This window comes from Pagrus pagrus (assembly GCF_965226575.1).
Source record: "Pagrus pagrus genome assembly, chromosome: 16".
In the NCBI taxonomy this organism is placed as follows: domain Eukaryota; kingdom Metazoa; phylum Chordata; class Actinopteri; order Spariformes; family Sparidae; genus Pagrus; species Pagrus pagrus.
This window is the reverse complement of record NC_140200.1, coordinates 23,936,533-24,080,711: the sequence shown is the minus strand read 5'-3', so window position 1 is coordinate 24,080,711 and position 144,179 is coordinate 23,936,533. Positions and strand designations below refer to the sequence as shown.

Here is a 144,179-nt window from a genome sequence, read left to right as displayed (position 1 = left end):
TCACGCTTGATGTTAGCTGATGGTTAGCTGACGTTTGCTAGCATAGCACAGTAACATTAACCATTGATTGTGGTAGCAAACGTAGCACAGCATGCAGGGTAAGGGAGTATTCGTTAGCGGAGTTAGCACTATCGTCTCCCTGAAGAATTGCTCTTGAGAAAATTTCATGTCGCAGCCCCCTCCAAAGTTTTTACATTTTTGCCCCTTGAAGTCTCCTCTCAGCGGTATGATGCTCTGCTTCCCTGTCTGTGCTACACACAGGGGGCGAGCTGGCAGTCATCTACTGCAGGTAACACACTGACATGGGATAAGTACCTCATACAACCCCACATCAAAATCCCTTTAAGTATGTTAGCATTGCTAATTAGCACTAAATAGAGAGTACAGCTGAGGCTGATGTCATTAGGTTTGCAGGCATTCGGTACGGAGCAAATCAAGTTTTAACCAGACCGCAGTTAATGCATTTCATCCTGTCAGAACCGTGACTGTCTGTACCAAAATGTTGTGCCAACTCTTATTTTTTTAACATATTGGCAACTATGGTATACTTAAGATATGGTTAGGGTCAAATGTAATACAGCGGTACATAAAGGTGAGTGAGGAGTGGAGTTGTCCAATATGGAAATATTGGGCCGGAATAGATTTTCCTTCCACCCTCGTTACATATCACTCATCCTGTTCAGGGTGGCAGGGGGCTGGAGCAGATCCCAGTATGACTGCAGCAAGATACAGAGTATACTCAGACAAAGTGCATCACATGGCCAACCACATATGCAGTGATGATTTTTCTTAAATGTCATAAGAAGAGAAACCTGGTTCCATCATCAGGGATTGTTATTTAAAATACCACAGTTCTCCAGCTATTTTCCTCCTGGACAAACACAAGTTTACATTCATCAATTTAATTTTCCCAAGGATTGTATTTTTACAGGTGATCTCTCCACATTTTTTTTTAAAAGCATCACTGGACAAGAGCATATCCGATCAATAAACCAACAGAGGCCTCGCAGACAGTATACAAGCTTGGCAAGTGTTCTATAGGGTCTGAGAGTGGAGGAGCAGGCCATAGCTCTGCTGCTGTCTGTAGCTGTGTTTATCTCAGGCTACAACAAGGCGTGCAGTTGGCAGAGTGGGAGGTACAGCTTGTGAAAACTGCATGTTGAATAATTGATAGTGTACATAAAGCATGGATGTGGAAGAAAAGGAGGAGGAGGAGGAAGGGGAGACAGAACCAGTGGAAGGAGGAAAGGAGGAAGGAGGGCTACTGGAGCAGACAGATAAATAAATCCACACATTACCTCCAGTGAAGCCTCACTCCAGCAGCCAATTCTATTCCTGCTTTATCTTCCCTTTTCCTCCACTTGTCCCTGTAATGCTTTCTTCTCCAACCCACTCATTTACTAAATTAACAGAATTACCTTTCCAATAAGACATTTTTTTTATAACAATGTGAGTTGACAGTAATTGTGGCTGTTTAAAAATGTATTGAGCCTGAATGTCATATACAGCAGAATCCTTCAGGGACTATGTAAATGCGACAGAGTTTGCAGAGGGACGCTGGCGTTGCTTCGGTGACATAAATTATGAAAGATGTCCCTGATATTGGGTTTTGGATGCAGGGAGCTGCAGGTGGATTTGTTTGGAAAATGAGATGCCGTTAATGGTGCAGCCAGAATGGCTCTCTCTGGTTGGCTGTACAAGCAGCATCTGAACACATTTGTGCAGATCAATATTTTAAAGAAAGACCTTTGTAATGTTTTCGCAGATGATGCAATGTATTTTTGCGCAGTGCAGGGTACAGTACAAAAAGGTCCAGGGTGCAGTTTTGGATGACATTTCATCCATGCAACAAGCGTAAGATAAACATATAATATGTAAAGAAACGTTTCATAAGATTATTCAAGGTAACAATGCGTCATTTGGTCGCCTCTTGCTGCTTCCAGTAGAGGGAAGTCAGCGAACAAGACTAAACTTAACGCAAATGGAAAAACATCAACATCATCTCTACTGTGAGCATGTTTGCGTGAGTCAAGCCAAAAAGATTTTCGTCTGCAGTGCTGGTTGTCTAATGGTGTGTTCACCACCTACTTGCGTGAGTTTGTCTGTGGGATCATTTGTGTTTATTCACGTTACTCGCCTGTGTGTTTATTCGCCCAAACAGCCAGGTTACTGTGAATCAGCCATAAGATAGTGAGCAATGACACACACCCAGCATGTGTGTCTGTGTGTTTGAATTCAGGTCAATCACTGAACTCAGCACTCACCAGAGACACCGGTTCTCTCTTCTCTTCACCCTCTCCTCTGTGTAACATGACGTAATGTACCTTTTCCCTCCAGCTTCAGTAAGCAGTCACCATTACAGTACATAAACACCCGACAGTGGAGTGAAGATAAATCCTATTTTTAATCCCCAACCTTAAAATAACAGCTTCAAAATCATTCTGATGTACAGTGTTTTGTAATAGGATGAATGGTGTCTCTGTCTCCGCCACTCCGCCTCCCATCCCTTGTTTCTGCACGATGTAACTTTGTAACATTTTCAACACATACTGTAAGATTGTTATGATGTCATGAGTTCTGTTTGTAATTAGCACCTACATTATATCTGACAAATTCTGACAGACCTGGGATTTGTATTTACCACGGTGGTGTTGCACTCAGAAACTGTGGAGGGCTCTCCTCCAGCCTCTAAATTGTCCAGATTAGAGAAGAATCAGAAGTGACTCCAGATGTCTTATTCCTCCAGAAGGTCTGGCTCTGCACCCGACTTTCTCAACTGAGCATCAGCTCTCAACCCCTAAGCTCTGCCGTTACTCCCCACACACTTGGCAAATAATTTGTTTTTCTATAGTAAGAGATCCCTCACAGCAGAAATGACATATTGTGTCTTTAAGTCCTTCGCAGCAACGTCTGAATCACCATTTTCTCACTGACAACTCATAAAATGCAACAGCTTGGTCAGTGCCTTAGGCTTCAAATTATGACGCTCTGCCTACTACTCTAACATCAGTTTGTCACATAATGCCACATATTAGACCAAAAGAACAACATTTATCCTAAACATGCTAGCTCGTGTGATTTTCATGAAGGTGTGTACTGTAGGATGAGGATACATCTACTACATAGTCATCCCAGTTGGATATGTACTTATCACCTAGCTAGTGTTAACCTACCATATACATCTTGTGTGGTGCTCTGTCTCCACTGTGGGGTGACCATGGATGTATTAGAACAAATTGCCGTCCATGGGCGTGACAAGCAGATGACCACTGGGACATTTCCCTTAAACATTACTTTTTTGTTGCAGAGGGGCATTGAACGGATTGTGTGTTTGATGAATCTACTAAGTATACTTTGGCCTATATACAAAACATGTTAGGAAGCCTAAAGCTTATTTAACATTTACAGGTTGCTCTTGGCTTTGGGAAATCATCAGAGTTTACTGGTAGAAGCATGAAAGAGGAACATGTCACCCAGGAAAATGATCCAAACACACTTTGGCAGGGTGGGACGACAACACTTTTGCACCTGAGGGTCAACCCTGGCAAAAAATCTCCATCTCTCACAACTGCTTTTTATTGATGCAATAATAATAATGATTATTGAGTGAAATAATAATCAGAAGAAGAGCAGCAGCACCAGCCGACGATTGTTGTATTATTAAAACTATAATAATCTGATATTATATATTTATTAATTTGGTCCACACAAACCATAGAACTTTTAAGATCCCTGTTAAAGCAGAACTAGCTTGACAAAATCTTAACGCGCATAAAATGTGAATGGCATTCCTGCTTAAATGCCAGAACTCCACTGACAGCAATCAGCCTCACAATCACAAAGTTTAATTTCCCTGAGAGGCCGGGCCGGTGTCTGATAAAAGGAGATGTCACATAAAACTACGCTCATCGATTAAGTATAAACATAAAACAGATCTGCGCCATATATAACCGAGCTGACACTAAGCAGAGAGCTTTTGCAGCTAATGGAGTTCAGTGAGAGGTTTATCCAAGATGCTTCCCGGGAGAGGGAAACAGCAGACAACAGTCCATCATTACTCACAGAGCACAGGCCTGGGAATTCAAAGTAAAAGGCCCTGTATCACTTAACAATACGGTGCATTAAAGGAGTGAGTCACTTAAAATGATAGCTGTCTCTTTTTATAGGTATATAATATGGCCACCACCAAAATGAAATATGATTAACAAAAAAAAAAATTCAATATTTCAATATTTCAATACCCCCCCCCCCCCATATAGTCATTGTAAATGCTGCACTACACACTATTTTTATGTTAACATGGGATCAAATGACTGTGTGTAATGTGAACAGGGTCGCTCATAGGGTGAACCTACAGAGAATAATCTGTTGACTGCAGTTCGCCTCAGCTCTACTGAGCATTAAAGCATCTTTTAGCTCACTGTTTTGGTTTTCCGGCCCACAAACTTAAATTCCATCAACACCAAGCAGCTCTTTTCAGCAAAATAGCTCTGAATCTACTGTAGCTACACTACGTGGCCATTACCAAACAGCAGACAGAAAGGGTTAGCAGAGACCAGACCAGAGCTAACAGTAAAGTGAATGTTGGAATTGTGTTCATCATGTGGCCAGGAAGAGGACTCGAAATGAATGCTAATGTTGCTCTGTGACTTTTTATAAGATGAAAATGGTCATTGCTGCATTTTGTACTTGTTCTGCTGCCACATAGTGGCCAAAAGTGTCACTAGATGCAGGTCTGAGGTTATCTAGCTTCAGAAAGTAATAAGCAACACATAGTCATACCTAAATGACTGGACAGGTAGATTGCCAGTGACTCACAAATGACATATATCAACAATAACTTGACCACTGCAGCATACCAGTGACAGGCGTACCAGACCTTTGTTGAATGGTGACAGTTTGGTTAGGTTAAGGGAAGAAATGTACTGGGTAAAGTTGTGAATAACGTCGTCATTTTAATCCAAACAACAATGTTTTCCCATCAGTTACAAATGTTCGTACATTAGGGTGGTAACTTAAGTTAAATTATGTACATGACATAGCTTCCCTTTGTTAGGAAGTTTAAATAACTCACTGTCAACTTTTGGTTTATGGACAGGAACAGAGGCCTCTGAGTGAAAAGAACCAACCCCATCCTCCTTCCTCCATGGACTTGTGTGTGGCTCTTTATACCACTTTACCTGACTTCCTCCTTTGCTGCTGTAATAATCACTGAGAGGTCACCGTAAAAACGTCTCATAAATATGTCCTAGAAAGCTGCTTTCACAGTCAACCTACATGGTTGTTTTTTGTTTTTTTTTTCTGATGGGGACGGGCAGGTAATAAGACCTTTATAATTACTTTTTGTGTTGCTAATATTCTTGATAGTATCGATGGCAGCACAGCAGCATATACAGTTCAACTGACAAATAAATTATAGGAAAAAAAATATTGGTAACTGATACTACAGTATCCATAATGACTGTATAACCACTTGCAAAGCCATGAGAAATGTTTAAGGTAATAATATGGACATGTTGTATTTTCATTGTTCTGCTGCGTGGCGTTACCACTCGCTTTTCATTTCAGCATCCATGTTAACAGGTTAGACCGTTCACACTGGATTCCTGAGACGCGCTTCTCACGCACATGTCAAGCGTGGCTGCTGCATCACGTGATCTAGAGATTCGTAGTCACCTATTCACCTAGTTCCACCGCGACACATGCCATTTCAGCAGCTCAGCAACGCAGCCGCCACGCAGTACACAGGCATCCAGTGCGTCCATACTGTAATATATTACTCTACGCAGATTGTAATATTGTAATGTAATATATTACTTTAAAATAAAGGTAACTGGTAATATGTAATAAATTGCATTTTGAAAGTTTCTCAACACTGATCATTGTGTTGTTTTACAATTATTACTCAACAATGACAAAAATGTATCCCATTTGTTTTACTATTGCATTAAATGTAGCACACCCCACTCAAAATGATCAGTCTCTCAGTATTTTGGCTTCTAACCCATAGCCATGCTTGAAGCAGAGAAATAATGACTTGGGAGGTTTCAGAGGATTTGGAGGAAAAATTTGGTTCTGCCATTCTGTGGCAACTGTGAAAATGTGTGATAATAAATTAGCCAACAGCCAGTTTCACTCTGGGTATTTCAGTCATCATGGATGTGTTTTCCGGCTCTTTCTTTCAGCTATGTTTCAGTGTTCAGCTGCACACAAACCGCAGACTCGACTGAACCAAATGTTATTGCAAGCGCTGACATGATTTTCTAATAACTAGATGAGAATAACTTGTTTGGAAAAGAAATCCAAGATCATTTGGATTCATCTAATGAAAGCTTCTGACATATTTTAAATATTTTTAAATATATATATTATATATATATAATATATTTTATTTTATTAGATACAACTAGTCAGGCCTGCAAAGATGATAGTAAGTAATGGAAGTATAGCAGGTGTTTAAAGATACTAGCAGACCAGGCAGACTCCAAATAGTTTTTCTCAAGCTGTAAACCTCAGACAGCATGCTTGGCTGCGTGACTGACTGGCTGCCAAATATCAAAAACCAACTGCTTCAAAATGTGGCCAAGACAGCTGGTACTGTGTGTGCAGCTTAGGGCTGATCCTGGACGAGTTTGAAGGACAACCTTGAGTATTTCAAGGACAAGTATCTCTCTCTGCCTCACATTAGTAAACAGGTACATCTGTATTAATAATGTTTCTTGACTATAACCCATTACAACATCAGCAGCAGACACAGAGCAACATAAGAATTTATTTGGAATCAGGTTTCTGGCCAGCCACTGAAGGTGAGTCCAACATTGCTGTCTTTTAAGTCTGTTTTTGCTATCTACTAGCTCCTGAGGGAAATATCTGTCTCTTTAGCTGCTAAATTCTGTACTATTCACCGGCTAATCTCTGACTGTCTGCTGTTTTGTGCTGAGCAGATAGTGTTCAGTGGGTTTATCAGGACTTTTTCACTGAAAACATCTGCTAACTGCTGAAACTGAGCTTAATGAAAGCAGTCAGAGTAAACCAAACAGTTACATTGGGGGTAGAAAAATAAAAAAAAATGGAGCTGAAAGAGAGTGAAACCAAGTAAGGCAAACCAACTAAAACCAAGACCTGTGTGACTGTGTTTTATCACTGACAGTTGACTTGGAAAAATGTACCATTACAGCAAGGAATGAGAACATGTGTCTTTGACTGTACCTCTGCCAAAAGTATTTTGCCACATACAACATGATGTAAGAAGACGTGCAGCATGATGGCATGAGGGGTGTCTAATACATCAAAATGTCAGAAAAGGACATATATCACTGTTCCCACAACAACATGACTGTTGCAGCGTACCAGACCTTTGTTATAGACTCTGTTTGGTTAGGTTCAGGCAAAAAAACCTACTTGGTTAGGTTAAAGTAAACATCATGGTCTGGGTTAAAATAACTTAGTTACTTAGTTACATAAGGTAACTAAGTTACCTTATGTATACGTTGACTACTGTTGACGTTTCGTTTCACACAGGACATGAACAGTCTCCCAAGAGAAACCCCTGTTTGTTATACCCATTCATCCACCCCATACTCCCTCTTATCTGGACCCTAACCATAACCGTGAATACTGGTCAAAACCATTGGCCATTATGTCTTATAAGACCCTACTCAGCCGGTCTTGAAGCCTTGCACCTAGCATTTGCAAACTTATGATATCCGCTGTAACATACCCCGCTACCACAATACCCCATAACTAACATCATGTACAATACATAATGTAATTTAATTAGACAACATAGGTACATTTATAATGGATGTGACAGAAGTGGTGATGTTAAACCCAAAGCAAGTATTTTATTGCCGAACCCTAACCAAATTGTGTTCGTGCGCTGAAGATCTGGTGTGTCGGTGGTAAGCTGCACTGCTGGTGTTGTATGAGGATGTGTTGGAGAATTCGTTGAACGTTACACATATCCTTTGCTATGGTTGCCTGCAGCTTAATATACCTCGAACAACGAGTTTCAGTTGTGGTTAAAATGTTTGACATGCCCCGAAGCACATTTTAACTAACACCTGACAGCCAGTCAAACACAAATACTGTCTGTGCCCACGGTGCACACAACAGCCACTCAATGTGCAGTTTCTGCTTACTGTCGCATTAAATCACAGGGCTGAACACAAACACACACACACAAACACACACACACATACTGTAGGCTTATGTATGAAAAAAGACCCACTCGCATACAATCAGATGCATGTGTTAATTTAACACATATTTACCCAGCTCTACACCTTCGTACATACTGTACACACACAATTACGCCGTTGACACACCACATTTTTCACAGGAATCGATCTGTGTGCGAGAGCGCTGCTGAGAAATGACACACGCCACAGCCCGAACACACACCGGGGCATGTGTGTACCTATTTTCTGCTCCACCGTGATTTGTAAATCATTGATAAAGTACCATGGGGCTGGGCAGTTTACTTTGACTGCTGCTGAAATTACATATTTGACGGTGACAAATCTGAATGTGTTGTGTGCCACACGGAGGGACGGATGTGGGTCGCACGCCGCAGTATTAGTCCTGTCGAGGATGTCGAGTGTAGAACGTAAGCTTACGAGTTAATAGATTCAAACAGACCATGTTATTTCTGCCATTGTTGTAGGTGAACTGGCTGATTTAACAGGTCATTTACACTTGTTCAAGAGTGCATCAACATACATGAGCACATCCATCTCCTGGTAAATAAGTCTGAGCAAATAAGGGAATTCTCTCTCCATCTCTGTTTCTCTAAGGCTCTCACATGCACACATACTGCCAACCCCCCCACCCACCCTCTCACACACACATACACGGTCATTAGTCATCCACCAGAGGAACCACCCCCACAGCACACACGCACACTCACATATATGCAAAAACACACACGCATACACACACACAAGCACTCCTAAACACAAAGACTGTAACTACTGCATTTACTCTTGAATATTTCCCCAGGGTCCAGTAGAATGTTTCTGACTAAGGTGGAAGCATACATTATATATCTGTGTTGGTCCCTTTATGGCTTGTTGCTGATGGTTTTGTGTAAATAACAGCCCATGTTACCTTGATTAATTCAGCAGGAACAACAGCCACACGATTATGTGCAGTCGGATCAGATATAACAACATACCACAAGATCGCCCTTAAAAAGCAGCACAGATCCATAATAATCTAATCAAACTGTTGCTGACTAGTTAATCAATCATTCATTACAAAAATGCAGGCGGTGCCGTAACGAGTTCCTGAAGTCACAAGTTTGAAACTAAAAATACAGTGAAGCCGGTAGCCGTTGTATTTCTGTGAGCAAACATGAAGGTCCCATGTCTGACATTTTCGTTCACTTCCACCACTGAATAGAACAAATTACATTTACAGTTATGATCCATTGAATCTTGTGCATCAATGAGGCCACAATAATGGTACTTTGCAGCCACATCTTCTTTGTTTGAGTCCACCTAACGAATGTCCGACATTCACTCTCCTTTTTAAACTATGATTTTGGTCTCCACCTTCTGAAGATAATTTCTGGCTCTTTAGCTGCGCCACCATGTTCACCAGCTAATCATTAACTGTGTCTTTTTTCTGTTTGGTGCTGGGCAGGTAAAGGGTACAATGGGTTTTACAAAGCTTTTTATTTGAAAGCAGCTCTTTGCTGTGGCTGTAAATATGGTTGAGTGCCATAAAACAAAGTGCTGTCAAACAAAAAGCTAAAAGATGCTAAAACGGTCGATACAGCTGATGAGAACAGCAGAGGATTCAAATTTCACACTCTTATTCAATTAAATTCATGGTGACATAATATTGATTATGCAGCTTTAACATAATAATTGTGTTTACATATGACTAAAAATAGTTGAGGCAGCATTGCAGTGAACAGAAGTGACATTATATCCATCCAATGATCTGATGAGCTGAGACACTGCTGTTAAGTTTCTGAAACTTCCTCTCTCACTGTAGCTACGACCTCATTAGCACCAAAATGTAACTGCTGGTTCACTTTCAGAGCAAAATCCAGAGTGAAGGCAACACTTACAGTGTAACACCTGTAACATGTGGCCTTGGACAATACCTCAGTCACAAATTAATTTAACAGGAGAGCAACAGGATCTTGTTAACAAGGCAGTGGGAACCTGCTTTGGGGGAATGTGCACTGTGTAACAGTATATGAATAAGTGGTGTGAATCAAGGTGATGGGGGAAAGAAATTAGGAATCCTAATGAGCAGTTCTGAGCTGTGAAAGATATTTATAGACAAAGGCACGAAATATTAATCACCCCAGAGATGAATTAATGGCTGGTCGTGATTTTGCAGTCTAAGGAGTGAAAGCAGCTCACTGTGCTGTGCAGTACTGTGAGTCTGTGGTTATGTTTTTATACCGACAGCTCCTTGGCATGTGTGCAGTACAGCGCATAGACAAATACATAGACGCATGATACAGGAGTCAAATGATCTTCACCCAGAGCGTGTCAGAGTGTAGGGCAATGTTATGGTTATCGATTATGGCCCCGGCCGTATCTACCGCCTCGATACTGTCTGCGACCTCTCCAGCAGGTCAAGCTGGGGTCAGTCTGAGGTATCCTGTGGCAACAAACAGCTTCCCCCAGAGGATCCCATACAACACTGCTCCCCAGATGGTGCAGCTCATTAAAAAAAGGAAAGCCAATTTAGGTGAATTTAGGAGGATTAAGGGAATATTTAAACTCCAGCACTGGCTGTATATGAATATGCAGCATCGCCAAGCTTCCTCCCACACTCTTATTCAGAGATCAAAGAGAAGCGAGGAGAGCTGAGATTCCATTTGTGGACATGAGGGGAGAAAAAGAGCAGAAGAAGGAGAGATGTTCTCATTTAACAGGCTGCAGAGATGAGAGCGACATTGGCTTCCTTTGGCAGTTCATCAAAACAAAATTGCAATCTGCTGCATCACCATTTTCTAAGGTCATTCAAGTGCAGTACACAGCCCTGGGACTGATTTGCCTTCCTTTATTTGTACAGTTATATGTCTTACGTCAGTGCGTGAGTCCTGTGGTTTCCACACAATGTATCTGAATGACTTTGATGATGATGTGACTTTACAAAATTCAACACTTAATTTAATTGTTGTTATGGAAGGCAAGGTTGACAGAAAAATACATTAGGGTGATGTGGATAAGTTCAGGAGTCTCACGGCCTGGGGAGTGAAGCTGCTCTGTAGTCTGGTGGTACAGCAGCAGATACTTCTGTATCTGTTGTCAGATGGCAGCAGGGTGAACAGACTGTGGCTGGGTGGGTGTTGTCTTTTAGTGTCTTTGGGCTCTGTGCAGACATCTCACTTCACTGATGTCACTCACAGTAGGTGATGCCCACAGATTCATATTTTTGGTAGAGTTAAATGTGAGAAACTTTTACAAAGATTGTCATGAACTTTGGACATTCCTGTCCCCTGCAGGATGAATTGGGATAACCATCTGTTAACTTTTCTTCTCACACAAATTTTATTTTCTGTCCAATACTGGTTGGAAAAATGTATGACATTACCATTAACCACAGCTAGACATTTGCATTACCACTTATGTTAACATGCTAACATGCTAAACTAAGATGATGATGGTGGTTAACATACCTGCTCAGAGTTAGTGTGATAGACTGATTTTATCTATGTTCATAAGACAGTAATAGTTCATTGAAATCAGTTTAAAAGCAGTCAATAAAATCAGTTGTTAAAAACAGTTAACAACTATAAGAATAAGAGAATCATTTATAAATAGGTCAGCTAAAAATGTAAAAAGTAGTACTTTCATATTAATTCATAACAAATTCATGAGAATAAGGTTAAAATTGTGAAAGAGGTAAAAACATTTAAGTCTTGTGAAAAAGGTAAAAACAGTTAAGAACAAGGTTAAAAACTTTAAAAGCTTATAAATACGAATACGAAAAAGTGTCAGTGCAGGGAGGTAACAGAGGTGTTGGTGAGCTACTTTTCAGCAGTATTCTTGCTAGCTGGGCTAAGGATGATTTTATTTTACGTATAAAACTGAAGCTAACAGGCAGAACACATTGCCTGCGTGAGCAGTGTGTGGTTGAATGTCTTCCTTTTCATTTCAGCGTCCATGTTAACAGATTAGCGCATCTCACGCTGGTGTGGCTCAACAACGCAAGGTTGTGGCTCAGTAATGCTCAGCAATGCAGCCACCACGGACTACACAAGCAGCCAGTGTGGACCACGGGTTTTCCTTTAAAAGACTACAGTACATACACTATTTTGTCATTTCTCTTACAAATGGCGTTTCACATTGTACTGTAACCAAATTGTTTTTAAAATAAAATTATATTATAATTATACACAATAACATTATTAACATTAACATTAGGTCATTAAGCACCAGTGCTAGCTTGGCAGCCCTCATCTCAAATGTTGTAGCAGTCCCTCAAGTTGGATCTGACTTGCAGCAGCTAGCATGGCTGTAGACTCTGCTGCAAACATATTATTGGTCTTGTTTTTTTTTTTTTTGTTTACCTTAAACTAACAGCGTCAGAATCATGTTGATGGTACAGTGTCTTGCTACGGGGTGAACGGTGTCCCTGTCACGTGTTTCTGCTCTTAGTAACTTCAGTGAGAGGGTAGGATCACAGCGTTACATACATGTGCACTCGTCACATCACATTGTTCTGATGTCAGGAGTTTTGTTCGTAGTTAGTACCTACATTACATCTGACAAACTGTTACACACCTGGGGTTTGTATTTACAACCATGGTGCTGCACTCAGAAACTGTGGAGGGCACCAAATCGCACAAATGCCAATTTCTACATAATGTTACTTTAAATGTGGCAGCAGAAGGATTTTGTTTCGGTATACAGCTGATAAAGGTATGTATTAGTGTTCTCCTAACCTTCAAGTTAAAATCTCTCTCTAAATCAGCCCATTACTAAGTAAAATTGAAATGTTTCAGCAGGACTTGTGTGGTGAAGGACATCAGTAATGAACATCAGTAAAGCATATTTGCTCTGAGCCTTTCATGATTCGTCTCAGCGCTCTTTTAACAAACATTTCTCTCAACTCCCGAATTTAAATGCTTAAATTCGAGCAAAGCAAAGACAAGATTGATGTTTCCCTCCAAGACATTTTTTTCTGCAGCAACTCCTGACACATTCCATCACGCTGCCTCTATCTTTTCCTTTGTTGTGGCTCCCCTGCTGTGCTGATTGTCTCTGGCGTATAGCTGACTGTATACTTTGGAGATTAATGTTTTACGAGGAAAGGAGAGGATGACACAGTGACTAAAAAAAGGCTCACTGCCATCCATTCCTGTCATCCCAGCACATCATCCATAATAAAGTACGGTAAGCATGTGTGAAATGGCTTACTGGAGAGGAGAGGAGGATGACGGAGGCTATTCTCAGATAGCAGGCGGATCCTTGAGATCCAATCTGCGACTTTACAATTGACCGGATTGGATTTGTGTGTTTAGACAGCGAGTTCATTTGCTGTCATCGTGTTATTCATCACAGTAACGATGCAGGAAATTTGACTGCAGGAGCTGGTATACAACATACACAGGCGTGTGTGTGTGTGTGTGTGTGTGTGTGTGTGTGTGGGCCTGTTGGTGTGCACTCCAAGTCAGACTTCTGATTCAGATCAGGGGCGTGTCTAGATTTTTATGACTGGGGTGGCCCAAGTGGGGCACTGACTTAATTCGGGGGTGGCATTTTCTTAGATTACTGTACATTACATTCCTTTAGCTCACACTTATCCAGAGCGACCTACAACAACTCTACTCAAAAGATAAATAGTCCTACTGTTCACAACAGCTTGACCAAACAAAGGTAATATTAAACTTTCTTACTTTATTCTTTAAGTCCTCAGAAAGAAATCATACCTCCAAAAATAGACTACGCACAAAAAAACACTGAAAAAAACTCAAAGAGTTGGTTTAAACTACTGTAAGTGCCCACTTCCACTGGGCAGATAGCCAAACTTTTGTCAGCACTGTTTCCAATTCAAACACAGCTGTTTAAAGGGAAGAATGGTTAAAATATTAGCTTGTGGTAGAGAAGGTGAAAAAAGTGCTAAGTGACAAAATGGAGCTTAGCAGATTTCCAGAGACCGAGACCAGTCCTCCATCCATGTTTCGTGGAAATCCGTTCTGTAGTTTATCTGTAATCCTGCTGACAAACCAGCCAACCAACTGACAGACCAACAAACAAACAGATGGATGGCTGAAAACATAACCTACCTGGTGGAGGGAAAAAATATATGGTACGTTTTTTCTTTTGCAGGTGACCATGGTATAAACAGGATAATACCCTTTGAGGTGTCCTTGAGCAGGCTTCCATGGCATCCATTAATTCCTGATGATGGACAGCTTGTTAGTTATTATCCCGTACTTCATATGTACAATATTTCTGCAATTCTCTGTTTCTTTTATAACTTGAAAATCCACACGAAAACAGTCACGTTACTAAAAACTCTCCATCTCCTCTTTACGAGTTCTGTCTTCAACCCGCGGTCTGGATTCAACTGTGTCAAAATGTTGATGAGTTGAGGAAACGATAGATAAGTAAAGATGTAGAGCAGAGCACCAATGGGTGCTGCTTATATAGCAAATGGCACCCCAGGGCCAGGTGCAGTAGATTCAAACATTCTCTTTCACCGTGTTTGACTTCCTGTCTTATCGGCCTGTCATTTTCAACTTGCTGTATTTTTTTTACTTGCTGTAATTTGTTGGTTTCTTATTGTTTTTATTTCTTTTACCTTTATTCACCTTTTTTTTAAATGCAGCAAACAAATTCTGGCATCCCCACATTTACTGTACAGTGTGTCGGTCCCTCTCAGCCCTGATCTACAGTACATGAACCTTTAACCAACAGGCCTTTAGCCGATCATTTTGCGACTATGTACTCCATCTTGTTATGACTTTATCAGTGTCAAACAGTTAATTTTGAGGGTTATTCACCAAGCTCCCTGTTTGGAGAACCCATAATCACTGCCATTACACTGTCAGCCATTACATAGCCTAAAAGCAATAATAATTAAGGAAACCCACCAGGTTGAAGGCCGCTAAAAGGCTCAGCATGTTCAGGAAAAGGTTGTGCATAAATTTTACACATTAGCATTTAGCAAAACTAGGCTGATGAGTATCACAACTGTTTTTGTGACATTTACCAAACATTTCCATCTTATATTTCTTTCTCATCACTTTAAACAGCTGTACAAAACTACTAGAGAAGAAGAAAAGTATATGAAGCTAAAGGGATTAAACATGACACTCTTCCAGATCTACAAACCTGCTTGTATCGAATGCATCTCAGCAGGCAACATCACATCTGGCCACATGTGTGACAATGTTAAAGTACATGGACTGCCAAGAAAGGTTCAGTGGTGCATTTCCATGTGTCACGCAACACAGATGCAGAGGTGGTCCCGTGACACCCGGTGTCACACAACCTGTGTTCAGCCTGTCAGAGAGTCTGCTTCAGTCCCACTGGACTCTCCTTACCTGCATTCCATTTCAGGTTTCTATTAAACATGCATCCACACATGAAAATATATCAAAAGTTGCATTACTGAATCGCTTCACCTCAGACACATCTTCCTGTTGTTCCCTGTTGAATCAGCACATCGCAGTGTATTATGAGCATTTTATTAAACGTTAAATACTGCTTAGGAATGCTACATTTTTATTATATTTCCTGAATGAACACAATAGTGTTTCTGTAAACAAAAGCAGACCTGCCAACTATTGCTTCCCAATGACTGGAATTTAATGTAAAGCTGAGTTAAAACTGTATCTTCCATCAAAACAGGAATTTATGAAGGGAAGTAGGAAATGCATAAAGGGAAGTTAGACTTGTAAAATCTAAAACTTTACTCTCTTAATTTCCTTAAGGTTGCAGTAATGTTCTTTTAGGCCGCAGAACAACCTGAAAACACAATGTTGGCATTTTATCAGCTTTTAAAGTTGAAATGGCTAACGTGTTAGCAAAAAATACCCTGTTTACACAGCCAGCAGACACAGAAAAACTTTGGCATTCATTTGGAGTTGTGTTCTGGCCACCCAATGAAGCCCGATGTTCCTTTCCTTCCAAAAAAGAGGCCGAGACAGACCTGAGAGAAACTGCAGAGTTGGGTGATGATTGTCTGTAGGTTTATCACTTTGAGTGACCTTAGTTACTTTACACACAATCTTCAGCTCCATTGATCATCAAGAAATACTAAATAGTGAAGCTTTAAAAAAAAAAAAAAAAAGACCAGAAATTAAGTATGTCTCTCCTGTCCTACTTATTATGTTCGTTCTGTTTTGTTGCTGTCTCATATCTTCGGGCAATTATCTGTTACCTGCTCAGAGAAAGAGGAAGTACTTTCTTTTTGGATGAGCACAGGTTTATACATTAAAGAACGTTTTATTTTGCTTGAGGCAATCTTCCCTAAAGACTAAAATGCTTGATAATGAGGTCAATTGAATGAGAGGGAAGGGAAGCGGGATCTGGTTAACATAACTTAACAGCACATCCTCAAAAAGGAAGAGCTGGCTGCTTTCATTTCCCGCCCAAGATAAACCTGAAAAGGGAGCCGAATTATCCCGGGAATCAGAATCATGTCAGAGCTCACTGGTGTAGATGAGACGACAGTGTACACAAGTGAAATGTCTTTAGTGTCCTACTTATGGAGAATAAAAATGTCTATACGACTAACAAAAGTATAGGAGCAAGATGTCTCAATTGAATGCAACGACATCAAATCACGTCTTTGTAAAGATGTTGTGTTATGCTTTGAAAGCACATGTCTTGAAGTAAACATGAAGTTTGCACAAGTGCTGCAAGCAACTCAGAACAGTGCCAGAGTGCCAAGCTAACGTATCATGAACCAGAGATGATAACACAAGGCTATAACCTGCCAGCGGCTAATTATCTAAATGGGCTGCTAGCAGGTTGACAACTTTGCTAACACAGCCAAATATAGCAAGTGTGACAACACAAGACGTAACTTAGCAAGCAGGCTAATATTACTTACTATTCAACAGCAACGAGTCCAGCTCTACATCTGGCTACAGTCCTTTACTTAGCCAAGCTGTCGCCAACAGCTAAAAGTCAGTCTTGTGTCAGTCTTAGACATGTTCTCTTGGTCAGTCACTGTCTCTTTTTCTCTTCTTAGCTTTCTCTAGCAGTGTAAACGCTCAGTCTCCCCTGCAGTGCTCCGAGCCTAGTCAGCAATCACAGCTAACTTGTAGCTACACTACGCAGCAGTTAGAGGTTGCTTTCAGGAAACTCTGTGAAACACGAAGAGTTCGGAAAAAGCAGCTGGAGGACATCAGGGGGTAAACCAGAGGACACGTTCTCCTTAAAATAGAATCCAGTTTAGCCAAAGTGCATGATAGTTGCTGCTGTGTGTGATGTACTGCCATACAGCCTCACACACTGTTATGCTAACTGCTCACCAAAGTTACATCGCACAGAATCATAACGATACACAACATAGGCGGCCAGAAAGAGAGATAGAGACGGCATTCACCACGTCACTGTGACATTTATATTATTTTGAAGCTGTTATTTTAAGGTAAAATAGTTATATAAACTTTATAAATTGCAAATATTGAAACAATTGCTGTGAGATCCATTACAGATGGTACCCAGAGGATGAATCTTATGTCTTCACTTCACTATTCTGGTTTATGACCAAAATAAATGGCGTTCCCATCAACCTCAGCTGTGCTTTTTATTGACTTGTAATTAGCAAATGTTAGGATGCTAAAATGGTAAACACGGTAAATGCAATACCTGCTTGCTAACGTTATCATTGTGAGAATGTTGCTTGCTTCATTCTGACCCGGTGGCCACTCGCTGGATTGCAGTGAAAAATTCCCTGCAGCCCAAAACAGCAATTATATAAGACACGTCTGTAAAACTGTTGACAGGACATCAAGAACAGCAAACAAGGTAGATTATGACTGAGATTTTAAAATCTTTGATGTCACAATGTAAAGTCTATGGGCCGAGCAGGATCTCACGGGTGGGGCCAGCGGGGCAAAATCACTGCAGACGTCAGAAAACTTTTTGCTTCGGCATCGAGCAATTCTCATTGAATGGGCGCCATCTTTGCATCTGGCATCTGGTTCTTCTACACAAATCTATGGTTTGAATGCTAACATTAGCATTTTGCTAGAAAAACAATGCAGAGACAATTTTCTGATTAATGACATTATCCTTTTTATACAGATAATAAACAACAACACACAAAAAACGGACAAAAAAAGGTAGTGGTAAAAGAAATGCATTAAAAATAAAAAGAATAAAGGTTTAGACCTGCTCAATTTGTGTCATGGGATGACTTCTGTTGTGAATTGGCGCTATACAAATAGAGATTGATTGATTGAGATTGAAACAAGGTTGCTTGAGAGACGAGGGAGCGTGTCTCTTCTTCTTCTTTAACCTTTCAGATTTATTGTGCTACCTCCTCAATGACCTGACCTCCATTATGGAAACCCCTGGTCTATTTAACCTTCACAAGGTACACAAACAAGGCTCATTAAAGTGTCATAGACTACATATTTATATAGCTCAACCAGAGGATCACAGAAAACAGCTCAACAGTTGCATGAAACACGTTAAAGAAACAGAGAAGAAACATCTTCTGCTGTGAGCTCTTAAATGGGAATGTAGCATCATATATACAAACCTCACTTCACCAACATTCATACAACATCCACGCACGCTGCCCAGAAACTCAGACAAAACATACAGAAGACGAAGGTTTGAAGACCAAGCTCTACTGCACCATATGTTCTTAAAAAGGGGGCTTCACATCACATCGGTAAACTGATCAGCTTCCTTATTGTAAACAGAGTAAACAAAAACCACACACTGTAATTAGTTTCAAACAGTCAATACAAGGGCGGTGCTCGTGTATGTGTGTGTGTTTGTGTGTGCGGACATGGTTGCTTGACTAATCTGTCTTCATTAGCAGAATGGGTCCTGAGTGACTGGTGTCCTTTTGCCCTTTAGCTCGGTGTTGCAGTCTCAGAAGCTGAATAAACACCCCTGATACCACTTTACAAAGGAACCGAGTCAAATGAGAAAGGTGAGTCAAAGTCAAACATGCACCGGCAGCCCTCGCCTGCGGAAAAGATACCGGCCCGAACAAATTAGTCGGAGAAAAGAAGGTGGTCAGGGAGACGGGAGGGAGGGGGTAGTGGCTGAAGAGGGGGAAAACAGGAGGGAGAAGAAGGAAACAGACAATATAAACTTTTTTTTTTTCTCTAACAAGACTGAAGCAGCACAAATGGCAGCACAGAAGCTCTTAAGTAAATGAACCCAATTCCCTAGTGTGCCTTTAAAGGGGCAATTCGCCAAGCCCATTGTTACTCCTTTAATGTTGTCTATTGATTAGCTGCACATTTACATCAAGGTGAAGTCTTGGAGAGGCTCCAAGCTATGTTGAAGTGGGTCTTAAACTGTCTGCCTCCCTCCTCTTTTTCTGCCTCCAGGGGCTGTATCTGACACGCTGATGTAAAGGATGCTGACTCTGCTGCCGTCCTAAGTTGAATTTTAAAAAATAGTCGCCAAAGCTTCTGATTTCATGCCGGGAGAAACTCTAGTGAGGGATACGGACAAGAGCGGGGGATGCAGAAGGAGGGAATGAGCACGAAAACGATCGGAAAAAGCAAAGAGCCAGAGAAAATCTAACACAATTGAAGGAGGAAAAAAGATGGTAGTACAATGGGAAGAGGCTCCTGCACGTATTCCCCGCTCCATGTGGCCCTGAGAGCCCGACAATAGAGTTTTCTCTCTCTGTCTCTTTGAGCAAAATGCTGATCCAGCAGCCGGTGCCCCACACAGACAGGACCTGATGCTAGCTGGCACATTCAGAAAGGCACTTTCTCTGCTGCTCCAACCCCGAAGGAGACAACAAAAGTGGATCGACGCTTGATGAGAAATATGGCGGCGCTCTAAACAGATACAGCTAAAACTGATAGATATTCAGATGGATGCAACAAATTGTGCTGCGTGTCTCCCTCTGATTCTCTCAGCTGGGGAGAGAGGGGGGGGATGCTGTGACTTTGCAGCAAAGCTCGCTCGCTCGCTCGGGCAACGCTTCAGCAGATCACGGCTCTCTCTGCCAGGGCCCTAATCGAGTTCTCTATAGTCCGTCACATTGTGTACAAACAGCAGCGCTGCAGGTGATACAGGGGAGCTACAGAGATGCACTGGCACAACAGCAGGGATAACACTGTCCAAAGACAGGATATTGCAGCAGTGTGTGTCAGCGCGAGTCTGCAGGTGTGACTCACCCTACCTTAATTTATTGAGATTTATTGAAATACTCAGTGACGTGCGTCTTTGTGGCTTCCTCTTGTGGATTTTATTCTTTACCTCTCACCTTGATAATCATAGTGTGAACATGAAAACACTGAATAGTTAGTACCCAGTCGTTTATTTCACTTAAAAGGGGAGAAAATGATACAGCAGTTACACTGCTGGATTGAATTTGCTTTTATGTGTAGTTGATTTGTTAAAATCGTGCTTAAAAAATCTTTAAAAACTGCCGGAGCTCCACAGCAACACTGTCAAGGTTCTTTATTGACCTTAGAAACAGCAGTTTGTCAAAAAAAAAAAAAAAAAGTTTACTTACCTAATATCTTCTGGAGCTCACAGTCACATCGGGTAGCCTTCAGCAGTGGATTCAATATGTTAGTTGCTATGGAAATGGCTCAGTTACATAATGATATCAAGGCCCAATCCCAATGCACCCCTAACCACTGAGCTGTTTGTGCAAGTTTGGCTCGTTCGCCTTCTGGTAGGGTAAAGTGTCAGGGCTACATGGCAGGGTAGGAGCACCGGTTGCTAATGTTTGCCTGTAAAGCACAGCCAGCAGTTTGCCACAGTAGGACGAGAGAGATCACCGCAGCCGAAGAGGGTGTTTGATTTACATCCACAACCATTCACAGCTACTGATGAAGTATTGGGGGTCTTAACGGGTCGTCCCTTTTCATAGGGGCTGACTTTAACCACTACCCCTGTAACTCTTTTCTGAGGGGTAGGGGTAAAAATTGGAAATGGGACTGAGCCGAAAGGTGGAATGGAGTCAGGCGACAGACACTGTTCATTTCCATAACAAGAGAGCAAACTCCATCTGCTGATGAAGGCCAGAACATATGGCTGAAAGCTCTGGAGGGATCTTAAACCTGTGAACCTTCAGTTCAGAATTTGTTACAGAAAGATGTGCATTTAGCAGCACGAGGGGTCTGATTTAAGATTCTATCACTTCAGGAAGTGAAGGATCGGGCACTTATGAAACTTATCAGGGAGTAAATGTCAGGCTGTGTAACCTCTGCAGCCCTCTTTTGAGCTGCATCTGTCTTTTACAAGTTCCCAGACTTATGGAAGTTCTGGAGTTCTCCTATAATGACTAGAAAAAAGGACATTTTCTCTGATACCTTAATTAAATACTACGCTAATTATTTTATTTGGTTTTGAAATCATTTCTCTAGAAATAACAGCTACGTATCATTTCCTTTCTAGGAAATAATGAGGAAACGACATGATCTGTAAAAAACCATTGTTATTGTCTGTACACGCTGTATGTAAGGTATACTGTGTTTGTTTTTCTCTATATAAAATGCCTTTTCTCCTGTGAAATAATGAATACTGTGAGCTTCTGGGCTTTTTCTCTCTCTCATAAAAGCAGAGTAAAAATACACTGAAAGAGAAAAACAAAGATCCTGCCTCGGTGTCAAAGGTCCACACGTTTGTGCCTGCAGCAGTGTGGGGAACCATTTGGCACCGGTTTAATAGAGGCAGTGAGAGCCAACCGGGATGAGAACTGCTGCTTCAGACAGCACTGTATCGATCGGTGATTCATCTTAAACATACAGTAGATAGGAATCCTATGTGGGCTTCTGTGCAACATGTGCTTGTGGCACTGCCTAGTATAAATGTATCTGTTTTAGTGGCCTTTTGTCTCTCTACATCCTCCATGCTGGACAGCTGAAGATCCTATAGGAGACAGCTGACAGGCAGCATGCTGAGAGGACACAATGTGATGATAAATCCATCAAGCACGAGAGGAAGGAAATTAAAGACTGTCATCTAGTGGTGATGCTGGAGATTACCTCTGGGAAACACATAACTGTTGTTAACCAACTGGATGGAAAGTAAAATGTTGGATGGTCTTCATTATACATGTTCAAATTTGGGACTAGAGATAGAAAAGGAAACAAGTAAGAAACAAATAAAATACAGTACATAGAGTAGTTAAGGCTTGATTTAAACACATTTGTTAATCAGCAGATTGATACAGATGTAGGCATATTTGGGGGTCCTCCCCTGCACTTCAAACCAAGCAGGTTAAATATAATGAAAGAAATTAAACAGTTACTTATCAGTGGCTAATGTTAGCAAGCATGCTAAGACAATAAGACTGCTGACGTTATTGTAAGGCTTACCAAGCAGACATGTACCGGGGAGTGCCCCCCTGCCCTGACCACCATTTTACTAGCATCCTGATGGTGAAGCCATACATGGGACACACAGAGATGAAAAACAACACACAAGCAGAAAGTACAGTAATAGAGCAATACTGAGGATAGTAACAGTAATACGAGAAAAGCACTTAGTAGAGCGCATACTGTAGCTCCACACCAAAAGTTAACGGGGTCTATTCTGGGCAGAGACCCATCCACGATCCAAGTTCTGTAGAAATCTGTTCAGTAGTTTTTGTGTAATCCTGCTGACAAACCAACCAACAAGCAAACAAACAAACAGACATGGGTGAAAACATAACCTCCTTGGCGGAGGTAATACTATTTATTAAATTTCAAACTGTAATTCCTAACACTACCTGTTATCGAAAAGAAGCAGAGGTATTGGGAGTATACATGACAGCAACATTGCAGGTTCGAGTGCTCTTGTTGATATTTGCCGTCCTCCAGAGCAAAATGGGGTTCATTTACAGAAACACCATTTTCCCTGCAGTCAGATCTGTGACAGGTGCCACAGAAAATGAAAACGCAGAATACTAGAAACCTCATTTGTCTTGTTATGTATTGACACGTTGCCTGGGACGGATGGCGAAACAAATTGGAGTTGAGACAAGAGAGGGGACATAATGGATACGGTCGGCATGGGTGGTCACATAGTTAAAAGATACAGCGTAGGAGGTGAGAACCAGCAGGGCAGGTTTGTACTGCTGGTACCAACAGGCTGCAGACACTCAGGGACTACAGTAAGTGAGCATGTTCTCTGAAGACATTCATGGTTCTGCTTTCCCACTGGAGTAACTCTTGCTTATCTTCGTCTGATTTTTACTTTTTATTAAAGTACTGTTTGAATTGTACTTTGCTACATTTCAAGTAACCTAAATGAGAACAGGTGCATGATGGGTCTGGCGAATGTTTTAAATGAGGAGATGCTCCCGGTGGTTTCTCCAGCAGTGACTTCTGTGCTCATTTAGAAACTTTTACCTTTGGTGAGGTGTGTGAGAAATATAACAAGCTCACTTATATAACTGTCTCTGCAGGGGAGAATGTCAACAACCACTCTGTTGACTAGAAACATATTGTTTGTGTGTGTGCGTGTGCGTGTGTGTGTGTGTGTGCGTGCGATGTGTGGTGTTTACAAACTGCAGTCTCTCTGTTGCTTTAATGTGTGTGTGTACTGTTAATGATGGAATGTTAGCCTATTTAATATATGTGGCGTAACAATGTTTGTTGCACACTTCTTCTGCAAAGAAGGTTCATATCTGTACTCTCAGCACTTTTTAAGTATTGTTGGTCATGTTTGTGTAACTGTCGGAGTTCTGTCCCTTCTCTGGTTAAATCTAGTGAGGTACACTGGAGAGGGAGGTTGTAAATTTATAGTCAATAATCAGTGTATGCTCTGGCTGCAAGTGCCGTCCATAGAAAAGGAATTTATTGAAGGACCCAGTTGCATGATGTTATTCAACTAGTGTATACATTGACATTTAATGCAATTCATTCTGAAGCCTAAAGTAGATCAATGTTCTGTGTTCACAGTGTGAAATTGCCCAGCACTGTGAGCCATAGACCATATCCTCACAGCGGCCATTTTCCTCTGACATCACAAATGCTAATGTTATGCTGTTGTGTTTCAGGTTGTAAGTGTTATAAATGTAGGGAATCTGACAAAGCTTACTGATTGACCAGCAACTGAAAAAATAATGAGAATGAAAATGTGGTGGCACATCAGGCCATCTTTCAAGGTAAAACAACATACTTGATAACCACTTAGCCAGCATAAGCATTTAACCACTCCCAAGCATTGGATTACATCCAGCGCATTTCACTCTCAGGCTTCAATAAATGTGTCCAGGATGTGTGTTGGTATTCTAGAATTAATCTCCTATCATACCATGTCACACTGTCAAACAGTAATGTTGGCTATGAAGTGGCTGAATGCTAGCTGTTGTCTTAAAGCTGGGGTTGGTAATTATGTTAAGAAACATTTTTTATTGTATTTGTATACAATCTCTTAACATCCAGACAGCAATCAAATATAAAATGATTTTGAAAAAAAGGAAAATAAATCCATGGTCTGTGGCAGCAACAGGGCTGTAAAAAACTTCATCCAATCAATTTTAGTGGCCCGAAGATATTGTATGGAAAGTCTACCTGTCTATCAATCTGTCCTTACATGCCCACATGGAGGATTAAAAATCTGCAGATCAAATTCCTAAAATCTCGTCCCAGTTCTTGCTGCAACACCATTTTGGAAAGAATGCAGGACTTTTACTTGTAAAAGATCTGAGTACTTCCTCCACAATTGAAAAAATACAACAGAGTAAAAAAGTGAAGTATTTTCCTCCGGTATATAGCTGATTGGAAGAAAAAAAGGAGATGAAAATGGATGTACTCAAGTTCAGAGTAAGTAATCCACAATGTCACAAGGAGTAAATGTACTCCTGGCTGAGAGTAACTGTCTTTTACTTCACATCACTGTCTGGAGAAAAAGCTTCAACCAGACTGTTCAAACACTCAGTGTAAGATTTTCTTTAGAGGGCAACTGGTAACATCCACCACAAGGTGGCGTAGCCTGCACACCAGACTGCACTGTCCTTTAAGTTTCAGGCAGGGTCACGTTTTAAAAAACAAAATCATTTTGTAAATCCTTGAGTCCTGCTACATCTATTTTAGGGAACGTTAAGTGTTGTTGTTGAGGCAAACAAAACTTCTACACAAAAAAGTTAGTTTATTAGCTGCCACGACAACTCACTTATTGTTGTAAACAAGGTTAATGAGCCTATGTGAAAGTATTGATCTGTGGAGTTAGTTACACGACTTATTATTATAATTACACAATAATAAATATGATGTATTAGCTTTTCATCTTTTCTTTACTCAAGCTTGTCATTAGGGGGCACTGTTGGAAACACACACAAGCAGGTCTGTCTCTCAGCTTCTGGTCTTCAGTGTGCACACTCTGAAAAATGAGCAGTGTCAGCACTTTGTGTGCAGCGCAGTTTCAATGACCACATATTCAATTTCACTGTTATTAGACCCCAACAAAATCATTATTCAAGATAGGCTGCAGTGGCATGATTTGCTCTGGTATTATTACACACCACGATATATAATCTGCATATCAATTTCCACACAGTGAATGCGGTATTTCACCCCCGTCCTTGTATGTGGAGGCACAAACGCTGTTATTTGTGGTAATGGCTCTAGCTCTGGAACAATAGCCATGGGGAGGGTGGGTAAATGGTTTCCACAGAAACTGTTTATAAGTGTGTGCCTCCACCTGCTGCTGGAGTCACATTATTCTCTCTGCATGGAAACACTTTGTCGATTGTGATTCACCTGCTTTTTTGTTTTGGATGAATGTATTCTCACAGTGCTGGTGTTTAATAGCTGATAACTTTCGAACTCAGACAGAAAATGGGCCCTTAAATGTGTGCAAGCACCTGCACAGACACACAGACACAGTGGTCTAGAACTCTATAAACACACAGAACACAGGATACTAGGGCTGGAACTAAGGGGCCCTGACACACCAGATAATGGTAGGCCGTTGACCAATGTTGGGGCTCTCACTGAGCGTCTGTGGTCCTAGTTGTTGTGGTGTATCCACACTGTTGGCACTGGTTGGCCCTTGTCAGTTGCTTTTTGTCTGATTAAGCATGTAGAATCAGCAGCAGAGGTAGTCAGTGAGAGAAATCCCTCTGAGAGGAGGCCCCCTGAGCCTGTCGCTGTAGTATTCATGATTTCACCAGTGAGCTTGGTTTCTCATTATTTGCCAGTGACATTTGCAACTTTTTATCCAACATAGTCTCGATTACAAGTACACTACTCTAAATGAGTTAGGGACATTGAGATATTTCAGTGTTTCACTCAATTGTTTATTCTTCATATATGAATTCTTATTCTGTGTTTTGTTAATATTTTTGTTCCCCAAAAATAATATGACACATTTGACTTTTACTGCATATCTATGCACATGCATATGTGCACCCATATCCCAATATCCCTAAATAATTTTGAGTAGTGTAGTTTTATTGGCAACAGTGGTTTGTAAATGGTAAATGGACTTACATTTCTATAGTGTGTTCCAATCTACTGACAGTGTAGTTTTTTGGCCGAAGGCGACGTGTGGTGACACAACAGTTGGCTTTCATCGCCACAAGTTCTTTGACGTCAGTGTGGTGTGTATGGACCCTGACTTAACTATTCCTCATTATCAATTAATCTACCAATTTGTTTCTCCAATAATTGCTCGGTCTGGACAATGAGCATCACACTCACTTATAAATTAATCATCCAATCATTGCTGCAACTAATGATAATTGATTGAAATATACAAATAGACTGGCTCTCTTGACCTGCCTCTGCCCCAGTAAAAACTACTCTTCAAACAAGATGAAGTGTTCCCTCAAATCAACCATTTTAATTTAAGCCCAATCCCTACAATTTTAATCGTGTTCACGTTGAAGGATAGGGTGTCCTGGTTCTTGTTGGGATAGAGGAATAGGGTGAAGTGTTACATGGTCCTCCATACTTCAAACTGAGGGTTATGAGAACTCTGTCGTTTCCATGCATTATAGTCATTTTCTTTATAACAAGCATGACACTGTCCTTACTAGTTTGCTGACATCTCAGTAGTTAACTAGCTAGCTAGCTAACCTTACATAATTATTGGTGATTTGTGCATGACAGTCCCACACTGTGACAGGTTTCAATGTTGTATTCCCCCCTGTGATGGCATACTGTATGATGCCCGAAAATGTAACTAATGTCCAGCAGTGAAGATGTTGCAGTTGGTAGCACTCCTCTTATATCAGTGCAGACTGGCAGGGTAGGAGCACGGGTGGCTACTGTTATAAAGCACCGCTAGTGGCCAGACAAAGAAGTTTAAAAAAACCAAACAATTTTATTTGATGACTAGTTAGTTGAAGTTGTGAATGAATTGCGAGCGTCCATGTTTTTACATACAACATATAACTGGCATTGTGAAAATACCAGTATTGCCATGGTATCGCAAGAGAATTCACCACAGCTGAAGACGTTATGTTGGACATGTCCAATTGCATCTGTTTATGTGATTGATTACGTGAACAGTTGTTAACGTACAAGGGTCTTGAAGGGGTGTCCCATTTCATAGAGGGAGATTTCAACCATTACCCCTTGTAACTCCGTTCTGGGGCTAGGGGGCGCTCGAAAACGAGAGGTAGGGGTAAAGATGGGACACTGGATTGAGCGGTACTGTCTGGTTCTGAACAGTCATGATGCCACCAAGCTTCCAGCAGTATTTTGATCAACTTACCACCGCAACAAAACATGTGTGGCAACTTCAACCCGAAGTTGCTGTTGATGTTGGTGCCCTTGAAAATCTAATAAGATGCTAACCTTACAACACAGACGTGGTACCCCGAAATACTCACTTACATTCAAACACACTTTCCATCTCAGTCCCCAGCAGCAGTTAGCTGGTGCCGGTGGTGTTGTGGAATGACTGTGAAGACAACAAGGTGGTTGCACATTAGCTTATCTAGCAGGCCCAGGCTCTGAACGTGATTGCCCCTGTACCCTCGCACCTTTAATTACATGCAAATCTTCAGGAGGGTTTGGAGAAATGGGTGTGCATGTGTCCCAACCACTTATGTGTTTCTGCTGCTACTGATGTGCGTACAGAATATGTGCCTCCTTTTTGTTTTGTAGCAAGAAAACTTTATAACTTTAGAAGCCTTAATTGGCAGGCCTCAAGGGTGGAGGAGAACAATCAAGTTCCTCCTTTTCATTAAAGAATGTTTTTTTTATATAATTTGCCCTCAATTTCATTAGCTTTATCATATGCCCTTTAAGATTTCCTGCCTCTCTTTGGGTAAATCAAATATTTGACATTTCAGTTTGTGAGGACTGGACCAGACTTGATTGTAGACTTGATAGACAAGATGTATTTCAAGGTGAAATCGTAAATGCATGTTCTCTCTCTCTTTAGGTGTTTTGGCTTCTCCATGCTCAGTAAAAAATAATAATAAAAAAATCTCAGCTGCATTCTCTCCCTGCCTGTTGACATTTAAACAGGTGACCTTATGGATGGCAAGAAATTTTTCCGCTCTGACATTCATTAAGTCAAGAATCACGAAGGATTACCTTTCAGATGTCAGTGCTACAGAGCAGGAGTCCATCCAAGACGCTAACAAATTCTGATTTGGCACAAGGATAAACAAATGTCACTGCAGACAGGTGTTGGAGCAGGTGGGTGGGGGTCGTGGGGGCTTACCTGCTACCCACAGTAGTAACTTAGCACGATGTTTAAAGCCAAGCAGCCGATCATTGTGTGAGTTTAATACACAGTTTCAGAATTTGAACAATAAATCACAAATCCCACCTCTGTGTTACAGTACTTGTCCAATAGGGGTGTGCATCTGTCCCCTCATCTGTCCCTTATAAGACGATCCGATACACATCTAGATACAGATAGAACTCAGGAGCCATCTAGTTTTAATATGGCATGGTGCTATTTCATACAATTCAGGCCAATAGAATGCATCTGATACACTTCTTATTTTATTTATCTACACCACACTATATATTCTGCATTTACTATTCCTTTTTCTGTATGAATTAAAATACGCCAATTCTATTAAACTGGCAAAACTAAATATTTCCTGGTCTTTTATAAAGTACAACCATCTGTTACGTTATGGTACACTGTATGGGCCACATCCTGTCAGGCTGCAGCACCGCACTCAGCCAAGGGAGACACAAGTGGCGGCACGACAAATATGAAAACTATTCAAACATGTTTAAATAACTGGCATGCTGATTTGAAACAGACAGCTTTGTCAAGTTTTGTCTTCAGACAGCTTTTTACTCAGATCGCCCAGTGGCTGAGCCATTGTGCTTTTTAGTACAGTATCCGGGAATGATTCTTTATCATGCTGGACTTTCTATCAATTGTCAAAAAACAAAAATTGCTTTAGTTTCCTTTCCTGTAAATGTAATGTACGGGAGGAACTGTGTTTTGAGTTAGGACAGACTGTATTTAACTGTAACTGATATTAAAAACTCCTGCACTTTTAATGCAAAGTAAAGAATTGGTAAGTTGAAGGAGCTCACCGTTCACTGATACAAACTGTGAAGCATTCAAGCTTTACACCTTTTATCCGTCAGCTCGTATTGCATTTAAAAAGCCTGGGAACATTTTAGCATAGCAGCAGCTGATACAGCTGAACTGCTGACTCCAGGGAGGTAAGAGCACGCGCAGCAGCATAGTATTCAAGATAGGAGCAGTAATTCTGTTTTATTTGGTTGGCTTGAGGACCTCGGGCCTTATTGATTAAATCATTATCACAACATTGATCGGTCAAGATCACAGAAACAACCAGCACAGCACTTAGGGTGGCACTGCTGTACAGTAATTATAGCTGGGATCACATAGTCATTATTATTAAAGGGGGACCTGAATGGTATTGAACTGACCTTAATGACTTTTAAATTAATGATTTAAATTAAATGATATTGAACATACCAACATATCATGGCAATCTTCAGTTCCAGTGACTTCTACAGCTCTCCTGTTCTGTGATGAATGAGTGGAACACAAATTACATCAAAAATATACATACAGTAATTCTAATATTTGGTTAAATGTCTCTTGGCCATTTTCACCTCAGTAAGGTTCTTTTGATAGCCATCCACAAGCTCCTGGTCGTCCTCTGGCTGAATTTTTAACCATCAGTGAAGTTCAACTAAATGTGTTAGCTTCATGACACTGACTTGTTTCTTCAGCACAGTCCACATGTTCTGATGGGGTTCAAGTGAGGACTTTGGGAAGTCCATTCCAAAACCTCAGTTCTAGCCTGATTGATCTGTTCCTTTACCACTGTTGATGTGTGTTTGGGTTCCTTGTCCTGTTGGAACACCCAACTGCACCCAAGAGCCAATCTAATCTTCTGCTGATGATTTTAGGTTTCCCTGAAGAATTTGGAGCTAATCCTCCTTCTTCATTATTCTATTTACTTTCTTTAGAGCAGCAGATCCACTGGCAGCAGAACAGCCCCACAGCATAATACTACCAGCACCATGTTGGACAGTAGGTGTGGTGTTGTTGGGGTGAAAGGCCTCACCTTCTCTCCTTTTTGTTTCATGTGACCACAGAGTTTTCCTCCAGGTTTTTTCTTTGTTCATGTGATCAGCAGCAAACTTCAGTCGAGCTTTAAGTTGCCTCGTCTGGAGCAACGGCTTCTTTCTTGCACAGCAGCCTCTCAGCCCATGTTGATGTAAAACATACCTGACTGGACACTGACACCTGTCCTCCAGCAGCTTCTAAATGTATTGCACTTGCTTTTTGGTGGTGTTTGGTTGACTCTTGACCATCCTGACCAGTTTTCTCTCAGCAGCAGGTGATAGTTTGTGTTTTCTTCCTGATCCTGGCAGTAACACAATGTGCCATTCACTTTATACTTACAAACAGCTGTTTGTACAGTTGATCTTAGGACCTGTAACTGCATTGAAATGGCTCCAAGCGACTTTCCTTTCCTTTCAAACCAATAAATGTGCTCTTTCAGATCAATGCTGAGCTCCTTAGACTTTCCCATTGTAGTGTTTGTGGCTGAGTCAAATCAGTTAAAACAGTTAACTGACAATGAAATACATACTGTACATACGTCGTAAATTATATGAAGAGGAAATTTAAAAAAATATATAATATTAACTGACATACAGTATATAAATTCTTCTCCCTAAGTCAAATGAATTAGATTTGCCCATGTGTCATTAGAGACAGAGTCAGGATGAAGCGACTGAAGTAAACAAGGGAAAAAATTCTTTCAAAGCTTCTTCTACAAAACCTTCTTAAAGGTAAGTCCACATATTAGATCAGAGTGGATCCACCTAAAAAAGATGTCAGTTTCTTGGTTACACTGAGGAGAAGAACATGGACCACATGAAGGCTTGATGATGAGTCTTGGACTTGTTTTATTACTTATCCAAGATGATTCTGCTTTCTTTTCCTCTCTAACTGATCTGAAAGCAGGAGAATTATTTTGGTAGAGTTTGGAGGCGATTAGTTTAGCTTTTAAGCCCATCTCTGTTTGAAAGAAAAGAAATAAACTCACAGCAAAGTCTTTCTGCTAGGCCTGCTTAGCATAAAGACTGAAAGTAGTGTGAAAAAACACCTTCCTTCCCCTACAGACAGTTTTTTTGATTTTACACATCTGTTTGTGTAGAGATTGAACAATCCATAAACAGCAGGTTTAATTAGTGAGCTGTATCTGGACAGACCGACATTAGGTCTGGTTCAGACTGTCTCTATTCTTTGTGCCTTCCAGTTCTAGCTTCATACTTAGCGCTCAAAAGTGAGAATGGTCTCAATCTCCTCATCTACCTCTTTGTAGGAAATTAAAAAAGGTGTATTTCCCAAAAAGTTTAACTATCATTTTAAGATTTGATTTTTTTAATTTGTAGTATGTGCTGAGAACATGTGGTTGACAGGAATATTTTCTAAATGCACTATGAAATAGACAGGATTAAAGACCTATACACAAAAACATGCTTTGTCGGAAAGGATTGCAACTGGTTGAAGCACGTTAACTTTTCCCATCAAGCTGAGCTGTCTATTACATAGGGCCATTTTGAAATGAATGAGAGCCCAGCACTTTAAAACGTGTGTTCCACATAGATGGATGTGTCTTGACCCATGGGGAAGGTGTATTACTTCCCTCTACCATTCAGAAGTTGCATAGTAAGAAAAAAGCATCTCTTGAGTTATGTTGTGGAAGATACATTCTGGTAAGTTGAAAGTACTTTATATCCATCAGCAGTGTGTATTTCTTCAGGTTCAGATGAAGATAAAGAGTGTGTGTGCAGTTAACACTGTTGTGTTTGTGTAACTTGTTAGCTGGCCTTGTTATCTAATTCCTCCAGCACTGCAGTGAAGATCCCCACAGCAGGCTTCCACTCATCCAGCTGCTTCACCTCCTGGATCTCCTCTTGTTTGTCCAGGAGCTTCTTTTTCTCTGAGTACGGCACACTGTCAATAAAGGAAATACATATGTTCATTGCATGTTTTCTCAACTTCCTGTGTGTGCTGCTTTATTCAGTTGTTTGGTGTGATTGTTTGAAATCAAGTCACATTGAAGTCCTGTGTGTGTGTGCCGGCATTAAGGCGGTGATTACCTCTTAAGAGAAAAGAGCAGTTCTCTGAAACTCCATTCTCTGGAGTTTGATGTGATACATTCTTTGTTCATAATAATACGGTACAGATTAATACTGTAGCTTTCAACTCACTGTTTCTTGGTAGAAGACTGCAGACGACTGGAGGTGTCTGCTCTGATATTTGTCCTTGGTCTGAAACAAGAATCAGCTCAGTCTAAGTGGTTTTGAATGGTTGGTTATCAGGAAGAACAAACTAACAGAAAAACACTCGTATCATGTAAAAATCATATGCTTTTGACTTCAGTTCTACTCCACTTCACTGATAAAAATGTAAATTGCGCCATCTGCTGGACAAACGTCTGCAGCTCCTCTGGTTACAGTGCAGACAGGAACACAGGTTTTGGGTTCTCCTGTGGCCAACAAGGTTTTACCACATCCACCAAAAGGCATGCTAGATACATTTTTGACTCAGGCTGCTATTCTACTGTCACATGATGATATTAAGTAAGGTACCTCTTACTTCTTAAAGGGTAACTCCACTAATTATACACATTAAAGTGTGTTTACAGGTTTTGGGGAGTAAAACTGCATATGTGGGAAAAAAGGAGTGTAAAGCCCTTTGTGGCTCCAGAGGAATGCTGCATGTAATTGGATAAATTGCCTCCAAGTTGCATGGGTAATGTAGGAAAGCAGTCAACTGGTCTGCACGACACTCCTATAACACTGTTGGACTCATTATGGACAGTTTAAAAACAAAATGTCAAATGGAAACAGCAGAACCAGAGATATCACTTTTGTCCCCACACATTCTTCTTCCTTTCCAAGACCTGGCACCTACACTAGCCACAGAGTGACATCACTGGAGGCAATATTATCGGATAACATGCAGCTTCCTCTAGAGCCACAAAAGGCTTTACACTACTTTTTTCACATATTTAGTAATCCCCAAGACCTTTAAACACACTTTTTAAAAAAATTGGTAGAGTTACCCTTTATCTTCACAATTAACCGGCCATAGGAAAACACAAGAGACAAACGTCGGTACTGAATAGTCCACACAGCCCACTAAAAGTTGGAAACCAAGACTCTTACATACCTGTATGTGCTGTAAGGTACTGTTGAGCCTAACTTGTGGAAGTCGGGGCTGTACTCAGGGGAGCAGAAGGGTCTGGCTCCAATAACAGCGTGGCAGGGGGGCACAGCTGTAGGTAAGACATGGAAAGGAGCACATGTAGCTGGATATTTACTGAGCACTTGGCTTCAGTCACATTTGGAACTACAAAATGCCCTAAAAAAGATCAGTTACTGAATACAAATGATATGGAAAACGGTACTTGGTAACGGTAACCATTGGATTACAAAAAGTAAAAGTAATCTCATCAAAATATTTTGGGATCAGTTTCACAAATGTGATTTTTTTCTCTTAAACATTTTAAAACATTTTCAATGCAAATAAAATACATTTTGGATATTCAGCATTCTCAGTCAATCAAATCAAATCACCCTTACTCAAACAGTACTGGTGTACTGTGTGTATTCTCCAACATGTAGGACACTGTTTGCTGCTGTTTTTTAATCAAAGGCCACATGGAAACAAGAGCAGCACTTACTCAAAATGTATATCTTCCATTTCAATTGTAAATAAAAATGCAATAAGGCTCGGTTTCCCATAAATCAAAATAAATTAGAGTTAGGGTTGTGTTCTCTAAGAACCATGCTAACATATATATGTTTGTATTTATAGTGCATGTCAGATGCACTTATCATGAGTTATTAGAGCACTGATTATCATGAAATATTTCACTTCTGGTATGGCAGTTTTACCAAATAACGATAAAACTGCCATATTTTAAAAACATCATCAAAACGTCTGCAAAAAATGCTTGACAATGTAACTATGATCTGTTTACACATTTTTTTAAACGTAATCTGGGCTAAATATAGTGACATATTCTTGTAATCTGTTTACGTATTCCCAATGAATCTGTGCTACCCAACCCTGGTGAGCGTTCAGTGTTTATCATTAGCTTTCTTCAAAAACATGAATATATCTCCAATAGAAGCCTTACATTAGCCATGTTCATTTGGATTCAATCGTCACACCCCACTGGTGATGTCTGGTTTGTTCTGGTGATGTCTTACTTTGATCTCTCCTACTTTTGAAGACTTCAGTGGTTTGAGGTGGTGAGTCCCACATAGTGCCGGTTCCCTCAGCTTGCACTGTGTGAGCCTGGGGCTGGTTGAGGCTATCATCTTGTTCCTCCCGCTCCATATTAGCATCTAAACAGGGTGGATATTGTTCTGAACCTGAAATATACACACAACAGAAAGCTTGTGCCAAAGTGCTCCACTGAAAACTCAAAACTGACCCAGGAAAAACATTTACAAACTGGGAAACTCCTCTGTTGCTCCCCTGATGCTGACTATTGGCCAACACTTTAACTAAAGAAAGCCCAGGTGTGAACAGTGCCTGCTGTGACTGCATGTCAGACAGCTGCTCCTGAGAAGGAGTAATGTAGGAGTAAAGCTCTCCCTTGGATAAATAACGATTAGAAAACAGTGCAGAAAAAGCTGCTTGATTGGACAAAAAGGATTATTAGTTGCTATGCAACACCATTTGAAGTGCCGACTGGGAATTGAGCACATTATGGCCTTGGCCCCTTTCCAAACAAAAAATTAGAGGCTATGCCAATTTCTGGCAATGCTGCCTTCACAAAAGAGCTGTAAAAAGGCCAGCACTGACACATATAGCTTATCAGAGCTAAAAATGAATCCCCAAGGCAGCTGATAGTGATGGCCCACTGCTCGCAAACACTTTGGAGGTGCACAACCCTGAAAATGTATTCTAAGTGAGCAGTTCACAGAGCTTCTGGATGGATTCTCATGGGCAGGCAGGCTCAATGGAACCAGTGAACAAGGTCACAGCTTAGAGGTCAGTCACATGTCAGGTGATGGTCACATACAGCACAGTGCACATGAAACGGCTACTGGAGGCCCCTTTGCTTTGGCATGGTTACAGGTTTCCTGTAAAGACTGACTGCTGGGGAGGGACTTGCGGGTACTGATTGGTGTTTACACTAGCCAAGAGTGCTAAATGTGCGCTTCGCCACCTGCCATGGAGCTAATGGCCCACCACCCCAGCTTGGCTAGCAGCTACCATTGAACACGGCCAGACTGGCACAAAACAACACAGCCCCAGAGAAGATGGAGGCCAGTTTGACAACAAAGAATACAGTACAAAGGTGGTTTTCTTGCCAGATTTGGTTCCTGGCACCCCGAGGCTGACTCAACAAATAGGTTTGCTAACTAGCTAACAGCAGCTACATTAAGCAGCAGCTAGCGAACACTTTTGGCAGCAAAGCTAGCGATATGAGTTCATCAGGAAACTGCATGGATCACGTGGTACTCTAACTACCCTCCGTCGTTCTCAGAGGCGGCAAGCAGCCTCGGTCCAGAGGTGACATCAAGAGGCTGCTGGTTAGCAATAGTTAGCAGTTACTTTAGCAACAAGTAAAGCTATCTGGCCAGAGATGAGGCAGTTCAGTCGGAGGATGTCAGAAAATACTTTCTCCAAAATATACGACCCAGTTTCCCCCAAATCAGTTTATCAACTCGTTGTTAATGTTGTGTTTTAATTTGAATTATGAAAGTGTGTTCGTAATCCCTGAGCCCCAGTCCCCCTGAAACACTCACTGGAGAAGTCCACCCATTTTACACACCAGGTTCAGTTTACTTGTCATAGGACTATTTCTCTGAAGTCTGTTGCATTGTGGGAAAGCCAACGAGTCAGGATATGTCAGCCTCTGCTGTATTGCTCTTGCTGCAGACAACTTAATGGTAGTGCGATGCTACATGTCTGCAGTAACCCTTTAAACCATAAAACCTTATGAAAAAATTCTATTCAAACAACAATAGTAGAAATCGTACACTTGACACTGTGTCAAGTAGTAGTAGTCAGCCTGTCTGTTCTCGCCTCAAGCTGTTACACTCAGTTGAGTATAAAACTGGACTATAAGCTCCATTGTAAGGTTAAACGCTCAGCATCCACCTATTTGGAACAACTGTGTTACATCACAATTGTTTCTGTGGTTTGTACTGTCTGTCAACCAGGAAATAGCAAAAAGATATTTCATATCATGGTGAGGCTAACAATGGCACCGCTGATCGGCTCAGTGATAATTATGATTCAGTATAATCATTGTTTCAGTTTAAAGATTATGTCGTGTTCAAAGGTTTTTGCGTACACCTTGGCTAGTCTGACCAGAGTACTGCCACCTGACCTCAGATACAGCATCACAAAGCTCAAACGCACAACAAACCACCAGAGAGCTGAGAAAATGCTGAGCAATGACGCAGCAGTATCCTTAATCTGCTGTGTCACTGGTTGCCGTGCAGACTCCTCAGTCTGTCTGTCTGTCTGTCCTCACAGGCCTCGTGTCTGTCTTTCACTTTGAGAGCTCTGACACAACAACCTCTCGACGCCTCACCGAGGGGCCGTCAGTGCTGTCATATCTCCACATGTATCGAGGAGGAAGAACACTGTGGCAGTGTCACAGAAACAAAGACGGGTCCTGGGGTGACTTCGTACCCCCCTTCTGTGTGTGTGTGTGTGTGTGTGTGTGTGTGTGTGTGTGTGTGTGTGTGTGATGAGCTTGAAGAGGATTTTAGCTGCTTGAGAATGAAAAGCTGCACTGCAGCAATTTCGTGTATCATCTGAGGAGGGCTGAGTGACAGGTCAGGTGTCAGACTACAAAGCCTTCACGTGAAAATGTTTTAAAAGACGCACTTTAGACTTCTGACTTCTTCTTTATTTATTTCCTTGAGCATTTTTTATGCTGCCAAGAAAACAGGGATCCAAATATGATGCAATGAACTGTAAAATTGCCTTTTTACTTTTCAGTTTATCCCCTCATGTGTGCCAACATAGGCCTTTAATTAATCATCTGTTTAAGTTAGGCTATGAGGCTGATCTGTCAAAGTGCTCAGCAGAGTGATGAACACATAAAACAAGTGAACACACAAGTGCTTACTGAGCTTCACTGTAACTCAGTCCATGATTATCAGCTGCTATATTATCCTCCTGTTAGCTACTGTAAGTCCAGTCACACAGGAGCAGAGACCTCTGATGACAGCAGTCCATCAGTTGGAGGTGTTCCTACACTTAGCTTACTTACTGGTCGCTCCGGTGTCCACTGTCCGGTGTCCACTGTCCGCCGGTGTCCGGTGTGTCACGCCACTTTTACAGCTCGTCTGTACAACGAATATGTCTCATAAATTCACCGACATTACTCAAGACACGGCGCTTTACTTCTGTATTGTTGTAACAGTCCGTGTCTGTGGCGAACACACCTGCGGCTCTTCAGTAGCACTCATAGCTAAATTGTCACGAGCAGCTGTTGCTAGGCGACAAGGCGCGAGACGGCAGGTGAGGAAATCCGGTTATCACACGGCTTTCAAAATAAAAGCCTCGCGGATTCTTTTCATTGTTACATCAACCTTGGCAGGATGTCTATAAAACTCTAGGAGGGAAAACAAACAACGAAGAAAACAACTTTAATTACGAAAATGTAGCTAAAGATGTCTGTCTCAGAAGAAGGCAGTGGGTCCTGGAGGCTCCTGGACTCTCAGTCACACTTAGTAAACGTTGGCCTGGGGATGTGTTGTTAAACTATTATTTTGGTAAAAGTCAAAGTCACCCATAAGAATAGCACCTGAGTAAAAGCCCTGAAGCAGGCTGTGTCATATTAAATGTAGGCTAGTTAAGTATTTATATTATAAAGTAATGAAGCAGCCTAAATCATTCATTAGTCCTACACATGTACAGTATGTATAGCTGCACTGTGGGCTCTGATCATTGCTGTGGCTTCTTATCCAATCTGATAGTCAGCATTTTTTTGATTAGGCTATTGGAAGCAGTGATTTTTGAAATCATACTGCCAATAAAGTGAATTAATTTAAACTGTGCCACTTTGACTCTGATGCAGCATGCAGTGTGCAAAGTTACTAGGAGGCCTAACTTCCTAACTTTAGTTATCAAGTAATTGTAGCAGTACAGTGTAGTTGAGTATATAAAGAACATGGAAACACTCAAATAAATTACAAGTACCTCAAAATTGTAGGCCTGCTTAAGTACAGTACTCGAGTAAATGTGCTCAGTTACATTCCATCACTGTTTCTGCACATGTTGCCGTCGGTTGGTTTGTCAGCAGGATTACACAAAAACTACTGAAAAGATTTCCATGAAACTTGGATGGAGGATGGGTCTAGGCCCAGAATAGACCCTGTTCAGTTTTGGTGTGGATCTAGATAAAGGGGCCGATCCAGTAATTTCTCAGGGAATAATACATGGATCTTGATGGGGGGGAAAGAATCAGGCATATTCAGGTGGCTGGTATCTGTGAGTGATTGCTTTTTGTTGTGGATCCAGAGCAGACATACATGCTTCCCAGGTGTCTGGACACAGCGTTGAGTCTGTGAAGGTTGTATTAATGCTCTATATGGCAGTTGAAATTACAGGCAATTAATAAAAGCGTCAGAGGGTGGCGCCAGTCTCACAGTTTAAACACAGTCTACTGTGCGCCTCAGTTCCAGCAGATGTTCAGTGTCTTTGAAATTATCAATGAAACAGTAGGCTGTTTCCACTGAGTGCTCCCCAAATCTGAGTGATCAGAATGTAAGATAATGATCTTCTGGGTGTGAACATTATTTTGTGGATAAGACAATATTTAACTCTGCTTCCTGTCTGAGACATGCAGGAAACTGCGTTACTGTAAGTGGTCAATCCAACCAGTTCTTGCTGGTGAACAGTGTGGTACTGTATTGGTTCCAGTCAGCAGTCACACTAATGTTTAATGGGGCCACCAATCAATTAACACAGATCAGTTGCAAAGCAAAACACATGCTCCAAATTCTGGAGCATCCAAATGACCCGAGCTGCACCGAGAGCAGCAGACCTTCATATGAAGTCCCTGCAGAAGTAGAATTTTGAGAAAACACACACACACACACACACACACACACACACACACACACACACACACACACAAAGAGAGAGAGAGAGAGAGACGGTGCACGCCGGGTGCTGCTCTTTTAAATCCACCTGTTCACGCGCCTTCCTGCTCTGATAGGTTTGTCAGGGAGAGAAAACAGCATTTATTACCGCCGTGAGCATGAAGTGACGAGGAGCGCCTCTCTCACAGCACCATGACAGCACAGACACGGCACAGCTGCTCCTGCCGCGGCTGAATGGATTACCTCCACACGCACCTTCTCCTGGATGCTTTTGCGCAGAGCCTCCTCTTATTAGTTCCCACTGATCTGTGAGAAGCCCGCTGCCCGCCTGCGCTCACCAACACTGTGGACACTGACCGCTGGGCATGCCGAGCGCACTGATCTGAGACCAGCTCTGACTTCAGAGTCGCATCACGGCTGCTGGCTGATCATCTGGAGAGATTTTTCTGCAACAATTTGTTGTGAGGGGCGAAGTCATGGTGCCGGTACCGCATCAGCTTCTCATGGCACCGTGAGAACTTTTCTTCCAGACTCCCCCTTTTTTCCCCTCTTTTTGTTTTAGATGTTTGTCAGCGGGATCGTGCTTCTTTGGGAAATTAACCACCGTTTCCCTTTTCAATTATGTTCACTTTTGCTGCCTTCTGCTACATGCTGTCTCTGGTTCTCTGTGTGTCGCTGATCTTCTTTGCAATATGGCACGTAAGTACCTCAGAATTGGCGTATTGTGTTCGTCTTTTACGCGTGTTGATGGTCTCATCAGCGGGGATTTGTCAATAATCAGACGCGCAGGTGTGATATTTGTGCGTAATAGCGACTGACAGCCAACGACCATGCGCATGAATTCCTTTCAAATGTATATTCCCGCAGCTTTAATATCACAGGATCATTTTTGTGTGCAGATATTGTCCTCCACACGACAGGTGCGCACCTGTATCTCCTCCTCCTGCTCCATCATCCATCCATGCATGCATCCCTCTCACCACGTTGTCACAACCGCGCCAGTCTTTCCTCCTATTTTGGCTACTTTACACATTCGCGCTGACCCAGTTTGATTTGCAGAAATGCTGGCATCCCTCCTGCAGCATCCTACATCAATTAAACAGCCTTCCTTCCAGATCAATTAGGAAATCTTGTAGAGTGTAATCTCCCCCCTCTCATCTCTCCGCTCTGCTCCCTCTGCCTTTAATCAAGCCTCAGCTCAGCCATACGCCAGTGCCAATATGACTGACTGCATTATGATATTTGAATAATCTAATTATTTGCTCCCTGAGCAACATCTCCATCATGCGGGGCCTTATGTAAAGACAGATTTGGGTCAGGTCTTTCAGCCTATTGCCCCCCCACCCCCCCAGTCTGCCTTTTGCATGGAAACAGCAACAGACCTGATGCACTTGGGATGACTGATCCTCTGGCAATTACAGCTAATAGTCGGTCTGCCTGTCTGTCAGACAGTGGCCCATGTGTCTGCTCACAGAGCAGAAATAAAGAGACCAGGACAGTGAGTGCACACACTCGTGACAGTACAGTGAGAACTGAGAGCTTATGCAAAAAAGATGCAAAATCACACAGCAAAGCAAAACACAGCACCTTAATGATGCCGTGACTACTTCACTGACAAGGAAAACATCTCCATATGTCCTGATTCATAATAGAGAACCAGAAAGCACAACACCTCCTTCAGATCTGTCTGTGATGTGTTGGAAGGATCACAATGGAACACATTATTCTGTAGCTTCAGCAATAATCCACATCGCACCAGGCTTTATTTTGCATTCTGCTTAAGATGGCAGAAAACAGTGGAGATGCCTCCTCCACTGATTCCCGCGTTCACCGTGACATACAGACAAGCGGCATAATAAGCTGGGGCTCCATACTGCGAGGAAACATAATTAGGAAGAGGCTGTGAGGTGGGAATATGTGGAGCTGTGGAAGCATTCAGCAGAGCCAAGGCTGCACATTAACACCAGCCACCTGCCAAATGCTGGGAGAGTTTGGCTGGAACTCCCTCACTTCTATCGGCCGTGCTGGCAGGTAGCCATCTCTCCATCAGTCCTTTTTTTCACCCCCTTTAATTTCAAGAACTCATCTGGTTTCAAAGAACTGCCGAAAACACTGAAACCCTGCTGCCACAGTGGCCACTTGACCAAAAGGTTAGTTTTAATGCCCCTGAGCTGCAGTGCATTGCTAAAAAGAGCAAGCGTGCTGAGTCAAACTACCCAGGGTAAAATCCAGCTATAAATAAAACGTAGCCAGTGTAAATGAACATAAAATGACAAAGGCCATGAAACAGGCCACAGAGAAGGGACAGCGGGGATAAAATGAGTAATGAAGTGCTCTGACTCAAACATATTACCTGTCCTGTCTGCAGGTAAGGCGAGCGCCCGAGTCACGGAAGTCACAGAATGACAAACGACCGTACGCAGATGGACTTGAACTGTGATTAATTGGCCGTAATCAATCAAACCATATACTGCCATGTTAATTGGCTCATATGTACGTCCCTTATCTTCCCCTGCTGATAAATCTTTCATTAACTTGTTTTGAAGTAGTGAACGCTCACTGAGCACAGCTGATTGCTCTTTCATTCTCTTATTAAGCTTTTCTGTAAGACCCCTGTATGGACAGAGAGAGGAGGACGTGTTGGCTATCTTTGGCACATCTATTATCATTAATCACTTTCCTCTCTGAATAGCCCTGGACTCACCGTGGGCTCAGGTGTTAAGTAAGGACGGGTCCGGCCATGAGCAAGGAACAGAACTGGACTGTGGCAATATAACAGGCACTAAATCTACTTGGTGAGGTTTAGGAAAATATCATGCTTCAGGTTAAAATAGCTCAGTCATGTCACTTAACTAAATCCAGCTGATGTTTGGAGAAAATGCAAAGCATTGCTTACATGAATCTGACTACTGAACTTGTTTACTGACTAAGCAGAAGTTAGCTTGTAGCAAACTTGCAAGGTGTGTGACACTGAGTGACCTTAGAACTCACCAGGTGTTACTGGTATTTTCCTCGAGTCTCTCCTTTTTTTTCTGTTCTCCCTCCAAGAGTCTAAAATAGATGTATTAAGCCCTCGATACGCTGACGTTTTTTTCCCCTTGGCTTTTGACCAAGCTCACCTTACAGTACACGAAGAGGAGAGCCACGATGTCAGTAAATTGACTGAAATAATGTCTGTTATATACAAGTATCTATTTTCTGGTATGAGCCAGCATATGTCGATTTTTACCAGCTTTTGTGGCCAAAGCGAGCCGCGCCCATTTGCTTTTCCATCGCCACTTTTAATGCGCCGAGTTGAGCCGGCCAACCCGTAACAGGCTGGACACACTTGGTTCCTGTGCACTGCATGGCGGCTGCAGCTCACTCGCATGTTTGTGTTCACACAGGCTGCGTTGCTGCTGCAGCGCGGCTCCTGCCTGCCCTATCTGTTTACACGGAGTTTGACTTGATATTATTATCAATAAATATGGTGACGTGATTTCCCTTTACCCTGCTGAAAGAGTGAGAAAGCCTGAGCAGACGTTTACCTGACAGCTGTTCCTGTAGATCTTTCTTATTTTATTTTATTTCTTTTCATGACCAGACGACAGAGCTTCAGCCTCACTGAAGGTGTAACCACCAGTGTTGGGTAACGTTACTTTTAAAAGTAACTCATTACGTTACAAGATTACTTCCATTAAAAAGTAACTTGCTACATTGCTGCATTAGAGTACTTGACTCTACCGTCATGTTGTAGCCTTCTTTACAGCCCACAATCAGTAACTCTGCAGTCTAATAATAGGAATGACAGAAGCAATATAACATTTACAGCTCTAACAATCTGACAGCGCGCTGTGCAGAGGCATACAGTGTTAGACACAGCTGTGTCAATGAAAACAACACAACACAGGCTTCTCGCGAGTATTTGATGTTTAATAATGCAACTAATGAACCGGTAAACTATGAGTGCTTACATAGAAACCATAAAGGCACAAATACGATGAAAGTGAAGTTCTTTTTTTTCTTTTTTCAAATCATTCCTACACACAAACTATATAAATGCATTTAGGCTTATCGAAGACACAGACTCACCGAGCCGATGTTCTGATCTCTCTAGTTTACTTTACTGGAAGGTAGTGATTATAACGGCAGAGAAGAAGTTTTTCAAAACGTGTGGTCGGTTCCTTTTGGGGGTGAGGACAAGACTTCCAAGGCTAAAAAGCCTCTCCACAGGCACACTGGATGGCAGCCGTCTATTCCAGTATCAGATTACTTTTATGAAAAACTAACTAAATAACAGATTACTTTTATGAAAAACTAACTAAATGACAGAATACTTTTATGAAAAACTTAACTAAATAATAGATTACTTTTATGAAAAACTAACTAAATAACAGATTACTTTTATGAAAAACTAACTAAATAACAGATTACTTTTATGGAAAACTTAACTAAATAACAGATTACTTTTATTAAAAACAAACTAAATAACAGATTACTTTTATGGAAAACTTAACTAAATAATAGATTACTTTTATGAAAAACTAACTAAATAACAGATTACTTTTATTAAAAACAAACTAAATAACAGATTACTTTTATGGAAAACTTAACTAAATAACAGATTACTTTTATTAAAAACAAACTAAATAACAGATTACTTTTATGAAAAACTTAACTAAATAATAGATTACTTTTATTAAAAACAAACTAAATAACAGATTACTTTTATGGAAAACTTAACTAAATAACAGATTACTTTTATTAAAAACAAACTAAATAACAGATTACTTTTATGAAAAACTTAACTAAATAATAGATTACTTTTATGAAAAACTAACTAAATAACAGATTGCTTTTATGAAAAACTTAACTAAATAATAGATTACTTTTATTAAAAACTAACTAAATGACAGATTAGTTGAATTGCAGAACCGATGCGTCACATTACTCGTTCCAACAAAAAAGTAATCTGAGTACTCTAACTGATTACTTTGTAACAAGTTACCCAGTTAACACTGGTAACAACTGGCAATGCTTTGGTACGTTATTTGGCCTAATGGCCTGGAGTGTGTGTGTGTGTGTGTGTGTGTGTGTGTGTGTGTGTGTGTGTTGGGGGTGTGGACTGGGTGTGGAAAACGCTTTGCTGAAGCGACGGCGGGAAACGTTAGAGATCTTCAGCGCTATTATGAGAGATGAAAAACGTTTTGGATCAATATGACACTATGGTGCAGCAAATTAGACTTTGGCGGGCTGCCAGAGCCTCGTTAATTAATGGGAAACACTGCCATCATTTCTCCATCTTAAAGTACATTTTCCAAACCGACGGAGACTGTAAGTCTTTAGTGATTTTGGCAGCTCAGCAAGACATATTTGTCCATTAGGAATAATATATGCAATATTGATGATAAGCATGTCGTAGTATTCTCACTGCAGGATATAATGACACTTTGAGTGGTTCACTTCAAGCCAGATGCAGCAATCGGCAGAATCAATCTGTTCACATGAAATGCAACACCGCAGTCACCCACGGGAGCACTCACGTCAGTGATTACGAAGCCATTTTAATTAACATACAAGGTGAACTGCGACCTCCCCCAAGCCGCGCTGCTCAGCGCTTCGACGGTCAGACTCTGCTTGACTGATTCTCCTCCCATGTAACCACCGCGCCTAATGTGCTCTAAGTGTCATTATAGCTGGAAGCGAGCCACACTGTCCTCTGGAGCACCTCTGATAGATGGGGAAGCCCCCTGGTGCAGATATGATGCAGAGGTTGTCCTGGTAGTGAGGCAGAGGGCAGAATGTCAAATCGACATCATTTACGCTCTAAACTGGGTTTTGCGTTATATTGTGGCAGTTTGGGTATTTAGTGCACGGATGGCTCTGTGAGGTATGAAAGCATATTTTGTATAGATGGAGCAACAAGCAAGGACCAAGGTTTAGTAGTAATTTGATTTATTTCAATGATACCACTTATTAATAAGCCACTTCACTTTATTTAACAAATCATTGCTTCATAGTGCAGATTTGTTAGAAACCAAGTCTACCACAACTTTGGGGTCGTCAAGTCATTAAATCATGAACACCTCCTCAACTGAAAAGGCTGCGTAGGTCGATTGCCAATGACTCCCAAAACAACATATTAAACAACATCATGGTTGCAGTGTACCAGCAGCAGGTGTACTGGACCTTTGTCGTACTGGACCTTTGTTAGATCTAGGAAAGAAAACGACTTGGTTAGGTTTAGGAATATTTTGTGGTTTTTGTTAAATAATTACATTATCTATGTTACTTAACTTTGAGCGTACGTAAGTTCAAATAACTCACCGTTAACTTTTGTGACACACAACACACAAACAGCAGTTTCCTCGGTGATGGTCTATTGTTTGTTCGACCCATCCATCCACCCTGACCTTCACTTTACTCAGACTCTGTCGCTCTTTAGGTCACATCACCTGAAGGTGACATCACCTTTGCTGCTGTTATAATAACCATGGCCACTAGAGGCTGCTGTATTAAGCTGCTTTCACAGGGACGGGCTGGAAAATGTATTTCAGCTGGTGTTTATCCACGACCATACTGCTGTTTCTTGTACACTTAGTTCATCAGGAAATCCTCTTTATTTCTTTAATGGCATACAGACCATAATTCATTTATAGGAACCTTAAAAACATCAAACATCAACATTACAATTGCAGGCTTGACACATTCATATGAGCATTAATAATGGATGACCAACATTACCAAATGGGTAAACACCAGCTGGGGGGATTTTTCACAAACTGGCAATCCAAAATGTTTTCTTCTCAATAATTGTTTCTCTGAATGGTCTGTAAAACATGAATAAATAATTACATGAAAAAAATAGTTCAATATTTTGGGAAAGATTGCTTAACCACTTTCTTGCTAAGTGTTAGATGAGACGATATGTCTGTTATTTGTACACTAACGTCATGCTACAGCTTGCGACCGTTAGCTTAGCTCACTCCAGGAAGTCACAGGCCTGACCAAAAAACTGGTGCAGAATGTAACCTCAGTAAAACTATGACGTATTGGTTTTCAAACTTTGATTTTGAATTAACAATAGGTAATGTATGAATAATCTTTTTAACTTTGGATTGAGCCAGGTTAGCCGTTTCCAATTTTTCCAGTCTTAAAGCTAAATCAAGCTAACCTCACCCAGTGGTTCTAGCTTCAAATTCAGCATAAAAACATGGTGGTGACGAAGTGGTGACGATCATCTTATCTTACTCTCAGCAAGAGAGCTAATCAGTGTATTTTCCAAAATAGTGAACTATTTCTTCAATAAATCTAATTGTTTCTGCCAATTAACCCTAAACTGACCATGGTAATACGTGTGGCTGAAACATTATGAATTAAAACGATGGGGACGATGGGGAAGCTCTTGTCAAGCAGCACTGAGTTAAATTAAGTGTTCAGTTACCTTTTGTATTTCAGTCAATATTATGTGGTGCATATTACATGTATTCCTATTTAAAGTGATATTCGCAAACTAACTAGCCACTGGTTGGTTTCTGGGGCTCTGAGCAAAATATAATGAAGTTGTCATGTGTAGTCTTATCTTTGTACTGTGCCCAATGGGTACTCACGCAGCAGGATACATACATATTGCATAAAGAATGGGAGGATTGGGAATGCCAGCTGGAGCTGCTCATTTCCGCCCGCAGGACCGAGTTTAAGTTAATATGGCCTCGGCAGCAAATGAGGAATGCTTTTATCCCAAAACCTCTTTTCTCCTCAGCCTCTCCCTTCCACCTGCCTTCCATTTATTCACTTAAATTACCTCACACAAAGCAAACGCTGGTTTAAATAACACCGGGGCGACACTACACATCAGGATTTCACGCACACACGGATTTGGAGGGGAGCAGCTCAGCTAGCATCGCACTTGGCGTCGCTTCCTCGCCGAGCGTGACTCTGCATCACACTGAGATTTTGACAAGTACAGGGCATTCGCAGGTTTTAACAGAGGTGTCGTGTGAATAATCGCTCACACTGAACAACCATAATGCTCCCTCATCTGTTACCGTCTCCGTGGTGTTCTGATGATGGAGCAAAATAAATTGGGTTTTTTTTCGGGTTGCCATGTGCAGGGAGGAGAGAGAAGCTTTGGGATGTGGGACAGTCGAGAAAGACTGCGGAAATGCACTGAGAAGAGAGAGAAAATGTGGAGGATTAGATTTCAAATGGCAGAAGGTTGATTTAGACACAGATGTGAAAGTGTGGAAGGAAGATTGAAACTGAGAGCTGATATTTGGCCGAGCACGCTTTGTGCCACTTTCCTCAGCCTGCCAGAGGCCTAAGCTTGTTCCCGTGATCTGTAACGCCTCAAACATCTACTGTAGGGGTCTGCTGGGGATAGACGGGGCAGACACAGTCACAGGAAGATAGATGAAAGGGGGTGAGCACAGTCTGCTAAAGGAGGGAGAAATGACAGGAGCTGTGAAAGTGAGGGGATGATGGAGAAGAAAAGGGGGAGAGGCCGGAGCCACTACAGATTTCTCTTACTGGGTGTTAAGGCCAGGACAGATTGGACTGCTGGGGAAGATGACTGGAGCAGAATATAAAAATGATGATCAGACATGAAAAGGAAGAGAAAGGCAGAGGCAAAGCTGCGAGTAGGCAGCGATACAGATAGAGAGATCAAAGGAAGACGGGGCGACAGATAATGAAATGAAAGTTGCGTGTGGGAAGGATGAAGTTTCCTGGAGAAGACCTGAGATGGATCCAGCTTTTCTAGCAGCGAAGCACGTGACGACACGGGCTACAAAGAAACAGATAAAGAGATCAAGAACGAAATAATTAACCAGAGACAGAAGAAGAGACCACTTTAGTCACAGCAAGTGAGGCTTTGTGTTGTAGGGAGGGTACTCAAAGTTCCTCCTGTCTTCATCTGGATTATTCATGTCTTAATAACAGCGATGAAATAAAGATGAACTACAATCAGCTTTCTGCTTAATGTTCTTGTTACACAGTGTCTGAAATCATTTACTCATCCATTATTCACTGAACAGTATACAGGGGCTCCAATGTACAGTAGATGCGTCTCAGATGACAGGATGAAGACGTCATTTTCAACAGCGCGACCATAAATAAAATCTGGCTGTGGTCCACATTCAGCAATTCAGCCTACGTTCAGTAGCACAATAGGTCAAAGTCAGTCTGTACACTGTGACGGATTAATATAAAAGGCAGTTTGGGCAAAAGGCTGATTTGACTCTTCATCTTTGTCATTAGTTTAGTTAAAATCGTGGGTCGTTTGTCTGAATTCTTGTGTTTCTTGCCATGTCTTACTACTTTTTAGTGGTCACACATTTAGATCCTAATGAGTACAGTGACTATAATAATATATATATATATATATATATATATAGATGTATGTGTGTGTGTGTGTAAAATGAAATACACATCTACAAACAGATCAGAACAGAATGAAGTGAATTCAGGTCCTCTGGGTTCTACCTCGCATTTAGCACGCAGAGCCAAAGGGATTTTCCAGCACGCTCCCCTGAACTCTACAAACTGGGATGCAGCTCGTGCTCAAGGTGCCCTAGTAAGACATCAGAGGGAAGAAATGCATAGGTGATTCAATTGATTGTAATCTCAATGAAGCAAACAGTCAACAGGGCTTTCTGGCACCAGGCACCGGAGGCTATAATGGAGGTGGCGTTCAGTATATAGCTGGGTTGGCTCAGCATCGATCCTTGTTCATTAACCCCTGCTGGCTCCTCATCCATCATCCTGACTCCACTGTTTCCATTGTTCCACTGCACAGTGCATACACTGAGGGATTATAGGGGTGATCCTTATCCTCCGCTCTCTTCCTCTCCGGTTATTTGCTTCTTAGTTTTTCGTCTGCCACCTCACAAGCTCCTCACATTTAACTAACGACAGATAATTGGCCATGTTTGGTCTGAAAAGTGAGCAGTTTTTATTCTCTTTCATGATCTTTGTCTTGGATGACGTTCCAAGAGACTGGTGGAGTGTTTTTTTTACAGGTTTCCAAATCCCTGTCTGTTCCTATTAACCCGCCCCATTCTAGAAACATTGCCTGCGAGATCAGACAAATCTGTATTCCAGCTTTTTCTTTGTGGGTTTGTTTAGTTTGTGAACATTTTCTGGGCCAAGTGATCGGAATTGACAATGTAGTAAAGCCACTGAGGATTCATGGACTTAGAGTCAAGTGGATTAGCATCGATTTTTCATCCACGTAAAGAGACTTGTAAATTCCGCTGCTGCCTCTCAAGTACAGTTGTGGATAACAGTCAGTGCTGACAGTATGGTGGTAGCAACACTGATGTTAAGCAGTATGGTGTAAATGAACAGATGTCAGATCAAACATTGAGCTCCATAGAACTCCAGTCACCCAGCTGAGTTTGAATTCTTTGGGCTTTTGTCACCAGGACGAAACCAGTTTTACTACAGTGTTGGGAAACGTTACGTTCTGTTCATTTGAGGGCATGGAATATAGGATTGTGAGTGGCCATTTTGTCACTTTCACACACTGATTTTGATTAACACATGATCAATATCTCTTTTGAGATCTTTCCCTCACCTTCCCAACCTGAGTTAGAGCTGCAGTATTTATTGTGCCCATGCTCAATAATCACATTGCAGGATGTGCACAATGTCAAGCTGACTCAAATGAACTCAAACGCATCCTGCCGGTGTCTCACTGCCTGATACAAAACCAAAACCTGCAGAGATCTCATTTTCCATGACTCATGTACACGAGACGTCTGTCTGATATAATAAGTCCAATTTATAGCTGCTGATTGTTTTTTCAGAATAAATGTGAACTAGTTTTATATTCTAACAGTAATCGTTATCAGAAAGTGTTTGGTCAGTAACCCATGTCACTTCTTTTCCACTGTCACTGTACACAAATCCAGAAGATTATATTTTGTGAGAATTTCACTAACTGCAGTGATTCAACTGCCTTTGGTGACCTCCAGTTTGTAGGTATGAAACAAAGATGAAACCTCAAAACATTGTTCCACTAACAGCCCGATAGGTTGAGGGAGCAAGTGCTGCTGGAATCAATGTTTCCATGGTAATCTAACCCCTGCCATTGATTTTGGGACAAACGGAAACATTGTCCTGCAGTAATGTCACCGCAGCACCTTTTCTTGGACCAATCAGAAGGTGTAGTCACCACCCTGTTTTAGTAAACAGATGCATATGTGTGAATATACTCATTTTCCCGATAACCATCACTGTAGCTGCACATGTGCTTATCATTTGGCTCCGGGGCCTTGCAGAAAGTCCTGACAGCTGAATCATGCTTACAGAACGCTGATTTAGACATTTTCAGGAAGGAAGAGATGTATTTCATTTGATCTTGTCACAGTACAGAGAAGGGTTAACTCCGCCAGAAGTGTTTATTAGCATCAGAGAAACTGCCTTCTCCAGCTCTCTACCCCTGCCAAGGTGTTCAGCGCAGATACAGGCCGACACTGACGAGAGCACGTCAGCGATTAAAACACAAGCCAGCTCCCAGCGCATGGACAGCCGATGACCTCTGGGAAGCATGCAGGAGAGGGGATATTTTAATGTTCTGTACAGACCTAGAAGGGTAAAACGGATCTATAATGTGCAGATAGAGACGCCTTATACACTCGGTGTGTTTTACAGGTTTAAAACACAAATGTAGCTCCACTTTTCAAAAACATCATGAACATGTGAAGAAGGAGTTCCTTCCCTGAGCGAGAACCCATGCATGTATATCCAAACTGTGCTGGACAGCCATTTTGGTTGCTTTTATGCTTACCTAACATTTTATCATTTAACATGCTGTTACTAAAAAAATAATCATGAGAAATTAAGACCAGTGCATGCTCACTAACACCAGACCTTTTCCCATTCTTGGTTAGCTCGGCCTTACATTTCACTCTCCGCCTGAGACGAGATGGAAATGTGATGCTCCTCGTGGGGAAATTGGGCAGCCTGTGTTGTAAACTTTGCATCGTGCCTGTTGGTTAATGCATAGGAACAGACTGATTGCATGAATTAAATCCAGCACTGTTCGGATGTCAATTGGCAGCTGCATATTAAACTTAGTGTTTGGCACCGGCTTCGTTGGGTTCTAAATTGTGCATCAGAGGTTGGTGAGGAATAGTTGTGCAGAAAATTAACCCTTAATGAGTGGGTTTAAAATCCCAATGAATAATTGAGACGGGACTTTGAATAATTAAAGTGGACCTTGTAGTCTTTCACATCAGAGTGGAGGTTCGTCTGATTGCTGTTGTGTTTTTTAATCTCGTTGTTTCCGTACGAATGCCCCGAAGCCTCCGTGGAGGGAAAAAGCGTGTTTTTGGTTGGTCAAAGCTGTAACCGACTGAAAGACAACGAAAATGAGCACAAATTTACATCCGCACATACAAATTAGGCTACATCTATCCCTCTGTTCTCTTCTTTTCCCTTGCACACACACACACACACACACACACACACACACACACACACAGCAAGGTGTCAATTCACTCGCAGCCACAGTCTGCATTGAAACACGCTGTTCATGCTGAACTCGGTGTGCCAAGAGAGAAGCAGAGGGTGCCAGAGTGTTTGCTGTTACTGCCAGCCAACCTTGACTTCAAAGCAGTCTGTTAAAGTGAACTTCCACATACAGAACAAAATAGAACTGCAATTATAAAAACAACCCATGGTTGTTGCCAGCAGCTCTACTTCAGGAATCACTCTCTGAGCATGTCACCAACTCCAGTTTTGGTCCTCTGGTTTGCAGCTCAGGGGCGAATGTTGCTTCTGATCATGACTGACCGAGCAGCCTGAGATCAAGGGGAGAGGAGTTCTATTTTAGGGTGGATTTCCCCTTAAATGATAATCCAATTTATTACAATGTGGCTCCTGCTTTTGTAGTTTTAGCCATCATCCCTGTTGGAAATAAAAACTTTGCACTTGCCAAATTAGTTGCTGGTTTTTGGGAATGTGGTGTCATTGGTAGAAAGACGTTTGACGGACATTTGTCAGATGATTGAACGGGATGTAAACAAATCTACACATTACGCAAACTTATGTGGAATAATCATTTTAAAAAGATATTCTTATCTAATTATATATAATGGATATATTGGACCAGAGTCGACAGACTAAGTTCATCTTTAAACTTATCATAAGCAGTTGGTTCAACTTTGCATAGTTGTGATCAGTTTTTCTGGGCAGCCTAAGACCTAAGGGTCTACCTGAGCTGCCCTCTGACCTGGCCACAGGCAGGGGCCCTGGTTTCTCCAATCAGAGCCAGGTAGACTTTTACTGAAGTTGCCACTCCATAAGGGTTCTTGAGTCACTCTTACTTGACCCCTTTCCTGAGACAATTCGCCAGTTTTCTTCCCAGGCCTGGCTTCAGGAGAGGGCTCCTGTTACCCTGATTCAAGCACAGTATCTTCAATCACGCATATAAGCTGGTGACATGATTTACCTCAGCAGGGTGGCTGGGCCAGTTCTCAGATATTCAGAAGGACCTTGGAGTCAAACTACTGTTTTTTCAAGTCAAAATCTCTTGGACACCTCCCTGTGGAGGCACTCTGGGCATGTCCAACTGAGAAGAGAACCCTGGGCAGAACCAGAACATGCTGTAGGCTTTAAGTACCTCTGGCCCATGAACGCCTCAGGGTGCTCCAGGAAGAGCTGTAGGACACAGCTAGTGAGAAGGTCTTTGATGGATGTATGAAGCAAATCACCGGAAATAAATGCTGGCAAGCTACATTTCTGCAAACCACTGACATGTTGAAACTTTACATTTCTTTATGTTGCAACTTGACAATTTTATGTTGTGACAATGCTATGCTTATGGCATGGCTACTTTTAGGTTCGGAAAAGATCTTAATTTCACCGTAATATCTGGTTTTGTCGCAACAAACACAACTGGAGATGTCCTCATGCGTCTCATCAAAGATTTTCTGAAACTATTTCCAAACATGGGTGGACATTTTTCTGTGGTCTTATCAAAAATATCCGTGGTGTCCCACGTGATTTACAGAAACGTTTACTGCCAACGTTCAACGTTCATTCTGGCCACTGGGCTGGGAGGGATGAATGAGGTGGTAGTCTTAAATCTGGAAAACAGTTTCAGCCTGTTTTATTATCTAACCGCTCTTTGTTCTGTTTTTTATCAAACTCCACTTACGGACATACTGATGTTTACACATCTCAACTATTACTTTGAATATTACCTCTTCATAAGTGAGAGAAATAACAGACAGAAAGAGCAAAAGAAGAGCCGTTGAAATAACTGAATGATCCTTTAAGCTTGACATCAACTCAGAACATCCAGTCTATAATGATCCTCTCATGCGGTGCACATAAGGATGTATAGGCGAGGTATTTCTACCCCACTTTTATCCGCGTCTCTGTGGAGGATTGTGTTTTTGTGCACGAAAACGTACAAGGCTTCACTGTATGCTTGGATTTATGCACCCAGGAAGACTGTGTGTGTGTGTGTGTGTGTTCCCATCGCCCATGAGGAACAGCCCGGGGGAGGCCAACACACTGTAACAGAGCGAGGCAATGAGCCAGGATCACTGTTGGGATCCATTGGGAAATAACATGTAAAGAGCTGCCTGTCAGTGCGGGGGCGAGCCCAGGGAAATAACCCGGGATTGGTGCGAACCTCTGCTGTCTCTCTGATGTTAATTCCGCATACTGGGCTAACACACACATTCGCATGTACAAAACTCACATGCCACCGCTTCCTCTGTTTCTTTCTCATATTGATCAAAATGTGTGGATAACATTTTCATACCACACAAACAGCAATTCAATTTTTAGCGCATACGCGGACAGATATTCTCACGCTGCTATCACATCTCCGAGTTCCCCCACGGTGCACACACCCTGGAGGCACACGGTGTAGCTCATATGCAGATACACTGACTGACACACTCTCTCATACACGCACACCGCCCTCCCGAGGCTCGACTAGTCAAGCAATGACATCTGCCTTTGTAGTGTGATTGCCTCAAATGCAACACATGCAACGCCAATGGAACTGTTGCGTAGTTTCTCTGCTGTTCATCATTACTTGGCGTTGTTACTAAGAGGTGCCCCACAGTGCAGCAGTGGGTGAGCGGGTGAGCAAATGGCACCATCCAATGGGGTTCTGGTTTCTGAGCCTCTCACATGCAAATGTTGTGCCTCTGGGCGGACTTGATCGAGCATTTTAACTGGAGCAAATCGTGTTAATGATGACGGGGATGAAGAGATGATTCTGAAACGGAGGGAGTGGGTAGATGATGCCTCCTTGTGAGAACAACATAGAGAAATCTCCAGCTACATAAAAGGTTCATGTCAAGGGCTGTGTTTTCCTTGTGAAGGAGGTTGAGACATGAAGTCAGGGTGCAATTATTTGGAAGAAACAAGTGATGAAGACAAGTGGAATGTATGATCATGGTGTTAAAGAATAAAGCTGTTGCTGTTGGATATTTTTTGTCACGTGAATAAAACAATCAAAAGACTGTGTTAGCTTCTCTCACAGTGCTTCCTGACTTCCATACTGTGTGTAGTACTTTGCCCAAAGAACATTGGTTCCCTCTAAACATGTAAATTTTAAAGAACAAGTAAGGCTCTCTTCAAAATAGCTGTGCAAATTGTGTTTAAAGGTGCTAGAGTATTTGTAAGAATACTGGCCACCTCTCATATTCATACTTAAAACAAACAGGGGGCAGTGTATCACCAGAGTAACCGCTAACTGCTGCTAACTGTAGTCGGCACTAGCTATTTAGCTCATTAGCTGTGCGGCTAATGATCAGGATTTTGAGCTCAGTGCACCTGTGAAGGGTTGGTGTTTACACAGCTAGCAAGGGAGATTTGGACCGGGACTGGCTGGAGCTAGCTGGCTAACTTCAGTAGACATCTGCAACACAATACCTATATGTCATATCCTCAAAACTGTAATACTCACACTCTGACCAAAACTTTTGTAAATTTGTGAATGTAGCTAATTCTAAAAGAGTTTTTTGTGTCTGAAGATGAACATTAAAGCTAATCCAACATGTTATTATTTACAGATGTCTCTCCTTACAGAGGACGCCATTGCTGTTGCGTTAGAAAATGGGGGGCTGCACTTGATAACTGTAGACACTAGCTGGCAGCCACGTGCTTGAATCCTGTTGATGACAGTAAAATTCTGATGGCAGGATTTTACTTTATATCCCGTTTGACCACAATGTGCTCAGCAATGGCAGAGTGGCGGTGTCCATATTTTGGCTGGTTGACTCCACAGGAAGCAGATGTATGTACAGTAGTCTACCGCTCTGTTAATATGACTGCTTTGGTTGATATTTAACTTTAACAGCTCTTCTGTGAAGTTAAATGAACTGAAGATGTGTAATGTTAAGTTACTGTTTGTACTTGCATAAGCCTACAAGTGAAACATACAGTCTGAGGTATATGTTTATGCCCAGCTGGAAGGCAGTGTGTAGATCACTGTTATTTAGCTGTGGCAGAGTGCAGTAACTTGTGATATCACTTTAACCAGTGGTGCAGGTATACAGCATATAACTACTTATTTTTCAGTTGGCATTGCATATACCCACTTCTTAATCCTCTCTGATGCCCATCATCATTGCATTGTTTGAGGGAACTATAGGTAAATGCATACTTGTGGACGCAACTGTCACTCATGCTTATTTAGCTCCTCAGGGATTTAAGCCGTTGTTTTGACAATCTAACCCATAACAACACATTAGTTGAGGTTGTAAGGACTATGGCTGTTGGTAGCTGTTGTTGATTTTGTTCAAATATGCCAAATTGTAATTTTATGGGTTATTGTTAAGACGATGGGGCTAAACTAGCTAATATGTGCTAATGGCAGCTGCCACTTGTTGCCATAGCAATGGTAAACATCACGTAACGTTATGCGCTGATGGTATGTGATCGCTACAGCATGTTGTCAATTCATATTTTTCTCATTTCACCTGGTATAAAAAAAAAAAACATCTGTTTTTTCTTCGTTTTTTGTTTTCCCAAAAGCTCACTCATCTCATACAGAAGGTTATATGCAGACTGTGCTCTCTTTGAAAAAGAGCCTGAGTCAGAGCAGGGAAAATGTGCAATAAGTTAACACAAGTTTTATTCAGTGTTGTCCATTGATTTATTATTTACCGCATTGATTTATTTGTTTGTGTCAATAGTGTCAATAAGTATCAATAAGTCAACACAAAGTTTTATTCAGTGTTGTCCATTGATTTATTTATTGACCGCTTTTATTTATTTATTTGCACATTCATTTTGAGCCTTGTTTTTCTCTGCTGCTGTTTGCATTTCACATAAGATGAAAATAGCCATACTGTAAGTGTTTTACAATGATTGTTCTACCTGGAGATGACGGACGAGCTCTCACAGTGACCCGTGTGTGTGTGCTGGGCTGGACAGCAGCTGCAGCAGGCATTTCTGGTGGTCACACTGTTAAGCTTTATTAGGCTACATTATAATTGGTTATTAATTATTATTGAGGATCATTTTAGATGTTGCTTACTGTTTATAGCCTATACTATTTACAACACCAAGATCTAGTTTGTAGGCTAACAAAACATAGGTTTGTCCAGCGGCAAACCCTAACTTTAGATAGTCCTGAGTAACAAACTGATATCAAACGAGGATTTTGATTCTGACACTCAGTAATCCGCTAATTGTTGCACTTTTACACCAACTCAGTCAGTGAGGAAATAAAACAACATGTCTGGTTCCAGTGGAAGGAGAGAAAAATAGCTTGGCACTGAAATATTACTCAAGGTGAAATTAGTAATGCATTTGATGAGGGCCATTTTCAGCTGTGGAATAATACAAATGTAGAGTATTTATAGCTGGTGGCAGGTGTGTGTGATTTTGTCTTGAGATGAACTGTGCCCATTTTCATTGCAATGAAGCAGCCTACTTATGCTAACAGTACGGCTCACTGATTGTTTTTTGGACAACAATGGAGGTCTGTTGTTCAAAATGTTTGTTTACAATAACTTATCACTTATCATGATGTTATTTCAAAGTGTATGTGAGCGGTGATTCGCTCTAGAGACAGTACCTGATCAAATACGTGTTACCAAGCAACCAAATCTGTTTGCACTAGGCTTGTAAAAGGCACCAAAACATAGTTTACTTTGTTTTACCATCGTTGTTTCACAGTTCTTAATCTTACATAGTCACAATATGATACATTACCTCATGGTCCGCTGACAGCTGATGCTCATACTGCTTTTGTCCACAGGGGGCACCAGAATCAACAAAAAAAAAGAAAGTTCCTTGTTGTAATTGTAACACCAATATTCATTTTATCAATCTTTTGTATTTTTTGTTTTTCATTTAACATACATGTGGAGATGCAGCCCTCAAAAACAGGAAGTTGTTGCCTGTGATGATGCGCTATAATAGTATATTGTCTTCTTTCCTTCTCCCTCACAGATAACAGCTTTCGATGAGCTCCAGGCTGATTTCAAGGTGCCGATCGACCAGGGCAATCCACTCCATGCGGTAGGCTTGCTCTCTCTACTCATTGTCATTCATACCAGACATTTTCTCTGGACATTCCTTTGGATTCCGACTGTTTATGCGTGGATTGAAACTGTTGGCACATATGGGAAACAATTTCAATCCCTTTGCTGAGGGGCAACAGACAGCACAGCACACTACAGTGGGAGATTCTGTCTCATCTCTCACTCTCTGTATCTCTGTCTCTCCCAGTCTACATTCCTCTACTTTCCCCTCCGCTCTCTTGCACCATTAATTTTAAATCAAGCTGCTGCCAACATACTAGTTTTGTCCGCCCTCCTCTCCTCACTTCCTGGCTCAAAAGCACTCCTATTATAGGGCTTCGGGCCAAAACATCAAGTATGAATGATTCATCTTTTACGCACAAACCCTTGAATCCAAATATAAATAAAATACAAGTGACAAGCTACAACCAAGGATAAACATGGAATCTACAGTTGGTTTCTTCCTGAAGACACCAGTCCTGATGCAAGCCATTTGTAACCTTCCACTGAGAGTAAACCATCTAAACCATCATGGCTAGGGCTAAGATTTTCAAATAGTCTAGACTCAGGCTGGGACAAAATACCAACTTTTTGGCTATCCATCTGCACAAACTATTGGCTACTCACTATAACAGGAATCCTCACTTGGCGCCACAATTCAGTTGGAAATCTGCCAAGGGAACCCTTAGATGTCCTTCGTTGGAGCTGCATCAGAGCTCCCACTGAGCATTTTTCAGGTTCATACTGTGGGAAATGGGCCATATAAGATCTAAAAAGACACTAGGATGTTCCAGATCGTGACTTTAATGTCTGGTAAATCATAGCTGTATGATATAGATAGAAAAAATAGGACTTCCCCTTATTTGCAGTGTATAATTCTACAAGGATATATGTGAAATGTGAAAAAAAAAAAATTATCTATAATATATACTGTATATGAACAATAATTTGTCATTAGGTCCCCTGGGAGTAAGTACGTACTGTATGTTACATGTCATACTTTATACTTCACTACATTTAAAAGGGAAATTTACTTTTTACTGCGCCTTACTGTACATGATAAATATATGATAAGCTTACACAAATTGTACATTGTTAAAGATGAGTGGCTCCAAACTGTTTTTTTTTGTTTTTTCTTGTAAGCCAAACTAAAAGATAAAATCAAATAATCAGGTTGCAGCTCATGTCATGTGTCAGATGTCTATGAACTGTAGTTTCACCCCTCTTCTAACATGGCTTCAGTTGAATAACTTTTAGAGGCCTAAAGAGGTTAAAGAATCTCATAGTTCACAAAATGACAGCGATTACAAAAACAACCAAAAAATGCACACAAAGTATGTATTGTACTGTATATAGCCATTTGGAAGATCTCGACCCACGGGATTAAAGTAGCTAAACTAGCTCCACCTCAACTAGCTACAACTGTAAAATGCTACTTACTTACATTGATGCACATTAACAATATCGTAATATGATGATATATTATCATTTTTTTCAACCAGTCAAGCACTTGTACTTTTCATACTAGAAGCACATTTTACTCCTTATATTTAACTTTGGCTCAAGCAGCAGTATGAATACAGAACTTTTACTTGCAACAGAGTATTTTTACATTGTTGTATTGTACTTTCACTTAAAGTAGAAATAGACCACTTTTCAGCTTCCCTCTGAGCGTTTATTGGTATTGCTGTTGGCACCACTATCACAGAAACAACATTAGCAACATGACTACCACTAGCAGCCTGACTACTGTCTAAAGCAAACAACAACCGTAAGAACCCAATTTGACCTAGAAACCCTGATATCAGTGCTATGAAAAGGCAGAGGAACACCTGGTTGCATTAATAAGTAGGCAGGTTTTCTCACTGAGTGATCTCGTAGAAAGAATGCTGGTTTTTAACCGTCTCATGTCTTGGTAGTTAGAGGAAACACATATGAACATCATGTGAATGCCCATCTGTTCACTCTTGTTTACCTCGGTTTCTATCACTCCTTTGCTTCCTCCATCAGCAGGGTTCTTTTTTTTTTTTCTTTGTCTTTGTCTAGCTTTTCCACAATTGTGCCTTCATTACCTGGGGAAAGCAAACCTCTAACTGTTTTGGTTTTGCAACGGTAGACGTGCTTCCTTTGTGTTGTAATTCAAACTTCACTTGTTTGGGAAAAATCCGGATCGGTTCATTTTTCTGCAGCTGTGCAGTCAGTATTTACTTCAGTTGAAGTTAAAGACAAAAAGTTTTCTGTTGCAAGTTTTAGAAAAAGATCTAAATATGAGCAGTGTAGACAAGAACTGGAGAAAATATAGATGTTTCTTGTGATTGTGAACTTAAATGTGGGAAGAACCTAAATCACACAGTGTGAGGGGACCTTCAGTGTCACCTTGAGGTGCCAACAGACTCAGTGTTTCTCACACCCACAGTAAGTGTTGACTTCACTTTATCCCTGATATTATTTAAAGTCTGTTTCAGGCTAATGCAGGGATTTAGGCTCTTACTGATACTGTGTATCCAGTTTGCTATTTAAAGAGGAACATTTATTTACTTCAGCTTACAGAATATTATGTTTTAACAATAGTCAATTCACAGGTTAATACACTGGATTATACATTTATCCTCAACTCTCCCAGGCTGTCTGGTAAACAAGTTGGACGTGCAGTGAATAAATAAATGGTGTTCTAGCAGCTCTGCCTTTATGTATTTTTACATGTAAATGTTACATAAAGGCATAAAGGTAATTTGACAAACTGTAAGTTGCTTTAAGCCTAGAACAGTCCAGCCCCCTCACCCCAATCTCATCTCCTTGTTCCTCTCAAAAGTCCTCACCGTGAAAAATCCGGCGAATACATTCTGCTCTGTCGCTCCTCAAAATTGCCACAGCAGCAATCAGGAGTAGTTGTGGAGAAAAATGTACATTAGCGCTGGCTAGCGTGGGGAAGCTGCCCCCGGTGAAGTTGTTTTAGGATGGATTCCAGCCCTCTAAATCCTTTTCCCTCGAGTCTTTTGGGCTTTTACTAACACAGTTGGCTCTTAATAATGCATGGTAGCATAGTACAGCACGAGCAGTTAGTTTGGAGGTGACTTTGACTTAAGAGCTCTGGACTGTATAGCTTCTCTGGAGTATTGACTTCCATACATCCTTGGGGATGAGTGGAAGAAAGACGTGCTAAAAAGTTGGAGAAGGAGACGGATTGAGGCAAAAAAATTGCAAACTGGGTGAATGAGGAGAGTTAGAGATGGAGGCAGACAGAAAGACATGGCTGAATGAGGATTTCTTCAGAGGCAAATGAAAAGAATTTTTCCGCTTGAAAGGCATTTTCAACACTCTGAAAACAGTGCATTAGACCAGATTTCCCTACTCAGTACCACTTTCATATTTTGTCATATTTGCATATTATTATGCAATGCAGAACATATCAAAGACACCAGCAGGGGAATGGGTACAAAAGGTTCCATCTAATTTTCTCTTCCTTTTCCTTTCTTCTCCCACTCTTCCATGTTACTTAAACTCATCCCTCCCCTTTTGCCTCCCGCTTCTTGCATGATATGCCTCACTGCTGCCCATTTCCAAATGAAAATGTGGCCTGAAAATGCATGATTTCTCTATAGGATACATTCATTCTCAAAGTTTTTATGACAGGTTCAACTTAATGTCTCGGTTCCCACAAGCCCTGAAAACCTCAGAGAGTTTGTGAATTTAGGAAAACTAATAACTATGGATAGAACTCCAAGTAGCTTAGATTTGGTCGCTTGTCGTTATAACTTCCAGGAGAGAGTCAGGGAGTGAGGGTGGAAGTCAGTGAACAAGAGTGAACATAACGTAAATAAAACTTTGAGTTGAGTCACATAAATAGATTTTCACCAACACTTGTGCATGTTTAACATTTAAGACTTCCATGAACCAATGCTACTTACATCCTGTGTTTTGATTGGGTGACCCCAAACAACAGAAATGACATACTGTGCATTTATCATGCTTATTTTCTTTCCTAAAGAAAGTACCAATATATATTTCAGAAGGGCTAATATCTACAGATTCTATCGGCCAGTCACTGTCTCTTTTGAAGTTTCTGCTACTTACAGTGCTGAGTAGCCTACCGTGCTCTGTCCCCATAGCCATGAATGCGTCCACATGCTAACTACCCAGTCAGAAATTGTGTCCTGCGTGCCCTAGTGGTTTCTCAGTGAGGACTTATGTGACTGCACAAGACATAAAAATATACAACATATATGCAAGGTTATAAGACTAATTTATTTATCCTAAAACAACAAAACAAAACAAAATTGAGTCTGAGGCCTTTGTAGCTACATCACAGAAAGAAGAAGACTGAATGCTTTGGTCAACAAACAGCACTCTGATGTTATTTTCAAGGGGTGTGAGAACTGAGTGGAGGGCAGTGGATATGGCATCCTCTGGATTGTTTGGTTCTGAGAGCATGCTGGCGAGGTTGGATAGGATGAAGGACTATTCAATCTGCAAGGATGCAGATAGATTAACTTGAACAAGAACATACATACACATACAACCACATGGAACATTCAGTTCTGGTTCTGTGTTAAGTAACCTACTTGTAACTTTATTACATTTCACATTGTGCCGGCAGTTAAATTTCAGTCGCATCGTTTCACTCAAGTGACATCTTGTTCTGAATAAAATGTGAAACCGTCAGCCTCAATTTTTCCATCTCCTCCCTGCCTTTCTAATCCAGCAGGTTGATGGCTTCAGCCTGAATACAGTAACCAGCCACATTTCTTCTTCCCACTCTCATGTCACACACTACCAGAAGTGATCTATATGACCTGTCTCTCACTGGTTGTGGCATTATGTCTCCCACCCAGCTTTCCTTCCTTCCCCTCTTTCTGTCGCCATCTCTCTTTCTTGAAACCAGGCAGTCTAATTAGCAGTTTCTGACAGCTTGCTCCCTCGGGGAGGAACCTCACATTGTGTGGACCCTTCACACTCACACTCACACTCACACACACACACACACACACACACACACACACACACACACATAGATGCAATCTCTCCTTTCTTTCTGTCAAATTTGCATTAAACTATGTAAAACTTTCTTAACTTTCTTTCTTTCTCTCTTTCCATGCACGCATACACATGCACACACCACACACACACACACACACTACATTGGCAAGTTTTAGTGTGACAGTGTAGAGGAAATAATGCAGTATAGGGGATAATGTCACAGAACATGGAGAGTTGTTCTTGTCCTCAAAAATGTAGTTGATTTGAAGTAAAAGAAAAGTAGGGCTGCTGTTGCTGGAGGAGCTGATGCTCTGGTTGTTGATGTTCCAAAAGCCCTTTGATAGTTTGATAGTTCTTTCATTTAATGGATGCGTTTCGATGTGTACTACATTCATGTGTGTGATTGCCTGCTTGTTGGAAATCATTTTACTTTGAGGTATTAAATCACCACTTTAACTACATTTTTGTATGATGATACAGATGTTTGTCCTTTCATATGACGTGTTTTTCTCTTGCGTTACTGCAGTGGCGCCGTGGTGGTAAAACGGGGGGCTGCAATTGATAACTGTAGACTGCTTCGGCTGATATTTAACTTTTTACAGCTTTTCTGTGAACTATGTTAAAATAAACTAAACATGTGTAACGTTAAGTTACTGTTTGTACTTGCACAAGCCTATATTATTGTATTATTATATTGTATTTTATTTTCACGGTGGCATACACCAAAGAGGTGCCCAGCCCTCATGGGCTTACAAGACACACCATAAGAAATAAAGAACAATAAACAAAAGAACATCACCACATACATTAATCAGGGATCAACAGTCATCAGAAAGCAAAATCCACAATCAAACATAAAGCGCACCCATGCGCTGTTGGTAAGCATTCAACACATATTGAGCTAAATATAACACTTTTTCACTGAACAGGTATGTTAGTCTACAGTCATCAGACACAGAAAACAAATCAGGACATTCCGCGGTCATTTTAAGAAAGAGCTTATGTCTACATTTATGGTAGAAAAGGACAGTAAAACAAAAAATGCATTTCATTTTCCACCTCTCTCAGGTCACACAGGTGACACTTTCTATTCTCCTCTGGGATTGAATGGAAACGTCCCGTTTCAACCGCCAGAGGCAAGATACCACATCTCAGCTGGGCACAGACAGACCTCTGCGCTCTGGTTAGGTTAAGGGTGACATAAGGCTCCGGTTGGTAAACAGACTTTATCAAGCTATACACTCTTAGTTTGGGTTTGTGCAGAATTTCTTCTGCCCAATTTTGTTTATATTTTTCAAATAATATTATCTTAATTTGTCTAACATTACAAGATAGTTTATTTCTATATATATATTGAAGACCTGCTTCATCAAATATTTTAATAAGTTCCCTTGTCCAACGACAGTTTTTTGAAAGGTTCCACAAAAAAATTTGTTTGACAAGTCTGTTGTCGGGCATATTAATGAGTCTGTCCCATAGTCGCACCATGTCACCCTTAATCCGCACTTCGCATGGTTCCCATCCCATATCGCCACATACTGCGAGTTTGGGGGCCATTTTGTGTGCACCAAGGAAGCAACGCATAGCTCTGTTTTGAACTGTATTACATTTTGTTAAATTACAATAGCCCCAAATCCCTGCACTATAGTCTAAGACTGGACAGACACAAGAATTATACAACTGTGTATAAGTTTCATACCCAAGTTCCCTACACAGCTTGACCTTGTTAAGGACAGCTCCCAGTGCTCTGCCTGCAGAGTCTGATAGAACTTTATCCTTTTTCAAAGGTAAGATGGGCATCTTGAAACATTCTGAGGTGTTTACGCCCAGCTGGAAGGCAGTGTGGAGATCACTGTTAATTAGCTGTGGCAGAGTGCAGTAAACCCAGATTAACTTGTGATATCACTTTAACCAGTGGTGCAGGTATACAGCATATAACTACTTATTTTTCAGTCTGCATTATACCCACTTCTTAATCCCCTCTGATGCCCATCTTCGTTGCATTGTTTGAGGGAACTATAGGTAAACTGCATACTGGATGCAACTGTAACTCATGCTAATGTAGCTCCTCAGGGATTTCAGCTGTTAGTTTTCTAATTTTGACAATCTAACCTGTGACAACACATTAGGTAAGGTTGTAAGGACTATGGCTGTTGGTAGCTGTTGTTGATTTTGTTCAAATGCACCAGTCTGACCTCACCCTCGCAGATCGACTTACTTATGTAATTATATAAAATCAGCTGGATAACATAAAAGTCCCCCCCTCCTTTTCTGTCGTGTCGCGGCACCTTTAACACTGCGGCAATGGCGTCCTCTGAAAAGGAGAAACATCTGTAACTGGTGATCTTTTAAGTAAAACAAACTTTTCTTATTACTATGTCTCCGTTTAATGTTGTTAATAAACTACAACTGACAGTTTCTGTCAGTTAACCCAATTGAAATGGCACATTCTTTTCAGCTGACACTTCCTGCTCAATCTTGACTTTTATTCAAACTGATACTCCAACTCTCAGCACCCCAACTTAACTGCTTCTCTCTGTCTCTCTCTCCTTCTCTTTCTCTCTCCCTCTCTCTCCCTTCAGTATTTTTTAAATGACTTCACTTCACTACAACTTCATCTAGCAGTATTTGTATTGTTTCAGATGTTTAACTGCCTTATTTCACCTGTAAATATATACATCTAGATATCAACTTTACTTGAAAGACTGTACAGGCCAAATGCGGCAGAAGTGCCTGTACCTTTTTAGTTTAAATATTCATGCAACAGAAGTTGATAAGATAGGCTCAGAGCTTTTGAAATCTACTGTAAAACAGTGTTCCTTTTGTAGCACATTGTAAAAGACGGGGGGATAAAATCTGCAGTCCTCGTTCGTTGCAAAAGTGCTTTCTAAAGTTTGTCTGAAGCTAATACGAGGCAACAGCACTGTCAGTTAGAGTGGGTATCTTTGTCCTAGCAGTCTCTTTAAGGTTTGTTTTTCTGTCCCGGCAACAAACCAACACAACCCAGAATGTATCCCAGTGGAAACACAGAAAGGTAATTACATACCAGTGTTCATTACTTCACGAGATACCTACCTCATATTCAGTCCAACAGATGGACTGAGTTTGAACATGGAGTTTGTCCTCCATCTCAAATATCAACACGTTCTCAAGCCCAAGTTGTCAAATAGGCCAGCTCGGTCAGTGGCCTTAAGCTTCAAACTATGACACTCTACCTGCCCTTCTAGTGTCAGTTTTTGATGTGAAGGGCTCCAAGGTCAACTTGGCAATAATACGTCATATGCTACGTCCAGTTACACTTTCAAAATAAAGCTTACTGACAAACAATTTACATATTATGACATATTACGACTTTTGGACTGTTATTTACATTTGCGACCATTTAAGGCACCAAACTACTTGCCCAAAGCATGCCAAAATGTCATGCTTTGGGTTTAAATGACTACAATCAGTCACATAACTTGCATAAGTGACATAACTCACATCATAAATGATACATGTCATTTACGCATATTAATTACTTTTGTAAAATTACTTTTGAAAATGACTTTTGGTCACTAATGGGATGTGAACCCTGGTCTCTGGAGAGGAAATCCACTTTATGACCCATATAAACCCCCCAATTTGGACTGTTCTTTTTTATAGTAGTGCACTAGAGGGGTGCTTCAAGAAGCGATGCTCGAGGGGTACCTACAGTGTCAAACTTAGAAGAGTAGGGCCACTGCTCAGGTTGCTGCATTTAACACGCTGGAAGTGAGAACGGGCTGAATATATCATCTTTATGACCAGCGTGCGCAGAGGGAATGATTACAAAGACCAATAACTCCTTCAATGTACATATTGTATGTGAGTTTTGAATTAAGATAAAGAAGAAGATTTAAGAAAAATTCTGAACCCTTCAAGAAGAAGTTTGAATGGTTAGTGTCTCTTCACAGCGCCAAAGAGTGTCAAATGAGTCATCTATTGTATTGTTTGGTAGCTGGATCCAAGGTCCACTTTTATTTAACCTCCTTAGTCGCGGAATAAATGGAACTTGGATGAGGACTGTTTTCAAGACAGTTATGCAACATTAGTTGATGGTACAGTTACTTGTTTTGAATAAACTGTGGAAATTGTATGTCCCATCACTGTAACCAAGCTTGACAGTAAGCTTGCTAGCTTGGTCAAGCTTATAGAACGGGGTCTCCATGTTGAGTCACATGATGTACTATCCTGAGGACAAAATACTGAGCAGTAAATAGCCCAGTGCAGAAAAATTACAATAAAAGCTCTGAGTGTGTGATGACTAGGTATATTCCTGGGCCGCTTCGGCATAAGCAAAGTCCTTTTAGGCAAGTCTTTCCACTGAGAAGCTATCTTGACAACATCCTTGGGCAGTTATTTCAGGCTAACAAGACCAGACCCTATCTAACTGAATGGGGAGAGAGACAGAACTCCACTTTGAATGGTCACAGGGACATAACAACTATATGTATAGAATTACCAGGTAAAAATGATAACAATGGCTTAAATGGCTCAATCCAGAGTGCCGTGACATGAGGCCGAGCTCATCCCACCACAAAAATTAAATAAAGAGTTTAATGTCTAATGTTTAAATAACCTCACCTTTCCTGGTAATCCTGTGCATTAGCTCGATATCCTCCTCTTCCATGCTTATTAGAAGTCAGTCTGCACCCACACCCACACGATTTACTGATCTGTCTCTCCCTGTTCGGCTGTTATAAAAGCAGACGTTTGGCTTTTGGGGGGAAGGGTCTGGATACCATATGTCTTATAAAACCACCATCTCTGGCGTTACAGACTGTTCTATTCAAAATACCTCAGGTGGTCTCTGACAGTAGCCTAGTGCACCAGGTTAGCTCCAGAAGCAGTCACTACATCAAGCTCCCAGCACTACCTGTTTCATGAGGACGTGTTAATTCGCTTTTTCTCCTGAGATGAGGTGCCAACAAACTGTGAAAAACACACTTGCGTTTACGTCCGCACACACACGGTAATGCGTCTAAATACTCCATTCTACACACTATAAAGCACCTGCTTTCTGTGTCATGATTTCACACATTTTACTCCCTCACATGCAGACACGCACAAACACACATGTACTGTGATGGGAATATATTTCAGTTTTCCTTTTTTTTTTGTTTCCCTCATGCTCGTGGGTGGATCCACACTTAGACCGCTTTTCCACCAAAATTAGCGGGTCTACACAGGTCAACCAGCTAAAAATCACCTGTTGACCCCATTCCCACTTCCTGCAGGCGAGGCAGCCCGTCTTCCCGCATTTTGACAGTGCCTCCAACAGTGTCCAGTAATAAAATGTCCTTGAAAAGACCCCATCCCCCATCCTTCCTTATTTACGCGCCACCACCGGATGTTGATAACGCATCATCACTTCACACGGCAGAATTAACTGTGTTCACCCAGGTCTTACGTTCAGATCAAAGCCGAGCCGAGGTGATAAAAAACCTTTGCCTACTGCAGGGTCAACTGACCCGGGTGTAAATGCAGAGTTTACACATTCCCTGATCTTAGCCTGATCTTAGTAGGTTTAAGTGGGATTTTTGACCAGTGGAAAAGGGGCATTACAGGACATATTCACATGTGCGCACTGTCTTATAATGAAAGGATACAGCTGTAGCCAGGAGCACTGATAATATCATCAGAGTCTGGAATCAGAGTGATAACTGAGGGAGGAGATGAAGGATAGAGAGTCTGGTTCAAATGTTTTATGAATGTAAATCCAGGAGCCTTTTCATTATCATACCACATAGGACACCAGCACAAGTGATGACAGCTTCTGCAGCGTCGTCACACCATTTAAACGCTCGCCTCCACCCCTCACCCGCCCGTATCACTCCATCTCCCTCACTGCTCCACGCCTGTCTCCCCCGCTTAAGTTCAAGCTTTACTTGAGTCAAAGGGGGGAAATTTTATTTCACAGCATTTAAACACACTTTGCACAGGTGGAACATTAACATCATGACCACCCTCTTCCACTTCATCTTTAGGGAGTTCATTGTCCAATCATGCTTACACGATTCCACTTCCTGTAAATGAGAATTTGCTCTTAATTGGTCTGCCTGGTTTAATACAGGTCAATTTAAAACCACCAGCCCGCCCTCCACCCTCCATCCTCCACCTCCCCTCCCTTCCTCCGACTCTTGTTTATACTTCCGCACAGCCCTCGCTTGTCAAGCCAATTCGCGCTGAGTAACATTTCAAAGAGGCATCAGCCTAATTGCTTGCTAATGAGTAGACAGTTGCGGGTGTGTGAGCACACGTACACCGACGAACACACACACACACAGAATGCAAGTTTGAGTGGAATATATTTGCGTGTCCTCGCTCAACCCGGCAGGAGATGAAGGGCGAGGGGAGATGGTGCCGTGCAGGAGCGGATTGCTCCGGTCCTTGATGAGGTGTGCAGTCTCAACCAGAAATAGACATTAGCAGTGGAGATAATTGGCCATCAGACTGGGGCTGCATGGCTGTTGTGGTGTTTGTATATATATGTATATATAGATGTGGGTTTACAGTATGTGTGTGAGGTCATATGGAGGACAGACAGAGGACGAAAATTCTGCAATTTCAAGAACATGAAGGACTTCCTGTACACACAGCAGAAATCTGTAATCCACCACCATGAATACAAATTCTTACCCCGTCCACACTTTTCCGCCGTTCCTCCTCCCAATCATGGATTCCCTTTTCCTGCCTGTCATGCCGCTGCCGTACATCGCACTTCAAAGTCAAACTTTCTTCAGCTGAAATGGCTTCTTCTTGCACTTTGAAACATTTGAAATAATGAAAAGCTGAATGCAGCGCAATATATTTTTATGCATTTTTTTTCCCACGCTTCCTTCCATGTGAAATGAGGTAGAATCCCACGAGGCATTTCGGGGGAGATGAGAGTAGGAGTCGGGATTCTTTAGTCGGCAAGCCTCAACACACACACACACACACACACACACACACAGATACACACAGACTCAAGAAATGATTAATAAAACAGTACTGATACAGTGGTCACCCTCATTTTCATACTACCTTTCACATATTTCCTCCTCTCTCTCCGTCTCTCTCCATTGTTACAGTGGTGTTGGCACAGACTTGTGTGCAGCCTCCAACCCAGGAACCTCTGCTTTCATTATTTAGAGCACAAGCATAAATTAAACATTTTCAAAGAGAAACCTCTGTAGCTGTCTGCTCCTCTTAAAAATAGTAATCAAATATGTATGTTTACACCTTCATCTATGTATATTTTAGAAAATGATATAAAGTCCTTCAAACACATCAAACAGCAAGTTTTAGAACAAAACCACTACCATTGACACGAGGGGTAGAATAACATTTTTGTGGAGTATTATTATTATTATATCTCTTCTTCTGAGCCAGCAGTAACATATTATCAACTTATACATCTGTGTCTGCAGGATGTGTGTGGTAAATAGGGAAATGTTTGCTAACACATTGGCCATATCAGAGGAACATTAGAAAGCTGTCTTTGGTCACCTGATGAATTCCTTTTATTCCTGGCTTGGTCTCCACCACATCAGAGAAATATCTGGCTCTTAAGCTGTAAATGGCTCCACTATGCCCACCAACTAGTAGCTGACTTTTGCCGTTTTTCCACCAGCACTTTTGGGCAAAACCGCGCTGATTTCCTCTTCCATCACCAGTGTTGCTGCGCTGAGTTGAGCCAAGCCGAGCCGCCCCTGAAAGCCGAGCCGCCCTGCTGAAAACACAATGTTTCCTGTGATGCTGCTTCAAAATAAAAGCTTTTAAATGACTAAATAACGGGATGCTTTTATTGTGAAGACGTTATAGAAAATGAAACATGTTTGTAAGTGATTTAGAGGAGCCACTGCCGTGATTCTTCGATAGCACTGCGGGGATCGAGACCTTCAAGCAGGTGGTCCGGTTGTGGTGGAAATGCAAAATCCTGGCCGAGCCGGACTGCTGCGCTGAGTCAAACAGAGTAGAGTCAGGCCGGCAGATGTGAAGGAAAATAGGGCAGGCTGTTTGATGCTTTCACAGAGAACTACCTCTCATAAGAGCAGTGAGATCCAAGCAAAACAGTTCAGTTGCATGAATCTCTGTGGGTTTGTCACTATCACCTGCACCTTTGTCTTTATGCATAGATCCAATGTTAATAAAACATTTTGGGTAACACTTTATAATAAGGTATACAAAACTGTGAGTAGTTACTAATGCTGTGTTCAGACCAAGCACAACGCAAACTATTTGCGTGATCAGATTACATATAAAGTCAATGAATCAAGAAGAACTTGGTAATTTAAGAATGATTAATGAGTAATTCCTGATTAACTGTGATTCAAGGACTATATAGCAGATCATGATAAGTTACTACAGACCATATATACTCACCCACCCCTGAGTAACTGCTCACTAAACTAGCCAGCTTCAGTGATGCGAGGCTGAGCTCACTTACATCAAGTTAGACTTAACAAACATTATCCATCTTCAAATCTCACTTTTGGTAAAGAAAGCAAATAAACATATTCCCCAAAATGTTGCAATATTCTTCTAAAGCAACACTTGAAACCAAAGTGTTAGATCAACACATACACACACATGCACACTGACTGATAAATAAGGAGCTGAGTGGTGCTGGAGTTGTTAAAAGCTGGAAAAAAAAAGGCACAGTGACTCATCCAAAAGTGGAAAGTAATCTTTAATTCTTCATATAACAGCAAACACAAACAGTCAGTCAGGACTGTGTGGCCCTGCAGGTCCCCCTCAATCTACGCTTCTAAATATAGTAGTGCTGTGAGTCCCGCCTGCCTGAGACGGAATAAACCGCCACAGATGACCTGCACGGTTACCAGATTAAAACTGGTTTTTACTGTTAGACTCTTTAAAATGGTCTTTTAATTGTCGAAAACTGTAGCTTCTATATACATATACATCTATATAGCTATAATACGTCAAACAATCAATGAGTTTAAGAATCAAAGTTCAGCCCGTGTGTGAATGAAAATCATATTTATCAAATAATGTGTGTTTGAAATACTCACAGTATTCACAGCCAGTTGTGAATGGGCAGAAGCCAACTCAGTGTGTGTGTGTGTGTGTGTGTACACAACGAGGGCTCTCATTGCCTCTACACACACACACACAGTCTGTCTGTCTCTTCTCTCGCCGTGATTACCTACTTCTGTCTCTGACACACACACACAAACACACACAACCACACACACACACACACACACACACACACACACACACACGCACACACGCACGCACACACACTGTAGTTCCTCAGAGGTAGAATCTATCCAGCACATTTTCCCACAGCAGAATCAGAGTTGCAGACTTCCTGTTCACACTCAGTATATTACCATGTGTTGAATATGGTAAAAAGGCACAGGTGAGTTAAAAACCACGCAGGTCTTGAATGTAGCAAACATCACAGTATGTAGTTAGCAGTATATAAATGCAGATATTGTGCATGGTTTTCAGTACATTACAATAAGCGGAGCACTATGGCGTCTCAGAAACACATACATGCGGTGTTCATCAGTAACAAAGTGCGTCTTCACTCTAATTATTTCAGCTCACTCTCAACACGTCTTAATCCTGCTTTTCTTGTCTGGTTACTAAATATTAATTCAGCTTCAGTCATGCCGGCTTTGATGTTCTGTGTAAGCCTAAACATGTCTTTATATACCCCATCGTTCCCATGGAGCCTCTGCTGTTGATGCTTGCAGCCAGCTCACGAGCAGCACAGATGAAATCAAACTGACTGTCCACGAGCACAAACAGCGTGACGCTCAGATCAATATATGATTCATAAGCAGCCAGCGTCGTGCGTCGGCCCCTGTGGAACACGCAGCGCTGCCAGTCAAGTCCAGATTGCGTCTCTATAGGAATAAGTTAATATTTGATGATGATGATGGTGTTAAAAGCTTTGGTTAAAGGGCGCTGTTAGAGTCAGCATTGTGGCGGCTGCTGTTTTAAGCATTTTACAGCTTCGTACACACGCTGGAAACAATCAAATATTAAAATGTAGTTATATAAACAAAGTGGTAACTACATTAACTGCTAGAAAAAACACTCTGAACCATAACCTTGCCCCCTGGGCGAAAGAACAACCCTAGACACACTGTTTTTGTCTTATGTCTCAGGTGCTTTATTTCATCAATCCAGTTTTTAATTACGTTGTCAATGAATTTGTTCCTATTGACTTCATATAATTGATTTTGTGTCTGTTTTAATTTGGGCTTTTTAGAAATACTAATGTATCTGGGTCCTGGGGGACTCCAGTCAAAAGCCCCCGATTCTGCCTATGTAGTTTTAGTCATAGAGGTGATGTTTGCCATGGATCCTAATCCAAAGTATCACACACTTTCAGGTAGGTAGGGGCACAGCACAGCGCAAGTGTCTTTGTTGGTTTCAAACTGATGCAGTTGTCATTTTCACGCCCAGCGGCCATGTTGTGTAAGAAGCAAATGCAACTTGTGTGCCCCTGGGCATGTTGGTCTTAAAGTGAGGTGTGGTCAGGTGCATTGCTATCGTAAGGCAGAAGAGAGAAACAGTGCCACAGACCAACAGAAAGCTGGTCTGAAGTCTATGCCACAGTGTATCTCCTGCTTTAAAGGGCGCATTATTCAGACAGTAAGATGCACCTACACAGGTGGTTTCACAATGCATGCACACTCGATTAGAAGGATTACACAACTAGAAGGGCTGTTTTCAATCTTCTGATATGTTTCCATGCAAGCAGTAATGTCACTGTAACAAATATAGTGGCACATTTAAGCAGCAGAACTAAAAGTTGCAGTTATAAACTTGACAGGACAGAGGAAACTCTCCAGAGGAAACAGACTGAACCTTTTAGCTTCTGAAATAAATATGTTGTCAGGATATCAGGATTTATCAGGACAGCTGCTTTAAGTCCAACTGTTTTACTGTATGACTCTGGAGTGTATGTGTGACCTTTGATCTGCAGCGTGACACAAAATATAAATTAACATGTAATACTAACCAATCTCAGTCAGGAGTATTAAAATAATGACGTTCATCAGCCGTTCCTCGTGTGCAAGTGTGCATGTTAATGTAGAGATACACATATTGTTTCTGCTGCTGGACGATCACTGCAGGTGATGTCATTAATATTTTCTCATTAAATATGTATTTCATTCTCCTGCATCCCACCTGCTATTAATCAGAATTATCATTTTTATGGTCCATCCCACCTGATCCATGGCCTGAGATATGCGCATCACTATTACGCACAGAGGCAGCAGCACTCCTCCTCCTCCTCAGTTAGATATCAGTGTATTTGCTCGTATGCAGTCAAATGGAGTGGTTGATTTGAAAGACACACACCCATGACTAATTCATCTCGTCTAAAAACAGCCCCTTTGTGCTGTGCACCTTAATTTGTGCCCAGATAATCCAACATTTAACTAGCAAAAGGGAGTTGGAAACACACTTGAGTCACAGATCATTTGAATAGGGCCTAGAGTGACCACGTGCCCGATGGCAGACAAAGTTGTACACTATTAGTTTTTTTTGAGGTAACCAATGTACTGTAAATGCTGAAGGTTTCATTATTCTGTATCCATTACATTGTGCAATCAACATTTACAGGCAGATAACATGTCTATTGCCAGTTATTATTTATTACAGTCAAAAAGACCCTGGTTGGTTTCACCAGGAGGTGACTTACAACTTAAAAATCACAGGACCGTAGACTCAGTTCGGACATAGAAGTGAAGGACTCATGACTCGACTTGAAATAGGATGACTTGAATGATTTGTTTATGTTCATTTCATGTTTTCAGCTTAGATTTCTTTTTTGTTGTTGTCTAGCCATCAGTATTCCACTGATTAAAAGTGATGGGAGGGAATATTTTGGATTGAGAGGACATTATGACGTGAATACACTTTGATAAAGTTATTTGTTTTTTTTTTTTTTTTTATTACATTTGTTTTACTGAATATCATTAAGCATTATACCATTTCAATTCACTGACATACATTTTGATTGGTCAATAGTATTTGTTAGGCAGGTACTAATACCTTTGTCTTGTCTTCATAAAGACTTCCTTCTGAAGTGCCAGAACAATGAGGTCCAATGTAGTTGTCTCTGTAGCTTCTTCTTAAACATATTTTTTAACTGAGATGTCGGCATACTCAACTGACTCAACTGAATGAGTCAATAATAATAAAATGTTCTGTCAAACCGAGAACTTTACAAACAAATCTGTTCCCTCAACGACAGAGATGTGGTATTTTTTCTTTTTCCCTTCTGTTGTCATCATTTTTCTTCCTGAACTCTTGATTGTGCGCACTGCTGTTATTCAACACAAGACTGACAGTACCTATTTTTCTCTTGCTTCACGGCATGAAACGAAAGTCAACGATCGTCAATAAGAGGACGATATGATCACACAAACACTTACCGTTCCCCTGTTTGTTTCGTTGCAGAGGGAGAGACTGCGGAACATCGAGAGGATCTGCAACCTGCTGAGGAAGGTAAGCAGAGCGGGACGAATCACATCCTGTTAATGACACTGAAGTTCTGAATGTGACCGATTACTGGCTTGTAATAATTGATGATGGAGGAATATGCGCTGTCATGAGAAATGACATCAATGAAAATGGGGAAAAAAACAATGCATCTTGCTCTCAGCTGATATTTAATACTACTGTGTTACATTAACATGTTTTGGCTTCATGAAGCTGTCACGTGCAGATCTGTATCCTCTAAATGTTGTCATCCTTGGCTGCATTTGACACATTTTCCTCGCTTTTTAGAAATGTGAGGCTTCTTCTTGACTATATACTGCTTGACTTTTGAGTCATGTGCGAGCTGTATATCAGAATTCTGCAGGTCGACTTTCAGTAGTTCCATTTTTAATGAATTTTTGATCTGCGCAGTGATGCTTCCTTTGTCCTCTTCCCTCTTATGTTGAACTGACATCAAAGAGGACACAGAGATTGAGTGTTTCTGTGCTGTGCTCTGCAGAGCCATGCCGTCTGTGTGTGTGTGTGTGTGTGTGTGTGTGTGTGTGTGTGTGTGTGTGTGTGTGTGCGTGTGTGTGCGTGTGTGTGTGTGTGTGTGTGTACATGTGTGTGTGCAGACAGTTTGCCTGAAGGACTCAATATGAGGATGAGAAGAGGCCTCCTCCCAGCTTCAATGTGACATCTGTTTCTCCCTCCACCTCTCTGAAACTCACACTGTGTCTGCACATCTCATGTGTGTGTGCGTGCAAGCGTGTGTTTGTGTGTGTGCGCGTGTGTGTTTATGCTGGAGGTTCATTGGTTAAACAGCTGATCTTGGTTATCAGTGTTGTCAACTGGAGCCCCCCGGCCGTCCACTGACCCCTGGGGAGAACATCCTCCCTCAATTGCTTGTGCAGAGACAAATACACACATGCATGAGCACACAAACACACTCAAAACACATGCACACACACACACACACACACACACACACACACACACACACACACACACACACACACACACACATATCCAGATGCACCGGCCTTGCAGCTGTGACCCACTGAGCAGAGATCATTGGAGGTAGCTGCATAGGTGAAACACAGTGTCACCAAGCAGCAGCGCCAAGCAGAAAACCACTCCAGTTTTAATATATTCCATCTGAATCAATATTTGTTTCCATGAAAAATCAGAGACCTTCTTAACCTGTGCTGAAATCAATACGCCATCAAAATCTTAGCAGGTACATGCAATATGAAGTAGACTGATTTTTGTTGAGACACGGAGCTGAAATTTCAGTTTCTCTGTACATTAACTGCACTGTTATCGGTTATAAATGAGAAGCTTTAGGTTTTGGTATCTGTAGCTTTGTAGAACCGTGGAAATAAAGACAGACAGACTGTGTGTGGATTACAGTAAGCACAAATTTTAACACCAAATTGGTCACCAGGCACTATTTCTGTCAGATCGGTCTTGGTTTCATGTTCAGTTCAAGGGGAGGCACAGTGCCTCATTAACTGCCTGAATGACCAATGATGTGGCGTTCGAGCAGTCAAATGGATTTCTGGCAGGTCAGAAATTTTGGTTTTGTAGTTTGAGCAGTTCCACAGTGTGATTTCCTGCATGGTTGTTGTCAATAAATGTGTTGGATAGAAACTCTAGGTGAAGTTGGGTTGCTGTTACAGAAACATGCTTTTTTTCTTTTGGTGCAAAAGCAAAACATTTTTTTAACATTTTTTTTAGCAATTTATCATGGTGATACTTTATGCATGTAAATTCACAGTTTTACTAAAAATGGAAATGTTTCTCATTTGTGCTTTTAAAAAGTTCTGCGTTTATATGACAACATTGTGAAAAAGATCCTTGTGACCACGGATCTTCAATGACGATTGATAATATATTATAGTACACATGCCAGGCCAGTAGGAGTATAAGGCAGCACCACTTTGCAATTAAACACCACACCACTGCACCAGGCCTTTCTTCTACAGAGCAGTGGGCCATGACATCACATCACAGTACAGTTGCAGCAGATCTACACTTGGAGGTGTAGACCTCCCCTGCTGGAGGATAAACTCAGTTGAGTCAGCGGCACAAACAAAGCTGGATAGCCCGCCATTATTCTTCGTGCGCTCCTACTGTATGTGCATGGCTATTAAGCTGAAAACATGATACACATGCGCAAAGCACTGCTGTGTTGTCAGTTTTCAGGAATCATGTATTGCTAGCAAACACGCTGAACCTAACGGTGCCGTTTACACTGCGGAACCGGAAAGTTTGCATTTTCAGGCCCCTTAAAATGTTGTTGTGTGAATTAGTGGCCGTTTTATGCAAAATAAATTGTCCTGTAATCCGTCCCAGTGAACCATGGCACATTGCGGCTTGTATGAGAGTTGGTTTGTCTTCATATACAACCACAGGATAGAACATTGGTACATTTGTCTTTATAAGACCATATTACCAAATTGCCTCCTTATTTGTGTTCTCCTACTCCATCACTTTTAGTCATACGAATAAATTATGTAAGTCATTCCTCAAATTGGCACTGTCATTGGTGAAAGCTCTTAGAAAGTTTTGCGTATGAGCTACAGGGATGGACCCCTTTTACTTGATAATTTAATAAATATAAGGAAGGACAAATATATAAATAGGATTAAGGACTATATGATCACTGAATGCACATGCCCTGTTTCTGATTCATTGTCTTGATGCAATTTGTTGCTTGTTTTAAGTTTGTTGTTTGTTTGTTTTTGTGAAAATTTTTATGCTGCTGTCTTGGCCAGGACTCCCTTGTAAAAGAGAATTTGAATCTCAATGGGAATATTTCAGGGAAAATAAAGGTCAAATAAATAAAACATGAATAAACAAATAAGCTGTTGCGAGCTGAACTGAACTTCACTGCAGAACAGACTGCCACAGTCTTTTTAATGAATATTGGCCTATGCAAGTGTATTGACATTATTAAGCACTTTTTAAACCCCCTTTGAATACTGCAAGGCAAGAACAGTAAAAGAAGAAAGAATTCACCCATAGTGAATTTATCACATTCAACCGCAGACAAAAACAGTTTATACTGTAAATAGAAAAATCCGATATGATTGTTTTTGGCGAACCCATAGTGATTTGCAGCACTGCTCTCAAAGGCCTCATACAACCACTGTTCTGTATCTCAGAGTCAGATTGGTATAACTAGGCAAATGTCCATCATCTCACAGTACATACATTATCATATTGTCTAACTGTATGAGGTAATTGATGAACAGACTAAAGCAAAGTCAAGTGGAAAAAGACAACTGCCTCAAGTGACAAGTTCCTTTTTCATACACCTAGTGAAATTCCGACATCTTTTTACAGTCCTTGAACTTCAAGCACACAATTTATGAGCTATATTTTGACTCTGTTGCATACTGTGCCTGTCAGTGTGGATGCCTGGGGTCTTGATGCAGGAGGATCTGCTGCATTGTGAAGCTTTTTCCCTCCTTTCTCCAGAGCTCTTCTTTCCACGACTAAAACTATTCAGCTGGCTCCAGCTGGCACAGCCGCAGCACGGTGGTCCTGATTGATTTGGTTAAAAGCCCTGGCTGCGTTTCTTTATGTCGGAATACCTTCTTGATAGTTTACACAACAGACACACATAAGCATGCAGGCAGATGGACACGTGCCATTTTTGTTCTCAATGCAGTGCGTTGTGTGCTGATGGGTTTTGGACGCCTGAAAACCCATGCAGATGACAATAGCTTGAGGGGATATACTGTGTTCTGTACTTTCAACTGTGTGTGTCTGTGTGTTATTCATTAGATATGCAGTCTTGTGGCTTGAAGCAATGAGCCTGCGCGTTGTCACAGCAACTGAGCAAACCTGAGTGTACTCATTAGCGCTTTGCCTTTCTTTATTTTTGGACCTGTCTTGCCCCCTTTTTTTTTTTTAACTCGCCACCTCTTTTTAAGTATCTCTCCCTTCTTCTTGTTTCTCTCTCCCCCTCTTCTCTCAACACCCTCCTAAGTGTAGTAATGAGTAGGTGAGGATGAGTGCTGTATGTTATAGACTGTTTATTATAGGGTGCAAAGGGTATTTTTTGAATCGCTGCCGTGCGGTCTTCAAAACTCAGCTTTGGCTGCCTTTTACTTGTGTCATCAAATGATTACAAATCTGGGACTTAAAATAATAACCCCCTGGCCACGTCAATTAACAAATAGCAGTTCGAGCCAGACAAGAAGTCAGACAGCGAAACGATTTATCTACGTAGCCTACTCAACCACAGTAGAAGCACAAAAATCAAGGAGAAGTTATGGAAGAAACACAGTCTGAGGTGTCAATAACATCAGGCAGACATGACACTCCGCTTCTGAAATGCTCCCAGAAGGATATAGACGTAACAAAATAGTGTTGGACACAGCAGGTAACAGAGATTTGATTGTGGAATCAAGGTGTGAGGGTTACTTTTTAGCCACTGAAGCAGTGACCCCTAAATTCCACCATTGTTTTCAGAATAAAACACTCTGTGTTGAAGCCATGGCTTCTTCTAATCCTTCTGTTGGGAACACTAACCTGTTGTCTGTTTGTTGTTATATATTGTTTATAACACATACATGTATAATTGCGATCACGCATGATTCTGTAATTACTCGGTCTCACCGATCCAGCTGTCTGGCAGTGCTGCGCCATGCTGCACTCAAAACGGAGCCGATGGGGGTTGACGGACAAGGGAGGATGGAGCAAAACTGCAGCGGAGCCTTTCCGCAACGCACATGCAACCAGTGGAATTCTGGAGTGAGAATGCAAACTTATAATTTGAGATGGTTGACTGCTAGATGGTTTGGTTGTTACATTTGATCATAAGCTTACTTTTGAGGGGAAACTCCAAAGTATCAAACTCTCATCAAGTCATCAACCATCAGTACTGGGGTGCCACAGGGGTCAATTCTTGGCCCATTACTTTTTACATTATGTATAAATAACATCAGACCGCTTAATCAATATTTTTTTATTTATTTACCCCCTTGGGGCCCCTGCCCCAAGCTTTGGAGTTTAAGTATCTCTTGATCTTGTTTACGAGTGATGGGAAAATGGAGTGTGAGGTGAAAAAAGGTGTTACGCCAGACCATCTTGGTAAAGATCGAGCTGAGCAGGAAGGCAAAGCTTTCAATTTACCCATCAATCTATATTCCAACCCTGACGGACAGTCATGAGCTTTGGGTAGTGAACAAAAGAATGAGATTGTGGATACAAATGGCCCTCCAGGGGTTGGCAGCCTTACAGATAGGGTTAGGAGCTTGGACATATGAAGGGAGCTCGGAGTAGAGCTGCTGCTCTTTTGCATCAAAAGGAGGCAGCTGAGGTGGTTTGGGCATCTGATTGGGATGCCTCATGGGCACCTTTTTTTGGAGGTTTTTCAGGCATGACAGACTGGGGCGACCAGATGTAGCCCTCCAGAACTCGCTGGAGTGATTACATCTGGCCTGGGGACACCTTGGGATCCCGAAGGAGGAGCTGGAAAGTGTTGCTGGGTAGAGGGACGTCTGGAATACCCTGTTTAGCCCCCTGCCATCGCAACCCAACCCGAGCAAATGAAAATGGATGGTTCCAACTGAGGCTCCTGATGCCCTCACTTTTTCATTAAAAACTTGTTTAAAATTAAATTTAGATTAGATGGTTTTCTCCACAATCACCTATGTCTCTGGCGATTAATTTATTTCTATAAAGCGTATAAATTTCCAGCTTGGATTTCCACTGCTTTCACTTTTATGGGACTGCATCAGATTGTACAGGTGTACCTATTAAAATGGCCTACTGTATGTGTTTATATTACTACCAAAGGATGTCTGTCTTTACGGCATCGTTTGCTGTTAACTTTTATGACTTAACTTGACTATGAAGAAATTCTTTCTCTGAAGCCCAGAGACCAAAACCCAACACTGTGTTATGCTTGATTAAATGGTTCGGTGGATGTTTTTATAGACAAGTAGGAATAATCATCTCATTGTGCACAGCTATTAAGCTCTGCCGTCAAAGCTTCCAAACTACCACACATCTCTTTTCTAATTTAAAACATCCCCTGTACACAATCCTATAATTGCATTACCATAGATATCCCAGATTTACACACTGTGCATCTTTTTAAGGAAATCAACTGCTAACTGCTCTCTTACTAGATTCTTTCATTCCCTTTTGAGATTTAAAAGCGTTTAAGATGTTTCGTTTCAATCTTCTAATTGTTATTATTAGTGCTAAAGTCTTCAGTTGCAAAATATGACACCAAATGCATCTTGGGGAAGACACAAGATAGTTCTTTCTGATTAAGACCTCTTGTAAATTGGTCTCTCTCCCCCTCCTCTTTTTTCGGTCCGCTCTCTTCACTTCTGAGACTCTTTTAACTTCCCATCCCTCTTGTGCTCTCATTGCTGTCGTTGGGTTTTGTATTTTTCTGCTTTCTCTGTCCTTTTTATATCTTAGTCTCACCCCCACCCCTCTTTCTCTGTGGCACTGTGTGTGTGTGTGTGTGTGTGTGTGCGTGTGTGTGTGTGTGTGTCTCCTCACACTGGAAAGAGATGAGAGAGGAGTCAGAAATTGAGTGGTGCTGCGATGAGCTGTGATCTCTGCTTCTGTTTGTATGTGTGTGTGCGCGCGCATGTGCATAGTGCTTGCTTTCACATGCCCGTGTGTTAGTGGGACTGCACATGCTTGTGTTTATTGCAGACGTACAGTTGCCTCAGTGCAACTGTGCCTGTGCTGTGTGTATGTATGTGTGCACATGGGTTCTGCAGATCCAAGTGAGTAAACAGTAAACGGGATCTTTCATTTTCTGATGTATTATCTGGATTGACTGATTAGTCCATGGTTTCCGTGGTAATGCCTAACCATTGACTCCCTTTTATATTGTGTGTACATGAAACTTGATACCAGGCTGTCCTCCCCGGAAAAAAAGCTGTAATGGTCGTCTATGCAAGCAGCTTAGTATGACCTATATTGATATTTATTGTTAGGTGGCACCCTCCAGTGGCTGTAGAAATTATGAGGGGAGCAAAGGAGGAAGTCAGATGACGTAGTATAAGAGCAACACATTCCGCCCAAAGAGGAGGATGGTGGTTGGGAAAGAGCTAGCTGTGAGTTCTTGAACCTGCGTGATTTACTTAAACCAAGCTGCTTTCGTAGTTTTTTAATGTAGCTTACTTATTTGAAACCAAACCTTGATCTTTCCTCAACTTAACCGAGTAGTTTGTGTTCCTAAAACTTATCAAACTGAATGTTTCAAAACATTAACCACTTGACAGCGGATGTCTGGTCTAGTTTGCCCGTTGCTGGTACTCTCCAATGGTCGTTATAACTCTTGATCTTGGTCACAAATGGGACACAAGCCTTACGCCAGGTTCAGACAGGACGCGGAAGCGCCCCGATCGGCTGCGAAGCGCAGAGGAGCGGAGTCATTTTCGTTTCGGCGCCCATGTTATCCGATGGCGTCGTTCAGATAGCAAGCGCCGTGGCGCTCTGCCCTGCTGCCGGCGGGCGCCGTGCAGCGATCGTTTCGGCGTCTGGTCTAATTTTTTCGCGTGCCGCGGCCGAATGTGTCAAGCCGGGCAGGAAGTCAAACAAAGCAACAACGAGAAATCCTGTCAATTTTCAAAATGAAACACTTTTCAAAATAAAACTATTTTCGATAATTAAACACCCCGATTGACAGAAAACTACTCATTACCATGAAGTGGACATACATGTACAGTCGTCAGAAAAACATGGCGTTGTGATTTTATGCGGTTATTTGCTTTCCTATGGTGAAAAAACAGCTCCAAGTGTGACGACAGAACAGCTGAGGAGCAGAGCCGTTTGCCGACCGGCGCGTGTCCGGTGTGAACAGAAGGGCTGCGGCTCGCGCGAGAATTTCCGAGCGCGGCGCTTCGGGGCGCTTCGGCGTCCTGTCTGAACCTGGCGTTAGTCTTTGGAGGTACAGTCCAGTGTATGACTCACCCACCCTGTCCACCCCATGACTCTGACTTTTCTTGCTCTTGAAACTACTATGCATATTTTATACAGCATAATGCGCTGCAGGGCTTGCATAAGAAGAAACATGTTGCATTGCTCGCAAAATGAACCACTTAGTCATATGCATTCAGAGTAGCAACAGCATAACATAACTGCACGCCTACAAGTTTCACTTACGACAGCCCTGCCACTTTGATTCAGTGTGTGTGACCAGGGGTGATGGAGGACGGTTGCTGTTGCATGGCGTGTGAAGACGAGGAGGGAATCTGTTGTCAGTTCTTTAACATTTTAGCAATGTTTTGCATGTTGTGTTTTCCATGTGAATGAGCAATCGCAGATAATGACTGTTGCATGTTTGCCCACTTAGGGAGGAGCGACTGCGGCACATACAGTGACATCACATGCATGTTGTCAATGCCAAGTAATCCTAGCACCTCATGCATGAAACACACGTAAATACAACATTGTCATGGTGTCTCGTCACACTCTTCACGATGTAAATTACTTGCTTAGCACTGTTGAATAATTGCTAGCAAGCAGTCTACACACCACAACAGCACTAGGTGGTTTAATGTATGTGAAATGGCCCCAGTCTCCCTGTTCTAAGATCCCACTAGCTACAGGATTCTTATTAGCGTCTTGTGGATTTAATGCCAGAGGCAGCTGACCATCAGAGTCAATCAGTCAGTAGAGGAACAGAAGAGTGATGGCACTTTTCACTGCAGAGTGCTGGGAGGTTGAAGTCGCGTCCACTGGGATCCTGTCTGTCTGAACAAAGCTCCTCAGGCTGCTGCACACAGAGGCTGCAACTTAGAAGAACTCATTAAGAAAACTGAGCTGATGACGGAAGACTGCAGCCAATTATGAACTTCATTTTGATAAAGATATGAATGATTTGATCAAACCACTTGATTTTGTGAAAGCAGAGGCACAGTGTGATGAAATTTGGCTTTATTTGATATGTAATTTATATTCAACTTGTGTCTTTATCATTAAAAAGCACTAGTGTGAGCTTTTTGGTAGAAAGATATCACTAAATAGGGGTTTGAACTTTGTGGAGAACTCAATGGTGACCTCATACAACAACCAACAAAATAGATAGATTTTTTGAACAATCCTGCCCTTCCTGTCAAACAGCCTTCCTCTCTTAACTGACTCTCTCATAAGTGATAGCCCACTGAGCATGGCCACAGTTGAAAGCAGTGAACTAGGTGAAAAGGAAATCTACAAACCACTCGTGAAGAGCACGGCAGGGTTACAGCAGGCAGTGAGGACTGAGCACCACAGTGAGTGCATAAGGTCACTTTAATGAAGTGTGGCCTGGAAGAGGTGGAAAATCATGGTGTAGTAAACACCCACACCTGACACCAATTCACACTCTGTATATACACTATATTTTGAACAGTTTTGGCCCTTTACTTTGCCGTCAGACAGCCGCTGAAAGTCCAACCCAAACAGCTGATCTGCAGTGTAATTCAGTACGAGGAAGGCACAGCTGTGCTTGTGCGTAGGAATACGGATGCATGCATCCATCCATCCATCCGATGGTCTACTGCTAGTAGTACACTGACTAGGGATAAGTACCTCATACAACCCCACATCAAAAAACCCCAACAATCAATTTAGGTCACATAGCCTACGTGACGTGAGTTAACTTACATATGTAAACAAACTTACATAAATAACACCTATTTTAACCTAAACAGCTTGATTTGTTGCCTAAAGCTAACCAAACTGCAACAGTTGTATAGTGTGTACATGTGATTTTCCAGTATTCCTATTGCTTGTACTCTCCAACGGTCATACTGTATATGTTGTTTTAGATGTCAATGGCAGATGAACTGTTCTGTTGTTTGGTATAAGGACATAAAAAAAGTACATTTTGTAAGTACCTTTTGGAGTTCAGTAGCACTATGGAGCTATGTTTTTATCTACGTGAGTGAATCTGGATTTTGTTTGACTCATCCACACACACACGGGTGACACGATACACCATCCTGCCAATGATTGAGTCACTTTATTCTATTAACAACAGGTGACGGACTGTTTACACGTGAACATTCATGTAAGCAATTCTGGATTGAAGTGTTTTATAAGGGAGGAAATGCATTTAACATTATTGTTAGACCTCGAGGATACAGACAGTGTGTCAAGGTGAGAAACCTTTGAAACAAAACTCCACATGATACCTTTAAGTACATAATGATACCATTTCATCATTTTTATACTTCAAATTATACTTATACTTGTACTTTAAAGGGCTAATTCAGAAATCAAACTCAGAATTTTAATATCTACAATATTAATAAGGGAATAATACAAACATTTACATAACTGAATGACCTGTTACGCTGGGTTGGTAGAGTGTAGACCCAATAGCGGACAATGAGGCAGGGAGTTGAGTAAAAAGGTATTTATTGACTTCCCAAGGAATTAGCGGGTGAAGATGTGGAGAGTCCAGGCTGAGTCCCTGTCTGGGAGTGTGGGTGGAGGAGAGGTAGCTCACAGTAGCGCTGGTGGAAGGTGGCAAGTTGAGACTCGTGAGCTCAGGGTAAGGCTGTTGGCTGCAGAGGTGCGGAGAGCTGGACGGCTGGAGCTGGAAACACTGGTAGCAGGAGTGCAGGTGACCACTGGATGCAGAGAAAACACGAGAAATGTTAGATCTCCAGGAGAGCAACACGAAAATACTAGAAGTCTTACTGAACAATGATCTAGCAAGAGCCATGTACAGCATCTAAGTGACGAAATCATCTGGCAGCAGGAATGTGAAGAGCAGGGCTTATCAGCAGGCGCTGGTTGCCAACCTGCTGCAGGTGAGCATGTGTCAGCAGCTCTGGTAAGTGGACAGCTCCGCCCAGCCTCCCAATGCACCTCTGCAAGCACAACAGAAAAAGAAACAAAACAACAAGCACAACATATTCACCACAGAATCTGACAGATCATGACATAACCAAGCTGTTCTCAGAGGAAAATAAGGCCCCAGAACACTGTTAGAACACAAGCTAGAAAGGTGGCAGGGTCCGCCACATATAAACAAAGTGAAACAGTATAAATTGTGTTGTCCTTTAGGTCAGTTTGTTTGTTCAGTTTATTTATTATTATTATTATTTAGAGTTTGTTTATTTAGTTTAAAGACCTTTCTCTTCTCATTAATATTTCTTCACTAAAACTACATAGTGCTCCTTTAATTAGATCAGGCCTATAAGAAATTAGCTCATCACAGTTAATCTTAATGATAAGGCTTGTGGTATTATATTGTTTCACTATTTTTCAACTCATCCAGTTTAAAGTCCCAAACCAACAATGAATGTATTCTACTAACGTAGTAGTATTGTGTGTTTATTAAGAGCCTGATCTGCCTCCTTCCTTTGTGCCACACTCTGTGCGCTCTATTGTTGAGAGAAACACATCAGTGACCCACACTGTTGCAGTAGATGACATGTTCCCTCATTACCATGAACACACACTCTGTTTGTTTTGGCTCAGTCTCACAAACACCGTCCTGCTGCCCCAAATACTCACTAGAGCAACAAATGTGGATTAATCTACAGCAAGGAAATAGTTCCAACAAAAGCATGTTCCCTCCTGTTTTGAGTAACCTTTTCAAAATAATACAGTGCACAGCTCTTTAAGGACATTAAAGAGCTTTCTTTAAAAAAACAATTTTCGACCTTTACTTTTTAAAGATGTATATCATTAGCAAAAACAAATGGCTTACAGGCTGAGAGTCAAAGACAGGAAAGTGTTGAAAGGGAAGCTAACGCATGAATAGTTGTGTTTATTTCATGGGATTTATTGACAGTAGAAAAAAAATATAGCAACATCCTTTAATTGAACATCTTGCCATGTAGAATTGTGGATTAACAAATACAAACATCTCTCGACAAACAGCTGCATACTATGTCCACGTCCATGTCCATTATGCAGTGTCATGTCATCACAGAAGTAACAATCGAGGTAAAAGTTACCTTTGTTAATAATCCCTGTCATAATCAGAACGATGCATCAGAATCAAATCATTATTGTTCAATTAATATTGCTGCTGCCTGTGCAGGTAAAAATGCTCATGAACATTCATGACATTATCATTCCCCAAAGCCACATGACAAGCCATAATACAAAATACATGTGTCTGTATACTGTAACATCTGCTAATGTCAGTTTCCTAAATAAAATCAGATACATGCATATAGGAGGAATTCAAAGTGTGAGTGGGACAATCAAACGTACAATCTAAAGTATGTCTGAGCCTGATTGGGGGGGTCTGGAGGTTCTCCCGGGAATATTTTTGTATGTATTCTGGTGCTTTTATACTTTTATCAGGATATACTAGCATGAGGAACATTATGGGTACAATTTTTTATTTAATTTAGAAATGTTTGGCCCCAGACCACGTATTTGAAGATATTTAAAAGGTAGAAGTACAGAAATGGATTTGATGACTGATTCAGTCACCTTTAATAACAATCACTTGTTTATTTAAATTAAGGATATCTTTATGCTTGTGTGCAATTACAATTTATGTAAAAAGTTAGCTGTTTAACATCCTAATAGCTGTGTGGCATGGAAATAGACATTTACTTAAATGCCAAGCTTTGATTTTTGGTAAGTTAACAATTTCCTCAACATGTTGTGATGGTGTTTGACAAACCAAGTTTGTTTACATAGCACCTTATTATACACAGAGGCTATTCAAAGTGCTTTACAGGCAAAATTATAAAAAAATTAAACTGGTTAAAAATCCAGGCAAATTTAATAAGTTTCAGGACAATTTAAAATCAGTGTAATAAAAGAAATAAAAGCAGCATTAAACCGGTGAGCTAAATGCAGTCGAAAACAGAACAGTCTTTAGTTTTAAAAATGTCTTTAGTTGGGGCAAATCTTAGTTCCAAGGGGAACTGGTTGCAGTGGTGGGCAACATGACAGCTGAAAGCCATTTCACCATGCTTGGCTGAACAGTCCCTGTAGATCGGCTTGACCACCGTCAGTATACTGACAATATATTTATGGCCCACACCATTAAAAGACTTATAGACAGTAAGTTGGACCTTCAAATTGATTCAATGTTTGACTGGAAGCTAGTGCAAGGATCTGAGAATTGGAGAAATGTGTTAAGAAATTTAAATCCTCATCAAGGATTACAATAAAGTTTTAAATATGGGTGTTAGTTCTGAGTGCTCGTGAATCCAGATGGGCACTGACAGCCTGACCTTCTTTGTTGCCGAAGAGGATTATTTCAGTTTTATGTTGTTTGAAGGAAATTGTGTTGCATCCAGTTGCTAATCTTCTCCAGGCACAGACACAATAAATCCGTCCAACCACAATCATTTGGCGGAAGCATTAAATAGATCTGGGCATCATCTGCATAGGTACGATAAGAGGCCCCCAGAATTGATCCTTGTGGGACTCCATATGTCATTGGGGTTCTTTCTGATTTGTGATTACCAATATTGACTATACATTATATCACTGTTCCCAAAATAACAGGACTGTTGCAGTGTACCAGCGATGGGCAGACTATTTGCGTAAGAATGAAACATTGTGGCTGATTGGTGATTATCCCCTGTCTCCTAAATATGACCTGAACCACCTGAGGACTGCCCTGAGACCAACCAACCCAATTTTCCAGCGTATCTAAAAGTATGTTATGATCCACGGTGTCAAATGCTGTGTATGTGTGTCCTATGTGACAATCTGCCCTGGTGCAAGGTAGCAATGGGTTAGGGGTATTGTGGTATAGAATTTCATTGATTTGGGCATTTTGTCAATAAGATAAGAGGTAAAAGGTCATTTATATATCATTGCACAACACAGGGTTGCATAATGTACGTGTTTCAGCAATAAACCGAAAAACATGACAATGAAATTGTAGGATAATTTGGAGGAGCTACAGCCAAATATGTTTTAATAAGCAACCTAAATGGATTTGATAATGAAGCACAGACACAGAGCTCTGAAAAGTGCTGATGCATTTTCTATTGTAATGGACAAATCTGTTGTTAGGGTCACGATTCAGAATTTGTGTCTTAATCAAGGACAGAAGTAATGAAGTAAGTCTGTATTGAAGGTTGGTCAGAGCTAATATATAATCAGCTTTCGGCAGCTTAAGCTCATTGTGAGGACAAATTAATGTTGCTGAACTTTAAAAGTCAAAAAAACATTTTTCAAAATGTACTCACACAAATTCAATTAGCTCCAAATAGGCAAAGTTTTCCAATGAAAAACACTTTCACATATATTCATAGTGAGTTTAGCTTGAAAATGAATACATTCATGAATACATACAGCAAACAAGACGTAGAGAAACAAGTGTGCATGCGCATGAGATTATAAAGGAAAGTTATTCAGTAAGTAAACCACAACAATCACAATGGTGCTGGAAAAACACTGTGTGGATGTGTTCTGCGTGATCCCTCACGCAGGAACACTGCAAATTCTCTGTCAGTCACAATAATGAGCTTATAGGCAAACCACGGTGCTTCCTTGATCCCACACACTGTTACCAGGAGAGAGGACCTGAGAGGTGGGGAGAAAGGTGGCGAGGATGGGGAGGAGGTGAAAGATAACAGGAAGGGAATGAGAGAGTTGGGGGAGGATGTACAGGAGAGAGGAGAAAGTGAGCGGGAGAATCAGGAGGAGGATAGAGAGAGAGGAAGAAGAGGGGGGGAGGGGATTGCCTCTTTGACGAGAAAACAGCAACCAGCGTTAGGCTCAGCAGGAAATGAATATTAATAGTGTGCTGCATGACTTACACTGGAAACAGCCCAGATTTCCGCGGGTGTAGTCATCAAGTACATACTGTATTGTCTCTGAGACTCTGTTCCACTGTGCAGAGGAACTGTTCAAAAAGATGAAGCTCTTATTTCCTCCAGCTGGTGCTGAAGATGATCTGTAACCCAGTTTCGGTTTAAGGGACTTGAGTTTTGTGTCACATTATTCAGTTTTTGTGGTGAAAACTACATCAAACTCTAAATACTCTTAAAGGCATTTTATACACTACGTATCCTAACTTAGACTCAATGGCCACTTTTTACATCCCTGCAATCTAATGCGGGACGACTGTCCGGACATGAAGTCTCCTGTTGAGATGTCTTTACTTTTCTTCTTTTTTGCACTCCGGTCGCTTCTATGTGCATTCAGATAACACGACTTAGGACTTTCACATTGCATGCAGTGCAATGAGTCCAATTTTCCATATAGGTGATATGCCAGTTCTTCCTGTTAGGTTAACAGATCCATCCAAACACCACACAAAAAAACCCTGCTTCAGTTTACGTATTATAAAGAGCGAGAAAGAACAAGTATAGTGGAGATTGGGGTTGATGGATGGGTCACTGTTTATGTACCGTGTGAAACCGAAAGTCAACATTGAATTGTTAAACTTACATCCATACAGTAACAGATGTAATGTATTTAAGGTGATGGTTTGGATCTTATGATGTGGGGTTGTATGAGGTATTTATACCTGACCACTATATTTTTGGTGCTTTACATTGTCGTCAAACTGCTGCTGAAGGTCCAACCCAAACAGCTGATCTGTGGCGCATTACAGTGCATGGCAGGCACAGCTGCTCTTGTGCATAGGAATATGGATGTTGTACAGTTCAGGAAATATAGTCCCAAATAAAAGGGCTGACTGACAGCAATCTAAAGCACCAAAAATGTTCAAAATATAACGTACACTTAAATGGATATATGTTTTTTCAGGTATACCTTCTTTAAGGTGGCTAAAATATGTCTTGCTGTCGGTGCTATTTAGCAGTACATTGCTCTGCTTCCTTGTTGGTACTACTAGCTCCTTCTCCACACATGGGGAGAGCTGACGGTCATCTACACTGAGTAGGGATAAGTACCTCATATAGCCCCACATTGCACAAGCTGAACTATCCCTTTGACCTGTTTAACTTGGTTAGGTTCTCTTCCTAAACCTAACCAAACTGCGACTGTTGCATGTTCATTTTTGTTACCATGATGAATAACGTTACCTCACTATGGATCTGCTCTCCACACAGCTTAATGAGAATGATTGACATTCAATTTAAAGGTGTTTCAGTCAGGACATGAAATTAGAAATACCTCTCAATATAAGGTAGTCCAGTACAACACTACCTTTGACCCTCAGTAATAACACTTAATTGAATTTACGCCTTTTCAACAATCTAAAAAATAAAACAAACCCAGAACATTACAAACATTGTTGTCGTAGAATTTATGGAAGACCTGTCATTTTACCACTTGTAAACTAACTATCAATAATTAAATGATATTGCGATGAATTTTACTGAAAGTCTATTAATATACCATATTGTATTGTGATGTCTATATTAAACCTAGATGGAGAAACAATCCAGTCTGATCAGCCAATAATATCATATTGCCGATATATCAGTGTCCACCTCAAAAGTCCAGGATCGCTCACACTGGCTATAGTTTATATACATGTTGCACTGTGAGACAAATAGTCTAGTGTAACTGCTCAGTGATAGTTACTAAACATAATTACCCAGTAATGACCAATCACAGCTGCTGTGGTCATTGCACCAAGTTAATTTTCCAGTGGAATGCTCACTGGATAATGAGCTAATGTCCTCTGTGCTAGCATCGTCACAATTATAATCAAATTTGTCTTTACATTCATCACACGGCACAATTATAGTCCTCATTTTCACAGCCATTTTAATCATACAGTAGGTGCGTTATCCTTTTGTCTGCAAGACATAAAAACATGAAAGAGTTGTTTAGCTGTTTTTACTGATGCTCCCTTGGTTGAGCTAGACTGTGTAACCAAGGTGCTAAAGAGGAAAACTGTGCTCACACATGAAAGGAAAGGTATCACACAGCATACACTGCATCTGCCAACACCTGGCTGATTTTACAGGAGCGTGTTGTCACCAAACAGTCAACACAGGCAGTATTGAAAGATACTAAAAACACACACAACATTGGTCTGCTGTTGGTTTTAATAGCAGTTTCCATGGTTTTGCACTCAATATATAACAAGTAGCAGAATATCCAAACATTGTACAAACACCCCATGAGGTGCTACCTCCAGCCAACCATCTGTCCATCCAGATGCCACTTTATTGTCCATCCCTCCGTATGTGCAGATAAGGGCTTTCCTCTTGACACACAACCTGTCACAAAGCAGATTCCCACTAGTGGTAACATCATGCAGTATTTCCAACCTGGAGCACTGCAGCATCACGATGTGAACTCTCCCAGAGAATATAAAGTCAGCCTGCCTGCTGGAAGGTACCTCACTGTGGAGTGAAGCCCAGCAAAACAGCAGTCAGTGCATTCTGAGCATGTCATACATACACATGAGGACTGCTTGGTTAACTGCTTAGCTGACATGTGGAGGGACAACTCTGACAAGTCACACCTTCTAAAAGACATGAAAAGTCAAATCAGTAACTCAACGTCATCGTATTCTCGTTTGCCTGAATATAATAATTGGACAGCCATCTCGTGGGATGTTATCCCTTTTGCACCAATTATAACGTTATCCTTATTTCTAAACAATATACTACAGCTTTAACTGACGTTTCTCAACTTTAAATGTGTGCATGCAAAGCAAAGGAAAGAGTATGCTGAAATACTGGTTTGTTGTTTCTTCAAGGCCTGCTCACACCAGACATAGGCACAGGGAAATGTATCCATTATCACAAAAGGCGTGGTTCTCTTTCCATTGAATGTATCTAAAGCCTGCTCGAAACATGGATACATGTTGCTGCATGATGTCGTGCTAAAGTGCATATACAGTATGTTTGATCATAACAAATGTCAGTTTAAAAAAGGAAGCTAGTCTAAACTTAACTGACTCTAACAAGCTGTATTCAGCTCAAAGTTAAGTTCACACAGATTAAAATGAACTAGTTCACGCTTATTTCTTCCATAATACTTTTGGCAGTAAAACTTTGTATAAGATGTCAATAGATTTGGTCTGGTTTCTGGTTTATTACATTTGCAGTGTCAAGTAACACATTACCACCCACCTTGTCATCTGGGGTTGACCATGTCATATACTAAATTGGAATATATTGTAAATGACAGTTTACAAATACAGTATCTGTGGAAAGCTGCGTGTCAGTGACTTACTTTTCTTTTTGCCAAGAAGGATAGCGTTGTGCTGTCAAGGGCTGGAGCCGGAGTGTGCGACATCGATAACTGTAAATGTGACTTTCCATCTCTCCCCTTCCATTGCATTCACACAGTTGTATTTCCAATCATCTGCCCCCTACAGTGGTTGCCAGTTTGTTGAATTAGCGAACGTTGCTATCGCTGGCTAGCAACCATAAATGTTGCTAAAACTAGCGGACATCAACATTGCTAATGCTAGCTAGCTAATGTTGCTAATGCTAGCTGGAAATATCACAAACTGTTATGGTTCATCACGGCCCAGGACAGGAAGGTTCTCCAGCAGCTGATTAAAACCACCAGAACATCACTGGTACCATCTACAGAGCATCAGTGACATCAGTGAAGTGAGATGTCTGCACAGAGTCCAAAGATACTAAAAGACAACACCCACCCAGCCACAGTCTGTTCACCCTGCTGCCATCTGACAACAGATACAGAAGTACCTGCTGCTGTACCACCAGACTACAGAGAGGCTTCATCCCTAAGGCTGTGACAATCATCATCAACACTCCATTGTCTAGAATAGATACAGCATGATGTTTTTTAAACCCTTGTGATTAAAAAATTCTGGTAAATATTCCTTGTAACTCGTGAGTTGCTACCTTGTGGCTAACGTTACCAAGACTCTTGATGCTGACCAAACACAGATACCACATGAAACCAACGGTGTTACATTATTGACTCACAAACCTTGTTGGATGCTGGAACTATCCGTCAGATTTCTTCCAGAGAGATAAACAAACAGTCATATTTTGGCAATCATTTCAATTCTATTGAAATAAGTTGTTTCAGCAGCTAAATTTCACAGTTTTTTAATGCATGTGTGACCAAGCCTTAATACTGATATTAAACCTGTTATATTTCCAACACAAACCATCAAAGTATGGCCAGGATAATGTGATTATGTGATGAATATATTGGAGGAGTTGAGTTGGACACCTACCTTGACCTGCTTCTCAGACTCTGCTCCTGTCTCTTCTCCTCTCATCACTCCCTACCACCTCCCCCTGCGTCGCCGCGGGTCAGTGTCCCTGCTGCTCTCATTGCAGCAACTTTCACTTCCCTAAAAGTCCCTGTCACTGGAGCTACAGGCTGTACCAAACTTTTCCCAACACCTTGGAGACCAGTCCTAATTTAACACATACTAATGTGAAGTAGGATACACATCAATTATCAATCATGCCAAAATAAGCTAAAAAGAAGGTATCTTCCGTGCAGTTTAGAATAGAATCGTTGCAGACTCCTCATTCTCTCCCTCCTACATGTTTCTGATGTCAAGGTGAAGCCTGCTCCTCGTTCCAGTTACAGCCAATGAGATTTGAGGATGCAGAGGAGTCGGGTTGGGAGGGATGGAGATGAAGGGGGCTCCCCTGTGGTTCCCATAATGCTTTTGAAGTTTCAGTACAAAGGTCTCTCCGCCTCCTTTCTCCCTCCCTCCCCCTGTCTCTCTCTGACTCACTCTGGTTCGCTGTGTCCGTCGTGCAGGTCACTCAGTCTGTCTCTCGTCCTCTCTCTGTCTTTTCTTCTGCCTCTTGTGTGCACACTAGCAGAACAACACAGTCATGCTGCACATATATATATATACACAGTACATAGCAGCCAGCAGCTAGGCATGCAGGTGATGCGGTCTGTGTGAAGTGTATTGTCTGATGTGAGGCCGCTGAGGGCCTGTCCTGCATACTTAAAAAAAACTCTTACCCCTTTTTCACTGGTCCAAGATACCATTTAAACCTACAGTACTAAGATCAGGCTTTTGTGTGCAATGGGAATGTGTAAACTCTGCATTTACATCCGGGTCAATTGACCCTGCAGTAGACTGGTTTTTATCACTTTGGCTCAGCTTTGATCCAAACGTAAGACCCAGGTGAACACACTAAATTCCGCCATGCGAAGTGATGACGCGCTATCAACATCCGGTGGTGGTGCGTAAATGAGGAAGGAATTTGGTTTGCAGTCTATTCAAGGATGTTTTATTACTGGACACAGAGTCCTGTTCATTCACACTTTCATATGAAAGCTGCTCAGTGGTGTTTTAAAGCCAAAAAAGTTCGACTTCCTGGCTGTGAATATACCTGGATAATTGAACTTCCAGTTTAGCTCCCGGCTAACTTGAAGGTGGATAAAATAATTTAATCGTGAGGCTCTTCTAGACTTTACAAATGTTATCGGACCAAATTGCTCAAATTCTGACAGTGAAACAAGTCATTTCGTGGGGGTTGTGACACTCAAAAGAATGTATCCACTGTTTTACAGACGCTTCTTTCACAATGAGTCTATTGTTGTTTTCTCTTGTGTTTCTGGTGCATTCGTGAGGTGAAATGTGACGTCAGTGACGTACAACGTAACACATCAGATAAAAGTCACAGACAGGCTGCCTGGCCTGCGGGAAGTGGGAATGGGGTCAATAGATGATTTTTAGCGGGTTGACCTGCTAACTTGTGTAGAGCCGCTTATTTTGGTGGAAAAGCGGTATCTGTGAAGTTTGCCAAGATACAGGACACAAAGGGAAACTGGCTGCACTGCACAGATGGTGCTTCTGTTTGTGGGATTATAGCTATGAATGTGTGTTTGAGAGAGAGTGCGTGTGCGTGACAGACAGACATGTGACAATACAGTGGGATGCTTTTTGAATGTGAATGTCTCTTTCAGGTTTGTGGATAAAGACTTTTGCAAATGGTGGATGTCAATCCTGCTATATTCTGAATTTATTCAATGTAGATATTTATGAAACAGCAGAGAATGAGCGGGACACATTTAGACTGGATCAGCTGAATCTATGAGTGTTATATAAATGTTTCATCTCAGCAGTAGTGATGTTCAGTTCTGTGAATCTAAATCTGAATTGTTTCCGGGGGCCTCCTGGGGTCCTGGTGGGGGGTTTCAGGGAGCCCCATGATGAGTGGTTTTATTTTAAAGTAACTGAATTTACCAGTAATTATCCCAGCTGTTGCAGAAAACATAAAAATGACAATTATTATGTTGTCGTCTTTCTTGAATAACTCAGAGCAGTTTGAAATTGGGGTCATACAAACACTTGAGGAGTCCTGACTGAGTGACTGATGATTGACAGTCACTGTGCTGCGTTTTTGATCGAGGTTATCTTTGTGTGATGAAACACAATCGTTAGTGTTGTAAAATGAGATAACCTAGCCGGATTCTAACACTGCTGTTCTCTGCAGGCTGGCCTAGCTGGAGGTAGTTTATTTAAGGCAAGAAACAGGAAAAAGCAGTGTTATGTAGTGACTACACATCCAATGACTTAAATCTGCTTCTCTGTTATTTCTCTCTATTATCTCTTTATATCTAATAGTCCAATCAGAATAAAAATGCCTCATGAGACAAATCTGATCCAGCCCAATGGGAATGAATTTTTAATCAGATCAAGAGGGTTGGTGTAAACCTTTCATAATTCATTCAATCGGAAAATATATTTACTTAATAACCAAGTAATCACTTAGTCTGATTGTTTCTCTCTAGTTGGACTATATTTTCTTCGAGCGCATGTTCATCTCACGTCAATAAAGTTAAGAAAAATACTTTTTTTTCCGGCAGATAAGACATGTCACAACATGAAGAGCCAAAAAAGTTATATTCTAACTGTGTAATGGTGGTTTAGACAGTGAGTTGTCACTTCTGGTGAACAGGTGTATAATCCAGGTTACATTTGCAGCATTTCCCTTTGTGTGCTGTTCTCCAATGGCAAGCCATAGTGGTAAGCTGATAAAGTTCCACCATTGTCATCTCAAGCAGCAAATAATGATGCACATGCACAAGAAAGGCAGCTTCCTCGTTGGCCCTACCACTGCTGACCTCAGAATCAATGCAGCCATTATGTTCACTTTGGAAACAATGAGGCCTGAGACAATACATTGTCTTAGGCAATGTATATATTTGTCTGTATATGCTTGCAAATGCCTGACTGCGTGCCTTTCAGAGAGCTGCCACCTGCTAGACTGTAAGTGTGTGTGTGTGTGTGTGTGTGTGTGTGTGTGTGTGTGTGTGTGGACAGAGTAAGACATTTTTTGTTTATATAAGTTTTGATTTGTATTTGCAAATATCTGCCTGCTGGCATGTGCTTAAGCAAGACCCTGATTCCCTTCCAGCTCCAGCTTAGTAGCTGACATCTGGAGTGGAGAGAATGGAGACAATTTCTCCACTATGGCTATGGTATTGTGTATAGACAATTTTCTCCTAAAGATGATAATTGAATACAAAGATTATTACAAATATAACTGTTACAAAACTATAAGTAATGGCAGTGACAAAGGCATGGCTGTGTTACTGCTGCACCATTTGTCCATTCCAAAAGCAATTGCTCAGAAAATTTAAACAGCAATAACTTCTCAGTCATCCAAAGGAGAGAGCATGGGCACAATTAGGATATCTGGAACAATAATGCTTTGGGCCTGACTTAATTACTGTAATTTGTACATACCAGTTGAATCTTTACACAGTAGTCTTCAGCACAGAATCCCTATAATCATTGGAAGAGTGCCAATTAGTTATTTGGGACCTTTGTAATATGGAGCCAATGACAACCTTTGGTATTGGGTTTTGTTGATTTGAATGGATGATTGAACTGTTCTGAAGGTAATTTCTCGTCACTACACAACACAACACAGGATTAGATAACAAAATGAAAGTTTGCAAAACTCCTCCATGCGACACCAAGCATCGATGTTATAAACACAAAGTCCTCTCTTCATCCAGCTATAGTCCTGCACTCTGTCGGATCAGAACACTGTCGGCCCGTCAAGTGTAACAGCTTGATCCGACATGTTGTGGTGGAGACAGGACTCTGTGGGCACAAGAGTCTCTGATTTCATGTTGTTTTGCAGCCTGAGTCCCATTTTGTCCATTTCCTTTTCCTGCGACCAGACATTAGCCAGGAGCAAAGATGGATTAGCATGGCTATTTTTCTTATTCTGACTCTCTTCCTCCCTGGGGTGGTCCAAATGGTCAGGTTGGATGGTGGAAAGACGCTGTGGGCTGTGATGGTCTCAAAGTCTGCTGCTCTTAATCCACACCTCTTAATCCCTTAACTTTATGCACAACACTTTAGTCCATTTTATCATCGACCAAAGTGTCAATTCAGGAAAGAAGAATTGTACCTGAAAATTACATTCAAATGGGGGGGGGGACTAAAAAATGGTGAATCATCCTCAAGGGAATATGAGAATAAATAGCTAATTCCATTTTAATCTGTCCAGAAGTTGTTGCTCTTCATAAGGCTTATAGTGTTTGACAGACAGAGTTAGCTTTGACTTAAGAGTTAATATTAATAAAGATTCAATATTGATTTTAATTGTCATCTTTACAACACAAGATTGTATAACAAGATTATAGTTGTAGTCCCTTCATGCTACAGAAAACAAGTGTTTGGTTTGAATGAATAAATGATCAAATCATACAAAAACTTTTCATAGTGGACTGTGTAGGATGAGTTTAGGAGTCTTACAGTTGGAGGGAAGAGGCAGCTCCGATGTCTGGTGGTCAGGTACGGCAGTGGATACTTCTGTATGCCTTGCCAGAGGGCAGCAGGATGAACAGGCTGTAGCTACCGATGCTTGGTAGACTGATGCAATTTGTGATATTCCACTTCAGGTTTGTGATCCTTTTTCATTCTTCAGCTGTAAAGTCAACAAGAACTAGGCATGGGGATGTAGCTTTCTGAAGTATCCTCAAGAAGTAGAGTAATTTCTGAGCTTTCTTTGACTGATTTCTTTAAGTGTGGTGCTCACTGTGTCGGTTCAATGGGGGAGACTGCAATGAATGTTGAGCTGAAATCAACAAACAGCATTCTGATATTATATTATCATAATATCTGAATGAAATGGATGTTGATGTGTTCTCGACACAATGAGACAGGGGTATTCCTTTAAATGCTAGCATCCCAGTACTGGAAAATGTTACATCCTCAATGGCTACAAGTATAGACCTTATCCAAAATAGGACAGGGTATAATCTAAGTGAATGGCTAAGCCTGCCAAGGACAAGGGACTGCTGAGGAAAGGGTGGAAGAGGACTCATTAGCTTGTCAGCATGTGTGGGTCTGTGCTAAGAGAACAGGCAGAAGAAGAAAGAGGCAGCAGAGAGAAGGAGAGAATGCTTACCAGGGGAAACAACACAATGTCCAAATGGAGTCCTGAGTTGGTATAAAACAGTCAACTCAGTAACCCTAGGAATGACGTTCATATGGACAATACAGCATTAAAGGATTTACATCCAATCCCAATGTTCAGTGCAATGTGGAAGCATAGTTTGCCATTTATGTAGTGATGTGGAAAGTAAGGAAGTGGAAGTTGGGGTGGTGAATGGTCATGTAGCATGTATGACTTTCATGTTAGAGGCTGGAGTTTGCGTCACAGATCTGCAATTAGTATTTGTCTTATTGACCAATACCATAATTGTTCTTGAACATGAATCCATGTTGTAATAGCCAAGATCTTTAACTGTCACGTGTGGATAATTAAGAAAGGGATTTGGTAAAACAAAGATGCTTTGGCATTGGACGAAGAAAGAAAAAAGTTTTTACACAGCGTAGTTGTCAGGAGTCTCACAGCCTGAGGAATGAAGCCTCTCTGTAGTCTGGTGGTACAGCAGCAGATACTTCTGTATCTGTTGTCAGATGGCAGCAGGGTGAACAGACTGTGGCTGGGTGGGTGTTGTCGTTTAGTATCTTTGGGCTCTGTGCAGACATCTCACTTCGCTGATGTCACTGATGCTCTATAGTTGGTACCAGTGATGTTCTGGGTGGTTTTAATCACTCGCCTTCCTGCCTTTGGCTATGCACGAACCATGCCAGTGTGTGACTTATATCTTGCAACTCGTGAAATTAGGCCCACTGGGAGAAGAATTAACCACCATATAGCTCTAGGAGATTGAAATGACCTTTCTAACCTTGTTGGTGGTGCTGCTGCAGTGCAGTGTGTGGCAAAGACGAATCGATGTAATGACTCTACAGAAGCTAGTTAGCTTGGTAGTGAACAACCCGTGTCTCATGGAAGTGTGCAGTGCTCCTATGTGTTTTTGTTTGACAGCTCAGCTGCTGGCTTAAATAAAATTCATGTATTATTTTTGTCATTTTTTCCCCTTTTTCATCCTGTCACTTTCCCCTGTTGAGGTGGGGAGTTTTTGCCTACAGTGACTAGTCCACTCAGGTATTTACATTCATTTATTAGGCATTGCACAGCCTTTATAATTTGCATCCATTTCATTCGAAGCACACATCAAGACACTGGATGTTGAGGTTTGAAAGCAAAGTGATAAAAGAGAGAACTTCCAGTCCCTCCTACTGCTGTGTTAACTACACATGACAACCCCTGCACTATTTTACTACAGATGATAGCGATTTAATTGTCACTCTGACAAGACTGGAGGATCCATCTTGCTGTGACGGGTGCTCTGGATTCTATTTGTTTTTGTCAAAAACACTTATATCATGAACGCTTTTTTTTCAATTGACACATCTCTCAGAGAGACTACGACCCCGTCACATACTTTCAACAAGACAAATCAAATGCAGGATGTCTCTTTTTGAAGTAATGAAAGGCTTCAACTAAGTGTGGAATTTCCTTCTGACTTTGACAAACACACACACACAGTATCTTAAGTGACACCTGCTCTACCACAATGATTGCGGACATCTTCAAAGCAGCTGCAACAGGAAATATTTTATTTAGTTGTTTTAGTAGTCTTGCCAGTAAAACCCCTTCTTTTTTTTCCAGATGAAATGTCGAAATGATTTGAATACATTTATTTCTCCATATGCCGTGTGTCCTAGTGACCGCCGTTTTATCCCAGCTGAAGGCAATATTGCCCGTCACCCATCTCAAAACTCCACTCGAATGTATGAGGGCTTTTAGAATATATCGAGGCCTGAAGCAGCTCTCCTCACCAACTCATGTGGAAAGAGAATTTCATCAACTCAATTTCAAAAAGAAGACACTTCCAATTTCATGCCTATCATTCCTGGCCTCGGGGTGAAAGGGCATCAGCGGAGTGCTGCTGAGTACTGGAGTGGGCTCAGTTGATTTAAGCTGAATAAGAGGAGCCTTTGATGTTTCAGCTCAAGGGAAAGTGGTCTTTCAGCAGCTCGGCAATCAATGACAGCGGTCCTTGATTCATGTAATATATCACTGCTGTGGTGCCAGATCCATATATCTTGAAATATCAATATTTAGTGGCTTATAACTATCTTGGTGTTTGAATAAAGAATGAATCTTTAAGTTAAAAGCAAAATGATGGATTATTTCAAATGGTAGCTCAGAATATCAGTTCTTGTTCTCATCAAAGCAGCTGCTCCCAAAAAATGTTTGATGAAGCAAACTTTGAATTTTGGAGATCAAATCCGATGCTAATGGTAAAATTACAACCCAAACACAACTGTCCATTACAGTTAGCTCTCAATGTTTGTAGAACTACTTCTTGGCTCAACTTTGAACTACTATACTTAACACAAAAGTGCTTAGTTGTGGTTATTCTGACATTATGGAAGCACTGGTTTTATACGCTTATGTTTGTGCCCTTTTGGATGTAATGTTAGCAACACATGGCACAAGCATGTTTTAGATGTCGGTACTTAATCTGGAGAGTAGGCTACAGAAAGCTATGAAAGTAACCCTAGTTATGAACAGAAGCTTTATTTAACATGCGTTTCATTTAATTACATTTTATGTCATATTTCTGTCCATTTTGTTTTTTTTCTATTTAAGGGAATCACTCTCAAGGCTCCATATTTTATTGAATTAAATTTCAGTTTGATCAAGGGTGATTACAGAACGTCTGACGAATGAAAATCCAGTTTCAACTTTTATGACCCTACAGTTCAAAGTAACATTATGTAGAAATTGGCATTTTGTGTGATTTACCCTCTGAAGTTACATGGTGTAGAAACACGTATTATGGGGGCAGTGACGCTGTACCATCAGAATGATTTTGAGGCTGTTATTTTTAAGGTAAAATAGTTGCATCATTTTGCTTTAAAGCATAACTACGTACATTTTGAAAACTGAAATGACAGAAATGAAAAGTTGAGGTAAGATGCACCTTTGCTTATCGCAACAATGTTGTTGTTTTTTTTGTTTGTTGCTATCACCATACTTCTTCTGGTATGACCAGTAGCTCAGTTGGGCTAATGTTAGCAAACTGTGGATACATATTGGTCTGTGAAAACATCAACCTGTGCCGCACCACCTGATTCTCATGTGATTATAGACGATTTAAAATGATCTGATGTCATAAGTAGTGTTATGTGTTGTTCCTGTTCGTCCCAGTGTATTCAAGTCAAGTCGGTGCAACACTCCCACTGGGGGTCACTCAATAAGAGAGGCTGGTGTTTGTGAGCGACCATAGTTTAGTATTGTGTCAGTCTCACTTCTACTTGGATTCATTTCAGCTTATTTAACTCAACTTCTAACTAACCTACGTCAAGGTAATGAATATAATATGTTCCCCACCTAACAGAAGCCTTCTTATTAGGCGATGCCTTTGTTTCATCTGAATTCTGTTTGAACAACTAAATGAACTATGTGGGTCCCTGCTCCGCTGCATCTCAGAGGAATATGAATCATCTAAAGGTCGTAAAATATGTACAATTATTTTTTGCCAGGCTTAATTACAGTTGCGGTTTGAGACAGTAATTGGCGACTGGGTACTTTTTGATCTTAAGCAGGGAAGGAAAAGCTGCTGCAGCAAGAACGAACATCCAGGCTTCGACCGGAGTGGAGGAGTGGCCCCAGATGAATTAGGTGGAGAAGAATATGGTGTAGTTGATGAGGTAGAATGTGAGAGTTTGGAGAGGGAGAAGACCATGAGTTTCCTGGCTGGCAAAATAACTCCTGTACATCTGTGGTTTTCATCTGCAGTCTGCTTGCTGTCCTCCTGTACTGAAATTTAGTTAGCAGCTCTACCCACGGGATGTGGTTTCTACTGTGTGCTGTTACTACTACTGCAGATTCTTTTTTTCATATTTCCTATGAGATGTTATTGGTATAGTGATGCACAGTATCTGTGCACATTTTGATGGAGAAGTCCTCCTATTTCACACAAGGCTCATTTTACCTACCTGCATTACAAACTTGCTGTGTGAAGTGTAAACACGTGCTCTTTACAAGGCTAACAAAGATGCTACTGAGTTGCATTATGGGAAATGTAAGATGCTCTCATGTTTAGAGCTTGACCCATACTTGGGACAAAAAGTCAGCATATTTCAGCCATTCCTTCTTAGCTTCTAACCTAGTTGAGATCTTTCTTTAACGTGTCTCTTGACTCCAGGCCTGCTCAATTCAAGGACAGTATGTAAAACAGGAGTAATGTAGCCATATTTGAGTGTTTCCTTAGAGAAACTGTCTTTCACTGTGTTCACTTGTGCTTTGTTACACCTGAAACAACACCCAGCTCATCACTGCAGCCAGGTGAAAAGAGGCTGAATTCAACCTTTTTATTTTGAAGCGTTTGGATGTTTTTTCATACAGTATACGTTGTGTTGCAGCTGAGTACCTCTCCATCATGGACTGCCTGCGGGGTGTTTTTTGAGATGTAGCAGATGGATGTGGTCGTGACTGATGGTATGCTGTGTACTCAAATGGCGCTGGTAAAATAAGTTTGTTGTCTGGGTCGGGACGGTCTTCCTGCACAGTTACACACAACAGTGTTCCGACATTTGTTTGACTTAAAAAAAACAGAGCTACCGTACCGAGTGAGCTGATCTGTCCTTTCTTTATTCACAATATCCTCTCCGTCAGCGCTCATTTTCTCATTTCACACTCTTCTGTTGTTGTCAGTCACATAATGCAACTGAACAACACAGCTGTAAATGATTGGCTGTTCACGTGTCACTCATAGCATGCTCCATTATCAAGGGATATAACAGGCTGGGGCGTATTCGTTATGTGCTTTCCATTGGTTTGCATTTAATCCACACAGGTGAAACTATCAGACATTTTATTGAACTACAGTATCTTCTTATTGCTATCGATGATGCATCTATTGCCAATACATAGTTATGGCTTTATTGCCCAGGCCTCATAATGTAGAGTGATGTATATGAAGCTGCTCCTCCTCAGGGAACTCTGACTTTCTTTTTGTCCATTTAATAATCATGTGGTTCAGCGAGGGCTGACTTTTGTGTCAGTACAGGAGCAGCCCGGGAAGAGCGAGCACATAATTGGGGTGGCTAAGGTTCTAGCTCTCTGTCTGGTGTGCTCACACGTTCTACTTTATATATTTCATTGAACCAGATTACATTGACTTCAAGTGTATATGTGAATGTGATAAATTAATATGTCAGATGTCAGGTTTGAACCCAGGTCTTTTTAAAGTGCCAGCCATTAAAATCAAAGTGTGAGAGCTCAGTGAGTGAGCTGTAATTCACAGCCACACTGCGCTGCTGGGATGTGTGTTTTCATACCTGCTGCTGCTCTGCGAGCTGTGCAACAGGTGGGTGACAAACCAGGAGCCAGTATGACCGGGCCGAGCAACAGTTGTGCACCTCATCTTCTCTCCTTCCCGTTCTCGTCTCTTTTATTCTCTATTTATTTATTTCCCCTCATTAGTTGTGCGTGTTGCTCAGTGACCCGGTGTTCCCGCCCTTCGTCCCTCAGAGCAGCCCTGCCTGAACAGTCATATTTGAAAAGCTCTTGAGCCTCCTCTCAGCTGTGAGTGAGCACATTGCGGAGGGTGGCCTCGCTAATTGGACCTGAATAAATCGGGGGCGGCCCTGTCAGGTTCCACTTGGGCTCTGAAAGGGAGTGTGGGCAGGAGCTCTCATTTACCACATTGGATGGTAATTTACAGTAAGAGGTCTGGGAGCAGTTTGCGTCAGCACAGGGGTAATCAGAGGAGGACAGAGGAGGTGAAAGAGAATACGCAAGGACACCTCTGTCTGGAGAGTGACGGCGGAGGAAAACATTTGAAGGGTGATGTATTTCACACTAAAAACGTACAAAATGTTGACTTCCAATCATGGTAAACACATAAATGATATTTTAACTGCATTAATATATTTATTTGCAGTTGGAAGCAGGAAAATGGTGGATTTCCACAGTGGTTCTGCTCAGAAAACGGCCGATATGCAAGATGCTGCTCGTTAGTGCGACAGGTTGAGCAGCTTAATACCTGGTGATATTTTCTGGATGCTGCATTGTAATCAAAAGATTGTATGATCCTACAGATGCATGCCAGTTGCTGAAAATAAGAAAGTTAGTAATAATGTGCTCATGTGTTCAGCCGTCTGTATTTCACATTATCCTCTAATCTTTATTCATTTGTTCGTTTTTCAAAGTTTTCCTCATTAATGCCCTTATATCATCGCAACGACAACAGCAGTTACTTCAGGTGGAAAATTGGCAGTTGATTTGCATTGCGGAAATATGTGAAGTATGCAGACTTGTTTATTTCTGTTGTCATTTTTAGTCGTAACTAACATTTAGAGATATCTATAGTAAAACACGATGGTCCAGCCGTCTGATGTACACAACAGTTTAATTCAAGCCTTCTTTGGTCTCTGGCCCAACAGGTGAATAATATCTCCAACCTAACGTTAGTGACAGTGTTGTTAATAACGAGATATGAAAGCATCAAATGTGCATTTTAGATGAATGAGGTGTAAACAACTTGAAATAACATAATAAAAAATAAATTAAAAAACAATACAATTGTATGTGAGTGATGCTGGGGTGTTTCTACCCAAAAGTTAATGTAAACCAAAATTGTGATTTGGTCTATATATGAAGAAATCCTTTAAACATAAATATATAAATAATCTGTTTTTGATTTAAAAAACAAAAACAAACAAACAAGTCTTCTCTATTAGTGCTTGGCCAGATTCATTTGACTCCATGCATGATGGACATACAGATCACTCACAGGTCAGTCTAAAACGGTATCACAGTTTAAACTGAACTATTAAAGCTGACTGTATATAGATTTATATCTCTGGAGCAGCTCATTAGTGCTGCAGGTAAGGTTCTCTACACTTTGCCAGCAGATGGAAACTTGATGCAGTGCCTTTCATATGCAGAGCTGTAGCAGCTCAAGAGCTGTGCTTCAGAGGAGATGCTGCTCAGAGTTAAAGAGAGCGAGATCAAGTGTGCTCCTCATCTGAGACTGTGACAGCGTCATCAGCTGAGGTGAGGTCAAAGCAGCAGCGTGTCGTCATGAGGTGTCATTAATGGATTCGTTTATTGATTCATTATTTTAAGGACTTCTGGGGGAACAGATATTCATACCTGGATAATGTTAGTACATGCCTGCGATTTCAGTGCAATGGAAACAAATTTCAGTTGTTCAGTAGTTAGCTGATTAGTTGTGGAGTCAACTTTTCAATCAAAGATGTCGATTTGCTTGTATAAAGCTGTAAAATTATTGATCTATTGGACAGTGGTCTGCTAAAGAAAAAAAAAAAAAGCTTAAAAAAGTTTTTTTAATTCACTTAGTTGCTTCAATTAGGTAAGAAGATCAACATCACTCTCATGTTTGTGCACTAATTATGCAGCCAGGAGGCAAATAGCCTAGCTTAGCATAAAGCATGGAAGCAGGTGGAAACAACTAGCTGGGCTCATACTGAAGTTCAAGAATACGTATAGCAGCATTCATCAGCACAAACACAACATCAACAAACAAACAAACGGAAATGTAACAACATCCGTGGTTAAAGGGATAGTCGCATGCTATGTCTGTCGGGCTGAGTGACGTTCTGGAGTCTCTTCTTTCCTGTGAGGATGTCTGGCAGGAAGTCTCTGCAGCTGTCACTGATCACTCAGCATGCAGCGCCTCTGAAATCAAAAACTTGCACTTTTGTGGCATACTTCATGCTAAGCTAAGCTAATCTCCTCCTGGCTCTAACTTCATTGTGTATTTCCCAACATTTTGACTATTCTACTTTGAACTATACTATAAAAAAAATCTAATGCATTTTTTTTTTAAAATCTTTCCTGTTTTTATGCTACTTGCTCCTCTTCCCTCATCCAGAATAGCTTCTGCTGTAATGAGCTGAACTATTCCTGTAGGTAACATGCCACAGGAAGCACATCATTAAGCTCTGTGCATGCTGTTGTTTTGTATGTGGCTGGAGTGGAGTGCTCATTTCATCCAACATGTTCAATTAAAACATTGAGAAGAGGGCTTTTAGATGGTGGGAAAATAATGGATGTCTTCCAGCCAATCAGAATAAAGAAATCCCAGAGGAATTGGTAAAACGGACAGACACAGGGCTTAAAGTGCCCCGGCGTGGTGCCAGATTTCCAGCGTATGACTCATTATGAAAGAAAAACAGTCCACATGGATTTGTTTTTGACGCAGTTTAACCAATCAGCAACCAAAGGGTGGTTCCACCTACCAATGGTATGAGGCCAACCAACGAGTGCTAGCCAATCAGAGGCAGAGTAGGATGGGTCTCGCCAAGAAAACCTGATTGCGACGTGGCAGCCCTGCAAATCGGCTCAAATGGGAGCAAAATTTATTAAATCTGGCGGAGATGCAACCTTACTTGGGAGAGGAGTTATTAACAAATGGTGCTGGGCAGAGATAGAGGAAAACGGTGGAGATGAAGCCGTTCAGCACTTGGTGCCACAAATTGAGTTAGGCGGGTGCTTGTTTCTGCAGGGTGTGTTCGTAGAAGCTACTGTACGGCAGCAGCGGTAGGAAAGTGCTTGCTCGTCATGATTTAGATTCTGTTATACGAGTACGTTACCGGGAACGACGGCTACAGCTGCCACTGAGCCTTCAATGACCAACGTTCATAGCAGAAGGAAGCACTTCAAAGTTGTCAACTTGACACTTTGAAGTTATAGCAGTTCTCACATGCATACTGCAATGCACATAATTCTATATTAAAGCACGTACTGGACATTTATACTGTGCAATACTTCGATCCTTTTTCACCCTTTCCCTTCCTCACAGTGTGCATAATATGCAATCATACATAATTTAGGCAGACATACTGGACTTTGCAGGGTGCACTGTTGGCTCAGCAAACTGAAATTCTCATTTTAGTGGATTTAAATCCAGCTCCTCCCAGCTCCACTCTTCACTGCAATAGTTCCTGTCACTCCATGTTACATACACATGACAGGACAGGCTGAAATTGTTGTGAAATGCTGAAAAAAAAAAACTTGAGCACCATTTTCTGGTCTACATTTTTACCTTTTTTTTTGCAATGTAGCACTGTTAAAGCATGCTGAATTAGTTATTAGCATTTCCTGTTGGCAATGTACCTGCAGGTATAGAGACAGCTATCTAAAAATCTAAAAACATGTGTATGTCTGTGTCTGTGTAATCAGATTTGACTTCTAGCTACTGTACGGCAGCAGCCCTCAGACCGGACAGAAACAACAAAGAGTAGGAGTTGTCAGTTACTCTGGTGATCTTGTGCCTCCTATGTTTTTCAAGCTACTTTTAAAATCTGGTCATATTTTATAATTTACACCCTAAAAGGAGCGCTATGTAGTTTTCAAGAAGAAATTCAAACTCAGTATTTTGATATTTACAATATTAATGAGGTGATAAAACAAACTTTTTGTCCATAAGTGAATAAACAAGCTGTTCTCAGAGGAAAATAAGGCGGCAGGGTCCACCACATGTAAACAAAGTAAAACAGTATAAACTGTGTTGTCCTTTAAGGTCAGTTTGTTTATTCAGTTTATTCAGTCATGAAAACAAAGAGTTTGTTTATTTAGTTTGTTTAATCATGAAAACATTGAGTTTGTGTTCTCAGGCCTAAAAATCAGTCATTGAAGATCTTTCTCTTTCTGTCTCTAGTGCACCTTTAACTCTGGTTTTGGTGGACAAAATTAGATAAACACCTTACATTTAATAACAATCCATTACAGTACCCTCGCAAAGATGCTTGTGAAGCTTAAAACTTAAATTTCTTTGTTGGGACAGTGTCACATAGGTGTTAATTCATCTTTATGGTAATGTCAGGGGTAGTGATATGTCGGTGTTGATAGTTGTAGTGATAGTTTGGCCGCAGTAACAGATATTTATACATTTTTAGCATTCATACATGCGAGTTCTGTCGGACAATGTGGCTGCAGCTGTACAGAGTGTTCCAAAGTGTATCATGGGATACTTGTAATATATATTCCCACATGAACGGAGCCTCGGGAGTGTTGCCCCTGGTCGGATCAGATGGGTGTAGGGGCGGCCCCAGGGCACCGCAGCAAGAGCAACAGATCTCCAGTCCCAGATGGGTCCCTCTGTCAATACACACGCGCACACACACACACACACACACACACACACACACACACACACACACACACACACACACACACACACAATCTAGACAAACTACGATTGAAGAAGGAAAATAGTTTGTTCTACATTAGCATGGGAATCGAATGGATATGCTTGGATACATCTCAGTACACACACACATACAACCATATTCACTGTATAGGGAACATGTTCACTGAATGGAAAGCAGTCACAGCAGGGTATCCAGCAATGTACAATGGTAATTGTATATAATTTTCATTTTGCACGTGTGTTTGCATTCTGTCGCAGCGTGTCACACTAACTGAGCCGTGAAATAAGAAACAGAAGGCTCCGGAGGATTGCAGGGTCAGGTTGACCTGGCAGGGTTTCTGAGATGGTGGACGGGAAAAAAAATGTGTCTGCTCTGTTTGTGATTGTAAACAATAAACACAGACGCTGAATATAATTAGGAAGCGACGAAATACGACAAAGTACAACAGAGCTGTTCATACAAGCTGGCCTGGCTGCCCAGCAGACCTTGACTGAATAGTTTGTGAGCAGACCATTGGGTTGAAACTGCAAATAGAACATTCCTCTCAAAATTGTAAACAGCAGAAAAGAGTTTGTGTCCAATTCTATAACTCTCCAGCCGACCTTGATGGGTGCACACAGCCTCTCTGTGATGAGAGCTGTTGCCGTCTGTGCATGGCACAACAACAAGAAAACTCCTGCAATTAAACAATTCTGGCTTGCCCATGGACCCAGCATGTGCCTTTCAAATGTTCCTATATCTCCACAGTTGTGCCAACAGCGTGAAGCTGCTCGTTGATGATTGTCTTCTGCATGTGTGACCAGAATTGTTAATTAGCAGCTGCTCAAACAGATCTGTAGTCTTTCTTCAACGCAATCACCAGAATAAATGTTGGCTGTCTACTTTTCTGCAAGCCAATTTAAATTGTTTTATGTTGCAGCTTTTTGTTTCTTTAGATCCGTTTTCCAGTTCTGCGTTGTGACAGTGTTTTGCTCATGCTCTGGTTAGGTTAAGGTTAAAGTGGTGGCATGCAGTGAACATCATTTTCAAAATAACATCGCTAAAATGAACCCAGAGTCAGTATTGATCACAGTACAAAGGAATCGACTCGGTTTTGTGTTGACTGTCCAGGCGGTTCTGTGGTGTGTTTACTTACCTTGCTTTTGTCCACAGTGCAGGCTGCAGAGCTGGGCTGCGGTGGGAACTCCTCACTGCTCCTGGAATGATGGAGTGCGTCAGTATGGGCCTGAGTGTTTGCAGACAGAGCAGGAAGAGCCTTTTTTCCCCCAAATCCAACTTCTCTCTGTTACCATTCAATCAACCAGTAAAAAGGATATGATCCCTCACTGGCTTCCCACCAGCAAACCTCCACATATCAAATATATGGCACAGCTTTTCCAATATTGTTCTCTTTCATGTGTAATTTGTCACTTTATATAGCTTTATTGGAGCTGGGATTTTAAACGTTTCGTGGACATTGTTAAGCGATGACTTGCCAGTCGAAACCATGCACATAACGGGAGACCGGCATACAAATCTTCATGCATGCTATCATGTTGAACATCTATAATGTTTGACTTGTTTTCCTTTATTCAACAAAGTCACCTGGGGACACAACGATGTTTTTGTCCCGCTTTCGTGTTCACATCAGATCTTCATGTTGATGTCAGTAAAGTTTTATGTACTTCTTAGCGTTGCATGGTCGCTGGAATGACGTACATGCTTTTACTTTCATCTGAGTGCTGTCAGCTAACATGCATTAGGGGTTTGAGCAAGATGGGACAAAAAAGGGAGAACGTAAAGCTCAGTGTGACTATTTGTTTTTTAATGAGCTTTTTGTCCGTGCGGGGAGGGGAGAATGTGTGCGTATGTGTGTGTGTGTGTTCTCGTCCATGCACTGCATACATGCTGCATTGGCGTGTGTATGTACGTGTGCACAGCTTCCCTGCTGTATGTGTGAAACAATGGATATATTTAGGTTTTGTCTTAGCAGCAGTTTTCTCGTCTCCAGCTGTTGAAAAGCGATTCAGTGAAAATGTGTTTTTCTGTTATTAGGAGGCATGTGGCCGTGTGAATAATGCATCCCGAACACTGCTTTGTTATGGCAGCTTATACCGTAACGTTCAAGGCCGGGCGGTTCAGAACGGCACCATAATGCATCACCCTGTACGCTGTTAAATATACATGAGTGGTGAAGTGGCTTTCTTTGTGAATAACATTAACTACAGCAGTAAAAAGCCGCTGCAGATTTCAGTAGACTTAGACATTTGGGTTATTCAGGTGATCACTGGGATTTGCATGGCAAGCACATTCAGCCACCCATGGAGGGCGGCAAGCAGGCTTCACTGGTCGCGTGCCAACTCTCATGGAAGCCAACGCTCGTACATGTGTTCAGTGATGATCTGCAGCGCTGTCTGCTTTAAGGAGCCAGCAACGCCTGGTGCTTGGGTATGGAAAGCAACAAGAAACTTCATCATCATTTTGAGATATGAGGCTTTTCTTTTTTAATTAGGTCTTTTTCCTAAATTTGTTGTGACATAGTGTGTATTTAACAGCTATTTTAACATTGTCATATTATAATTACAACTTGTAAGTGATTTTTTTTTTTTAATTGAATCATTCTGACATATTGTAGAGTTTTGGTGAACGTGTTCAAATTGCCCATTTACTGTACACATCCAGCAGATATAGAGCAACATTAGCATTCATTTGGAGTTATGCTTCTGTCTACCTGAAAAGATTAAGCTAAATATGAGTTGGATGAGAGCAGTGAGACCAAGTCCAGCTAAAAGACACTACAATGTTTTGTAGCGCTGAGATGAACTGCAGCTGGGTGAACATTCTCTTTTGGTTTGTCATCAAGACTGACCCTGTTCACAATACACAGTCATTTGACTGAAAGTTGTAGTAATGTAGAAAACACAGCTTGTCATTATACAGAAAACACAACACAAAAGAAAATAGAATGAGAGGACTAACTGCACACACAACCTCCCTTTGCCTTTGACTTCTGATGAAGCCGAGCTTTTTGTAGATGGCACTTTTTTCCTCTGCTCTGATACGAGTGCTATATCTCACTGATTCCTCTGATTCAGACACAGAACCAATTTTGGCTTGAAACACACTTTTTTTTCAATTTCATGAAGAAGTTTTTACAGGAGCAGATGACAGTGTTGCACGTCCTTTTGGAGATAGATTTTATAGCTACAGTTGGACTCAGATTCTCACACTGATATCTACTAAAGAGCAATGTGCTGCTGATGGAAATACAAAGCCACATAATTTATCTTCATTAAACAATCATAATACGCAACATATTTCTACATCAAAATGTCTACAAGCAACTACTTGTAGTTTATACATTTTGATGATGAAGATATTTACTCCTTACACAAGTGTTTCCTACAATGTGCTAACTCAGAGAAACATTGTTCAGGGTAATGATGCATTTCACGTTGTCTACTATCAATGGCGTCATATCGTTGAGAGAACCCTAGTGACGAGACATAAATCACATACTGTGCATTTAAGCTGAACGTCTGTAATACAGTGGAGGTGTGTTACCCAGTCCAATAAATGACTTAACCCAGGCAGGGAATAAGAATAAGCAGTGAATCATAAATCGCTCCTATAAAAAGGTAAACAGGTGTTTTACAAACTATAGCACTTTGAGCGATGATAAGCAGGAGACCATTACGCTCTTCTCAGTGTAAATCCATCATCTAGATGTCTTTTACCTCCCTTTTTTCTTCTTTAGAAGTGTAGTTACATAGTGATGAGGCCTTGAAATGCTGGTTTTGCATCTATTTCTCCATGACCTTTAAGACATGAAGGGGAATTAAAGCAGCACACATCTTAAGCACAGGCACGCACACGTATATAAAACATACATAACCACATCAGCTGTTTTTGGCACCTTGTCTTAAAATGTAGTCTCGCATCCAGACACTGAAATCAAGAATAAGTAGCCTGAAACTTCACCAAAAAGGCTCGATAAAACCACTCTTAACTACACCAAAGAGCAGATTAAGATAGCAACTAGCTGGTGAACATAAGGGAGCCACTAAAGAGCCGGCTGCTTCTTTTACAATGTAAACTTAATGGAAAAAGTATTTTCGGGCCAGTGTGCATCACATGACGTTGTTATTATGGTTTGGCCACTATGTCAAATTGGCTTCAAGCCTGATGCTGTTCCTGGGGGGCTGGTCAATGCAGAAAAAGCCGTGGCGTCCAAACTCACAGGTCTATTCATTTCACCATTTTGTGTAGCTGTGTGACCGAGTACCAGATAAGAGCAGGCCACAGTCTGGGCAAGTGTAACGGCTGAGCAGCTCTCTGTCACTGCATCTTTTTGGATAATCCTCCACCAGAACTTCATTTTCTTAACACTTTCTGAAAGAGAAAAGTTGAAATCACAGTCAATGATGAATGCAGAAAACACAAGAAGCTGTTTAAGAAAGGAGAACATGCTTTTGGCTACATTCATTCTCTTCAAAGTGTATTTCAGTTGGCTGTGTATCTAAGCCTACTTTTGTAACATGTTGTGCAGCCTAGCTTTAAATTACCCAAACGGACTGCAAGTGTATGAAATCCCAACTTTTTGTTATGGATCATTATAAAACTGTTCCAATATAAGCTCCTTTTAACTTCCCTCAACTTTTTTTTATTTTGGAGAACAAAAGCGGGCCTTGTTGCTTAAGGGGGAGATGGGACTGGTGGAGGATCGGTGCCGAGGACTCTCACACATATCCTCACCCTTGCGGTTTGCCAGGCGGTTGTCTTGCTTCCTGCATTCGGCGGGCCGAGCCCTCCAGTTATTATGATAATGATGGAGCCCTGCCATCAGTGTGTGCTGCCCATTGTGAAGCTAAGCTCTCCATAATCTAGATGGGGGCATTTAGCCATTTGGAATGCTCGCAGATAGACAGATCTGCAGCGGCTAAATATAGGCTAGGCTAAGGATTTGAATGCTAATGATGATACCTGAGGTGTTTTCTTACACCTGTGGGCATTAAAATGATAATGTGGCATCTGCTACCCAACTGCCCTTTGGTTAAATATAGTGGGTTCATTCACGCAGCTCTTATGTTAGAACAAATGTCATTCAAGCTCTACAGTATTTGCATGTAGTAATCATCAGCAATGCAGTAAAGGAGTAGAGTCAGAAAGAGAGGAACTCAAGTGCTGGTGCCTGACTCTCTGCTTCTTGGCATTAAAGCTTCATCAGTGATTTAACTGTGGATAATCGATCGCCCTTTGCTCAGCCTCTCTTCTCTGACTCACCCTCCTCTTCCTCCTGCTTCTGTCTCTCTCCAGTTGGTGCTACCAGAATACTCCATCCATGGACTCTTCTGTATCATGTTCCTGTGTGCCCAGGAGTGGCTGACTGTGGGCCTCAACATCCCCCTGCTCTTCTACAACACTTGGAGGTGACCATCCAATCAATGTGTGTGCATGTGTGTGCGTGGGTGTGTGTGTGTGTGTGCGCGTGTGTGTGTGTGTGATCCTGGACTGAAGATAACAATAGGGCTTATGATAAACCGCCTTTTTGCCAAGTGGCTGTGTGTTCCAAGGAATTATGTCCATATTGAACAATTCTGCAGCATGCTATTTACATTCAGTGCCGGTGTTCAGTGCCAATGCACAGGAAATAGTGTGCCTCCATGTAATGTAGCAGGGTAGTAGCAGTGTTGAGGACTGGGTGGTGGAGCGCTGTGAAGCAAATCTTGCTTTTATGCTGGAGATCAGAGTTTGCATCTTGTCCTGCAACTAATGTTCATCATTAACACAATCTTTCCATAACCTTAACAGAGTCATGTAGTTGACTAACCTTAACCTTAATTTATATGCCATGAAGGGTCATTGCCTCTTGGTGTTTTCATAGCCATGCCATAATTGCAATGCATTTTTTGTCTAGGAATTAAGAATTGTAAGACAGTGTTTCGCTGAATGGTCCAATGTTGACTTCCTTGTCTGTCGATGGGGTTTCATGGATAGCACAAGTTTTTCTAGCATGTTGTCAAACCCAACAAGTCAAATACAGCAGCCAGGTCAGTTGCCCTACGTTTCTAATTCTGACGTAGTACTTTACCTGCTAGTGTCATTCCTGGAAGCCCCCCTCTGCTGAAGTAGTATAAAGCACAGGAGAGGTTTGTTTCAGGGGTGCTTGGATGGGTGATATGTAGGACTTTCTCTGAGGAGCATTCTGGGGACCAAGCGTTAACACTGATTTGTTTTTGGATTATGTTGCATAATTAAGTTAACTTAACGTAAATTATGTTGGGTAAGTGATGTGACTGACTGACTTTTAAAACAAAACGGAATATTTTCCAAAGCTTAACCAAGTAGGTTGTTGTGCCTAAACCAAACCAAACCTTGTTATTTCACAACGGTCACAGTAATATGTAATAACACTCCAAAACTCGTAAAATGTCAGAATATGTGAAATGTTTGTCAGCAATCTTTATTTTCAAATTCTAACCCGACGTTGCAAGTAGTTTTTGCACATAACTTGACCGCAGAGCTCTTGACATGCAAAACTGACACTTGAAGGAGAGGTAGAGCATCATAGTTTCAAGCTTCAGGCCACTGACCAAGCTGCTGTATTTGATAAACTGGGACTGAGAATGTGAGAACACTGTTCTGCTGCTGTAAATAGTGTCTGTTTGAGGAACAGTTGTCAAAAACCACAGCGCCCAGCTGTTTTAGGTAATTACTGTGCTTCTACTCCACAAATGGAACCTTGTATTTCTGACACTTTAGTAAAGATATTGTCTTTCGTAGGAACACATGGGTTTGGGGCTGACAGCCACAGACAAGGTAGGGAAGTATGGAAAAAAAGTATCGTTTATTTCGGTCTTATAATGGGATTTGATGGCAATATGAAAAATAGCCTTCTCATTTAAGCAGTTAGATTAGACTAGTTTATGGATTTAGCATTTATAATTTGAATTAAAAGCAGGTTTAGAAAGACCGTCAGTGAATATTCCCAACACATCCCCATTTTAAAACAACTGCATATGACAATATTGCGCATTATGTTGTATTTATGACATTGTTCATGTTAAAAAGTATCTTCACTAAGTTGAAGTTGGGCTGAATCTTCCCCCGTCGGCACAGTTAAGTATCTTCCTTGACAACATAAGTAAATATGTAGAATCTCATGGAGGTTACTCCACTTTTCTACCTCGTCTGTGGATCTCGGCCCCGAGCCTGATGTTTCCCACTGACGGCAGACTCACAAATATATAGTTTGTTCTGTTGAAGTCTAAATAATTTACTAAAACAGCTGTTCAGTCTAGTTTTCAGCAAACATTACTCAAACAAGAGGAACTAGTACATTTGCTGGGGAACTCTTCTAACACACATTTGGTTCACTGATGAACAGTTATAGCAGTAGAACTGTGTTTGTTGGACTGAGTCAAAATAACACCGGTGTGTGTTCATGGCAATAAAGGAACATGTCACCCAGTGCAACAGTGTGGAACAATGGAGCTCTATGAAACAGAGAAATAAGTGTAATAAATGAATAGTTCAAAGCAAGTATATCAGTCTCTGAAAAATAGGTCACCAGTCAGAGATCTTCAGATTTCCTTACGCTGCTCCTTCTTTGTGTGTTACTGTCTTTGTTGTTGTTCTTCCCGCCGGTGCAGGTTAGACGTAGACTGCTGGCAGCCTGATTGGTTTAAGCTCATGTGCTCATTTGGTGAAAGTGAGAGGAGAGGAGAGGAGAGGAGAGGAGAGGAGAGGAGAGGAGAGGAAAAACATCTTGCTGTCTCATTAATTGGAGACTGTGCCAGATGCCCACCGGCTACAGATGCTGCTTCCTGCACAGCTGAGAGATGAGAAGACAAGGAAAGGAAGAGATAGAGGGTGAGACAGAGATGGAGGAGGGTGGAGAATGAAGGAGAAAGTAGCAGGAGGCAGGACGGTGAGGCAAGAGAAAAAGCCAATGAGTGATAGGAGAGAGATCTAATATTGACAAGGTGATTCAGAGGAGAGGGAGGGAGGGAGGGAGACATTGACGGTGAGCTATTTAAACACATACTTCATGGATACATACAGTATGTGATCAGAGCAATATACATGGATTGGTGTGTGTGTGTATGTGTGTGAATGGATGTGTTACATCCATGGTTGGGAGAATGCATTAAGACCACAGTGACAACTTTGCTAGCAGCCTCAGCAGTTTGTCAATATAACTTGTATTGAAGGATGTCTTGTATCCAGGAACACCAGTACTTTCCAATTAAGGACTCTCTTAAAGGCTGGGCCATGATGGCTTTAAGACCTGTGTGGTTTCTGGGCTTACCTCTGGTATTACTAAGTAGACATGTAGAAATGGTTGTGGCTCGGGAAGTTAACGGTATTTTTAAACCTGGGCCCTATGTTTACATGTATTGGTGTGTACATGTAAATTATTCATATTTGCCAAAGTTTTGCAATCGGTACCAACTGCAACGTAATCCTTTGGGGCAACTCCAACCCTCAAAGTTACATCCACTTAAAATGCTTGTTTGTGCCACTGACTGAGGTTATTCTAAGGGTCTGACAATGTTACGGAAAAGACTGTTGTGGAGAGAGACCATTTTGTGAAATGATAAGATCCTTTTTGTTACCAGAAACACAAGTCTCGCCCAAGTCTTGCTGACAGTTTCTCCAAAGTCAGCTTTCCAACTCAAGTTCACATTTCCACAGTCGTCCTCCCTCAGCAACTCACAGATTTCAGAGTCAGACTTCTCCTTTGGCAAAACTTATGTTTCTGGTTAAAGAAGACGATCTTACTCTTAAACAACAAAGGGCTATCTAAGGTGGAGTCATTTCCGTAATGTTGTCAGACACTTCAAATAGCCTGTCAGTGACCAAAACAAGCACTTTTAGTGGAGTTGCCCCAAAGGATTACATGCAGCTTTTACAGCCGTGTCGCAGCTGCCAGCTGAGGTGATCTACTGGACGGATCCCAAAACTTTTGGTAATGAATCATTTACACAACAAAACATGTAAGTTTAGGGCCCTGGAAAAAAACTGAATTCCCTTTTAAGTTATAGTCGAGTTATAGTTTGAGCTCTCGACCTTTTTGTGGTGCTTGAAGTATTTGAAAAATTAACTTTGGATATGTCTTTCCAGAAACTTTGTGCCGGTTACTCTGGAAAGTTCACTGCTTTCATAGCAAACATTTGTTCATTAGTTCCACTAAAAAGTTCAGACTAAGGTCTGATCATTGTTCAGTAGAGTTGAAATGCTGTTACTGTGCATTTTGGTGTTCTAATAACAACAGGAAGCTAATGATTTTGGTTTTGACCTCTGAATCAGCTGAATCACCAACACTGTCCGAGGTGCATTAGCAGTGGCTGACACACTGTTCATGGAGGAAATGAAGCTAAAAGCCTTAGCGCCAGTTTGCTGCAATTTACATCAAAATCCATCCTTTGTCTGAGTCATATCTCTGAACACAAAGACATGATACCCATAGATTTTACAGTTACATATTACCCAAAGATATCATTACTCCTGCTTATAAATCAGAAAAAAAGACAGCACTTATAACTCCAAACTTTGCCTAAGAATCATCTTTTTTGTTTTGTTTTCTTCAGTATCAAAGTGATTCAGTAATAGTTGTGTGTTCGTCCTTCATTAATGCAAACAGGAACTACCAACAGCTGATTTGGCATAGATTCAATGGTGCCAATTTGCCAAAATGAAAACAAATATGGAGCAAAGCATAACTCACTGAGTCCAAGGCAACATTATACTTCAATTTTAAATCCCCCAAAGAACACAGATTATGGGAACATAGTCGATGTCTCAGTTTGAGTTTGAGTGGGGGCCCACGAGGTCTGACTGGTTCAGAGTAACTGGGACATCATTTCAGGAAAGACGTGTTGCTGCTGAATGTGGTTTATCAAAAATTAATTAGGCCTATTTACCTACAGTGGCATTATGAATGTCAAGGGATGGATATCTAAACCTTATCATATGAAATCAAAAACATCTGCATTAAAAGATACAGTGCGTGTGTTAATTTGGGTGACCTGACCCTTTAATTAGATGGCAGTGGAGATTGTCAGGCAAACATGGGAAAAGTACAGGGGTGTAACCTGAGATGTTGGAGTCAGAGTACATGGTGGAGTATGTACAGCTGTGTCAGGATACCTCTACTTACTGTGTGTTAAGTCTGCTTCGCTTGCTGTAATCAATCCTGCTGTTTATACAGGAAGTTATATCCACTATAACTGGTCGGGGACAGTTGTCATCCCATGTATAAATGTATTGCACATTTTGTGCCTGTCTGATGTAAAAGTAAGGCTTCATCTCTCTAGGTTTGTGAAATAATGAGGGTGTCTTGCAAAGTTACAGCCTTTTTAGTAGAAATGTCCCTCTTAGGAGGAAGATTGTGGATTCTGTCCCTTTCATTGGAAACACGTTAGAACAGGTTCTTGAATGGCTGCATCAACTGTGTACTGTTTCAGTGTACACATGGGCATACGAGTGTGTATGCTCCTGGCGTCAGTAGAGAAACCTTAAGGTCTGTGAGGATATAAAGTAAGTGGCTGGTCCATTCATGGTGCATTGTTTATTAAAAAATAAAAATATAAGTTTATGCCAGACAGAAAGCTCTCACAATATGTGAATGTGGGGGCGAAGAGGGAAATTCCATGAAGTGCTGTACTTTCTTAGACTGATTTGGTTGCCAGCTGAATCCTTTTCAAAGTCTGCATGTGTGCGTGTGTGTGTGTGTGTGTGTGTGTGTGTGTGTGTGTGTGTGTGTGTGTGTGTGTGTGTGTGTGTGTGTGTGTGTGTGTGTGTGTGCGTGTGTGTGTGTGTGTGTGTGTGAGCATAGTGTGGGGGATTTCTCAACACTGAGCTTCGTCATATGTCTATGACGTACGGTAAAGCAGGAAGTGTTTGTGAAGTGAGTGATTCCTTTGCTCGGGGAATTGTGGATTAATCGTGAATGGTTCTTTTTCTATTACTATTGACATTTTATCAGCCAATCGTGTGTAGTAGCTTGTTAACTGTCAGCTGTTAACTCTGTTTACCTCATCATCAGTCATATGTGCATGTATCTTTTGTAGAAATACATGGCAGTTATATTCAGTTGCTCATTACAAAACCCTCCTGTCGGACTCAAAATACATCGAGACGCATTTTCAACTTGCATTACTGAAGATTTCATACATGCATGAGTCATCTATTGACGGAAGTGAACTAGTGAATGTGCATTGTAATTAATTCATGACAGCCAAATGTATGAACATTCCACAGTCATGAACAGCCGACATACATGAATTAACATACAGTGTGGACGTGGATAAACCATCTGTCAACATGTGTTAAGACTGAACAGACCACATGCATATCGATGGCAGCTTCTTGCTTGGACTGCATTACCCATCATACCCTCAAAAAACATAATTTGACTGTTTAAATGAGTGAAACTCTCTGTGATGGGCTCAAATGAGTGAAAAGTAACCAGCAGCATCCATCTGAATGCAACTTGTCTGTTACATGAATGTACAGTTAACCATTGTTACAGAATTCTGTTCATTTGTATCAGCTCTGGGGTCCGTTAAAGACAAAGTCCCCCCTATAAAAAGTAATGAGGCAGTTGTGTATCAGAACATAAACAGCCCTCTCTCAAAACACCAGGCAGCAGGGGAGAGTCCCTCTTCATGTTTCCTCATGGTGGCTTTCCTTGAGTACTCATTTTTAGTATGACATATTTTCTGTTTCATAAATCTAACAGCCCCGCTGAAATAAGTCTCACTGGGATGTAAAAGCTCCAGGAAACATCTTACAATTCCCCAAACCCGCCCTGCTATTAATCAGCGGCAGGTTTTGTGTTTTGGTGACATTGCACATCTTCATTCCACACAGCTTCAAGAGAGAGAGCTGCTTATGTTTACAAATATTGATTATGCTGAAAGCTGAGCAAAAACACATGCAGATTCTATTATAGGGGGGATTTTCTCCTCAGCGTTTAAATCAGTCAGCGGCTGATAAAGGGTTTTAATTTTAAATGGGGGAAAATGCTTCACTGAAAATTCATTCCAAAGTTTTATTGATAAAATGTTTGGATGATTTTTATGTACAGCAGTTTAGTTGTATTCACTTCCTGTACTGAGCTGACTGGATTTAGAAACTTAGAATGAACCCCAGCCTTGATACCTTCAAAGCTGCATAACTGACCTGGGTGAAAATATATTTGAATACCCATTCAAATATTCAATCATACTTTTATCTTGAGTGGAACTTTGATATTTTGTACCACAAGATAATTCAAACAAATTGCTCGATTGAACCATTGCTAAGCCCGTCCCTCTTCACATACACCTGTCAAGATTTCTATTTTAGCATAGCAAACAGCAATTCAAAGTGATAACAGTAGTAGAAATGCATGTCGGCTACAGTCACAGCTGTCACAAGCAGATGACTAGAATTCTGGCTACTACTACACAGTGTATCAGTCCCAGGCAGATCTTTTTTTTAAGTGAGAGGCACAAAATAAAATACTTTACTAATGACATGCTACTTGGCTATGAAAGTAATGGTAGTGTACTAAAGAAGATATTAAGCTTTTTAGCATGCTAACAGTTTCAACTATAGGAGATCCACTGCTCAATCCATTCCTTATGTGCACCCTGCTTCAGGGGGGCAACCGCCATTCCGACATGTCGCCATTCAGACATGAGGCCCTAATTGTCGGAATGGCAACACTTAAACCTTTAATTAAACGTCCCACCATTCCGACAAATTTTTCCTCCTAAGGTCGGAATGGCGGTATTTTTTCGTTTTTTAAACGTGTTGCCATTCCAACACATCTTTTAAAAGGGTTAAGGTTAGGGTTAGTATTAGCCTTGTCGGAATGCCGGGACGAAACTTTGTCAGAATGGCGGAACGTTCGCATGTCGGAATAGCGGTACGTCGGAATGGTGACATGTCGGAATGGCGGTATGTCGGAATTTTGGGATGTCGGCATTTTGGGATGTCGGAATGCCAGCATGTAACCCCTGCTTCAAAATGTGGAGGAATCCAAAGCTTGACACACCTTTCGTGCCTCATTATGTAAGCTAAACTAATGGACAACCACTGTTCAGAGAAGGGCTTTAGCAAATGGTCAATCTCCACAAACATATTCGACTACTATTTCGCCCACGTCTGCTGCATGATAGTGTCCACCTAACTCATCATGCCATTTTTTCCATACTATTTCCTTCCCCATTTCCTCCCATCATCTCCCCTGCCTTCCTCCCTCCTTCCTTTCCCCTCCCCCCGGGGTCTGGAACGGGTCAACTACCCGCGATGTGGTCTTTGCCCTCTGTGGTAGGTACTTCCATTCTCCAACGGACACTAAGGAGCTGCTCTACGACCCAGCATCCGTGATGAACGGTGACACGCTCAAGTTCTGCCTGAAGGAGGCCTGGTGCAAGCTGTCCTTTTTTGTCCTCTCCTTCTTCTACTATCTTTACTGGTGAGCACTTGACAGGCGGTGTGGGGGGATAATTGGATTACATGTAAAGAGATTACATTAATCTGATTACAACAGCTAAAGTAAAAACATTGCAACTGAACTGAAGCTACTTAAAAACATATTAAATATGCCCGTTTTTTGAAAGGAAATGGTAAAAAAGTAAAAGCTGGAAACTGAAAATGAACACTCACATCATGTGTTTGATTCCAACCCTCTTGCCATCATGCGGTTATTTAACTTGGTTTGATTTCCCAGATCTGAAGCAATGCGAGTGCAAATCACTGAATAAAGTAACCATTTCTCTGGCAATCACATGCAAGTTCTGTGACATAGTGTAGATCTGCCAGGTTAGTTAAGCTTACTGTAAGGCCCACTACTGCTAATGCATGTGATGTTGAGAGAATTTGATTCTTTACTTCATTGACAAGCACGACAAGAATGCTCAGGTGGACAGTGAAAGGATTAAAACGCTATGCATTGGTTAAATGTTCCATATTTTGTGTTCTATACGTAATCCTGTAAGTTATGATATTTTTTAAATTGCCTGTGCAATGTTTTACGAGTTGCCTCACTAATGTTTTTGCTAAAATGTTTGACTGCTACATGATAATAATGCACACTGTTCCTGTCCATGTCTAATAATGTTATTAACGACTGCGGATTCTTGTTCCATGTGTCATGTGGGTGCTGCAGTGTGTGGAACCTGGAAATATCCCTCTAATAGGTCTTATCAATGGAACACTTAAAGGTACAATCCTTATATATATTTTTTTTACCTTTCGTGCTTTTATAGTAAATTGAGACAGAATAGCATTATTCTCTTGGAAATTTTACCCCAGTGATCTTCCATATAGGCACCACAGTTCTCTTGATCTTGATCTATATAACATTTACTATTAATTTGCCATTGAGGACTGTTGTGGCTATAGGGATATTTAGCTTTAAACTAGCTTGAGATTTCTTTGGAGCCATGTCAGCTGCAGATTGTAGCTTTTTGATGACTGAGCTCCAAGATTAATATTTTTCTTTTAACATTTCTGATGATTATTCGATAAACACAAAAGGATTGCAACTTTAACATGGAGTTGTTCTTGTATGTGTGTGATAATGCTGTGACTAAACATTGTACAGATGCTTTATTATCCAGCTGTTGTACAGAAATGTTGTGATGTTGATGTGTCTTTTTATAGGTTCTTTGCTAATTATGATGTTTATATGTTTATCACAGCAATATCGCACAGGTAGAAAAGCAACATCATGGGTAATACGTCGAGTGATGTTCTAATTCTGGTTTTCATAAAGAGTAGTATCTCTACAGTTAACCTGAAATGACATCCTAAACGTAACATAATGCTTGGAGATGAGGTACTGCTTCTTGTTAATTCTTATATTTTTAAAGATACACTGAATTGTTGATGTGCAAAAAACCTGACCTCATTCTCTTGGCAAAAACACCTTTTTCCTACAGCTAAGCTATTATGATTTGATGTTATCATGTATTAAGATAAGGAAGATTAATTTTCAACACATAAATACATGGATTGAAAAACTTATCACCTCATGTCCTGAGTTTTCTGAAACAAGTACACAAGACACAGATTAAAAACTTAGTAATTTTCAGGTTATAAAACTAAAGATTTCTTTTCCACTGACAACATCTGTTAGATATTACAAATACTATAGACAGTGAGAATACAGTATTCTCCCTCCTGGCATGGTAGAGTGGTAACAACTATGGTAAAAAGGAAAGAAAAAGAGCTTGTGTTTTATGCTTATACGTATCTCATCCATTTTCATGCCTACATCAATCAGTAGAAGTGCGTTGTAGGTTCAGTGAACAAGAACCTTGTTATTTAAAGGGCCATGCTGGTGGTTTTTAGGTCATTAATAAATAAAATGTGTACTTTAGCACAGAAGTCATGTAAAGTATATATGTTTCTAGTTAATGCACTAAAAAATATTTTACAAAAACATTGGTGACTTAATCTTGATCTCTTTCAGAAAACACCATGCAGGTTGCAGCTTTATTAAGGGTGCAGCTTTATATTAAGACTTGGGGCCCAGTAGTCGTGTACCTTCAGCACGATTGAGTGGGCCTCACTGGACACTGAACACTGAGTGTCTGTGGTAGTAAACCAAGCATTCATCATGAACTTATATCATCTTGCTTCTCCATTCCACTCCATCCCACCCTGCTCTAGCTCATGTGGACTCATCTGCTGTTTTAGAGACCCCTGGCAGCAGCAGCAGCCGCAGCAGCAGTGAGGTACTTCGCTACGAAGCAGGGTAATGATTGATTCACTTTCAATTCCATCAAGTTCAAGAGGACGGCTTTCTTGAAATTCTTATTCACATTTTTTTTTTTTAACCATGGTGTGATCTTTGTTACTCATATAATAATATGAATTTGTTGTACAAAGGCTCCCTGGCCATCAACTGGTAATTGGGTTTTAATTTAAATATCTTTCCTTATTTTTGTGAATAAACCATAAACTATTATATCAATATGTTTATAAAATCTGTGCCCTCCACAAAACTGTCAGCCTTCTACAGATGCAGCAGCCTTGATTTTCCCCTCCCAACCAAAGGCCTTTTGGCTGCCAGCTGACTGCCAGCCTGTTCCCAGTAGATTGCCAGTTCGTTTTCACAGTACATAAACAAAATGGCGGGGACTTCCGATTCACAAGCACAAAATGTGTCACCTGACACAAGAGTTCATGCGTCTTGTAACCACCTACACCCAGTGAAATATTCAAACCAAATACTTTTTCCAAACTGTCAGTGATATGATTTATGCACTAAATCAGTGGAGTACTCTTTTAATATTTCTAAAACTGTCCATTAGAGTAACGTTCTGGTTCAAGTGTGACCTGTTGACTTTTTGTTTCTTTTCTAAATGAGTCAATTTAGCTAAATGAAGTGGGGGTTTATTTACAGTCTGAGTCATGCTGGTCCCTAAGTTGATTTGGTTCTAAAAATGTGGCCATATAATCAGATCTCAGCAATTACTCTGATTCTTATTTCAGATACACCGGGGGTCCGTAATGATAAAAGGAAAGAAAGAGAAATAAAACAAACAAGATAAAAAAATAAATAAAATGTATCTCGCCATGTTTCCTAAGCCTGGCTGTGTACCGAGAGCAGCTCTACAAATACACGAACCTTTCTTAAATGTCTTCTACATAGGGTTCTTATAATCAGCGTGTAGGCCTAACCATGTTGTTCCAACGTCATGCTGAAAACAGACAACTCATTTGGGAGGTGAACTTTTTTCGAGACTGGGGTGATGGTCAGTATAAACAGTGAGCCAATCAGTGTATAGAACTGCTGGAATTGGAAGTGATACGATCTGAAACCTGCTTCATGAAGCCTGTTTCTGTTTTCTTACCCTGTGATACCGACCCTTCTTTGTCACTGCTCCCCAAAACCCAAACACACCAGTATTGCTTGCCTGCATCTGTGACCTAAAGATCCTTCACGCCCTCACAATAAATCTTACTGCCCACACACACACACACACACACACACACACACACACACACAGGCACCACACCCCATGATGTATGCACACAATGAAATTGTGCATGCCCTCACAGACACACAGATGAACACACGGCTCCACCTGAGCGCTCACCTCCACACCTGTGTGACGGGTGATTTAAAATCCTTTTTGGTTGCTCAGTGAAGCTTATCTGTTGCAGATGATCCAGGGGAATTACTCTATAACTCTTGATTTTGTCCAGCGGGGCACAGCAGGAGGACAGAGGCACGGGTTCAAAGGGCACTGAGCACACCTGGGCTAAATATATTTCTCATATAAATTCACCTTTTTGACACATTTTTGTGTACTAAGTAAATTCCAATTCTAAGTAAAGAAGACACCAGTGCACATTGTATTATATTTTGTTTCAATATAAAAACTAAGAGAGAACCTCCTTGTTAGTCTTCACAGGTCCTACCTGTCCGTCAGTCCCTGGTGAACTCTGTGCTGTCTCAGCCTCCTCAGCTGTAGCTCCTCTGACACTGGCTGATAATGAAGCCCTGTCTGACAAATGGAAGTTCCCCCTCAGAACCTGACTTTTGACCTTTACCTTCCAACTTCTTCCCTTTCTCCTCCTCAATTCGTTCCTGTCACAGGGCTGCTATGTGAAATGTGATGTACTCCAGTGACTAATACATTTCCCTTCCAAGATACATGCTGGTTGCCTGTCTTTTCTCAGCTCGGTTTAACCCCTGTGGTTCCCTCTACATGTTGTTGTTTGCTGCTACCTGTGTGCTATCCTGCTGTACATTTACGGGTCTAACCTTCGTATTGTATTAGTTGTCCTTCCCATCCTCCCGGGCATGAAAATCTGGCCTTTCTATTTGCTCACAAACATACACACAAGCCCACACACACATACACGCACGCACAAGGTTAACCTCGGCTCATTAGCTAGACAGCTGCTGAAAGCTAATGGAACATGAAATAGGCAACATCTGTCATTAAAGTAGAGCGCAAGATATGAACTGTTTGTTTTACAGGCAGTGGATGGCCTTACCATAGATTATTCCTTAATTAAGGTAACATCATGAACATGTGTGTATTTCTAAAGTCATATTTATATATGGGGGATGAGCAACCTAGTCAGAAAATCCATGTCACTATTATTGTGTTTTCACTGGTACAGCTACTGTACTATGGACCAATTTGTGGTCATGAAAACACAATGCATTTTTCAGTGAAGCAGAAGCAAACGTGTTCATTCAATGTTTTCGCTTGTATCACAATGTTCAGTGGCGTGTATGTGTTTGACAATGGACTACATTACACTAGGATGTATGTTGCTGTCGGCATTTATAGGTTGTGAGGAAAATGTCGACTACTAAAAAACAGTATTATTTCAGTTTGACAAGAAGTTAGCAAATCAAGTTTGCCTTTTTTGTGATGTAATGTTGTTAGTCCGTCGCACCGGCTGATTAAAAGAACAAACACTGCCGGCAGCAGATTATATCAGCTATGGTTAATTAACATTAATGGGGCGAGAAACTTGCAAAGAAGACCAAAACTGAAACTCAAACACTATCTAACATCACTGCACCGTTGGGAGTGGGTGCTGTGTATTTATAGTTCAGTCATGCACAATAGAGTTGTGAATCTTCTCCAGGCCATACATTGATACATTTTATCAATAATTTCAATTGATCAACTACGTAGTTGTGAATCCGGACCTCAAGTATGTGGATCAACTAGCAATGTCAGTCTGTTGGTCCACCACTTTGATCCGGACTGAAAAACCGGTATTTGATTAAAATATCTTGACACACAGCGGAGGGGTGCCTGTAAATTTTAGTACACAAATTCATGTTCCCCAGGTCAAAATTCAAATGGTCTAATACTTTGGTTTATGACTAAATACCTGTAAAATTAATGACATTCATATCAGCCTCAGTTACACTTTGTGTTAGCTAAACTAAGATTGAACACAGTAAACATTATACCTGCTAAACATTAATATGCTAGCATGATCACTGTGAGCATGTAAACATGCTAATGTGTTCATGTAGCTCATGTGCAGCCTCGCAACATGTTTGTAGACTCTCAGTCTTGTTTAAGCTTGCACAGATTAAGAACTAGATTTTAGATTTGAGAAAATGGTATTGAACCCCAACCACAGTCACTAACCAATAGCCAATACTGACAGCATTACTGAATCTCTGTAATAATGACTTTAGTATAGTTGTACATCTGAGCAGTATATCAATATTACATTGTTATTGTGATATGAGTCTATATACATATATCATCTTACTGTAGATTTTGGATATCATTATATGGTAAAATGACATAAATCTTGTCTTTCCTGGTTTTAAAGGCTGCATTACAGTAAAGTGATGTCATTTACTGAACTCACCGGACTGTTCTACTTAATACTTTTCTTTACACACTTAGTCATTTTATCCACATCACTGACTATTATTTATCAAAAATTGCGTTGTGCTGATAGTCAGTCATCCCTATAATGTATGCTACAGAGTGTAGAAGAGCAACATGTCAATAACCATGTTAAGCACACATTTTAATGCATCTTAAGCAGCTTTAAGCAATAAAACATGTTAATCAGTAGTTTTGGTAAAGTGTTTGTAGACATATTTTGAAGGTGAAGTGGCGTTTAAACATTTAAACAGTAGGTAGCACACACGTTCATTTGAACAAATTACCTCAATGATCTAACATGTTTGGACACAGCTGTGTTGACTTTCTATTCAAAAAAAGAATAAAAACAAAAGAATAACACTGCATAGTCTGCAGTAGATGTTGTGGATACTGAATACTGTTCAGTGAAAATTGCATAACAGGTGAATATAATTTGATTTGCCTTCCTTTGTGTTTCACCTCACACACGCATGTGCTGCACTGCACTCTAATTAGAGCTACAATAATTGGATGTGACCTCGCTGACGCAGGGTTGTGTAATACGTGTGTAATAAGGTGTCATGTAAAGAGCATGTGTTCAGCACTAATTCACCTCACATTATTGGCTCTACTATTCAAGGGGACTTCATTAGACTTGGACACATTTATAGTACAATCGCTGGTCTAATGGCTGGTAGCACTTAACACTGATAACAGCATGCAGCCCACCTGGACACACCAAACTGAACAAATACAGAGGGCCTGTTATTGTTCTGCTCGCTCCGTTGTCTGTGACTGAATGTAAAAATATCATATAAGGTTTTGAAAATACATTATTATAATAAATTATTGCTAAAAGAAGCAGTTACTAATTTCCAACATATGATCATGTGCAAAGGCGTTTTTCCCCCTTAAATCAAGATAATATGATAAATAATTAATATCTAGCAAATTAAACAGCATTATATTTCATCCATAATCACACAGACCTAAGTGCCGGTTCTCCTCTTTCCTGCACTATCTCATATAACAAGTCATATTTTAGCATACATTATGTTTAGTTAATGTCTAATTAGGCTGTGAAAGTGAAGGAGCTGTAATTTAAAGAGCTACAAGTCAATCTACTAATGATGGAGCCAGTTCTCCGAGGTTTTAATGGGAGGAGGTCAAGTCTCTGAGGAGGCAGCAGCCTTTCACTCTTGATCTGTCTGTCTCTCTCCTCACATACTGTATATCCTCTCCTCTCTCGCTCTCTCTCTGCATCATATTTTCTCTCTGTCCATGGATATTCATGAGTCAACAGAGTGAACTTGCAGTCTTCTCACCAGCAGAGATTAACGGAGGTGTTAGGAGCGCCGAAAGGCCTCGGGGATGAATACAAACGTTGGGAAGCATTAGTTACTGTCAGTGAGGTGCCTATCTGTTCTTGTCAACTCGCAGCTCAGTGAGACAAGTGTTGGATCCCCAATCTGTGGCTGTTACTGTGTCATGCCGTCCTTTATTAATCCCCTTTTTTCCCCAGGTAAACATCACACATCACTGTGGCTTCGGTCAGAAAAAAAAAAACGGAAAGAGAAAATCTTAATTCTGGTGAAATCACTCAGCAATGTCTGCTTTACAGCTTGTATACATGCTCATTGCATTACATGATGCTCATCTGCTTCTGCTTTTTCTTTTGCATTCAGTGGCAACATTTCTACAGCTGCAGTCTTTTCAGAAATGAATCAAACAGCACAAACATGCCAGGAAGGATTGTTGTTTTTACACTTTTAGGTCATGGTAAAAACCTAAAAATGTAAAAGTTAAGACAATAGTAGCACAGTTGATGTAGAAGTTATTAGAAACAGAAACAAAACATTATTGTTACAGTTTTATGTGTTATAAAAAATGTTTTTATTTAGCTATTCTACTCTTGAAAAATACACAAATTCTATCATTTGAATTTCGATCCTCTTAAACCACTGTGTGTTGCTGTAGTTGCAGATAATAATCCTTAAAATTGTTTTCAATATTATCAACATGGCTCAATGACTGTCAGTGATGCTATGTAGAGGTGTGTTCAAACGTGTTGCTGGAGTGTTACTGCAGCCACACACAGTGAGTGGACTGGAACATCACAGCCGTCAAGATAAAATGTTTCCATCAGAGCGGTCTACAACTCATTGAAATGTACACCAGTGTTTCTAGACTCATGGCTGTGTTCACACATACATCTACATGTTATTGGCAGTGTTGAGTGTAAATTTCCGACGTTACTGTAGATCGCCCACACAGTCTTATTCTGTCGAAATGACGGAAAACCTTTCGATTAAAAATAAAGAAAAATATTTCATCAATGAAATAAAAAATTCGGTGATCTTGATGAAAAAATCTGATGTATTTAGGTGGATGGTATCTATGAGTAGTCGATCCAGCAGATTTAAATGTAGGCATGAATGAGTTAAAGGGGACTGTTGGGCCTTGACAGAGGTATGCGCTCTACTGAGTACCATTCTGGTTGCTTGAATTTGCTAAAATGAATTCAGCCACTTGCAAATGGACGATTGTGTTATTTCTTTTGTCAAAAGTTACATAATCGTGCTTTGATCCATACTATTATTATGGCTGTTACGCTATAAATCACAGTGTGGCTCTCATGGAAGACGCTAAGCATGGTGGGATTCCTCACAGTCTCTGCACATACTGTAGGTAGAATACCACACTGATTAATGCAGGAGAAGAAGCATTATGCAATCTTTCAAAAAACAAACAGTATATGTGAACACAGCATTAGTCTGAATAATGCAGATTATGACAGAGGAGCTTGAAAGGGACGTCACATCTAAAAGGTAACTGTCAGCAAGTGAAATAAATAAGTCCACATCTTTCATGTAGGCAAACAGACCCACCACTAAAGCTGCAGCCGGTTGAGACAGCAGTATTGAGATGAATCAGCAGCAAAACTAACTATGGATCAATGAAATGTTTGAACACACACACACACACACACACACACACACAGTGCTCGTTATCTGAATGCTTCAAACAGGCCATTGAATGATTTGTTATGTAATCTTCACTCTGTCACCCCCCTGCCCGCCTGTCCAATCACACGAGCGTCAACTCACTTCCTATTTCCTGTTTCTTCTTCTTGTGTTTCAGTATGATCTACTCCTTGGTTACCTCATAACAACTGATATATCAGCAACTGGAGAGAAACAAAAAAAATCAAACACCTCTGGATACACAGACCGCCGCTGTCTCGAACTGAAAGACAGGAAATTTAAAAGTTAAAGATGAGAAAGAGAAACATTTTGTCGCTGTGAAGCCAAACGACGAAGTGGATGGAGGTCGGAGCTTCTTTTCTGCTTCGTCTCCTTCAGAAGGAAGGACATGTTTTACGCTCAGCTGTACATAAAACCTGAAGACTAAAACTCCTGTTTACAGTTTGACTGGTCATAGAGGGATCCGAGTTTATCACTGCCTGGCCAACGTTTGTAACACACACAAACACACACACACACACACACACGCACACACACACACACACACACACATCCACAGCCTCCTCTGGAGTGCTACCGTACTCACTGTACAGTAGCAGCGCCGGTAGCCCAGAGGACGGAGAGCACAGTAGCGTTTGCACAGTTTGTCTCAGGCACAGCATGGTGAAGCACTGTCCAGCCCAGCACAGCACAGCTCACCGACCCTCAGTCATTCCTCCTCGACGCCTCGCCGACCGTAGCTTCACCGGTGAGTCAGGAAAGAGGGATAGACGGACGAGCGGACGGACGGATCACACTGTACAGAAAAGAGAGCGCTCAGGGGGAAACGCCGGAGCAGCCAGATATTTCCCCCCGGACGGCACATACAGTCCATGGCCCCTGGGCTTTTCTTTCTAACATTACGTGAATGGCTTTTGTGACGTGTGCATTTTTGGTGTATTCTTTAACAAAAGGCATTTCTAATTGAATTATGATCTAAAGCAAAAGGTATTCTATACAGCCTTCTTAGTGTTGTCCTAGTGTCGTTCTATTGTGGGAAACTTTTCTAAAATCTCCAAACTGACACCTGTCCAAGCTTTTATAGTAGAGGAGCACACATTCTTTGCACAAATAGTGTCTTGCACAATACTCCGCAATATTTGGCTACATATTAGAGATCATTTATGATAGTCTAGCCACACAGGTGAAGGTCTTCCAACATTAAAAGAACTATCCAGCCCTGTTCGAAGACGGGGAGACAATGTGAATCTTTTCTAGCTCGATTTACACCATGGACCAAAATGTTGTCTTTTCAGTATTTAATTGATTTATTTATGTCTACTTGTGAGATACTGAGGGCTTGTCTTCATGCTCTATTTTAAACGAAACATCATTTTTCCAGTGTAACCACGCCATGATAAGAAAGAATGAGTAGTGAATAAAGCAGAAGATGTAAAAACGTGTCTTCTCTCTGATTTGTCTCAACGCGACCGTAGCAGATGGTGAAGTAATACGACTACTACAGGCCATCACCCCTGCAGCTTCAATCGGTTCAGTGTCCTGCTCACAGGCACTTCAGCAGGGGCAGGTGCTTGAACCTGCATCCTCCACGTGTAGCACAGTTTTCTAAGGCCCAGACCGCTCTGTAGATCTCCACACGATGAGCTCACTGCGTAAGCCGCCGCCACTCAAGGAGCAGATGGGAACGCCCGATTCTTGTTGTTTTCTCTTATTCTAACTCAAGCATTTTCTATCCTTACTGTGTACGTGACCGACCAAGTTGAATTTAGATATTGTTTATGAAATAAAGTATTTTAAAATCAAAGTTTTGGTGTTTTTATTAAATTACAGATATACACTTCTACTCCTTGTACGTTTTTATACAGCGTGTTGTCTTTTAATATGTTCCTTGTGCATATGATTCATAAGCACCGCAGGGGAACGGGAGAGGAACGAGGTGGGGGTAAATTAAATTTATGTGCATATTCACTTGAAGTCCACACGGCATGTTTAGGTTTTGAATATTTCTGCATTTGATAAAATCATAAAAAACAATAGGAAGAAAATGAAAGAGCGTGAGTGCACCTGGTGCTGCAGCTGGGTGCAAGAGTGCAGTTCTTGGAAACATGTAATGCCCATTTACACGACACAGATTCTAAATAAGTTGTGCCTTCTTGTAAATTCAGCGTTATATACATTAAGTTTTGTCTTTCCTTGTGTAAGTGTCGTAGGATAGGAGACAGCTTGTGCATAAATTGACCACTGTCTATAAGAGAATGACAAAATGCTTTAAATATGACTGTGTGTGTCATTGTGAAAGATGGTGTGCGTGTGTGTGAGTGTGTGTATGTGTGTGTGTGTGTGCGTTGAGCAAGAGTCCAAGCTGTGGCAGACCATTGCTGACAGATTGGTGACAGCCTGTCTTCCCAGTACGCACCTGGGTGCTGTCCACATCGCTGGCATATATTTCATCATAATTAAACCAGACACACACTGCTGACCTTTTGGCCCCTCATTGTGTGTGTGTGTGTGAGAGAGAGAGTGTGTGTGTGTGTGTGTGTGTGTGTGTGTGTGTGTGTGTGTGTGTGTGTGTGTGTGTGCAGCCTGGCAGTGATGTATTTGGATTAGCCCCCCTCCTGTACCTCCTCCTCTCACCTCCCTCTGTTTCTGTTCTCTTCCCCAAATCCTCACCAGCATCCAGCCCTCCTCTTAAAGCTGTGAAATGACATTGAGCTCTTGTCCCGCAGCTCTGGCACACTGCGCTCAGCCGTCTGGAACCCGAGGTTTGCCTGTAAAACTCTGTTTCTTCAACTTTTCACAGTGAGGGAGCCAATTTTAGTCTCGCTCTGCATGGGACTGAAGCTCACTGATGCATATTGGTACTGTCTCCCTGCGAAGGCCCAGCAGAAATAGGCTTTGTGACTCACGATGAGTTCAAACACGTAGCTTTCCAAAGTGTGAACGCAGGATGGTGAGTCAGCTTTTGTAGAATGGACTGACATGTGACACAGGAGAGCAGTAGTTATTCTGGCAGGAACTTTACAATGTGACAACGAGGCCTGTGATTCTCACTCCGTCTTCAGTTGGACACATTTTTAAAAAGTAACTGACCCACGATGATTATGTTGTTACTGGTTGTCATTAACTGACTGAGTCGCTCAACACAAAAAGTACTTGTGTGCACACAAAGTTGTAGGGAAAGCCAGCAGTCGGCGCTAACCTTAGTGACAAATACATCACTTGTTTCTACTGTCCTCTCAATACAATTCAGCAGGTCTATTGTAATGAGTAGAGCTTTTAATGTGACAGGACAGCAGCAGGAAGTGATTGCTTTGAATTAAATCAAGGGTTACTGTAGTCTAGCTCTAGAGGAGAACTTGATGTACAGAATCTATAGAGACTGACATGCTGATCCTCACTGTGTCATTGTTTAGGTTTGTTAGTTGTTAACTGTTCACTTTTGTTTTACTTTCCTCTTCCTGTCTTTGTCTTTTCCCCACCCTTTTTCTGTGTACAGCTGTGTACCACTAGTTAATAATGTCTGCATATTTAAGCCTGTATTTCCCCCTCACTCTTTGTTGGTTCGTCAGTGTCCCCAGTGTACCTGTTCCCCAGTGCTCTTGTGCTCTATGTTCCCGCTTTCTTATCTGTAGCTAGTGAAGCAACACGTTACATAAAACAAGCACAGCAGAACCTGTAGACTGGTCGGACCACCATGTTTAAAGAAGAGCTTAGTTTTTTTTCCTTTCCTTCAGTGTGTTACATGGGTTCTTGTGCATGTAAAAGGTCTTGAAAGTTAGAAAACCCAGTCCACACCAACAGAAGCTCCTCTCTCCCACAGAAAACACTGCTCCTGAAGTCAATCTTTGAATCAATCAATCAATCTTTATTTGTATAGTCTCCTGAAGTGCCTGAAACACTTTGTCAGTAGTCCCACCCTTAATACTGTGACTACTGTGACTTGACATCGTACAACGTCACTGTGACACACCTTTGCAGAACTTCTGCCTACTGTATATTCACAGACAGAGCTGACAAAGCTGTGCTGGCTCAGGCGTGTATGAGCTGACCAATCAGAGCAGACTGGGTATTCAGGAGGGGGGACTAGAGACAATATATAAGACTTTAAGTGAACAATAATAATATTAATAGTAATAATAAAAGTATTGGCATAATGTAAAGCAATGACAGTTTGATGTTGTGAAGTCTATGTATTGTGTTGCAGAGGTATTAGGATGCTTACCAGCTAGCCCCGGCCCATGAAGCTCCTGTGCTAGTGGTGTAATCACCTACACTCCCCTGGTGCTCTGAGCTCCAAGTTCAGACCGATAGCTGCACAGCTACCTGAGCTATAACAAGCTAATGGCAGTTAGAGTTAGAAGCGTTTAGCCGTACGTCTTGTGATATGCTGCCCATTCTTTGTTTTTGGTTCGAATTCTACAGGTGGCCGATTCTTACATATTGCACCTTTAAGCCTCTATTTTGTGTCTGCTTGATAATTATGTGTTATATCAGAATGTATGTCTGCAACTACGAAATCTATTTGAATAATCAAGGTATCATAATAAAGGGAACACTGAAGTATTTATTCAGATCTGTAAGTATTGGTACAGTATATATGTCACTGGGTTTGAGTAAATGAAGTTGGCACACAGCATAAATGAAAGATTTTTTTTAAAGAATTATAATTTCAGGATGAATCTCCCTGAGGAATGATGCAGCTGCAGCTCCAAATCTCTGACAAACCATTGCAAGATATCTGAACATTACCTCTGCCAACTCTTATGCTAATAAAGTCAATCAGAACAAAATTATAGAGGTTTTAGAACAGAGGACTCAGGCAGAATCTCCAAATGTGGCACCATCTGTGCCATTTCAAATGTTGTTAGGTACCAAACTATATATTTAACTTACATGTTACCATAGGTGCTCAAATAATAGCCCAATTGTGCGCACACTCGGGCTTAACAGTTAAAACATTATCCTTACAGCTGAAAATGACAATAGAAATAAACAGGTTTGTTGATATCACATATCCTCGCAATCCAACTCAACTGCCAGTTGTCTGCCCGGAAGTGTGTGTGTCTGGCTTTGTATTTAAGAGCCACTGAGTCAGCTTTTTGTTTTTGTTCTTTGGGTCCTGTTCACTGACTCTGCCACTTTGTCCCCAAACACCTCCCAGCTTTAATGCCATCTGAACACTTCCCATGGAGCTGGATTCCAGCTTCTCACCTTATCGCAAAAACTTCTGTCTTCCACTAGTTTTTGCTTTCACTGCAAGTCCTTCACCATCTTCCACTGTGATCCTTTTATCCTCAGACACACTCAGACAGAGAGGGAGGGGGAGAGGGTGTGGGGGGGTGGCACATGCAGCTAAGCATTATGGGCCTTGACACGTGTGGTGGTGCTGTCCTGCAGAGCTGGGCAGGCAGTCTGTCAGTGTCCTGTGTGCTTCAGATGGTCGTTCTGTCAAACTGCACTATCCATAACATCCATGGTGAGAGGAGGGGGATTTCACCATCTGGTCGTCCGTGTCTGGATCAAGAGAAATGGCTTTGAACCAACAGTTCAAAACTCCGCTGACTGATTGGTCAATTTTAAATAAAGTAGTGCAATTTTAAAATAATAACAGCACAGGTCCTGTTTGTTATATTTAACCATAAAACATGAAGTTAGGGAATTCCCAATATAGACACTGATGAACTGTCTTTATTGCAACACACACACAAACACTCGCCCAGTTTTGCACATCCCACTCACCCTCTCTTCCCTGTTGTCTTGTTCTCACTTTGCATTTCTATATATACAACTTTGTCTGCCATCTTTCTGCCCCCCACCAACTATTCCTTAAGATTTGTTTGCCTATCTGTTTGTGTTAATTAGTGGCCATCTTTAATGCAGCTTTTGTTGATGAAGTTGTATGTGCAACTCTTTTCTGTAAACTTTTCATGGCAACTAAACCATTTGTCTTCTTCTGGCAGGCCAAACAATCTGCCAAAAATGCAAAGTGCATCACCTACTGTGTGTCAGAGCTCAAACAGCAACTGCAATCAGAAACAAAACAGTAAAAATGCAATACGCCTCAGGACAGCGTCAGTTAAACTGCGTGGGATGTGTGTCCAACCCATTCGCCAGAAACAAATGTTTGCAATGTGCGTTTCTGTAAAACCACAAATGTGTTGAAACATTTCTTTATGCTGCAACTTCATGTATCCAGAAACCTTAACTGCCAACCTTTCATCCTGGTGACTGGGCCGGTTGTGCCACCTTAAGTTTAACTCGTAATTAAACTTAACAGGCACACAGGGTGAACTTTGATAAATAATCATCATAAATTGTAGGATCTGCAGTACAAGCAGACTCCTGGCTCATGTTAAACCAAAGATCACCATCCACAAATCACAAAACCTGGTTTATCTGCACTCTCATATATTAATAATATTATATAATATAATATATAATAATATATATAATATTCTTGCGTAATATATTCGACTCGATCTTCTTTCTGATAAAATTCGGTCTTCCAGACGTGTAGTCATTAAAGACTGGATTGATGAGGGTATAATACAAGTGGAGAGAGTTCATTACGATTCCTTTCACAACACATTTGATCTACCTGCCAAAAACAAGAAGAAGAAAAATGGGCACCATGGCAAACTGCAGCAGGTGTTTCCCATTATAATGTAGAACTCCTGGAATCCACCCAACACTAAATATTATTCACTGTTTATTTACTGCCCGCCTGCCGTAATCACAGCCAAGTTATTTACCCTATGTTGAAAAGATTAGCTTTCTTCAGAAATGATTGTATAAAGCTTCTATGCTACCCATTGTGAACTTAACTACCAACTGCTAAACTAGATCATACTCATTTATTCATTCATTCATTCAATCTTTATTTAAATCTCGAAAAATCATTGAGGGCAAGCCCTCTTCTTCAATGATGTCGAGTGCACAAATAAAGAAAACATAATAGGTGCAAAAATGTGATAACAAACAGAAACAAGGGACATTATCACAGAGCGAATAAACAGAGAGGGTACATGACAATGATGTCAGATAAGAAGCAATATGATGGAATACCAATACATTTGAAAAAGGTGCTTGAAAATAATAAGAAACTGCAAGCAAACGAACATGACAACACAAATACAACAGAGGTGCATAAAAGATCATTGTGTATTATTGTAACCAAGCATGACAGTGGCAGTGGAAAATAACAAACTGAACCCTTTAAAATTCAAACCTATGTCACTGTAGGCCACTTCCAGTGGAGTCCAAATACGGATACTCTTTATTGAGGTTTTACTTTCACAAGAGAAGAAGAAGAAGAAAAAGAAGAAGAAGTTGGAGGAGGGGACCTAAGGGGCTGAAAAATGAAGCCAATGCAGAAGTACCAAAGACTGCAGCTCCTCAATGGCCACTTGAGGCTGGCAACAAGTGTGAAACATCAGATGATTATTAAGAGAGTGAGGAGGAAACTCTGTGAACATGACTAAACATAACATAAAGCTTTAATACAGTATTTTTCAGTCCTGTTTATGGGCCCCCCATGCTCTGCATGTTGTAGATGGTCCCCTGCTCCAACACACCTGATTCTAATGCATGGTCCGTTATCAAGTCGCCAAGCAACAGGACTGAAGTATTTTTACATTAACAATGAGCAAAAAAAAATTAATAATAAGAGTTATGTTAAGGTTAATGTTTTCTAAACGTCGCTGTTCTGTCAAAAAAAAAAGCATTACCATTATCTTTCTAGGTGATGTTTCCTACATCGAACAGGTGACTTTTATACACTTAATCCACTGAAATGTGGCAATAAAAAGGACAGGTTTCAAGTGTCTACCACTGACTTTGGAGAAGTGTGCAAAATGACCCCATCTTGAAGAGCTCTTGTATCTTCACAGCCTCTGGCAAAAACTCCAGTGACACAGAAGGATCAGTCAATCCATTACTAGAAAAGGGGTAGAGATCCGATTTAAGTACAATCTGAGACTCATCTTTACTCAACAACATCTCTTTCTATGTGGAAGTTGCTGTTGTGCTGGAGTAAGGTGCCCTTTTAAAACACCTTTCTGTTTTACAGTGTCACATGGCAACGAGTTTACTGTGAATAATTCTTCTGCAAGGGTTATAGTATTTTTAGTTTTTAAACTCATTAATTGTGATGTATCACCATTAGCTCTACTTTTCACTGCCTAACAATTCCCTGTCTATTCCAAGTAATGGTAATTGTATACCTTCATACTGAGTGAGCATGTCCATGTCATCACACATGTAAAGGGATGCAGTCTTCTCACAGAGAGGTATGTCCAGCAGACAGTCCCACAGTAAACCAACCCTCCATTCCCTCCAATGTCTCTCAACCCAGACCTCTAAAACAAATTCTAGGATGACTACAAATCTAACCAAACAGGCATGTTTGTGTTTTTTAACTGTGTCATTATCAAAAGTGTTATTTAATCTAGCTCATGTCATCTTCTCTGGTGATGAACAGTGAATTGATGCCATTGTCGTCTTCTTCTTCTCTAGGTTTACGGGCAATGACGTTCTTGTCTTCTTCCTCTAATGAGTTAACTGCACACTGCAGAGTGTAAAGGCTTAGTTATGCGCAATACGTCCTTATCAAACCTTATATAGATACTTCTATGCATCCTTCACATTGGCATGGATGCTAAGCACAGACCTCCACTTTCCCCGTCCAATCTCCTCACAGCTGTTCTGTAGAAACTGTTTGTATCTTTGCCCGGGCAAAGTAACATTATACAGATGTTTTAAACTTCTCACCAACACACATAAACTCTCATAAACTCTCTTTCGAACTTTCGCCATTTTTAAAAACCTCTTCCTCTTTCTCCCATGGTCGTGTCTCTCTTGACTGACTGGCTATGCTGCTACACTGCCCCCCATGACTGCCAGAGACACTGCTCCGTTGGTCCTTATCTGTCAGCCTTCAGAAAATGTGCAGAAATGCGGACGAAACAAATATAGCGTACGGCCAGAAGGCTCCGTCCAAATCTACATGTGTATCTAACATTGAGCATAAATGAGCCTTAAAGCTTCCCTCCACAGTTTAGGAGTAGTTACTAACTCATCTGACTGCATTTACCATCATCACTGATTTGTTGTCTGGCCAAATAATGGCAGGTGTCTCCAGTTTGCAGCCTATGCCTTCATTGAAAAGACCTCACAACCATAGTGTTACGAGTGTGTGAGCTCTGCCCATGAGGGTGCATGTAGCTTGCTTGGACACAGATGCTGGGCTCTCTGTGGGAGTGCTAATTACCAAAGATATGTTCCTCTCCTTGACGCTGAGCTGACCTTCAGTACTGTTGCATTAACCACAAGGTTGGCAGAGCTCACAGAGCTCCCACACACTCTCTGGCTCACACATATTGCTGAGAAATACTGTTACTCTCCTACTTAGTCAGGGGAGCTGTTTGTCCATGGCCTTTCACTCAGAAACAGCCTTAGAGAACAAGTCCTCCCTCTCCATCTGCCAACAGCTCAAGGCTGAAGGTGCACTGGAGGGAAATGGGTGAAGACTGATCAAGATGTAATCTAGCAATAACTGTGTTTACATGTTTTACTAAGAAAGCCTTCCTTGAAGTCCAGGTCTGAACTTGACTTTCTTCAAAGCTGCACTTCAAGTAACCCCTCTCCTCACGGAGCCCTCTTCATCCAGCTTCAAAGAGCTACCCCTGAACTGCACTTAATATCCATCTATTGTTGAATAAACCACCTTTAAACCTTCTCCAGTCCGGTTGTCCGCTTTTGTGTCCATCTACGAACATTTGAACCATCACCTAAACGTTCATTTAGTAGGCAGTACGCAGTACATTCTGATTGAGTATAGTAGGTAAGTATACGATTTTGGGGTTAAAGTGACCATACATCGTACAGCAGCTCCTTTGACCGATACGTGATGTAAACAATTACATGTTTTCATTGCAATATTGACACTTTAATGCAAATAAAATCATTTTTTTGAACATTTTAATGTCACATGATAATGACTTGCCTTGTAACATGTAATAAACAGGTTGCCATTTCTAGGAAAATATGTAACAAAACACTAGTAAAGCTGGTTTTGCAGAATGTCTTTATTTTTCTGACATTGTTCTCAGTTTATGCACCTGCACCAACATTAAAACACAACATGCTCTTTATGTGAGAGTACCAAACACAAAAGTGGGAAAAACAACAAGCTTGGCGTTCTTTCTCCAAGTCTTTATCTGTTGGCCTGTGTTCAGCTGATCATTAATTACCATTAAGAAATGAACATGTTTCATGTTTGAGCCAGCATTAGCCTTCATTATGGCAAACAACACATTTCACAGGTGGTATAAATAGAGTTACAGCTGAGAGGGTGGAACCCAACCAATAATTCAATTATCCACTTTAGTCTATAAAACACCTCATCCTCAGACCAATGAAACAACACAGAATACTGAAAAAGGCTATTGAAAATAACACCCATAATGGAAAGGCTGTTCATAAAGCGCACCATTAATCTCCGAGAGGCTGCCTTGAACTTTAAAAACTCCGCTCAGCTCATTTGTCAGAAATGGTAAACAGTCAGTGATAAACGCTGAAAACAGAGTTGCCTCTTTGCAAGAGTATTTTTTACATTGCTATATAACTTAAATTATTGTAATGGTGTAAAGTACACAGTGCACTACACAGTACACGTCTGTTGGTCCATATGGTTATAAAACAATGTAGCATTTATTATAAGGGCTCTCTTGAAATTACAAAAAAATTAAATATGAAATGAAATAGTATGAAAAAATTATCCACCCTAGTTATAATTGGAAATTAAATTCATATTGAATGATTTTGTTTGACGATATGTTTAGGTTCACTCTCCACAGTCTCTTCATCATCATCATTTCCAGCAGCAGCAGCCAGCTGTTTTTACCAACGGCAGCACTGATTAACCAACCAGTAGCTGGCAAACAAGGAGAATTTAGTAGCTAGACTGCCGTAAAGTAAAAAAAGGTTTTAATGTAATAATTAACCCTAACCCTAACCCATACAGGTGCAAATCCCCCCAAATCCCCAACATTTAAACTTGCGCAAGTAACGTGACACAAATATTTTCTTAGCGTTTGGTCTGAAAATGGCATAAGGGAACCTGATGAATCTGAGAAGGAAATAACGCCAGTCTACAACACAATTCGGCTCAGGGCAGACTGGGATATGCCTGAATTGTCTGCAAGCTCAAGCTTAAACATCCCCATCACCAATAAACCTGATTGTGGTTAGTACCTGAATGGACAGTGATGGCATGTTTTCCTCTTGACTGCCGTTCCAACTGTTGAGTCCCAAGTGACCAGGAAATGGGCCAGATGGGTCCTGGTACTTGGTCCAACACTTTATCAAATAGTCTTCAGTGTAGGCTTAAGTCAAGAAATAGGCTCAAAGAAGATCACTGGAGAGGTGCAGCATCTGGTACAATGGAGTTTATTGGGTTCTACACTATAAATCCTTGTAATTGGCAAACTGAGTGTCTGACTTTCTTACAGTTAGACAGTAAGAGTACTGACAAGCCTTATGCCCCCCACTGACTGTGTGTGGCTGAGATCCTCTCAATGCATGACTATCCTCCACAGCGCTCTTACAACATGCAGCTGGGCCTTCTAATCTCACTGGATGATATATAGGTACTCTACACTCTGTGTGTACTCTGCACTCAAGATACATGTTTCTTTTCTCTTCACACAGTGTGTAACAGAGGATAATACTTGAACACACAGTATAATAATAGAGTTCTACACAACAGTAACACAGGATTGTACTTGAACACACTGTATAATAATTTACACAACACATCACAGGCCCAGTTCAGCACACAAATCCATGAGTACAGCTCTTGGAAATAGAAAGCGACACATCAGCCAGTCATCATCATATGCA

At 41.1% G+C, this 144,179-nt stretch overlaps 2 protein-coding genes across 6 annotated transcripts; one reads left to right on the top strand and one right to left on the bottom strand.

Moving 5' to 3' along the window:
- Window positions 1-32,270: 32,270 nt before the first annotated feature.
- Window positions 32,271-38,040, bottom strand: spats1 (spermatogenesis associated serine rich 1). Of its 2 annotated transcripts, none has more exons than XM_084377060.1 (5): window positions 37,810-38,040; window positions 34,778-34,942; window positions 33,732-33,837; window positions 32,768-32,827; window positions 32,271-32,510 (listed from the first exon to the last, which is right to left on the bottom strand). In XM_084377060.1, exons 2-5 carry the CDS (start codon window positions 34,905-34,907, stop codon window positions 32,375-32,377), a joined length of 432 nt encoding a protein of 143 aa, XP_084233186.1. In that variant the 5' UTR covers window positions 34,908-34,942; window positions 37,810-38,040; the 3' UTR covers window positions 32,271-32,374. The 2 variants fall into 2 exon arrangements, with proteins under 2 accessions (XP_084233186.1, XP_084233187.1); XM_084377061.1 differs by having other exon boundaries at window positions 34,778-34,915.
- A 1,689-nt stretch (window positions 38,041-39,729) lies between these two features.
- Window positions 39,730-134,066, top strand: cnih3 (cornichon family AMPA receptor auxiliary protein 3). 4 transcript variants are annotated; one of them, XM_084377492.1, is made up of 7 exons: window positions 39,730-40,345; window positions 58,058-58,126; window positions 75,562-75,609; window positions 115,244-115,356; window positions 123,255-123,398; window positions 124,092-124,146; window positions 132,436-134,066. In XM_084377492.1, the coding sequence occupies exons 1-6, from the start codon at window positions 40,268-40,270 to the stop codon at window positions 124,117-124,119; spliced, it is 480 nt and encodes a 159-aa protein (XP_084233618.1). In that variant the 5' UTR covers window positions 39,730-40,267; the 3' UTR covers window positions 124,120-124,146; window positions 132,436-134,066. The 4 variants fall into 4 exon arrangements, with proteins under 4 accessions (XP_084233618.1, XP_084233616.1, XP_084233617.1 ...); XM_084377490.1 differs by having other exon boundaries at window positions 123,252-123,398; XM_084377491.1 differs by lacking the exon at window positions 124,092-124,146.
- Window positions 134,067-144,179: the final 10,113 nt, after the last annotated feature.

Bases quoted from the DNA above. Each gene is read 5' to 3' on its own strand.
- cnih3 (XM_084377489.1), top strand. From the start codon at position 40,268: ATGTTCACTTTTGCTGCCTTCTGCTACATGCTGTCTCTGGTTCTCTGT. The intron at 40,346-58,057 runs GTAAGTACCTCA...TCTCCCTCACAG, and splicing joins TCTTCTTTGCAATATGGCAC to ATAACAGCTTTCGATGAGCT. The intron at 75,610-115,243 runs GTAAGCAGAGCG...GTCTCTCTCCAG, and splicing joins TCTGCAACCTGCTGAGGAAG to TTGGTGCTACCAGAATACTC.
- spats1 (XM_084377060.1), bottom strand. From the start codon at position 34,907: ATGGAGCGGGAGGAACAAGATGATAGCCTCAACCAGCCCCAGGCTCAC. The intron at 32,828-33,731 runs GTATGTAAGAGT...TTCTTGTTTCAG, and splicing joins GTACCTTACAGCACATACAG to ACCAAGGACAAATATCAGAG. The intron at 32,511-32,767 runs GTGAGTTGAAAG...CTTTATTGACAG, and splicing joins CAGTCTTCTACCAAGAAACA to TGTGCCGTACTCAGAGAAAA.